At 36.7% G+C, this 144,179-nt stretch overlaps 7 protein-coding genes and 1 pseudogene across 16 annotated transcripts; 7 read left to right on the top strand and 1 right to left on the bottom strand.

Moving 5' to 3' along the window:
• The first annotated feature begins 2,316 nt into the window (after positions 1 to 2,316).
• Positions 2,317 to 6,663, top strand: LOC104084908 (cytokinin riboside 5'-monophosphate phosphoribohydrolase LOG1-like). Its single transcript, XM_009588865.4, has 6 exons — positions 2,317 to 2,522; positions 3,282 to 3,379; positions 3,737 to 3,767; positions 5,352 to 5,451; positions 6,041 to 6,255; positions 6,344 to 6,663. The coding sequence occupies exons 1-6, from the start codon at positions 2,403 to 2,405 to the stop codon at positions 6,437 to 6,439; spliced, it is 660 nt and encodes a 219-aa protein (XP_009587160.1). The 5' UTR covers positions 2,317 to 2,402; the 3' UTR covers positions 6,440 to 6,663.
• Positions 6,664 to 35,331: 28,668 nt separating this feature from the next.
• Positions 35,332 to 41,213, top strand: LOC104106860 (uncharacterized). Of its 5 annotated transcripts, none has more exons than XM_009615518.4 (4): positions 35,332 to 35,501; positions 37,295 to 38,421; positions 39,194 to 39,864; positions 39,956 to 41,213. In XM_009615518.4, the coding sequence occupies exons 2-4, from the start codon at positions 37,325 to 37,327 to the stop codon at positions 40,972 to 40,974; spliced, it is 2,787 nt and encodes a 928-aa protein (XP_009613813.1). In that variant the 5' UTR covers positions 35,332 to 35,501; positions 37,295 to 37,324; the 3' UTR covers positions 40,975 to 41,213. The 5 variants fall into 5 exon arrangements, with proteins under 5 accessions (XP_009613813.1, XP_033514747.1, XP_009613805.1 ...); XM_033658856.2 differs by lacking the exon at positions 35,332 to 35,501 and adding an exon at positions 36,457 to 36,557; XM_009615510.4 differs by lacking the exon at positions 35,332 to 35,501 and adding an exon at positions 36,623 to 36,899.
• A 23,076-nt stretch (positions 41,214 to 64,289) lies between these two features.
• LOC104109814 (uncharacterized) lies at positions 64,290 to 67,975 on the top strand (annotated as a pseudogene).
• A 9,385-nt stretch (positions 67,976 to 77,360) lies between these two features.
• On the top strand, positions 77,361 to 87,715 carry LOC104109816 (uncharacterized). 5 transcript variants are annotated; one of them, XM_070188360.1, is made up of 9 exons: positions 77,361 to 77,645; positions 77,868 to 77,966; positions 78,068 to 78,148; positions 79,826 to 79,881; positions 83,792 to 84,088; positions 84,419 to 84,964; positions 85,149 to 85,241; positions 85,329 to 85,430; positions 86,403 to 86,700. In XM_070188360.1, the coding sequence occupies exons 6-9, from the start codon at positions 84,809 to 84,811 to the stop codon at positions 86,613 to 86,615; spliced, it is 564 nt and encodes a 187-aa protein (XP_070044461.1). In that variant the 5' UTR covers positions 77,361 to 77,645; positions 77,868 to 77,966; positions 78,068 to 78,148; positions 79,826 to 79,881; positions 83,792 to 84,088; positions 84,419 to 84,808; the 3' UTR covers positions 86,616 to 86,700. The 5 variants fall into 5 exon arrangements, 3 of the variants coding, with proteins under 3 accessions (XP_070044461.1, XP_070044462.1, XP_070044463.1); XM_070188361.1 differs by having other exon boundaries at positions 77,361 to 77,773; XM_070188362.1 differs by lacking the exon at positions 79,826 to 79,881.
• LOC104109817 (uncharacterized) lies at positions 79,904 to 83,555 on the top strand. Its single transcript, XM_033659602.2, has 4 exons — positions 79,904 to 82,198; positions 82,293 to 82,604; positions 82,686 to 82,791; positions 82,875 to 83,555. The coding sequence occupies exons 1-4, from the start codon at positions 82,086 to 82,088 to the stop codon at positions 82,929 to 82,931; spliced, it is 588 nt and encodes a 195-aa protein (XP_033515493.1). The 5' UTR covers positions 79,904 to 82,085; the 3' UTR covers positions 82,932 to 83,555.
• Positions 87,716 to 91,146: 3,431 nt separating the features above from the next.
• On the bottom strand, positions 91,147 to 92,139 carry LOC138902021 (uncharacterized). Its single transcript, XM_070189826.1, has 2 exons — positions 91,528 to 92,139; positions 91,147 to 91,458 (listed from the first exon to the last, which is right to left on the bottom strand). Exons 1-2 carry the CDS (start codon positions 92,137 to 92,139, stop codon positions 91,147 to 91,149), a joined length of 924 nt encoding a protein of 307 aa, XP_070045927.1.
• Positions 92,140 to 98,506: 6,367 nt separating this feature from the next.
• Positions 98,507 to 104,820, top strand: LOC104109818 (uncharacterized). Of its 2 annotated transcripts, none has more exons than XM_009619186.4 (15): positions 98,507 to 98,636; positions 99,572 to 99,704; positions 99,808 to 99,919; positions 100,006 to 100,128; positions 100,673 to 100,777; positions 101,328 to 101,411; positions 101,545 to 101,660; positions 102,069 to 102,170; positions 102,291 to 102,404; positions 102,487 to 102,543; positions 103,693 to 103,759; positions 103,919 to 103,972; positions 104,189 to 104,263; positions 104,399 to 104,434; positions 104,534 to 104,820. In XM_009619186.4, the coding sequence occupies exons 2-15, from the start codon at positions 99,685 to 99,687 to the stop codon at positions 104,630 to 104,632; spliced, it is 1,164 nt and encodes a 387-aa protein (XP_009617481.1). In that variant the 5' UTR covers positions 98,507 to 98,636; positions 99,572 to 99,684; the 3' UTR covers positions 104,633 to 104,820. The 2 variants fall into 2 exon arrangements, with proteins under 2 accessions (XP_009617481.1, XP_033515492.1); XM_033659601.2 differs by lacking the exon at positions 98,507 to 98,636 and adding an exon at positions 99,464 to 99,482.
• Positions 104,821 to 107,955: 3,135 nt separating this feature from the next.
• LOC104109819 (UDP-xylose transporter 1) lies at positions 107,956 to 112,654 on the top strand. Its single transcript, XM_009619187.4, has 8 exons — positions 107,956 to 108,127; positions 109,092 to 109,212; positions 109,380 to 109,564; positions 110,174 to 110,241; positions 110,345 to 110,477; positions 111,049 to 111,210; positions 111,503 to 111,775; positions 112,374 to 112,654. The coding sequence occupies exons 2-8, from the start codon at positions 109,092 to 109,094 to the stop codon at positions 112,449 to 112,451; spliced, it is 1,020 nt and encodes a 339-aa protein (XP_009617482.1). The 5' UTR covers positions 107,956 to 108,127; the 3' UTR covers positions 112,452 to 112,654.
• The last annotated feature ends 31,525 nt before the right edge of the window (positions 112,655 to 144,179 follow it).

The raw sequence follows: 144,179 nt of genomic DNA, 5'->3' as shown, positions 1-144,179 counted from the left end.
ACAAGCTTTTCTCACAAAAATTGCACTTGAAACACATGTTTTTTTTCTATTTAATTTTTATTATTCTCTTTAGGAATGATTCTTAGTGCTTAGATATGTCATTTTACTAGTGCGTCAAACGTTATCCATTTACAGATCAATTATATCTTCTTTTTCGGTACTAATTTAACTTATTGAAATTGTTACTTTTGTTGCAAATGATTTTAAGACGATAGATGTATACATGGACTTATAGCTTGTTTGGATGGTCATATATATCATTTCATAATTATCGTATAGTGTTGTTTGAATAAACACAATGTTGGGATACATTGTATCGTTTGTTGTCGTATGTTACGCACAAGCAATACGAAGAATAAACTTATAATATTACAAAGAAAATTAAGGTAAGAGATAAAATTATTATATAAAAAAATAGGGTAAAGAATAAAATAGGATTATTTAATAATAAGGAAGGGCAAATAAGAGATAAAAATAAGGTAACAACGTGACCATACCAAATCGATCATACATAACGTGACACTTTTTTATGTAACAACAAATTTAATGATACGATATAATAAAATTAAAGTAACAATCAAAACAAATATTGTATTTTAAGTAACCGTCAATACAATAAAATAGGTAACAACCATCCAAATATGTAAAAGCAAGATAAAAATGGTATCCCTCCGATTAAAAACAAAGATATCTAGAAAAAGAATAAATGAAATTTCAAAGAAGCATCCAACGTTGATTCGTACATTAAGCTTTCACTATGTGCTAAGTTCTTGCTTTTTCTTTTAATCCAAGCCTAATCTTAAGGTGATGAATCAATTATGTCTGCTTTAGCCTCTAGGATTACTCTTCAACTTGTGAAACGCATGCACTTCTGGCTCACCTCGTGTTATTTACACTAACTTGATTTTTTTTTTGGTTTGGAATGGGCTCTCCACTAAATGATCTCTTTCAAGAAATATACATGCTGTTTAAAAAACTCATATATATGTGTGTGTTTTTTAGCCTAAAATAATATAGAGTAGCACCCCCACTGCCAAACGCTACACCCCAACACTTGTTGGCACTATTTCCTCCTCTTCTTTGACTCCTTTATTGCTTTTTTTTTTTTTTTTAAATTTAACCATTAGGTATTGAAATTTCGTGGAAACACTAATGCTTATATTAGGATATTATGTCACACCCCTTAACGCGCGGCCCTTCCTGATCCTATGTGAATGCGAAATAACTTAGGCATTAAGCTGCCTTTCATTGTGTATTGAAATCAACCTATTTGACTAATTTGGATTCACATTATGTAAATTTACTACTCCTTTTGTTTCAATTTAGATGACATATTTCGCTTATCGAGAGTCAATTTGACTAAACTTTGAAACTAAACTGAATTAGGTTAACTTAATATTTTAAAATTTAAATATTTAAAAATTATACGAAAAGTATAATTTTTCTCATGTCAATATGGTAAAAAAATTATTTTAAAATATTGATCAAACTTCACAGTTTGACTCTCTCGTCTTAATTAAAACGAGGGAGTAATAAGTAAAAGCACTTCATTTGGAAAAGTCCTATCGACCTGCTTGACTTAAAGTTTCAAGAACCTCACATGGAGTTAGAACTGAAGATCACAAGTAGTACGAAACGTGAACCTATAGTTAACAATGCTAGAAATGTTAAGTTCACTTACAAGGCAGTTGAGGTGTTTGTTTCTTTGCACAAAAGAGGTACAACAACAACAACCCAGTATAATTCCACTAGTGGTGTTTGGGGATGGTAATGTGTACGCAGACCTTACCCCTACCATATGGGTAGAGAGACTGTTTCCGATAGACTCTCGGCTTTCTCCCTCCAAGAACTCCCCACCTTGTTCTTGGGGTGACTCGAACTCACAACCTCTTGGTTGGTAGCGAAAAGGTAACTAAGTAGATTTAAGAGATGGAATAGAAGATCGCCTAAAAGATCCATATTTTTGGCAGGTAAGGGGCAATTGAGTAATGCACTTAAGGGTAAGGTTAGGGAGGAATAGATACTTGAGAGCAATGTGAGTGGATGTGGATTTAAGCGCGTCAAGCTTCATTTTGCCAACACTCAATATGGAATGCAAATTTTGTAGGCACACGTGACAATTTAGTAAGAAAATTTCAAGAATACTAAGTACTAGTACTACTTGTCAAGGTTGAAGTAGGGTATGGGAAGGTATTGTCTGAATGAATGGATATTTGCATACTACCCTCCAATGGACCCTACACCCCCCCCCCAAAGTGTGGTGGGGTGTAGTGTTGGAGGTTTACTACAAAAAGGCCACTATCACTAACACCAATATATACACACCAGCAAGCCAAGCAGTTAAGCATTAAGCAACCACAATCACAAATAAAAAATTAAGGAAGGAAGTTATAGAGAAGAAAATGGAGATGGAGAAGGAAATTATGCAGTCAAAGTTCAAGAAAATTTGTGTGTTTTGTGGGAGTAGTCCAGGAAAGAAGAGTAGCTATAAGGATGCTGCAGTTGAGCTTGGGAAAGAATTGGTGAGACAAAATGCTCTGTTTTTTCCTCTGTTTCCAACTCTGCATCTAATTCTAGTTGTTGTTACTCCCTCTGTCCTAATCTTTCCTTTATTCTTAAACTCCGTGTGGAGTCAAATATAAAACGGGACTGAGGGAGTACCTTTGCCAAATTTTGGAAACTATGGATTAACTCTGAGAAGAATGGATTAATTGTTCCACATATACTTTTATTTCCTATATTATAACTAGGAGGACATAGCCACAACCCCCCCTCACACAGATAATGATGCATGTAATTTAGCTTAAGGGGTTATTTTCTTGCATGAAAAACTGAGAACCTTGAGTCTTGATTGATCACTTTCTTATGAATTCATTCTGAAGGTTCTGTACCTGAAAAGAGCATTCTTGAAAATTTTCTTTGATGCTATGCAAGTAGTGGTCATTAAGTAAAAAAAGGGTAGCTAGGTGTACAAAGCTCCCGCTATGCGCGGGATTCGGAAAAGGGCTAGACCACAAGAGTATATAGTATGAAGTCTTACCATGTATTTCTGCAAGACGCTGTTTACACGGCTCGAACCCATGACCTTCTGATCACATGGCATCAATTTTACCAGTTACGTCAAGGCTCCCTTAAGTGGTATTAAGTAATATTTAGGAATTGAAGGGCCAGTTTTAAATATATTACCCACCCCACCCCAGCTTTCCTGGTTAAAATTATAAAGAACTACGTGTGATGTCCACTTCAGCTTTCTAACATTACTAGTTTTGCTTATATACAAGGTATCAAGAAACATAGACCTAGTTTATGGAGGAGGAAGCATTGGTTTAATGGGTTTGGTCTCTCAAGCTGTTTACAACGGTGGTCGTCATGTCCTTGGGTGAGTTATGCCTTTGCAAGTGCTAAACTCGTACACATTTTTACACTATTAGATCACATACTAAAAAGTGAGATTTGTAAATTTTAAAAAAAAGTACTCGTCATTATCTATTGTGACAGTTAATATACACTGCTCGTCTAAAATATTTAAATATTTGCGATATTAATGTGTATATAAATTAGTTCTCTTACTTATATATTTCCTTTTTAACCTGAATGAACATGAAAGCACAAATGTGAACCGCTTGCTTTTAGTTTTGACATTGATTGGACTGATCACCTCTGTTAACTATAGTTAGTTTTAATCACACCTTTGGGTCCCTGACTATCTTTTTTTTAATCATGTTCTTGTCTCCAGGGTAATTCCAAGGACTCTCATGCCTAGAGAGGTATGCCTTTTATCATATTACCACTATTTTAATCCTTCCATTTTGTTCTTTCTGAAATTACTTTGCATAAGAGAGGAGAGAAAGGAGAAACAAAGATATTTAGTACTCCATTTTTGGTTCTTATTCTTTTGAATTGTAGTGTGTTTCAATCGTGTGGTAGGTTGAATTTCTACCTCACCTTTATTATCTTTGGACATGGTTTTTGCAATTGTCGGCATGGGCATATCCCTAAAGTGCAAGATGGGATTTTTGTTAGTACTTAGTTTGGTAGTTTGTGGTTTAATTTGCTTGCCATTTTTCTCTTTAAAAAATCCATCCCTTTCTTTGTCCTCTTCCTTTCCTTTTCCTTTCTTCTGGTCCCCCTCATTGTACGAAGATAGGGTCCTCTTGCTACTTTAGACATCAAATCAAAAAGAAAAGATAAATGAGCTAAAGCTAAATCAGTAGTACGATGTTCTTGTACATGTATTTCTACATCCTAAAATACCATAATATGTTCATAAATTTACAATTGCACCAAATTTCACAAGAATCAAACAATAAGTACCATTTAAAGAATTTAAGTTATATACATTAACTGTGTAACTGGTAAAGTTATTGTTATGTGACAAGGAGGTCACAAGTTCAAGTCGGGGAAACAGCCTCTTGCAGAAATGAAAGGTAAGACGTGTACAATAAATCCTTATGGTCCGGCCATTTTCCGCACCACGCGCATAGCTGGAGCTTAGTGCACCAGACTGTCTTTTTTTTTACATTAACTGTGTAAAGATTTGTTTTTTTACACATCAGTGTAGTTTAACCTATTATAATTGGTCGTTACCAATTAATGTGTATCATATAAATTTACATGTATTTGTTAGTGCATAGAGCTCGAACAAATTTTACTACTATACAGCTTGACCACAGCGATGTTGAGTCCTCCACTAATCCCCCACAATATTGGTGGATTTAGCATGTCATGGTCCATTTTAAAGTTTTCTAATCAAATGGATATTCAAATTAAACAATGTAATGATATAGGGAGTGACACTTATTGCCTAGCCCTCACATCAGTTCCCCGAGATGAGAGCAAGGCTTTAGAAGTTAGAAACCTCATCATCTCCTTTATGTTCTCTTTCTCTTTGTCATTTTGTTCCATTTTATATTCTTCCAATTTTGTCCTACTATTGTTACATTATGTGCAAAATTTGCTATGACTATGTCCTTTAACCTATGAGGGGAGCCTTAGCGTAACTGGTAGAATTACTGTCATGTGATAAGGAGGTCACGCATTCGAGGAGTAGAGATACCACCTCTTGCAGAAATGCAGGATAAGATTGTGTACGATAGACCCTTAAAGTTTTGTCTTTCCCCGAACACTACGCATGTCGGAAGCTTAGTACACCGGACTGCCTTTTTAATGTACTTGCCCCATCCTATGTGTTAAAGAAGAGACCCCTACCAATCCTTTATTGAGATATTCACTTTATGTGTGGAGTAGCTAAGTTTTTAGTGGTTTGGATTGACTTGGTATGTGGGTATATTTGCATTGACTTGATTCTTTCTGTTATGGAAAGACTAATAATAGTGGTGTACGGTCTGCAGATAACTGGTGAAACAGTGGGAGAGGTGAAAGCGGTTGCAGATATGCACCAGAGAAAAGCAGAGATGGCCAAACATTCTGATGCTTTTATTGCTTTACCTGGTTTGTTCTCATTCTCCTTTCCAAGATTCTTGCCCATTTTTCACCACATTATCTTTTCTTTCTTTCTTTTGACTTCCTATAATATGTTAAAATAGACTGATCTTGCAAAAGAAATATGACAATGTAAAAAAAAAAAGCAGTCAAGTGCGGGATCCAGGGAAGGACCGGACCATAAGAGTCTATTGCACGCAGCCTTACCCTGCATTTCTGCAAGAGGCTGTTTCCACGGCTTGAACGCGTGAGCTCCTGGTCACATGACAACAGTTTTATCAGTTACGCCAAGGCTCCCCTTTCAATCACAATGTCAATGTATATAAGTTAAATCCATAAATAGTTAATCCAAAAACTTTAACTGAATTGATGTTAATTTCAACTTACTTTGAGGGCTTAAATTGGTCCTTTCAAGTGCAGTACTGTAGTTTCAACTGAATGCTTTTTTTCCAAAGAGAACTTGTGGTTGTTAACTTCAAACTGAAACAGTAAAAGTAGGTTGTCTTAGTGTTTCTTTGAAGGTTAAAAGTTGTACCATTGTGTGCTAATATTTTTACTTAGCCCAAATTAATGAAAAAAAATATTTGCAATGATTAAGGTGGCTATGGAACTTTAGAAGAACTTCTTGAAGTTATAGCTTGGGCTCAACTTGGAATCCATGATAAACCAGTAGGACTATTGAATGTTGATGGTTACTACAATTCCCTTTTGACATTCATTGACAAAGCTGTGGAGGAAGGTTTTGTCTGTCCTAACGCGCGCCAAATTTTTGTATCTGCCCCTACTGCCAAAGAACTTATGAATAAACTCGAGGTAAATATTATGTTTCACTGACTAACTTGTTTGGGACTGACGCGTATTTGTTGTTTTCGACTCTTTATGGACATATATTCTGTTGCAGGAGTACTCTCCCAGCCAAGAAAACATTGCTTCTAAACTAAATTGGGAAAAGGAGGAGCTAGAATATCCTCCCAAATGTCAGATACCATTAAGGTAGTTTATTAGGAAAATCAGCAGAAGCAAAGAAGATGGTATTAAATTACCAAAAAGAAGAAGAAGAAGAAGAAGAAGAAGATGGTATTAGAAAATCAGCATTTTATAGTAACATAATTGCAGACATCCTTAACTCTTCTCAGACCTTTCTGTCTATATGAAGGTTGTCAAATGACATTGATGAGATTATTCGTGTTTTGAGAATAGGAATATAGTCATTTTCTTTTATGCAAAGTGTGTTAGTACATGCCTTAGGGTTATGCTCGAATTCTTGAATTTACGACCAAACTATGTTCATAGAAGTCTACTTATTCCATGTATTCTTGATAATTAAAGTTAAATTATTATTAAATCTTAGTGCTACAGGTAGAATTATCAAGAAGATATGCAGAAACTGCTATCAAACAAGATCATTTTCTTATGAGTTCATTCTAAATATAAAGAATATTTACATAATCAAGATACTTAAATGTCAACTACGTGTTATTTAATACGTTTATTGCAGAAGAGAGGATAAATAATATAATGTAACTTGTCAATGATAAAAACTAAATTTATTTGTTTTATCTTTTGTTTCAACTCGGTTGTTGTTCCTTTCCTTCTTCATATCTTTAATCTTCCGCCCCCCCCCCCCCCCCCCCTTTTTTTTTTCCAATACAAGATATAGAAAAAAGGATACTTGTACCGGAGAAACATAAAACATCTCTATGAATGAGCTATAGGTCTATTTTTCTACTCAATTCTTTTTTTTGGTTTTTCGCCCAATGTTTTTGTTGTGCGGTCTCGAAAGGCCCATAAAAAGGGGAAACGATTCCGATATTTGAACTCAAAATATTTGATTTTTAGGGTGAAAGAATCCTATATATCCAACCACGGCCTTAGGTGGTAATTTTCTAGTCAAATTCATTGGCTATCTATGAGCTACCACTAAGTATATGTTGGTGGTACTGATATTGTCACTTTTTGTTTTTTTGAGTTGAAGGTCTTTCGGAAACACACTCTTTACTCCTCGGGGTAGGGATAAGGTCTGCGTACACACTACCCTCCGCAAACCCACTGGTGGGATTTAATGGATGGTTGTTGTTGTTGAGCTACTACTCAATCCTCCAACTTCTTGTTGATCGTAGAATGTTGGAGGGACAAATGAAAGCTGAAATTCGTTATTTAAAATACATCATGGCCAATACATGACAACAACATTTTTAACGGATAAAAGCTTATCAAAGAATAAGACAAAAGAGAAAAAAAAGTAAGATTGATTCAGTTACTAGAAAAGGCAAGCACGCATGTCTCAATTGACAAGACAAGAAAATGAAACGAAACCAAGATTGATATCTATAGTTATGTACATGACCAGACAAGAAAATATACGAAACCAAGATTGATATCTATAGTTATGTATATGATTTCCTATAGTTCGTAACTAAGGTGACAAGGAAATTAATAAATTATGTACCTTATTTGAAGTCATGATGAGAGATTTACACGAACCTCAAAAAGGATGGAAAGTTTCTCCTTTTTGGCCTTATGGAACTCTGACTCGAACCAATAATATATAGTAATAGACATCATATTCCACTATTTTGTATATGCTCGTTGATGATGTCTCTAGACTCTAGATATGGTTTCAGAGGAATCATGCCTGGATATATCATGCTTGTTTTTTCAACGAATTTCTACGCACTAGGTTATAGATACTATAGGGCGCGACTAGGGCGTACGAAATCAAATCAAACAAACTATATATCGGTTTGAATTTGTTTGATTTTGCAGGATTTTTTGTTATATGAATATTATTGAAATTTTACTTTATTAAATTTTGATAAGTAAATATATGTTTAGTAAACAAATATACGATCTATTAAAATATTTTTATGCATGAATTTTCTTAGTAACACATGATAGTTATTTTTTAGTCGCATGACAATAATTTTACGTTGATGTACACTTTTAAAGTTAACCGAATTAAATAATTAAACATAAAAATAAATATGAACCAATATACAGAGACGGATCCAGGATTTCAAAAGGGTGAGTGCACTGTTATGAAGAGGTGGATCTAGAATTTACACTTCACGGATTTAACTTTAGTCTCTTACCATGAACTCACTACACTTTTGAAATTATAGGTTCAAAATTATATTCTTTTTAAAATTTTAGTAAGTTTCACATATATATCTATACTCTGTACTGAAAACAAGACCGTTTGGAGTGGGATTTGAACTGCCAATGTCACTTGTAGAGGTGCACCCAATAATAATTGCACCATAGAAGTCTTTGAGCATAGATGCGCACACACATATATTTAAATAATTTTGAAGAAATATGATATTGTTATACATGGTTTAGAGAGAGGAGTATGGGTTCACGTGAACTCATACCCCTTAACCTAGATACGCCTTTGCCTATATAATGATATGTTCTATATAATTTTAAATTATCGAAATACCATTTCAAATTCGAAAAAGATATAAGAATTTAATCGATCTTGACATATGAATATGGAAGAACAAAGAAATTGACGCATTTCACTAACACTTGATAAGAAAGTGATCATACAACCCATTATTTAAAGTTAATAAATATGGAGCACTTCATATTTAATTAAATATTACATCCCATAAGAGAATCGCAAATATTTCTTGACATTGTTTAAAGAAAATTCTATAAAAAAGTCTTAAAAGCATATATATAAAATTATATATTTATATATCGGTTTAGTTCAGGTTTCTTTTACTCAATACCAAACCAAATCAAACCAAACTTAATCCAGTTTTTTAATCGGTTTGATTTGACTTTTCGGTTTGGTGCGGTTTTTCGGTTCGATTTATACACCCCTAGGCGTAACGACAATAATAAAGGCAGAAGTTTATGAATTTTGAACTTACTTACTAAATTCGAATAAATTATTTTTACAATTCTCATATAGAAATATAAAGTTTGAATCGAAATTTTAAATTCGGTTGAAGTTGTAACTTTAGTGTGACTCACCCCTAGACAATATTGTCGGGATCACTATGATTTATGAGTATCAAAATTGTTTTCAGCAAGATCGTCAAATACTTGAACCGAGTTGCACAAAGCATTCCAACAGCTCTTGGACTTTGAAAAACTTCCCAAATTTCTATTGTGACAAATTTGAGAGAGAGAGAGAGCCGCCCAACATAACTCAATGTTGTTGCTGACTTATGCGACCCAAAAGTACAACATTTTATCCAACATTCCCATCATAAGTTGATGGCTGTTTCAATTTTTCTGCCCAATACAAAGCTGCTAAGTTAAAGGTGCTTTTTAATTTAACAAAAGAAATAGTGAAAATTTAAAACGGGTCACTTTGATTAGAACTGGATTATTATCTTAATGATGATGAGGTTGTTAAGCAATTATTATGTGGCATAGTCAAGGATTATGATTACCTCATTGTGTGCCTCATTTAAAAGCCAAAAGCATCGCAGGCTGAAAAAAGTATTAGCAGAAATGAAACAGGGAAGAATAAATGGTGTTGAATAAAAGTATTGACGTTCTTGGGTTGGGACCCAAACTTGGAAAAAAGAAGATATAAAAAGTTATTTTTTTAAAAAAAACATATGAAAAACATGCCATCACTTCAAGACTTCATATCTACTGTTGCTTCAAAGCAGAGAGAGAGATAATAGACCAAAGATTCCCAAACTTTTTTTTTGTTTTACTGTTTACGCTTACGACGGATAACAATTGAATTTATATGTGGTTTTAAGAATATGTGAATTAATTCAACACAAATAATCAAGAATGATAGATGAACGAGTTAAATATAGAATTAATAACCAAACCAACTGTGATGTTACGACCGAGCTCGAATTTGAGTTAAACAGTGATTTTGCCCTCGATTGGACCCTTGGTTCGGAGCCAGATATATATGAAGAAGAACAATAAAATAAGAACTTTTTAATAACTTGAAAGCAGAGAAATGAATTTGTATTGACTTGATGTGTGTGTTACAATAATGTGTTATCAAAGAAAAACTTTCCCTCTATATAGTGTGGAGTTTCACCACTAGTACAAGACTAAAAAAGGTAAAAATTCTCCTCTCTTGTTAATTAGTGATCTGCAACCGCCATCGAGCGAGATCCGTGCCGTGATAAATGGTTGGTTCCGGATATCACGGCCCTCTATCTGTTGCCTACAATTGTTCAAGCTTGTTCGCCGAGCCAGAAAGACTCCCTTTCCGAGCATCGACGAGGATCGAAACCGAGGTTGGTAGGGGCGTTTTGTTCGAGTAAAAATTGAAGATCTGATCCCTCCCGAGTTCCTGCCATTCCATGAGAAGTGGAATGCATCTCGTAAGTGTAGTCTTTCCTTAAGTGTTAATTCCCCTTTATTTTTTCTTTTATCGCCAGTATTTATGGTCGTGTAGCTGCCGCCCGAGTTCCCTATGCAGTCCCCTGGCATAAGGAGTGGATCGAAGAAATCTACAAGCAGATGCCATACTACGAGCGCACGTGGCGCAAACTTTCGAATGGCATATGGAAGGCATGTTCTCATGGTAAGGCTCTCCCCTAGATAGTTATTACTACGCCCCAAACTTATATAATGCTGATCCCTCCCCCCCCCCCCCTCCTTTTTCTTTCCTTCGTAGGTTTGTCTAAGACCACCGAACTTAGGTCGCTGAATGGGGATGAGGATGCATCCTTACCCGTCGATCCCTCCGTTTCGGGACAGCCAGGGGCTGCAGTGGGGGAGAAGAAAGTCCACGGGCTCTCCGGATCCCGAGGCAAAGATAAAAAAAGAGGGCGGCTACCCGAGCTCGTAAGCCCAAGAAGAATACTAAGTCCAGGGTACCGGACTCTGTCTTCCTTCACCGGCTCAGGGATGAGTTCGAAGAAGACGACATCTTTGTCGCCCATAGATCGACCCCTGCCGGGGAGCAGGCGACGACCAATGGAAGGGGCCACGAGGCCGATCCTCTTTTGATTCGAGAGGTCGAAGTGGAGATGGATGATATGACCTCCCAAGAAACCGTTCTTGTACTGAAGGATGCGACCGGTGTGATCGATATCATCGAGACGTCCTCCTATACTGAGTCCATGCTTGAAGAGGCCCAAGCGGGTAAGGAAAAGTCAAGCGAAGGAGTTCAGGGTGCAGATGACCCTCTCAACTCCTTCTTCGATGGCATGGACATGTCCATATTGGAAGATTTTTCCGGGCTGGGCGACCTGGAGATCCCGAAGAAGGACGTGCCCTTAAGAGCTGGCGGGCCGAGTTTGAGCCCAAAACTAGTGAAGCAGTTTCCCATCCCGAGCGTGGACCCCGACCGTAAGAGAACAGTCATTCTTACGATCCCGGAGGATGCTCGGGATCTATCCGCTCCGGTGGGCATATCGATCTACCTACGATGCCTAGTAACCGAGGAGGACCAGACAAAAATAAATGAGGTGGGCGCGCCGAGTCTTTTCAGCAAGGCGCAGCAGGCGCTGAACCGGGTAAGACATCAACACTTTTACACCCCTTGTGAATTTCACTTAAGTTTTGATGTCTCTTACTGTTTTCGTTATTTTATAGGCTTCGGTGCTTCACCCTGAGAGCTTCCTACGGTATCGCTTGAAAATCAGCCAGTTCGAGCTCAAAGAGCAGGTCCAAAAGAAGAACATGTACAGACTTCTCAGTGAACAATAGGACGGGGCCATCAAAGACCTCATGCCCGAGCTGGACAAGGCTCAGAAGGAAGTTTCGACCCTGAAGCGGGAATATGCCGACCTGGTTGAAAAGGTAAAGGTCTTTAAAGCTAAAAACGAGGAGCTAGTCATGGTGACTAACAACACAACCTCGCAGGTTCAACAGAAGATTGATCTGATCGACCAACTTCGAGCCGATATAAACGAGGTCAAGGCCATGGTCGAAGGGTGGAAAGGAAGAATGGACCTGTTGGCCTCGAAAAAGGAAACCACGAAGGCGGGGCTAGCATCGGTTGAGAACCAACTCCGGGTGGCAAAGGACAAAGCTGACAAATGGTCTCAGTTGTATGATTCTCCGAGCATAGCTAAGCTCGGTCGTCGTAGAGCGAGATGCCCTCGGTAGAGAATATGAGGCAATGAAGTCCAAATTGGACACAACCTCTGCCTATGCTGAAGAAATAGTGGCCAAATACAAGGCCGATGTGGAGGCAGCCAAGACCCGCCTAAAGAGAAAGGCTAAATATGTGAAGCGGTTGTCCCGAAGAGAGACCCTCGAAGAGATCTATGCCCGAGGTTTTGACCTGTCGGCCGAGATCGAGGAAGCGAAAAAGCTCGATGCGAGGAAAAGGAGCTCTACGAGCCTGAGGGTGCCGAAGGCTCCGAGGGATCCGAGGGCTCCTATGGTTCTGGCGATGAGTCAGGCCCCTGTGAAGACCAGGCGTAGATGCCTTAGTACTTTTTCAGTTTTTATTTACCCTTATGTATATATATTTTTTTTGTTGAGGCCGTTTTTATTGGGCCTTTAGTAAATATATTTTGGAATATATATGAAATTTCCCCTTTTTGGCAATATCGTGTCTTTACTTTTCCAGCATCTTTTTATAATTTCTATTCATGTAATATTTTTGATGCTTTAGCATAGAATCAAATGTAGTTATGGGGCGTTCGTTTTTCGGAGGCCCGAACGGAGCCCGAATTTAATACAACTTTGTTTGCTCGAGGCTTTGAAACCTCGGTGTGACCGGAAGTTTTCAAGATGCTTAAGTGATTTTAGTCGATGCTTTTGTCGAGGGTAACCTTTTAGTAGGTTTCGAGTTTTTGCAAAGGACTTACTTTCTGATTACGAGCTTCGGACGTCTCCGAGTCGTATTTAGGGTGGCCTTAGCCTTTTGTATTTGGGCACCACCTAATAGGTTTGGTTCCTTTGGGATTCGGTAGCCCGGGTTGTCCGATCTTTCTTCGGGCGACAATCCCCGAGTAGGGGTGTAGCCCTTGGGCTCGATAGTCCCCGAGTAGGGGTAGCTCATGGGCTCGATAGTCCCCCAGTAGGGGTAGCCCATGGGATCTTAGGATCCGGAATTGGAGAAGTAAGAAAATGTATAGTAGCAAGGTGGAACTTTCTTTTATTTCTAGTGTGTAATGTACATGATCGAAAGCACATAAAAACTTGCATCATGGCTAAAGTGGACTATGTGAGCACGATTCATACGATCGTTTGGCCCTTACAATGAATCCTAACCACCAAGCCTTAGCTTCTAGCATACAAGGTTTCCCTTGCTACAAACCATAATCCAAGGGTAATGGCCCTCGTATTCGAGGTCGGGCTTGAGAGGGTTCAGATACTATCAATATGAGGTGAACGATCATTGACTTCGGTTTGAGACCGGTCTTCGAATCTAAGTTAGTACGTTTTACTGTTGCCTCGTTAAAAACCTTGCCGAAAAACCCATTTTGGGACAAAATCGGTTCAAGGGAAAAAGAGTGCAACGCGAGCTTTCAGACCTAATAGCCACATCCATCCTTGGCCGTTTTCCTGCAAATGTTAGTCTGATTCACAACATGATTAAAGAGTAATTGAGTTCGTACCTTAGCAGTAGTACCACTTTAAGTGTGTCACGTTCCAGTTGTTCGATAGTTGCATACCGTTTCCTGCTTCGAGTTTGTACGAGCCTTTGCTGGTAATTCTGACGACACGATATGGTCCTTCCCAATTCGGTCCTAGCTTTCCCTCGTTCGGGTTCCGGGTGTGTAATGTTACTTTCCTCAATACCAAGTCCCTGATCTTGAAGTGTCGGAGGTTGGATCTTCGGTTGTACTATCTTTCTATTAGCTGTTTTTGGGTGGCCAGCCATACTAGGGAGGCCTCCCACCTTTCATCTAATAGTTCCAGGCTTGTGATCATGGCCTCTCCGTTTGACTCTTCTGTTGCATATTGAAACCTAAGGCTCTGATCTCCCACTTTGACTGGTATTAAGACTTCGGTCTCGTAGACCAACAAAAATGGGGTGGCCCCGGTACTAGATTTCGAGGTCGTACGATATGCCCATAGGACTTCGGACAGGATTACCTTCCATTTCCCTTTGGCACCGACCAACCTCTTTGTCAAGTTTTAAAGTATGGTCTTGTTTGTTGATTCGTCCTATAGGGTGATAAGGTGTTGATAGTATCTTCTTAATCTTGTGATCTTCGAAGAATTTATTTACCTTACTGCCGATGAATTATTTCCCATTATCGCAAACGACCTTGGTCGGTATCCCGAATCAACATATTACGTGGTCCCAGATGAAGTCAATGACTTATTTCTCCCGGACTTTTCCGAACGCTTGAGCTTCGACCCATTTAGGAAAATAATCGGTCATGAACAATATGAATTGAGCCTTACCGGGTGTCCACAGTAGGGGACCGACGATGTCCATTCCCCGCTTCATAAATAGCCTCGTAAACAAGACCAGGTGGAGTAGCTCTCCCGGTTGATGGATCATCAGTGCGTGTCTCTGGCAGTCATCGCATTTCGTACGAAGTCCTTCGCATCTTTCTCCATTTTGGTCCAATAATAGTCGACCCTAATTAATTTACGGACCAATGATTCTGCCCCCGAATGATTCTCGCAAGTGCCTTCATGAACCTCTCTCAAGGCGTATTCGGTCTCTCCCAACCCCAAGCATCTGGCTAGCGGGCCATCAAACGTTCTCCTGAACAATGTCCCTTCGACCAAGCTAAATTTGGCAGCCTTGGTACGCAGGGCTCTCGATTCTTTGGGATCTGAGGGAAATTTCCCAGTCTTCAAGTAATCTATGTACTTGTTCACCCAACCCCAAGTTAAACTCGTTGAGTTTACTTCGGCGTGGCCTTATTCTATCACCGACTTCATAAGTTGTACTACTGTTCATGAACTAAATTCATCGACATCGACCGACGATCCCAAGTTAGCCAAAGCATCGGCCTCGTCGTTCTGATCTCGGGGCACATACTGCAGGGTCCATTCCTTGAATTGATGCAGCGTTATTTGTAGTTTGTCTAAATACCTTTGCATTCGTTCCTCTTTCACTTCGAACGTCCAATTGACTTGATTTACCACGAAGAGGGAGTCACACTCAACTTCCATCGCCTCATCCCCAAGTCTTTTAGCCAATTCGAGACCTAAAATTATGGTCTCATACTCGACCTCATTGTTAGTCAATTTCACAGTTCTAATAGACTGCCTAACTACATTTCCCGTATGTGGTTTTAACATAATGCCGAGATGGTACCCCTTTGCGTTCGAGGCACCGTCCGTAAAAAGGGTCCAAATTTCCGAGGTAGTCCCCGAGGTTAGAAATAATTCCCTTTCGACTTTGGGTATTAAGGTCGGCGTAAAGTCAGCCACAAAGTCTGCCAAAATTTGAGATTTTATGGTGCTTCAGGGTCGATACTCGATATCGTATCCGCTAATTTCGATGGCCCATATAGCCAACCGGCCCGAGAGCTCGGATTTGTGCATGATGTTCCTCAGTGGGTAAGAGGTTATGACACCTATGGGGTGGCACTGAAAGTACGATTTTAACTTTCTGGAGGCGCTTAGCAAAGCGAGCGCCAATTTTTCGAGATGAGGATACCTTATTTCGGCCTCGCCTAGAGTTCTACTGACATAGTAAATAGGAAATTGTGTACCTTCCTCTTCCTGGACTAATACTCCACTTATTGCCACATCGGAGACCGCCAGGTAAAGGTACAGATATTCGTCCGCCTTCGGAGTATGGAGCAGGGGTGGACTCGATAGGTATCGTTTGAGTTCTTCCAAAGCTTGTTGGCATTCTGGGGTCTAGGAAAAGTTATTATTCTTCTTCAATAGTGAGAAGAACCGATGGCTTTTGTCCGAGGACCTCGATATGAACCGGCCCAGGTCGGCTATACGCCCGGTCAGCCTCTGAACGGCCTTGATGTTGTCCACCACAGTGATGTCTTTTATGGCTTTGATTTTGTCGGGAATGATCTCGATCCCTCAATTGGATACCATGAACCCAGGGAATTTTCCCGATCCGACCCCGAATGCGCACCTCTCCGGGTTCAGCTTCATATTGTATTTCTTCAATATGTCAAAGGTTTCCTGCAAATGTTTCAAATAGTCCTCTGCTCGCATGGACCTGACTAACATGTCGTCAATATAAACTTTCATTAATTTTTCTATTTGTTCTTCGAACATCCGGTTTACTAGGATTTGATAGGTGGCACCCGCATTCTTTAATCCGAATGGCATTACGTTATAACAATAGGTGCCAAATTTAGTGATAAAAGAAGTATTTTCTTCATCGCCCGGGTCCATCTGAATTTGGTTGTACCCGGAATAGGCATCTAGGAAGCTGAGTATTTCATGTTCGGCCGTCACGACGATCATCCAATCAATATTAGGCAAAGGAAATGAATCCTTAGGGCATGCCTTGTTCAGATCTTTGTAATCTACACAGATTCTTAGCTTATTTTCTTTTTTAGGCGCTACCACTACGTTAGCTAACCAGTCCGGGAATTTAACTTCCCAAATGGACCCTATTTTAAGGAGTTTAGATACCTCATCCTTGATGAATGTATGCTTGCCCTCGAACTGTAGTCTCTTTTTCTGCTTAACCGGATGGAACTTCGGGTCCAAACTCAGCTTTTGAGTGGTTATCTCTGGCGGGATCCCTATCATGTCAAGATGGGACCAAGCAAAACAATCTATGTTAGCTATAAGAAATTCAATGAGTTTTTCCCAGAGTTTGGGAGTTAACTCGTGCCCAGGTATACCTTTCGATCTGGTAAGTGTTCGATCAATATGACTAGCAATGAAAAATCTAGGAACTCCGTAATCTTCCTCCGCGTCTACTCCTCGCTCTTTCGGTTCGGTCGGGATCGGTATCGGTGATTGCTATTTAATTTTTTCCTTCCTGGTTGGCTCTGTGTTCCTTGATGTCGAAACCACGGGTGCTGGGATTACCTCGTGACTGTGAACATTTCCTTTGCGGCCAGCTGCTCTCCATAGACTGTCTTGATTCCTTCCAGCATAAGTATCTTCAGTGCCTAATGTAAGGCGTTGTACCTCATGTCCCCTTCGATCACGTAGAATTTTGTCTCTTGGATCGTTCCGGTGGTTTTTACTGGAAGCTTATCTCCCATTTAGTGGTTTCGCATACCATGTTAAATTTGTTCAACACCCGGACCACCGACACTATCTAGTCTTGTAACCTCAACTGCTCTACGACCCTCGATCTGATGATGTTGGACGAGCTACCTGGATCAATCAATACACCATTCACTCGAGATTTATTGATAAGTACGAATATTACCAGCGCATCATTGTGTGATTGTATGATGCCCTCAGCATCCTCATCCCTGAACGAAATGGTCCCCTCCAAGACATAATCTCGGGTGCGTTTTTCCCTTATGATAGAAACTTTAGTGCACTTTATCATTTGTCCTTGAGGGATCCCCCCCCCCCCAATGATCATGTTGATGACGTTATTGAACAACCGGGTAACTTCTTCTCTCAATTGTCGGCAATCCTCGATCTTGTGGCCGTGAGAGCCATGTACTTACACATCAAGTTAGGATCTCTTTGGGTTGGGTCGGACTGCAACGGTCGGGGCCATTTGGTTTTCTTGATGCGCCCGATGGTTGATACGATGATGGTCGCATCAACATTGAAGTTGTATTCTGACAATCTTGGTGCTTCTCTACCTCCGAGCAGCCTGTTGAAACCATTTTTGTTCATCAGACCTCGGCTAATAGACCCTCGATCGCCTCTCTTTTCATTCCTTGTGGGCTGACACCCGGACCCATTTCCTCTTCGGTCCGTATTGTATGGTTGGTATCGATCTCACACCGGTCTTGGATCATGATCGACGGCTCTCTTAGACCTGTCGTCAGCCCTGATGGGATAGACAGATCCAGATGGGGCTCCGAGTTGATCGTCCTCGCCCCTAATCTTCGATTTGGTACCTGTTGTGTACATCGGCCCAAGTTACCGCCGGGGTACTCTACTAAGTTTTGTTTTTGCTGTTGTGAGGCCAAGGAACTTCGGGGGTTAAGTCCTTGGGTAAACCCATGAACGGCCCAATCATCCGCGATCGGAGGCAGGTCCATACGTTCCATCAGGAACCTCGATACGAATTCCTTGAGCATCTCGTTGTCTGTTTGTTTAACCTTAAAGAGGTCCGACTTTCTGGTCTCGACCTTGATGGCCCCGGCATGGGCCTTTACGAAAGCATCTGCAAGCATAGCAAATGAGTCAATGGAATTTGGGGGTAAGTTGTTATACCACATCATTGCTCATTTGGATAAAGTTTCCATGAACTTCTTTAGTAACTTCGATTCGACTTCATCATCTTTCAAGTCGTTCCCTTTGATAGTGCATGTATAGGAGGTTACATGCTCGTTCGGGTTCGTGGTTCCGTTATATTTTGGAATGTCTGGCATATGAATCCTCTTAGGGATCAGCTTGGGTGTCGCGCTCGGAGGAAAAAGGCTTTTGGATAAACTTCTGAGAATCTGGCCCCTTCAATATTGGGGATGCTCCCGGGATTTGGTCAACCCTGGAATTGTATGTTTCCAACTTTTTGTCGTTGGCCTCAATTTTCTTTTCTCCTGATTCCACCCGCTTCGTTAATGCTTCAAGCATTCTCATTACTTCAAGACTGACTCCGCACTCAGCTTCTCCTGGTCTCTCGGTGATCTGCTCATTTCTTCGGATGTTCTCCCGGGCCGGTTCAGGCTCAACTGTGCTGGGGGCGTGGCTTTGATTTTGCAGTTGCGCCATTGACGCATGTTGAGCCTGCAACATTTCGAATTCCGATAGCAAGCACTCCGTTCGGGTCTCGGTACAAGAAGTCCCCAGCTTCGACTTCGATCCCACCCGGGAATCGGGGTGCGCGTTAGCCCCGATTTCACCCGTATATAATCTCTCCTTTTTATATTGATCAAAAGTGGCCATTCAGCGGAGAGCCCCAAGATTACTTACCTTAATTAATTAGGACAGTAATTGTTTTTCTAAAAGTCTGATTACTTTATATTATTACTCTTACGTAAAATCAGTATGTGTACATTACAGCAAGTTTTTACTTCTAAAGTTGATAGCTAGCTATTTTTTCTTAAGTTGTTCGAAACAGTTTTGATAATTCAACCACACGTCATCAACCACCACAGAATAATCAAAATCAATATAATGTCAATTGAGTTACACTCTTGCACCCCACCTGCCAAAGAAACCTAATAAAACAAAATTATCTTCTATATTTACTGATAGACTTATATTAAGATTCCGTTTGGTCAAACTATAAAAAAAAAAATGCTTATTTTAAAAAGTGCTTTTAAACAAAAGTACTTTTTAAAAAAATATTTTTGCAAAATAATAGTTTGTGTTTGGCTAATTCGTTTGAGTAGTGCATTTTGCAAGCTCATTGTGTTTGGTCAATCTTTTAAAAAGGCACTTTTAAGTATCAAATTACGAAAAAGGATAACAAAGGTTCAATTTGCAATTAGTATTGTTTAGAAAATAAAATAAATTTAAACAATTATCATAAAAGAATTTAATTAAAATATAAAACGTAAAACAAAAATATATATTAAAAATTTCAGACAATATAAAATATAGTTATTCCAAATCAATAACATTGAATATTTGGTATTACTTATTATTTACATGATAATTTAAATATGTCAAAATTTAAAATTTAAAATCCACTCTTAGGAATAGGAGAAAGAGAATAAAAATACGATTAAAATAAAAAAGAGAAGAAATGTATAGTAGAAATAAAAGTAAAAGGAAAAGAAAAATGTAAAATTAATGAGGGATAATTTGAAAAATATAAATTTATTATAAGGTTATTTTTGTTTTGAATAAATTAATTTTCTACTTTTGCTTCTACTTTTTCAAAGAAATTAAAATTTATAGCTTCTCCCCAAATACAGAAAACTGCTTCTGCTTCTGCTCAAAAGTACTTTTATATTTTGCCAAACACCTTAAATTTTTTAAAAATACTTTTTTGACCAAAAAAGAAAAAAAAAAAAGTACATTTAGCCTCCCAAAGCTCGGCCACACAGGATCGAAATTGCTAAACTAAATAATTTGGGGGGAAAAAGGGAAAGAAAGTTTAAAAAGACTTGTATCAACGTTGTCACATCATTTTCCTTGGAATAACATATGCAATTTGCGGCATTTGCGTTTGCGTGGTTGTCCTTTCCTCTTCTTTATTCTTCTTACTTTACATTTACATTTTGCACACTCAACTCTCTTATATACCATGACAATTACGGTGGGATGAATAGGATTCTTCACACTTTTATAAGAATTCTTGGCTACGAATCCCTCGGAATGGAAAAGATTTTGATAGCGAGCATTTTTCTTTTAATAGATTTTACTTGATATAAATCCAAATTATTCGGGAACTCAAAACAAATAATAAACACCGAATTAAAATGAAAAGAAAACTCTCTCATGTGAATTTCAACCCAATAAATTGACCACTCAGCTTTAGCAAGAAAACAATGTACGTAACACAAGTCCCCTCTGCTTGTGGACAAAAGAGAAGTCGGTGGATACTTTAATTATAAGAAATAAATAGCTCATATGAGCATTTATTAAGGACGGAACAAATAACTTTCAAAAGTAGACATGTTTGCACTTCTTAACATAATGTAAAATTGCGTGAAAATGACATCAGATAGCCATTTTTAAATATATTATTTAAAATATATTCATAGTTTAATAATTTATTTAAAGATTAGCCAATTTCGCTCAAACTTCAGGATACGGCGTCCTAGAGTTTAAACCTCAAAGTTCAAACTTCAGGACATCGTGTCCTTAAGTTCGAAAATTGTATCCAAAAGTTCGAATCTTATGTCCTGAATTTTAAATTAGTAGTTCAAAAATTCACGATACTTAGTCCTGAATTTTAAATTAGCAGCTCAAAATTCAGGACACTAAGTCCTGAATTTCCAAATTCAGGACACTAAGTCCTGAATTTCCAAATTCAGGATACTTAGTCCTGGAGTTTGGGTGAATTGGCTAATCTTTAAATACATTGTAAATTATGGATATATTTTAAATAGCAGACTTAAAAGTGGCTATTGTTGCACTCCGCCCTAATATTGTCCGCTTTGGGCCAAGTCTGCACGGTTTTTCCCAAAAGGCCTCACACCATTAAGGAATCCTACACCTCTTATGTAGACTGCCAATCTTTTCAGCTACCAATATGGGACTTCATTCACACACACAATAAAAACATTAGAAGAAACTAGAAGTAATGAATGTGAGATTTGCCCAATAAGACAATACAAGTGGTCCTAGTGTCACATCCTTAGTATTTAACTAAGTACACATGCGGCACTTGACAACTCGCTCACGATCTTGCACAACTTGCTCATGTTCTTACTATGCCAAGTCAGCCTTACCACACTAAAGATCGCTAAGGGAATGTTAGAACACAAGAGAATTGCCAAAGGAAGCTTTTGTATTAAAGAGAACTTGATTATTTTGCTTGATCGTGAGCGAGTTGTTAAGTGCCGCACGTGTACTTAGTTAAATACTAAGGACGTGACAACGTGATATCAAAGCAAAGATTATGACTAAAGGAATGTTAGAAAGAATACAAGAGATTTCTAGAATGAAGCTTTGTAGGGAACCATGATCGAAATTACCAAAGGCGTGATACTTGCAAAAGGGACCAATGTGAAGGTCCTAAGAGAAAGCAGTATGGCGGTGCACGGGACGCACGCGAGGTGGAAGACTTACTTTGGAGGATGGACAAGTACTTTGAGGTAGTCAAGTAGGATGACGAAGTTGTTAAGGTACACAACGCCTCAATGTACTTGACCGAGGTTGCCGCGTTATGGTGGCGTCGAAAGTGTGTTGACATGGAGAAGGGGCTATGCAAGATTGAGACGTAGGAGCAGTTTAAGAAGGAGTTAAAGAAGCAATTCTACCCGATGAATGTGGTGTATGAAGCTAGGCGGAAGCTAAGGGAGCTCCGACAGACGGTCACAATTCGGGAGTATGTGCGCGATCGACTACCTTAATGTTGTAAATCCCGTCATTATCCGAGGAAGATTCACTCTTTTACTTCATGGATGGGTTGCAAAATTAGGGCAAAGCAGGAGTTAAGAAGACATCAAGTAGCCAACGTGGATGAGGCCATAGCGGTAGCCGAGTCGCTCATTAACTTCAAGATGGAGCCTTCTAAGTTCAAAGAAGGCAACGCCGAGAGGGGTGTGGGAGATCATGACAAGGACAACGAAAAAGGCATAGCCGAGATATACAAGGGCAATGGCAAAGGGGCCATCCCATAACAAACAGGGGTCCAAGAGAAATGGCAAGGGGCCAAAAAATGATAGCGAGTACGTGTCTAAGGGAGGGTGCTACTTCTGTAAAGGATCACATCGAGCAAGTGAATGCCAAGATTTGGGGAGGCTTACAACAATGATCGGGAACTTTGCTTAAGCAAACAAGGGTGACACATGAGGGACCGCCTGTATTGGGGGGGTGCGAATGTAGAGGATTCCAAAGCCTATCTTGGCGCCATACAAATGGAGCATGGTGGTAGCAAGAAAATTTGGGCTGGCATAGTTGAAGAGGATGGCAAGTTACAAAGTGATGGTACGCTATCGGACTTAGACGATGCACTAAGCAGAAGGGTCAAGTTTGCCAGTAAGGCTGTGACCACGGAGGGCAGCCAAATAGGGAGTGGAAGCATGTACCCGATGCTTGAGAAGCTGTTAGACTTGGTTGAGTCATGAAAAAATTCAGGCCAAGAGCAAGGAGAGGCATCCGATGGGCGGAGGATCGAGACCATCATTGCTAGCCATCCAAAGTTCGAACAGGGCAAGAAGAAAGGTGACCAGTACCTTGTAACATGGGAAGACGAACCGCTCCATAGAGCATCATGGCTAATGGACAAAGATCTCCGGCGATGCCAAGATGGGGTGCGCGCGTACGTGTCGATGCTTGGTGCCGAGGGCGGAACAAAATTGGATGAGGGAGAGTGTCATGACCCGCCACATCATCATGCCACGTAGGTGCCATTTGGCATATATTTTTGCCATTTGGAATCTTAAATATGAAATAGACTAGCACATGTGGGAAGGTTCTAGAGAAATATGGGGATTTCTCATGGAAGACCTTAGAACCCTATGGAATTGCTAGGAAAGTCCTTAGAAGATTCTAGCTATGTAGAATATTCTAGAGAAGGGACTTACTTGTAAATAATAAGGGTCTTGTATAATAATTATTATTTACTCACTAGCCTCTATGAAACTAGTATATAAAGGGGGTTATTCATTTGTAACTCATCAAGAAAATAATCAAGTTCTCTACAATAAAAAGCTTCCTTTGGCAAATTTCTCTTATCTTTCTTATCTAACATCCCCTTAGCGATCTTGAGTATAATATTTTAGGCTGACTTGGCATAGCAAAATTGTGACCGAGTTGTGTAAGATCGTAATCAAGTTATCAAGTGTCGCACGTGCGCTTAGTTCAAGACTAAGGACGTGACCCTAGGCCTTAAAAGGAAAGGCTGAATATGCACATTAATTAGTTAAGTGAAAAGGATATATGAAAGTTATAAGCCTCTAACAAGAACTACAAATAAAGACTTGGAAACATATTGGCTTTTCAATTTCAACTTTTATCATATTTCTCTATCAGCTAAAGACACAAACATTATCATGTTTCTCTATCAGGTTATCCGCTAAGGCTAAAAGTAAAAGAAATTCCATGGAGTAGACATCGACAAGTCGAATATTCTAAGTTACTCTTGTGAAGCAACCTCAGAATGATTCCTTAATTAATTCGCCAAAATTTTGGATCTAAAAAAAACATGGAGATTTTAAATATACGAGTAGTTAAGGTATTGTCCTTTAATTTGTATGTTCGGTTTAGATATCACTATACAAAAATTTAAATTAGCTACGAATTTTATCGCTTAATCGTTCGTAGTTAATAGTTTTTTTTAATAATTTATCACTAATCTTATTTAACGATGAGCGTTATCTGTTTGTCTCACTTCGACAATTTGAACACATCCACACACTCACACGTACTACCATCGTACAAGATATTACAATATGTTAGAAAGGATTGATTAGTACAAAGTTGATAGATATTACAAGATAAAGCATTTTGCCTAAAGAATTTGTCTTTCTTGTTAGAGGGATAGGTTTTAAAGAAGATTACAGGGGAAATCATTTATCTTGTCTTGTACCCACTTTTATAGAGCATATTCTTATTTTTGTTGGACAAATAGCCGTGTGTCTATTAAAATTTTGGAATGGCTAAATGAATAAATACTAAATAGGTTATCATTTCATGTATAGCCTAAGATGCCCTTTTAACTTTTTCTCTCCAATGACATCAAAACTGTGTAGCCCAAATGCAAGATACCATCAAGATAGTCTAACTGGTTGTTCCATCTCAAATTTAGGAGACTAGTTTTAGGAAAATCAACAATTTAAATGTACCCAACTGCAGAGTTTCTTGTTACCTTTTTTTTTTTTATCTTCTGTGGATAGTCCATTTGTTCAGGTTTTTTCTTTTACTTTTTATAATTTGCTCCGGACATGAAAGTTTACAATTATCATCATTTGCACATCTTTTGTATAGGACCGGAAAAATATTACTCCAAGATAATTGGACATGAAAACGTTTTCCAAAATATTGAAGCCAACCAAATATGAGAAAATTAAAAAATATTTTTCGAAAAATATTTTCTTTCGTACCAAAAACACCCTATGTTGGTATAATCAATTCTTTGTTATATACTCGAAAGACATCCCCATCCCATGATTCAACCTCGGTCTTTAATGTTGAGGAATCGTAGGATTAAAATATTTTTCTTTTCTTTTTGTTAAAATCTATTTTTAGTGTAAATTTGTTATAAAACAATAAAAGAAGAAGAGAGTATTGTAGAGAAAAGTGGAGAGAGAATTCTTATTGATTTGGGATGATTTACAATAGAATAGAACTCCCCCTATTTATAGGAAAAAAGTGACTTAGCCACAAAGTAACAAATCCTAAAATCTCTCTAAAATATAGACATTCACCCTAAATACAATTCTATTTATAACACACCCCTTTGAATTTCTATTCAGCAGATAATGCGCTTCGTTAAAACCTTAACTAAAATAAAACCCAGTGGGAAAAAAATTCTAGTGAAGGAAAAAGAGTACACATGTTTAGAAATGCATCTTTTGGTTGCCTCGTTAAAAACCTTACAAGGAAAACCCAGTGGGACAAAATCTTGTAAGAAAAAAAGAATACAACACGTATTAACTCCCGCTGATGAGAGCATCAACTCACATCTTTAAGCCTTCACATCCCGATCTTGTGCACCATCTTCAAATGATCGTTGGTAGATATTTGATAAAGAAATCATCCATATTAACTTGAATGAATATGTTCCACCTTAAAATCATCATTCTTGATAGATATGTAATATATTCATATAATGTTGTGGAATGGCCTTTTCAATATCTCCGTAGAGATAAAATTCTAGCTATTACATTATCATACTTATAGTTATAGCAAGATACATATGTGCACAAATTGCACTTAGGATGTAGTACTTCATGACCAAGAATTCTATATGCTTTAAATAATTTAAATCCTTCAGGAATTGTCATATAAGTTAAGTCTATAAGCCATATAAATAAACTTTAGATGCATATCAAGTTTTCATGTTATGCTAGACACATAAGATAGATAAAAGTGATTGCACACACCATTGACTTTATACTTTCAGGTGTTTGATCTGGAGGTCAAACACTATATGTCTTTCATATGAAACCAATTCTACTTGAATTGTTTCTCCAGACTTAAGATCCTCACATATATTCGGCGTTATCATAATGTAGTCGACGAACATTTAAATCGGTCCCAACTTCCTTTTTTTCATAAAGACATAACATAGAGATATTTTCATTCATATTTTCAGGTACCTAAACCTCTCCTGATATTTTATGAAGTGTTATGCCATGTGATCTTGTAGATCACTTGCCTCCTTATTATGATCATTTGCTCGTCTTCTTTATCAAGAATTTTATTTGAAACCAATTTGTCTATACATTTTAAACGTACCATAGACTTTGTCCTTCTAGGACTTATTCAAATATGAGCATTTATAGTGAGAATACAATTACTTTCTTTGGGTTAGCAAATGCGTCTGACGTGCTTTGCAATATAATGCAGATAAATTATATTTTTATGAACTTCAAGTTCATATTATCTTATTCGAGAATCTAGATGTACAAATGATAATTCATTCTGTAACTTTTTCTCAATTGTTTATCATGCCCCCCCTCCCCCCTCATGTTAGAAAAACTACCTTGCTTCCTCAACTTTGAAAATCCGCCTTTATGCATTATAGTGTTAATCGAAATATACACAGTACATCAATAATAATAAGATAGAATTATTTGGTTCCTCACCCTAAACCACTTGTGAAGGGAGAATATAATATACTTTCGTATATAACGTATATCAAACAGATATAGTTAACTTTATTCTCATGAGCAATAGTTTAGCTATTAAATTGAGGCACTCCATAAATATTTTGCTAAACCAACTGTGATGTAAACCAATCTATCAAGATTACCTGTCTTGAATAGAAAATATGGAAATTATGCTCGAAATTAAATCATTGAGCAAGTTACCTCGCAAATACGAGGTTGCGGGTTAATAATAATCGCACATGTAACCATCTTATATATGCATCTTATGTAGTATACATGGCAGGTGAATGGACCCATATTCACCTTTGATATTTCCAGTATTCGTGGGATTCGATCCCAATTTAGTTGGTCTATTAATTAATGAGAACAAGTAACATAAGAAAATTTATAAAGAACTTTCTAGTTCTTTAATATTTACCCATGTGAATTCTCTTTTATGATTGCACATCATACTTAAATCGATATGGCTAAACCAATCATGTCAACTGGATAAATTATCAATATAGATAAACTTTAGGTTTACACCATGACGTGTGCAATTATCAATAAATTTCAACTTTATTGTTGCATACTTTTATTTGTGTAGTACAAACTTGAGAATAAAGCAGGTAACTTTTCACATACATATTTGTCACGACCCAACTGGAGGGTCATGACTAGCACCCGGGCCATACTTGCCGAGCACCAACGTACATTTTATCTAACCTTCCTTATTATCTTTAAGGGCCGACAAGATCAATATAAATAGTAGACATGGATCATGAACATCCAACAATGAAAGATAATGTCATGAACATACATAACATGGGACGACAAGACTGTCAAGAAACTATATATAAGGTACGAGCTACCATGCTGCCATGAAAGACTATACAACAAAAATCAGCCGACAAGGCATTCCAAATCATACATAAGTCGACACCTGTCTATGAGCCTCTAAAGGAACATAAGTGCTACAACATTGCCGGAACAGTGCCCCGACATACCCATAATGTCTATAACAAAAATGCATACCAAGACCACGGTAAGTCCGGAGAAGGGATCTCGCCAATAATCGTTGAACTGGACAGCCTACTGTGGTGGGGGAGCTGCGTCTACCTATCTATCAGGACCTACAGCACGACATGCAGCGTCCACAAATAAAAAGGACGTTAGTACGAATAAAGTACTGAGTATCTAAGGCAGGAAAGCATAGGTAAGAACAGTAAGGTAAACAGGGATAGAGAATATACAACCTGTGACATCTGGGTACCTCTGAGGGCTACTGACATGAAATACATGATACATACATATATATACATAAACTTTTAAAACATACATCTTTGTGGGCATCACAATCATCATATCGTACCCGGCCGTAATAGGCTCGGTAAAACGTACCCGGCCATCATAGGGCTTGGTAGAATCGTACCCGGCCACGTGGAGCTCGGTAAAACCTAACTGATCAGTGGTTGCACAATAGGTGACATACCCGGCCGACTATAGCGCGGCTCGGTAGAGTAAAATAGATACAAATATATGATGCATGCTGGACTCATTGGAATCACATTTTGAACCTTTCGGAGTGACATAAGGTCGGTATCCTTCGTACACGTTATTAGGATTAACTCTTCATCAAGAATCTTATAAGAATCAGAAACTACCAACAGCATTGATAATATAAGAATAAGAGAAGTAACATCAATATCAATCGTTTCATAAGAAGGGCATCAATGTAAGTACTGCTAGCTTCTAAGAGTAGAGTATCTTTGGGAGCTCGTTCAATACATTATGTACAATCGGAGTCGTGCAAAAGAATGAAGGGGATAGCCTCACATACCTTGTATATACTGCCCAACCTCAAGCTATGCAAATGTCACGACTCCTTAGTCTACAATAAGAGAAATGACACTATCATTATCGTTTAAGCGTCGTAACTATTATGTATCGACCGCAACCTATTTTACGATAAAACGGACAGTACCTCCCCTATTTATATGACTTCCCACAAGTCAATACAATCACCAAACAGCCCAAACAACATCATTAATAATCATATTGAGCCTCCAAAACAGTCCACCAACCAACAACATTACTACCAAGCCTTTCGATATATATTTCACAAGTTCTAGCTTCAACGACTTAGCCGCAACTTGGATAATCTTAAATATATATAGAGTAAGAGGTTCCTTACCTTTAAACAGAAAGAACAACTCCAATTTGACCTTAATTTTTCACGAAATATCTCTCCAATTCTGCCACAAGAACAAGGAAGCGAAACTAGCAATTAATTCGGGTTTTTCGGCACTAGAATTACTTTAGAAGACTTGAAATCACCTAAGGTTGATATTAAAAAATTAAAGGTGTATTTACAGAACATAAAACACTTAAAACAACCTTCCACACGATCTGGAATAACACAAAAATCAGCAACAACAAGAAGAACAAGAAACTTACTAGCGCCACGGGATTTCCGACATTTGATTTGTGTTGTTTGCCCTTTGTTTGGGTCTTGGATCATGAGAGAACCTTGAGATACTATTTTTAGGGTTCTAAGGTCTGAATATACTGAAAAATAATGACTTAAAATGAGGTTGAGGTATTATATATATATCCATATGTCTTAAACCGCCTATGTGGGCCCCATAGAGAGCTGCTTGGCGCACTCTCGCAAAAATACGAATATCTCTATATTCCGAGATCGTATCGATGAACGGTTTAATGTGTTGGAAACTAGACTCATAGATCTTCAATTTGATAGGTAGATCACCCTATAATTCCAAGTACATTGGGAGAAAAATGTAGTAACATTTGACCTAAAGTTTAAGTAAAATTATAAACGTAAGTTGCGACAACTTTTATCGACTTTTGTTTTATAACTCGCTTGACTTCAAGACTTATAATACGGATATTATATGATTTAAATACATTAAAACATTACCTCTTGGGACAATTAATCACCTCTAGTGTTACCCGAAAATACGGGTTACAACATCCTTGATTAGTTTAACTTCAAATACTTGTTAACCACTCTTATACACCCTTGTATCGTTTAAGACCAATAGGATTAACTTCTTATCATCTCAAAGATAATCTCTTCTTGGATTTACGTCGACTAACTTACGACGTGATCTAAGGTACGTGAATTTGGGTTGTAACAATATTACCCCGCTACAAGTTGTAGTAATAGAAGATATTAAATCTTTCCTTTATTTATAGTCTTAATATAACTAATCGTTTTCACGGATACTTTAGAAACCAAATTATTTTCTTTGAGACTTACTACGACACAATACCTTATTGATAATCAATTTTATTTCTCCAAAATAGTATAATTGGTTCTTCCGGAGCTTTCAATTAATTTTGTACTACCACATATTAATCAACATCCATATGATGAATATCTCTTTCAAGGAGAAAGTTATACCATTATGGTCATGGTCAAAATCATTATAGGCAATATGTTGCTTTTATTACCTTTGCCATGTAATAATCACATTACCATAATATTTTGGCATAATCACAATAGGTACGTGATCAATGACCATTCATGCCATAATAATGAAATTATTTTCTTATTTCATCTCAAACCTCCTTGTAGAGGTGAGTGTAGTATATATATATATATTCATTATCTATTCACTACCACTAGCACGTTCATATTCTTCCAAGAATGAATATGTATTCATAAATCACATGTTGTCACATTCATATCATTAATAGACCATAATCATCTATATGTGCTTTACAAAATTTCATGTCAAATCGATGACAAATATTACTTTCACAGAGTGAACGATTATTTTGAGAATCCTTATTATTCTCATTACCACAATGATGACGATTTGTCACATCCATTGATATCTTCACAGTAATAATTTTGTCTTCTTTCAGACTTATTACATATTGCTACCACATCTTTGCTTGTATTTAAAATCAAATTATAGAATGTCACGAATAAGGTAAAATATTTATCTTAAATCCAGAATTTATTCCTGAGAAAAGTTCATAGAACAATTGACAATCATTATATTCAATATTATGTATAAGTTGAGCACCATGCATGTATCCCAAAACCTCTACTCAATTGGTTGGAGTGTCGTGCTGATAACGTGTTATAAAACAATAAAAGAAGAAGAGTATTGCGAAGAAAAGTAAAGAGAGAATTCTTATTGATTGAGATGATTTAATGGAATAGAACCCCCTATTTATAGGGAAAAAAGGGACTTAGCCACAAAGTAACAAACCCTAAAATCTTTCTAAAATATAAGCATTCACCTTAAATACAATTCTATTTATAACAAAATTGGATTTGTGGACGGTTGAAAGGGTGTAAAAAAGAAAAAGAAAAAGAAAAAGAAAAAGAAAAATCTGTGTAAGAAGTATACGGCCCAGTGGCCCAAGAAGAATAGGACTAAAATCAAGGATTGCTGATTGATGATTGAAATCTTTAGCCCAACCCATCGAGTTAATTGTGAACGCATGGGTGGTACGCTAAGATAAAATTCACAAATAGTAAATTTTTAGTTCTTACGATGATCGCCAAGAATTTTGATAAAAAAATCTGGTAACCAGGATTTGACTATAAATCTTGACGGATCGTTAGAAATTTTAATATTTGTGTTGAAACTTTTGCGGTCGTACACAAGCATGAAATCGCTTTGTATTTAGACTAAACGTCCATTTGAATTATACTAACTAACAATTTACATATAAATTGCACTAGAAGTATTTGAAGTGTACGAAATATTTGAAACGTTTAAAAGATATCAAAGATTGTTAAATTTACGAAGAAGCCGACATATATGCATCAAATATTCAACACCACTTAAAGTTTCCTACCATCGCACTTGTTGTCACAGTGGTATTCTGAGTCATTTGCCAAATGCAAAATCTGATTTGAAATCCAATTTCTACGACCAAAGTAATGTTACAATTTTTTTTTAATGATCTTGAGAATAATAAAAAGAATAAGACACATATGAAATATTCAACTTGCCTTAGTATATAGATAGTTTTATAACTAATGTCCTAGTTCAATTAATACCGCCAGCGTTATTAAATCTCCCATCTTTTGAATATAACAATAGCTAATCCTTTGATTTAAAAAATAACAACTAACTATAGTACTCCCAATTTTCATAGTACACAACGTTCCTATGGCCCCTAGCGACAAAACACTACATAGGCCTTTTTTTTTTTTTTTTTTTGTTTTTCACTTGGTATTCGGTACATACATTGAGTTCCGGCTAAATATGAATTCTCATTAGAAAATCCTATATTATGGGATAAAGTGTTCTCTAACAAAGACAACTATATAGGCCTTTAGCCAGTAGCGAAGCAACATGTCTTAAAGGATGGTCACTTGACCACCCTTCATCGAAAAATTACACTGCATATATAAATAAAATATTAAGTTTTAGAGGTATATTACAAACATTGAATCCTTTTTTGAAGAATTTATTTTACTTTTTTCAAATTTAAACCCCCCGAATAAATTCTTGATTTCGCCACTGCCCCTAGCTTGCACTTTAAATTGGTTGGAACCACAAATGAACTACAGTTCTGTTGTATAATAAATTTTATTACTACTATATGATATTCCTAGGTTCTATACCAACTAAACAAATCAAGACAAGTGTTTGTGAACTTATATTGGTAGCATTAATTACGCTCAAATCAAGAATTCAAGAACGTAAACAAATCACCATCTATTTATGATTTAGGACTTAAAAGAGTACTTATAATATTATTCCCTTTGAAAATTCGAAGGACAGAGAAGTCTCCTTAGCATGTGAAATGCCTCGAGAATGATACAATTAGGAACAACTTCACTATTACTCAATCTCACACCCACTTGAGCGTTGAGGACCAGATTCTTCACCTTGACCAAGAGATAAGCAAACTATATTTTATGTCTATCTAATATAGAAAAAAGTTAGTAACAAGCTCGTTGCGGAGCGTGGTAGGTACTCCTTTATACTTAGTTCGACAGGTCCCGAGTTCAAATTCTAGGTATGGAGTCGTTGTTGTTACGAAGAGCTTTACCCTCGATAAAATTTCTCGATTAGAATTCAGATTTAGTGAGGTTTCAATACAAATACCGGACACCTGATGAAAAACCAAATAAAAATATAAAAAAAACTGTTTCACATGAAGAAACTTAGATTTTGATCTCAAACACATTAATTGCTATATTGTTAGGCCATATGCAACTAGACAACCCCTATATCATAATTCTCATGTTATGATCATTATTTGTTCAACATTAAATTTTCTTGAACAATAGTTTTATAAAATTAGATCATAGTTTCAGACTGACAATATATGAAGTTCTACGCAGAGATTGGATCTATTCACGTGTACCTACCGCCCACTTATAATCATAAGGGAATTATGGCATCCTTTTATTATCATAAACTAAATCTAGTATTAAATAATGAGATTTAATTTCTTCTTCTGTTCCATGACTATGAATAGTCAAAACCCTAAACCCTTCTCAAGAGTCAATCATGTACTACTACAGAACAAAAGCGAAAGGAACAGCACTTTGGAAGTCAATACCTAAGTTGAATTAACCATATATAGTTCCTTCTATCTTTTCAAAAAAGTACTGCTTGAGTTTCGTACGTATTATTTATATTAGTAATGAAGTCGATTAATTAAAGTTGAATTAAAGTAAATGAGAGAAATTGATAATTGAAGTACTCCCTCTTAATTATTGAAGGAGTTAATACTAACTTTTTCGTTTCTTTTTCTAGCTTAAAAACATCACATATTTTATGTCTAACAAAGAAAAGAGTTTCACATGAAGGGTGTGTTTGGTATGCAGGAAAATGTTTTCCTAGAAAATATTGTCATGAAAAATGAGTAGTTTTATCACTTATTTTTCCTTGATTGATTGGTGAGTGAAATTTTCTTTTTCCGAAAAGATATTCTAGTGTTTGTTAAGAGTATAAAATATTTTTAGGAAAATAATTTTTTATGCCTCTCCTCAATTCAACTTCCCCAAAATTCTCATGTTTCATGTACTCCTTCCCCCTCCGGCACTCTATTTTCTTCAAGAATTTAATTATTCATTTCAAATTTCGCACAAACCCAAAGGAACTAATTAATGTGCTACTTTATTTTTTCACACAAGAACAACGTTGAAATTTGGGTTCGATAACTAAAAAAAAAAAATTATTTTTTCAACATCATGAAAAAAAATACTCACTTTGTTGAAATGAAAAAAAATACTTTTTATACATCATGAAAAGGAAATACTCGTTTTGTTAAAATATAAGATAATAGTTTTTCTACATTAGGAAAGAAAATACTCAGTTTATTGAAATGAAAGAAAATAATTTTTCTATATCATGAAAAGAAAATACTCGTTTTGTTGAAATAAAATAAATATTATTTTTACATCATGAAAAGAATATACTCAAGCACATAATTGTTATATCGTTAGGCCATATGGAACTAGGCAACACTACCATAGTTCTCATCTTTAATAATGCTTATTTATCTACTTGGATTTTCTTGAACCATAATTTAATTTGCAATGGGTTGGACAATGAACACCAAATGTATACAGATCTCATTGTTGACCAGGAAAGAGTACAAAATAAAAGTAATTATTTTTACATACCGTGTATTTACGTTGACTTTCAACTACCCATGCTAGCATGACTTTCACTGTTTTTAATTATTCCTTTAGTTTATTCTTTCAATTTAATTTTATATTAGGGTTTGCTTCAGTATATTAATCATCTCGTAAAAGACAAGAGGACAGAAACCATATTTTCATGTAAATGTTCACAAAGGCATCTAACTGATTATTCAAGATTGAAGGAATCCTAGGGTGGCTAAACCAAATTTGTAAAAGAAATTTTACTACCATCCTTTTCTTTTTCAAGTATAAAATTTCATCCTAGCTTGTCATACGGCATTACGTAGATGCAGAGGCAGGATTTAAAGTTTATGCATTTTGAATTTATTATCGGACTCATATCTCGTTTATTAGTTATTGGATTCGCAATTTAATAAAGAATTTTTAATACAAATAAAGAGTCTAAGTAAAAGCTAGTGGATTCCTTCTAGCTCGTACCTCATGTTGTAGCTTCACCCCGAGTTTCATGCAAAAATATTATCATCCCTTATAAAACATTAACACTTTCTGTTTAACTATTAAAGATTTTAATCAAGGGTTTTACATACTGAAATCAAAGAAAATAGTTTTATGCCTAATACTATCAATTTCTTTAAACTCTCCCCATTATATTGGCTGCAATTTCTGCGAAATACAAAGAGAAGAAACTTTATAAAAATTTGTCCCTCGTACAAGCAAAATAATATTCTAGCTTTCAACTAGGCCAAAGTTTGGCAAAAAGGCAATAACAAGCTAGTTGCTGCAATGTACATCTACTCATCAAAATGTATACTACTACTACTATTACTATATGTATGTTCATACTAATTAAAGTCAACCTTTGCCAACCTCTTTATGTGTATTTTCCAGTATAAATTTCTTCATGTTCAATCAATTAAATCGTCAAAATTTTGATTACTTCTTTCTCTCAACTCCACGCGGCAGCTTTATTAGAAGCTACCTACATTTGGTGTAAGCTTGAGGTTTTGCTTTATTAAGCTTATTTTGCTGAAGAAGAAAAGGCTCAAATATTCTGTTTCTTATAATTGTCGTTTTTCTTTGTTCCCAAGGTAATGTTGTTGCACATACATTTTCTACTTAATATATTCATTGCTAACTTTTTATTAGATTATTATGAGAAAGGAAATGAAATACATGCATTCTTTGGAAGTTGGATTTGACAATTTGAGATTATGAGTGTATCTTTGAGTTTTCTGCAAGTGAAATATATGCCTTATTATGGAGTCTTAATTCTTTAAAAGATTCATGTGATCAAGAACTTTGAGTATATCCTATATTTCAACGTTTTTTGTCTTTCTAATTTTTGGTCATTTAAGTATAATAGCAGCCGGTGCTTTCCCAACCTAAAGTAATCCGTTTAATTTCCAGATTGTATTTCTTATGTTATAAGTATTTGATAATTAAGTACTTAGGAATAATGATAATTGATTAAAGTTTTTAATGTGTTTGACGTAACACTTTGTTGTTACTACAAAAAATTGATGTTTTTCTGTGCGGTAGTCAAGCTTTGAAAAATTTATTTAAAGTCCGTTCAAATAATGCAAATCAAATAGGCCAAGTTGTTTCCTTATTTTTCGATATTTTAGGGGAGTTACCGGTAGTTTTATGTGACTTGCTAGTGTATAAATATTTTTACTTCGTTAGTGTATAGAAGCTAATTAACTCTATACCACTTATATATTCACTTTCTCATCTTTCATATACTGTGTTCCATTTTGTCTTTCTTTTTCTTTCTTTTCTATTTTGTCTTTTTTTTTTTAGGTGTGTGGTGTTGTGGGGGTCTAAAAGATCGATTCGTTTCCTTATTTTTCAGGTTACTAATCGATCTTTTAGGACAGTTATTGATAGTTTTACGTGACTTGTTAGTGTATAAATATTTTTACTTTAGTCATATAGAAGCTAATTAACTCTATACGTTTATTTTTTTCTCTTTTCCATTTTGTCTTTTTTCCTTTCTTGTATTTAGGGGAAGGGGGGGGGGGGTGTTCTATTTTAAGACTCTTAGGTACAAAGATTAGATTTGGAGTGTTTAAAACGCAGGTGAAGGCCTTCTTTTCTGGCATCAAAACCGGGCTTTATTAATGAGTGTCTATAGTAGTGATCTTGTACGTGAAGATAATAGTAGTACTACAACATAACGCGTTGCTTATTTCATTTGTTTATAATTTGTATTAGCTTTAAACCGTTAACCCCATGTGATCTTGCCTCATTACTCATGGACTTCCTTCAATTTCAACTTTATTAATTACTTTGCACACATACTTATATGTATGTCCTATATATATACACAGTTCTTGCACAGGATCCTATTGCTCTACAAACTCCAATACTCAAAAGTCTCCCCCCTCCCCTCTCCCTTCATATCCCACGTAAAAAGTCCTTATACTTTTATTTGTATGAACTAACAAGCTCATTTCAATCATTGTTTCAACCGTTGGTATTCTTTGGTAAGTGCATGTTTTATGAATGTCATAGATGAATCCATTATCTAGATTAATCAGTCCGTTCAGAACGAGCTTGATCTTATTATATGTATGCGTTTTAACTTTTTTTTATACATGTATTACATAGTTCGAGCTAAAAATAACAAAACATGTCCTAAATCTGTTTCTAAATTGAGTTTTTGGTTTTTCTATCAATATATGATTTTTACATAATTATCTTTAACATTTTTGTTGGTGGATAGTTAATCTTATTGTATGTAGACATTTTAACTTTTTTATACATGTATTACATAGTTCAAGCCGAAAGTAATAAGACGTCCAAATCTGTTGCTAATTTTAGTTTTTGGTTTTTTTTTTCAATATATGGTTTTGATTCGATTATTTTGAACATTTTGTAGGTGAGTAGTTGATCTGGCTCAATTTATGAGATGGGGTTAGTCAGGAATCCTAATATGAAAAGTGAAGATTATTTGGAAGGTATGTTAAGTGATTACATGGGAGGAAAAGCAAAGATGAGAACACCAAAAAGTTCTTCAATTAAGCTTGTGACGGTATTAACTTGTTTACAATTTGCTTTTGCTGTTTATGCAACATTTCTTCTGTATTACATGAGTCCATCAGTTGATTTGAGAACTAAACCAGACTTTACATGGGCTACGCGAATCGCTCAATCTTGGAAACACTTCATTATACCTCCACATGTTGTTAGTCATGCCCTTGTTAATAAAACAGAAATACAACTAAAACCAATTAATCCTTCTGATGTTTGTGAACATGAGAAGATTGATTTTGAGCAAAAGAAATCTAATGATGCACTTATGATCAAGTTGAAGACAGAACTTTATCAAGAACTAAGATATTTTCAAAGCAAGAATCTTGGTACTGAAACTTTGTCTGAGCTAATGGCAATGAAGTCCAAGTGGGATTTACGCGGTCCAAACAAGCCAAAAATCACAGTAATCTTGAACCATTTCAAGAGAAAAACTCTGTGTTCTCAGCTTGATTCTTTGCTTGGACAAACTCTTCCATTTCATCATGCTTGGGTAGTTGCATTTGGAAGTCCTAATGAGAAATCACTTAAGAATATTGTAGATAATTACAATGACTCAAGAATAAGTTTTATCAGTTCAACTTATGATTTCAAGTACTATGGAAGGTTCCAAATGGCTTTGCAAACAGAAGCTGATCTTGTATATATCGTAGACGATGACATGATTCCAGGGAAGAAAATGTTGCAAATCTTAGCACATGTAGCAGGGATAGACAAGTACAAGAATTCTGTTTTGGGAAGCATTGGTAGGATTTTGCCATTTAGACAGAAGGATTTAACTTTTCCAAGCTACAGAAAGTTTCGATCCAAGGAAGCAGGGCTTTATTTGCCTGATCCTGCTTATAATATCACTGTGGATAAAATTGTTCAGGTGGATTTCCTCTCCAGTTCTTGGTTTCTTTCAGCTGAACTAGTCAAGACACTTTTTATCGAAACGCCCTTCACTTTCATGACAGGAGAAGACTTGCACTTAAGGTAATCTTTTCTACTTCAATTATGTTGAAATGGTATATTTTGTTAGATCAAATTGATTATAGAAACCTACAATAGAATTTGACTTGTACATTGATTAGAAGTAGTAAAAAAATTTAGCATGGGATCAAACTTTCTGATTAACTTACACTATTGAAATGTTGTATATACTGTTTCTCTCTAGTATGATAAGTTCATTTTACCTTATTCATCGACTCTTTTCGAAAATTCCTTCAGATGTGAAACAAATCCTTGTATGAAGTAGACACTTAGGTCTTTTTCAATATCTGAAGATCATCACCTATTTGCTATTATCAGCTTCATCATTAAAATATTAAGAAGGGGAGTCTTGACGACTGGTAAAGTTGTTGTCATGTGACCAGAAGACCACAGGTTCGAGCTGTGTAAACAGCCTCTTACAGAAATGCAGGTTAAGGTTGTGTATAATAGACCCTTGTAGTCCGGCCTTTAACCGGACCCCGCACATAGCGGAAGCTTAGTGCACCGGACTGTCCTTTTTATCATTAAAATATTATAAATCTATAAGAATCTGTAGTTTTGAAAGACTGCAATGATCCATCATGTACAATATTTCAAAGTAATGACTTATGCCAGAGAAAACATTTCAATAAGAAAATAATTCAAAATGATGCATAATATAGGACACAAAGGGATGAATAGAAATTAGTTCAACAAGGGTGATATAATCTATGACATGTTAATACTATTGTTGAAGTTTCTAAGAGATTTACTTTCCTGAAAAAATAAAATGCAGCTATCAACTTCAGAAGTATAGAAATGCTGGATCATTTGTTCTGCCAGTTGATCCTAAGGACAAAGAAACTTGGGGTGACAGTGAGCACAGACTTGCATATGTATCCGAAACCACTGTTATATTCAAGGACACTGTTCAAGTCCGGGACGATCAATGGTGGAAAGCACTCTCCACCGGTTATGTAACACAATGGGCAGCAATGAATCCTCAAAAAATTGATGCACTTTTCTATGCCCACTCTGTCGATGAAGTTAAAGCTCTCGCACCTCTTCTTGAGAAATTCAGGTCAACTGTTGGAAAGAAGGCCTACATTGTTGTCTCGGGAGGCAGCTTCTGCCCTTGCGAAGATTCTGTTACAGCTTTAAACTGGCCTAAGGTTGTATGCAAAGAAAGAAGATTCAAGATTATGGATTTAGGAGTTGGTGCTCTATCAACAATTTCAAATTCAGAAGTGCCCGTCGTTCAAGCAGTCTATGCTAGCATGAAAGGACTAATCAACATTCATAACCCGAGCCTCGTGATCACAGTAGCTGATGCAGATCCCAATGTGAAAAAAGCACTCAAGATGGCTATAGAAGCTAACACAAACAGTTCAACTTTGGTCCTTTTACCTAGATCATCGGTTACTAAGGTTCTTTGGATGGCTGATCTTCGGTCCACAGCATTGCCAAGTAAGATATTGATGGATTTTATGCCTTACATTTCCCTTATTCTTTTCCTCAATTTGATCTATAGTCTGAAAAATGTAATTTGTACTTGTAGATTGGAATCGTATGAGGCTTTCCATAAACATCATCACACAGAATAGAGCTAATTCACTAGCAAGGCTTCTCAAGGCTCTCAGCGATGCATACTATATAGGCGATGAAGTTCCCATTACTTTCAACATGGATAGCAAAGTGGATGAAGCAACTATAAAGCTTGTTAACTCATTCAATTGGCCTCACGGACCTAAAACTCTTCGAAGAAGAATCATCCAAGGAGGCCTAATTCGAGCTGTTAGTGAGAGTTGGTACCCCTCATCGGATGATGATTTTGGCCTTTTACTCGAAGATGATATCGAAGTATCCCCTTACTATTACCTCTGGATCAAATATGCTGTCTTGGCCTACCACTATGACCCTCAAATATCACTTCCCGAGCTCTCCTCGATCTCTCTGTACACGCCACGACTGGTGGAAGTTGTAAAAGAAAGGCCTAAATGGAATGCAACAAATTTCTTCAAGCAAATTCATCCAAACACACCTTATCTCCACCAGTTGCCTTGTAGTTGGGGTGCTGTTTTCTTTCCCAAGCAATGGAAGGAATTCTATGTTTACATGAACATGAGGTTCACTGAAGATCCCAAGCAAAATCCTGTTCAAATACCAAAATCAAGAACAAACGGTTGGCAAGCTTCTTGGAAAAAGTTTTTGATAGATATGATGTACTTAAGAGGGTATGTTAGTCTTTATCCGAACTTTCCAAATCAATCGAGCTTTTCCACAAATCATATGGAACCAGGTGCACATATTGCTGCTAAGGAGAATGTGATTAAGCATAACAAGGCTGATTTTGAAGTGCCATTGCTAAAGGAAGATTTCAAGAACCTTTTGCCGAATGGAAAAATGCCTCCGGTTTCAAAGTTGCCTTCATTGAACCTCTTCAATCAGCCTGTTTCTCTAAAGGGATTAAAAGCAGCAGGAGCAAAACTAGGGAAAGATGTTATTCAATGCAGTCCAACGGAGATAGTAGCTGTTCACCATGATACAGGTTTACCTTCACATTGTGCAAGATTCTGAAAACTCCATACTCGTCCGATGATCACAAATTAATTCTTTTGTTTTCTCTTCCAAAATCTATTTTGAAAAATTTTCATGTTACATTACTTAGTGGAAGTGATAGTTAAAAATTGGTGGGAGAGAAAGATGAGGCTCTGATTCAGCTTTATTTCTCATGCAAGGAAGGGGAATAAGAATTCTTTATGAATGACTACAGATGAGAATGTACTCTTGTAATATTGCAGCCGAAATTGGCTTTCTGTATCATCTTCTTTTACCTCATTTTGCAATCAATGAAAGAAGACAAATTCATCCAAAAGTGGCAGCCTGCAATATTATTGTCGGAGATATTTGTAGAAATAGAATCTTTCGGTGCCACCATTTAGATTTTGATCCCGTTAAGAAAAATAGCCTCCGTGTCAGAATTGGGAAACATGCTCCTAGCAATCGCCAGGTTCTTACGATGATCGCCAAGAATTTTGATTAAAAAATCTGGTAACCAGGATTTGACTATAAATCTTGACGGATCGTTAGAAATTTTAATATTTGTGTTGAAACTTTTGCGGTCGTACACAAGCATGAAATCGCTTTGTTTTTAGACTAAACGTCCATTTGAATTATACTAACTAACAATTTACATATAAATTGCACTAGAAGTATTTGAAGTGTACGAAATATTTGAAACGTTTAAAAGATATCAAAGATTGTTAAATTTGCGAAGAAGCCGACATATATGCATCAAATATTCAACACCACTTAAAGTTTCCTACCATCGCACTTGTTGTCACAGTGGTATTCTGAGTCATTTGCCAAATGCAAAATCTGATTTGAAATCCAATTTCTACGACCAAAGTAATGTTACAATTTTTTTTTAATGATCTTGAGAATAATAAAAAGAATAAGACACATATGAAATATTCAACTTGCCTTAGTATATAGATAGTTTTATAACTAATGTCCTAGTTCAATTAATACCGCCAGCATTATTAAATCTCCCATCTTTTGAATATAACAATAGCTAATCCTTTGATTTAAAAAATAACAACTAACTATAGTACTCCCAATTTTCATAGTACACAACGTTCCTATGGCCCCTAGCGACAAAACACTACATAGGCCTTTTTTTTTTTTTTTTTGTTTTTCACTTGGTATTCGGTACATACATTGAGTTCCGGCTAAATATGAATTCTCATTAGAAAATCCTATATTATGGGATAAAGTGTTCTCTAACAAAGACAACTATATAGGCCTTTAGCCAGTAGCGAAGCAACATGTCTTAAAGGATGGTCACTTGACCACCCTTCGTCGAAAAATTACACTGCATATATAAATAAAATATTAAGTTTTAGAGGTATATTACAAACATTGAATCCTTTTTTGAAGAATTTATTTTACTTCTTTCAAATTTAAACCCCCCGAATAAATTCTTGATTTCGCCACTGCCCCTAGCCTGCACTTTAAATTGGTTGGAACCACAAATGAACTACAGTTCTGTTGTATAATAAATTTTATTACTACTATATGATATTCCTAGGTTCTATACCAACTAAACAAATCAAGACAAGTGTTTTTGAACTTATATTGGTAGCATTAATTACGCTCAAATCAAGAATTCAAGAACGTAAACAAATCACCATCTATTTATGATTTAGGACTTAAATGAGTACTTATAATATTATTCCCTTTGAAAATTCTAAGGACAGAGAAGTCTCCTTAGCATGTGAAATGCCTCGAGAATGATACAATTAGGAACAACTTCACTATTACTCAATCTCACACCCACTTGAGCGTTGAGGACCAGATTCTTCACCTTGACCAAGAGATAAGCAAACTATATTTTATGTCTATCTAATATAGAAAAAAGTTAATAACAAGCTCGTTGCGGAGCGTGGTAGGTACTCCTTTATACTTAGTTCGACAAGTCCCGAGTTCAAATTCTAGGTATGGAGTCGTTGTTATTACGAAGAGCTTTACCCTCGATAAAATTTCTCGATTAGAATTCAGATTTAGTGAGGTTTCAATACAAATACCGGACACCTGATGAAAAACCAAATAAAAATATAAAAAAAACTGTTTCACATGAAGAAACTTAGATTTTGATCTCAAACACATTAATTGCTATATTGTTAGGCCATATGCAACTAGACAACCCCTATATCATAATTCTCATGTTATGATCATTATTTGTTCAACATTAAATTTTCTTGAACAATAGTTTTATAAAATTAGATCATAGTTTCAGACTGACAATATATGAAGTTCTACGCAGAGATTGGATCTATTCACGTGTACCTACCGCCCACTTATAATCATAAGGGAATTATGGCATCCTTTTATTATCATAAACTAAATCTAGTATTAAATAATGAGATTTAATTTCTTCTTCTGTTCCATGACTATGAATAGTCAAAACCCTAAACCCTTCTCAAGAGTCAATCATGTACTACTACAGAACAAAAGCGAAAGGAACAGCACTTTGGAAGTCAATACCTAAGTTGAATTAACCATATATAGTTCCTTCTATCTTTTCAAAAAAGTACTGCTTGAGTTTCGTACGTATTATTTATATTAGTAATGAAGTCGATTAATTAAAGTTGAATTAAAGTAAATGAGAGAAATTGATAATTGAAGTACTCCCTCTTAATTATTGAAGGAGTTAATACTAACTTTTTCGTTTCTTTTTCTAGCTTAAAAACATCACATATTTTATGTCTAACAAAGAAAAGAGTTTCACATGAAGGGTGTGTTTGGTATGCAGGAAAATGTTTTCCTAGAAAATATTGTCATGAAAAATGAGTAGTTTTATCACTTATTTTTCCTTGATTGATTGGTGAGTGAAATTTTCTTTTTCCGAAAATATATTCTAGTGTTTGTTAAGAGTATAAAATATTTTTAGAAAAATAATTTTTTATGCCTCTCCTCAACTCAACTTCCCCAAAATTCTCATGTTTCATGTACTCCTTTCCCCTCCGGCACTCTATTTTCTTCAAGAATTTAATTGTTCATTTCAAAATTCGCACATACCCAAAGGAACTAATTAATGTGCTACTTTATTTTTTCACACAAGAACAACGTTGAAATTTGGGTTCTATAACTAAAAAGAATATATATTTTTTCTACATCATGAAAAAAAATACTCACTTTGTTGAAATGAAAAAAATACTTTTTATACATCATGAAAAAGAAATACTCGTTTTGTTCAAATATAAGAAAATAGTTTTTCTACATTAGGAAAGAAAATACTCAGTTTATTGAAATGAAAGAAAATAATTTTTCTACATCATGAAAAGAAAATACTTGTTTTGTTGAAATGAAATAAATACTATTTCTACATCATGAAAAGAATATACTCATTTTGTTGAAATAAAAAAGTACTCTATTTACAACATGAAAAAAAAGTACTCTTAATAATATTAATAGGTGGTGGGCGAGGTTGGGGTATGGTGGGGTGGTTGGGGGTGGGTGGGGTAGGGGTGGTTTGGGGATGGATGGGATGGGATGGGATGGGATGGGAGGGGTGGGTTTGTGGGGATGAGATGGGATGGGATGGGTGGTTTGTACTATTTTAACACCTCCTAAAGTCATTGGTGTTTTGTTGCTTTAATTATATTTCCCAATTTTTGTGTCTTTGATTGCATATTTCCTATCATAAAAATACCAAAAAAATAGTTCTTTCTTTATTTGTGCATTTTAGGAATTAACTAACTATTCAATTGGTGAATTAATCTAGTTAATTGATCATTTGAATAAGTTACTTAATTAATTTATTTATTTGTGTAAATTTAGTTTAATAAGTAGGATTAAGAAAGAAATTGGGCCAAATTTGAAAGAGAAAGCGGCCAAAAGTGTAAGATAAGGGGATGCCTTTGAAAGGGTCCGGAACGACGTAGTTTTGCCTCAAAATTACGTCGTTTCATTAAGTGACCCAAGATCAAATCTCACCCATTGATCACCCCTTGATCTAATGGTCCATATTTGATCTCTCAAGAGGTATTTAAAGCCTCAAAAATCTGAAAAATTTCCTCATTTCCCCGATAACTCTTTCTCTCTTCTCTCTCTCTCTTCTCTCTCTTCTCTCCGCCGCCGCCGCCGGAAATCACCTACCGGCGGCGGACCACCTCCAAATACCTCCAAATTAACACCATATAATCTCCACAACCTCCTCTTCCCATATCTCCAAACCAATTCCTTCAAAAAACCCTCAAACTCCTTGAGTTTTAGATCTAAGAAACTTTAGCCGCCACTTTTTGGTCCAAATTATTGAAGCTCCGGCCAACACCACCCTACAACACATACATGAATGGATAGAGCTCCACGAGACCTATCTTTTTCTACCCATTTCACCCCCAAAATCTCCGTCGCCGCCGGCCCGCTCCTCGCCGCCGCCACGGCTCCACCGCCTCACCACCGCCAAAATGTCCCGAACCCCCATTTTAGCTATTTTTCGACTCAAAGACACTCGTTTCTTTTGGCGAGATGCTAAAACGCATTTCGTTCTAGCATCTACCCGAAAGAAACATGCGTTTCAGAGTCGGGTAGTCGCCTTTTAGCATCTCCGGCGTCTTCTTGTGGCTCGAACGGCTTCAAGCATACTTGTTAGGTATAATCGTCATCTCTTTGATTAATTTCTGATTTTTTTTTATTTAGTAGATTAGTTTCTGATTTTTTTTTTAATTTATTTTTCTATTTTGGTTATTTCTTGTTAATTAGAGTTTCAAGTTAGGTTTATTTAATTAGCTATCTCTATTTAGTTTAGTGGTTTGTTAGATTCGTTATTGATTTAAGCATGATCTTTAGTGTATTAGTTAAATTATTCACTTAGTTAGTCGATTATTTAGTTGTTGTTAGTCGTTGTCCGATTGTTAACGATGCTCGTTCTGTTTTGAGCATTAGTTTGTGAATTTAGTTGTTTGTTTAGTAATTAGTTTGCACAAATCGAATTCATTCCCATCAAGTTAGTTTTAATACTCAGTTCAATTACGTTTTTTAGTCTCGTCTATGCTTTGTCAGTTCATAGTTGTCCAAGTTTGATTTGTGTTTAGCAAGTAGTTTGTTGTTGATGGTTAAAATCTGAAGTTTAGTTTATTTTATCACAAAATAGGGTAATAGTAGCTTACTTTTACTAGTATGGTGGCTGAAAGGATATTTTTTTCTCCTTGCTTCTGACACAACAGATTTTCAAGTTGTCCTTTCACCTTTGGGACAGACCTTGAACAGTGTTTAGCACACAAAGTCAGTCTTTTGGACAGATTTTTGGTGAACCAAAATCTGTTCAAAAAATCTAACTTTATTTGCCTATTGAAAGGACTGATTTTCTCCTATAAAAGGGACTCTCTTACACTTAGAATGCGGAGGCCTACTCACTGAAAAAGAGGACACTCTATTACACACTCTATCTTATACTGAGACACATCTTGGAGAGTTGCTTAAAGACATATATCTTTGAGAAAAATCAGCAGCTTAATACATATAACAAGGTGAAATTTCAGAGTTTTGTGAGGATTATTTGAGTGCAAAAACCTCGAGAAAAATAAAAAGAACCCTTAGGCAATTTGTGAAGTTGATAGCTACCAGTTTCAAGCATCTTTGTTGAGTTTTCTGGGTTGTCTTAACACATTGAGTTGCTGTTGTTTCTACTGTATTTGCTGCTGAGTTGTTTTTGTTGCTGCACTGCTGTATTTTATTATTCCACAAATCAGGTAACTTTCAAATTCTTATATTGCAGATTCTTGATGATAATAAGAAGGATTTGATCCCGGTTTGGTTGATGGAACATATTAGATCTGATTTTGTTTCAAGATGAATGTTATATTAGTGTTATCATCATGTAAATCTGTTAAAAATTAGTTAAATTATCGTTTTCTTCTTTATATGTGATTGAAATTGCATTCTCGTAAGATTACTTAGTTTTAGGAAAAGATAAAGACCCCACTTTTAACCATGTTTGTTTAGTTTGGGCTCTTTTCCGTGAGTTACTTTCATGGTTCATGTATAATTATCTAAGAAAGACTTCTAGCTTCAAATATTTTGATGCTTTGAATTATAGTCAACATAATGTTATACTTAATATAGTTCTTCTCTTTAGCATTGAAGTATTACCTCTTTTGTAATTTTTATATTTAGTCGTGGTTTCTATGTTGTTAATGAGTAGTTTGATTAGTGCCATGATTGGTGTAGATGAGTAGAAATATTATGTTAGTCCTCAAGAAATAGTTGGTTAAGAAGATAAAAGATAATAATTGGCATGTAAGTTTCTTTTATGAAAAAAAAAATTTTAGTTTGGACATCAATGTAAGAAGCTATTTGGGCATAGAAGAATACTTGTTATTTTGTGTTGTCTTGGTCATCAAGGCTCTTAAGCAACATGGGCCAAATAAGCTAAAATTTGTAGGCCCAATGACAATAGAAAGCAAGATGAGCATTTTCTTTAAAACCAATAAATTGTCTTTTGTTAAATAAAATAAGTGGCCCAATACCATGAAAGTTTAACATAAGCTTACCCGGCTTTAATGTCTTGCATTAGTGAAAAAATTATTTTTAATAATAATATTTTTTTTCCAGTCGAACAAGTAGACCATGTGTTCATACACGGTCCTTGGTCGATATTTTTTTTAATAAAGTAGTCATGTGTGCATTCCCGCTCCTTGACTTTTCAATATTAATTATATTTAAACCATGTGTACCGACACGTTCTTTATTTTAATACATATAATCAAATAAGGACTTTGTGTGCTTGTACGCTCCTAGGCCAAAATTATTAATTATTAAGCAGCACTAGACAATAGTAACTTAAGGCAAATAATACACACTTTATCCAAAAATAATTCAAGCCAAATTTTAGTCAATAAAAGCGACCGTGCTAGAACCACGGGATTCGGGGAATGCCTTACACCTTCTCCCCGGTTAACAGAATTTCTTACCCGGACTTTGTTTTCGCAGACCAATAATAATAGAGTCAAATCTTCCTTTGATTAGGGATTCAAATAAAAGGTGACTTGGAACACCAACAAAATCAATTCCAAGTGGCGACTCTGTAAATAAAATAATCCCTACTCAATTTTGTCACTTTAATTGGAAAAATCCTTTAATCCACACAATATTATTTTGCGGGTAGAAAAAGGGGTGTGACAGCTCTGGCGATTCTGCTGGGGACATTACGAATTCGAGCTTTTATATTGACTTTATTTGGCTTTATTAATTTTTGTATATATTGTGATTTATTTGGGTCTAATCTGTTACTTGTCCACTTTATTCTGTTTTGATATTGCTGAACTGTATATATAAATTGTATTCTCTCTCCCACCCCTCTGAGTCTTCTTATAGTTAGTTATGTTGTGTTTGACTACGAGCATCACAAAATTTCTGTCTTGAGATAATGCCAGTTAGCCTACCAGCTTCTGGTGAAGGATTTAGTCACACATGCTTAGGCGAGAGAGTCGTTAGCTAGCCAGTGTTGTTCTACTACTGGTGACGCTTGACGCTCCTCGGCTCGGGTTGTCCGCTCGAGTAAGCCGGTCTAGACACCTTCTCCATCAGGATTTAAACCTAGAAGAACATACCTCATGCCGGATATCCCTAGTAGATTCGCTTTATTTGCATCACGTGTATTTGACTTAGCGAAACTCGGCACAGGGGCCGGGTCCGTATAAAACAGGTATCCTCTTTGAGACCATAATGTTCACTTATGTGCTACATGTTACTTTATTTGGGAGGCTTGCATGTCGACCGGCTTTAGGGTGGATTAGTTTAATAAGCATAGAAAAATAAAAAAAATAAAAACATGCTCCCGATTTCTATACAAATGTTCGTTCTTTTTAAAATAAAAAATAAAATAAAAACTCGAAGTGATTTGGTGCGTTTGGTGTCCATGATTAGTTTTTCATAAAGAGAGAAAATATAGTTAGTTTCATTGGAAATTTTATCACCGAACTACGCGGGTCTGATTCTCATCGGATGTGAGATACGTAGGCAAACCTCATCGGTTTCGGCCCCCAATTTTTAAAAATCCAAAAAAAAATATTTTTCTTTAATTCCTTCTTTAGAAGTCTTTCTTTGATACGTCAAATCCAAAATTCCAAAAAAATATTTTCTTCTTTTTTTAAAAAAAAAAAGGGTCTTTCTCCCAAAATTCAAAAAAAAAAAAAATCAAAATCCAAAAAACTATTTTTTGTCTTTTTAAATTTTTTAAAAAAATAAAAAATCAATTTGTTTTTTAAAAAAAGTATTTCTTTCGAAGATTCCAAAAAAAAAGGCAAAAAAAAAAATCTGTCTTTAGAAGTTTTCTTTCAACAAAAAAAAACAAAATTCCAAAAAAACAAATCCGAAATATTTTCCCTTGCTAGCAGCTTTTATGGGATTAATTGTATATGAGTAAAAAAAAGAGTTAGTTTATTTTACTTTATTCCCGATTTGCCCTTAACTACGTAACGATCTGATTCATGCGGCGACATGATACGTAGGCAACCCCCAAAAGGTTCGATCGAATTATTTCTCAATAATTCCAAAATAAAGGGAAGAATATAAAAAGGAGTAAAAAAAAAGAGAAGAAGCAGAAGAAGAAGAAGAAGAAGAAGAAGAAGAAGAAAAGAGAAGAAAGAGAGAAAATAATATGCAGCAACCTTATAAGCCGGAATGAAACATGAAACCTTCCAAAAGCATGTTAGAAGTGGTGATATTGTTAGGATCATGGCATATTACGTCTGATTCATATCTGTAAAATGCTTAACCCTAACACGTTTGTTGTCTCTTATCTAGTAAGTTTAAGGTGGTTGGTTTGTGGTGAAACTGGCAACACATCATTACTTTACCTGATCTAAGAAGAAGGTCGCAATGGCTAACAATGATGAAATCGAGGTGGTTAGTGACGACCCTCAGGGTCAATCAGTTGAGCAAGAGTCGGAGGAAGTAAGAAGATTGAAACGACAACTGTCTGACGTGTATCATGCTTGGGTCTCCGGTCAGCCTCCACCTCAGGTCCCTCAGAGGGAACTTACACCGTACCCCAGGATACTCAACCACCGCTCCCCACAATGAGTGATCATATTCTGCCTCCGGGGTATGTGCCAAATTACAATTTCCCTGCCGCCCCTGGTACTTCCAATGTACGACCTCCTGCCGCACCAGTTAGGAACACCCCTCTCGTTATGTATGGCGCGCCGGTGTATACAATCCCGCCACCAAATCCTATGACGAGACCAAACATCGAGCCATTATATCATGCTTATGATGGCCAGTGCTACTCTCCAGATATGGCTTTTAAGGTTTCGACTCCACACAATCAGACCCTATAGTATGAGTTACCTACAGAAAATGAAAAGGCTCTCAAGACAGGAGAGCCAGATGAGATGGTCAGGAAAATGAAAAGTCTTGAGTAGAACATAAAGAACATACAAGGACTAGGTGGTCACAAAAGTGTCTCATTCAGTAATTTATTCTTGTTTCCTCACATCCATTTTCCACCAGGGTTCAAGACCCCAAAATTTGAGAAATATGATGGACACGGTGACCCTATCGCCCACTTGAAAAAGTACTGCAACCAGCTGAGGGGCGCTAGAGGAAAAGAAGAGTTGTTGATGGCTTATTTCGGGGGAGAGCCTTGTGGGGGTAGCCTCTGAATGGTTCATTGACTAAGATGTCTCTCACTGGCACATTTGGGATGACATGGCCCAAGCCTTCATCAAACAATTTTAGTACAACATTGACATTGCGTCAGATCGCAATTCCCTGTCCAATATGAAGAAAAGGCCGACTGAAAGCTTCAGGGAGTATGCCGTTAGGTTGAGAGAGCAAGCATCTAGAGTTAAGCCACCCATGTATGACAATGAGTTAATCACTATCTTCCTTCAGGCTCAGGATCTTGATTATTTTCAAAATATGATGTCTGCAATGGGCAGACCTTTTGCTGACGCAATCAAGATAGGAGAAATGATCGAGAATGGCCTCAATACTGGCCGAATTATAAGTCAAGTAGCTCTCAAAGCAGCCACCCAAGAAATCCAGAATAGGCCGGACAACCTTGTTAATCAAAAGAAGAAAAATGAGGAGGCCATGATGGCATCACGGGCAAAAAGAGGCCAAAGGGGAACATCTCAACCCCCGGATCTACGATACTCAGTTGCTCCACAGTATGCAACATTCAATGCTCAGTCTTATGACAAGCCATCCAATCGCCAACATATGCAATCCCCGACTTTAACATACTTTCGTCCTCGTAAAAAATAAGAGTGTGAAAGGGAACATAAGCAGAGGGACAATTTCACGCCAATCGTAGAATCCTACATAAGTTTGTTTAAAAGGCTAAAACGTTGTGGCATGATTGAGCCGCTTCAAGGGTATGTTCCTGATCCATATGCAAAAGGTTTTGACCCTGATGTACGGTGCATGTACCATTCTAATGTCCAGGGGCATAGCATTGAGGATTGTCGGGCTTTGAAAAAGGAAATAGAAATGATGATTCAAGAAGGAATGATCGTGGTTCAAGATAATGGCATCCTAAACGTCATGACCAAGCACACACTGTACATATGATTTACAATGGTAAAGAATATGGGTACGGTTTGGTGAAAAATGCCAAGAACCTGTCCGCTGAATGCAAGGCAATCAAAATTATTGAAGGTCCTGTTTGATGCTGATGCGCAAATTCGTAGCTAAGATGTTTGAGCTTGATAATTGGAAAGACACTCCCCACCTTGCCGGGAAGGAGTCTTGGTAACTTATTTTATTATAATTTCTATCATCCGTATTATTTTGAGGTTGTGATCCAGATGTTGTTTGATTGTCCTGTCATCAAACCTCTTTATCCTTTAATCAATAAAATGCAACTTTTCGCTTTGTCTCATTTTAATCCACTATGTATGGTTCTTTTGCATATATAGTTCTTTTCATGCCAATTTTAGTGACATGACATGCATGCGGAGTTTTCGGCTAGATTTTAGAAAGCCTGTCTAATCTTGAATTGAATCGAAAAAAAATACTCGAAGGATAAATAAGAAGTTGAAGAACTTTGATGATAAGCTTGTGTCACATGGAACCAATATAGTCATATCCGTAGAGATTAAAGATGTTTATCTCAAACCTATTATGAATACCGATTTAAGGATAATTGAAAGTTTTGAAGCCTAGTCGGAGTAATCGATGAAAGTCTCTTTGGCCACGACCTGCCATAATCTAATCATATCAGGGAAGATGACCCAAATCTCCAAAGAAGGTGCATTCCAGGGAATTTAAAATAGATTAGTTGGTACTGAAATGTATCATTTCACATCAAGGCAAAGACCAATAAAATGTGGCTCCAATTTGTGAAAGATCATTTGTTGCGAACAAGATATTGACTACGGAGCTGTACAACTGACAAAATCAAGAAGACATTCATGTCTATCAATGCCGAACCTGAAAAGAGATAGTATGTTTGGCATTCTTGAGGTGGGAGGCCATTTTTCTGCTACCTAAATACTTATATCCTTCGTCACCCCTTTTGAGCCTGTTTTATTTTTTTGACCCCCCTCTTTTGGAATCAACTATAAAGTCAAAGTTCAAAAAAAAAAAAAAAATGCCACCAGAAAATAGGAGCTAGGTCAATTTGTTGTTTAAAAAAAAGAGAAGAGAAGAAAAGGAAAGGAGAAAAGAAAAATGAAAAATGAAAAGAAAAAAAAGACAACAAAGAAATCTTTCGTGTTAGTTTGAACTACGTTTGACTTGATTCCTTTAAAGGATACGTAGGCAGCTCTATACTAGGGTTCAGTCTAACCAAATCAAAAATAAAAATTCCCCAGTATCTGAAACTGGGGCGGGAGTTTTTTTTTTATTTTTATTTATTTATGTTTTTATGAAGAGTCGATTCCAAGAGTTGTAAGTATACAACCCCATCATCTTGAGTCTATTTTGAGCCTTCATACAACCCTTTCTTTTTAACCCTATCCAAAATTCATACAAATAAAGACCTCCCAATTAATCTCTAAGAATGCCAAGCGAAGCACGTAATAAGCAACAGTTGTCACACGACATAGAACAATGTCAAGTTGCTCACACAAGAAAAAAAATAAAATAAATAAATAAAAATGAGAGGGTCTTACTAGTGAAAACCCTCATGGGCACTGTAAGGTGATGGTACGTAGAGATAAATAAATGAGAGAGATCGGTTTCACATGACAAGTCATCCAATCGCCAACATATGCGATCCCCGACTTTAACATACTTTCGTCCTCGTCCAAAACAAGAGTGTGAAAGGGAACATAAGTAGAGGGACAATTTCACGCCAATCGTAGAATCCTACATAAGTTTGTTTAAAAGGCTAAAACGTTGTGGCATGATTGAGCCGCTTCAAGGGTATGTTCCTGATCCATATGCAAAAGGTTTTGACCCTGATGTACGGTGCATGTACCATTCTAATGTCCAGTGGCATAGCATTGAGGATTGTCGGGCTTTGAAAAAGGAAATAGAAATGATGATTCAAGAAGGAATGATCGTGGTTCAAGATAATGGCATCCTAAACGTCATGACCAAGCACATACTGTTCATATGATTTACAATGGTAAAGAATATGGGTACGGTTTGGTGAAAAATGCCAAGAACCTGTCCGCTGAATGCAAGGCAATCAAAATTGTTGAAGGTCCTGTTTGATGCTGATGCGCAAATTCATAGCTAAGATGTTTAAGCTTGATAATTGGAAAGACACTCCCCACCTTGCCGGGAAGGAGTCTTGGTAACTTATTTTATCATAATTTCTATCATCCGTATTATTTCGAGGTTGTGATCCAGATGTTGTTTGATTGTCCTGTCATCAAACCTCTCTATCCTTTAATCAATAAAATGCAACTTTTCACTTTGTCTCATTTTAATCCACTATGTATGGTTCTTTTGCATATATAGTTCTTTTCATGCCAATTTTAGTGACATGACATGCATGCGGAGTTTTCGGCTAGATTTTAGAAAGCCTGTCTAATCTTGAATTGAATCGAAAAAAAATACTCGAAGGATAAATAAGAAGTTGAAGAACTTTGATGATAAGCTTGTGTCACATGGAACCAATATAGTCATATCCGTAGAGATTAAAGATGTTTATCTCAAACCTATTATGAATACCGGTTTAAGGATAATTGAAAATTTTGAAGCCTAGTCAGAGTAATCGATGAAAGGCTCTTTGGCCACGACCTGTCATAATCTAATCATATCAGGGAAGATGGCCCAAATCTCCAAAGAAGGTGCATTCCAGGGAATTTAAAATAGATTAGTTGGTACTGAAATGTATCATTTCACATCAAGGCAAAGACCAATAAAATGTGGCTCCAATTTGTGAAAGATCATTTGTTGCGAACAAGATATTGACTACGGAGCTGTACAACTGACAAAATCAAGAAGACATTCATGTCTATCAATGCCGAACCTGAAAAGAGATAGTATGTTTGGCATTCTTGAGGTGGGAGACCATTTTTCTGCTACCTAAATACTTATATCCTTCGTCACCCCTTTTGAGCCTGTTTTATTTTTTTGACCCCCCTCTTTTGGAATCAACTATAGAGTCAAAGTTCAAAAAAAAAAAAAAAATGCCACCAGAAAATAAGAGCTAGGTCAATTTGTTGTTTAAAAAAAAGAGAAGAGAAGAAAAGGAAAGGAGAAAAGAAAAATGAAAAATGAAAAATGAAAAGAAAAAAAAGACAACAAAGAAATCTTTCGTGTTAGTTTGAACTACGTTTGACTTGATTCCTTTAAAGGATACGTAGGCAGCTCTATACTAGGGTTCAGTCCAACCAAATCAAAAATAAAAATTCCCCAGTATCTGAAACTGGGGCGGGAGTTTTTTTATTTATTTATTTACTTATTTATGTTTTTATGAAGAGTCGATTCCAAGAGTTGTAAGTATACAACCCCATCATCTTGAGTCTATTTTGAGCCTTCATACAACCCTTTCTTTTTAACCCTATCCAAAATTCATACAAATAAAGACCTCCCAATTAATCTCTAAGAATGCCAAGCGAAGCACGTAATAAGCAACAGTTGTCACACGACATAGAACAATGTCAAGTTGCTCACACAAGGAAAAAAAAAAAGAAAAAAAAAGAAATAAAAAAATGAGAGGATCTTACTAGTGAAAACCCTCATGGGCACTGTAAGGTGATGGTACGTAGAGATAAATAAATGAGAAAGATCGGTTGGTGAAAACCTTCCGAGGCACTACCAGTCGAAGGTGAGCTATGATTTTATACAAATAATTGGCACAAAGAGGCCAACTTCAAAGACGAAAGGGAACAACAAGTAGAAAGGGTAGATTGGCTGGATAGATTTGGCCGCTCAATCCAAAATGCATGTCATGATCATTAAAGCTTGACTACCATATTCAAAAGAGCCCATTCTATGTTTCTCTCCTCGTAAAGTGTCATTTTTCAGTTAAATACTATTCTTTCTCATTTTCACATCGCGTCATTTTATTCATTTGCATTATTATTTTGAGTCAGTTTTTATAAAAACAAAAGAGAAATGATTTCAAAATCTGTTACCAGCTTTCTAACTATACAAAACGAGTTCTATCCTAGCACATCAAAGAGGACATATCCAGAAGGCACATGCACAATAAGTTGTTGAGATTAAACGAGATCTGAGGTTTCATGCAGACGAAAGTTCCAAAGAGAAAACTTTGTTGGTCTATTTGCTTAGAAGCCAACAAAGAAAGGGACACAAAATTGGTCACCGTTCCCCGTAAATGCAAAACAAATGATGTAAGGCATACACGGTAGTGACAAAGGCACAAATCCAACTCTGATTTCCTCTGATAAGCCGAACAAAGTGTTTCGAAGAAATCGAAAAGGTCACTAAGTAAGACTTGCTTCATGGGCAAAGCTGATAGCACCACAGACACAAACTGATATCGGGTGCAAGATAATCAAGTTTGATTTTTAAAGGAAAAAACCTCCAAAGTGAAGACTTGCTTTATAGACAAGGTTCAACATCACCTTAGACATTCGGGTACAAAAATAGTCGAGGGCAACGATGGAAAACCAAGATTTCCATAAAGCAATACAGAGTATCCGAGCAACTCGGTATCGCGCTGAAAGAATCAGTTCTTTTTCAGCAAGGTGGCCGCAAATTTAAACTACTCAGGTCATCAAGGCCACAAACCGACCACCACTATTAAACTCACAAATCTTTCTTTGTTTGAAGCAGGAAACAAAGTAGCGTAGAAATGAAGTTCTCAAAGTATGAATGTACCAAATGTAAGTTCTTCAAAGACTCTACTTCTGCTTTCTAGGCATGCCCATAATTACTTCATCAACCACTGCATTTTCCAGCATAAGGTACATCAGTCCTTAGTTGAGGTCCCATTTTGATATAGGGCACACTACACCCTAGTCGCATGTTTAGTATAGGGTACACCAATTCCTAGATGTACTTTCCAACCTAAGGTACACTAATCCTTAGTGAGGTTCCACTTTAATACAAGGTATCCTATCCCTAGTTACTTTCTCTCTAAGTGATACAACGCGCCATCCCTTGGTTATATTCTCTCAGCGATAAAGGGTGCCAATCCCTGGCTATATTCTCTCTTAGAAATACAGGGTGCCAACCCCTGGTTACATTCTTTCTCACTGATACAGGGTTCCAACTCTTGATTATATTCCTCCTTAGTGATACAGGGTGCCAACTCCTGGTTATATTCTTTGTTAGTGATACAGGGCGCCAACCCCTGGTTACATTCGTTCTCAGTGATACAAGGCGCCAACCCCTAGTTACATTCCCTCCAAGTCTTTCAACCTCACTCGTAGGAGACACACTTCCTAGTTTGGGCGCCAACCCTTGATTATATTCCCCCTTAGTGATACAGGGCGCCAACCCCTGGTTACATTCTTTGTTAGTGATACAGGGCGCCAACCACTAGTTACATTCATTCTCAGTGACACAGGGCGCCAACCCCTGGTCACATTCCCTGCAAGTCTTTCAACCTCACTCGTAGGAGACGCACTTCCTAGTTTGGGTGCCAACCCTTGATTATATTCCCCCTTAGTGATACAGGGCGCCAACCCCTGGTTATATTCTTTGTTAGTGATATAGGGAGCCAACCCCTGGTTACATTCGTTCTCAGTGATACAGGGCGCCAACCCCTGGTTACATTCCCTCCAAGTCTTTCAACCTCACTCGTAGGAGACGCACTTCCTAGTTTAGGCGCCAACCCTTGATTATATTCCCCCTTAGTGATACAGGGCGCCAACCCCTGGTTACATTCGTTCTCAGTGATATAGGGCGCCAACCCCTGGTTACATTCCCTCCAAGTCTTTCAACCTCACTCTAGGAGACGCACTTCCTAGTTTGGGCGCCAACCCTTGATTATATTCCCCCTTAGTGATACAGGGCGCCAACCCCTGGTTACATTCTTTGTTAGTGATACAGGGCGCCAACCCCTAGTTACATTCATTCTCAGTGATACAGGGCACCAACCTCTGGTTACATTCCCTCCAAGTCTTTCAACCTCACTCGTAGGAGACGCACTTCCTAGTTTGGGCGCCAACCCTTGATTATATTCCCCCTTAGTGATACAGGGCGCCAACCCCTGGTTATATTCTTTGTTACTAATACAGGGCTCCAACCCCTAGTTACATTCGTTCTCAGTGATACATGGCGCCAACCCCTGGTTACATTCCCTCCATGTCTTTCAACCTCACTCGTATGAGACGCACTTCCTAGTTTGGGCGCCAACCCTTGATTATATTCCCCCTTATTGATACAGGGCGCCAACTCCTGCTATATTCTTTCTTAGTGATACAGGGCGCCAACCCCTAGTTACATTCTTTCTCAGTGATACAGGGCGCCAACCCCCGGTTACATTCCCTCCAAGTCTTTCAACCTCACTCGTAGGAGATGTACTTCCTAGCTTGAGTCATTCCAATAAGAGACACACTTCCTAATATGAACCATTAATCCTAGGAGACGCACTTCCTAGTCCGAATCTTTCAACCTCACTCGTAGGAGACACACTTCCTAGCTTGAGTCAACCGTATTCATTTTAATAGGAGATGCACTCCCTAATATGAGTCATTATTCCAAGGAGATGCAATTCCTAGTTCGAGTCCTTCAATCTCACAGCCATTCAAATGATACCCATGGGACATGCACCTCCTAAGTCCAAGTTATATCAATTTTATACCTAAGATAAGAACATCCTTTTCGGAGCCTTTAGTTTCATTTTTGGATCTTTCAAATAAAATAAGCTGACCTGCAGTTTTACCCAATAACTCGCAAAATTTTCTCAGTGCCAAACTGGGGCAGAAAATTTTGTTCGTTTTGTTTGTCTTTGATGGCTTTGCAGGCCCTGCCGTAGAGCATATGTTGTGACGATTAAAGCTTGCAGTTTTAGCTTTCTCATCATAATAAAGAAGTTTTTCGGTCACAAGATAGTTGGAGTTAGCTTGGATAATGTGTCAGCAGCCCAGCTTCTCGAGTTTCATTTTCTCGAACTCTGATCCGGAAAGCAAGCAATCGAGAATGAGCCATGATCCTTTCCTCAAAGAGCATCAAGATCCAATCTAAGGTCAACACAAGCGAGCAGGTCAAGAGTCAAGATTTGACTCCACAAGACACATAGATTAGGAATTTTGTAACTCTTAGTTTCCAGACATATGTAGTTCTTTCTCTTTTCCTTTTGATGCAAGCAACAAGTAACAATAACAACAATAACAGCAACAACAATAGTCTTAAATCTAGTGTCTGGTAGTCCCAGCTACCAAATTTTCCCAGAACTACACTGACCTGATTCCTCTAAATAAGGATATGTAGGCTACCTCAGAAGCAGGGTTCGGTCACCATTTTAAAAAAATGCTTTCATTGGAGTAATATGTGAGCAAAAATTAGCCATGGCATTCACTTTTCTTTGCACAAAAACTCTTCATGTTCTCGAGCGAAGAGGGGCAGCTGTGAATACCTAATTTTTATACTATTTTAACACCTCCTAAAGTCATTAGTATTTTGTTGCTTTAATTATATTTCCCAATTTTTGTGTCTTTGATTGCATATTTCCTATCATAAAAATACCAAAACATAGTTCTTTCTTTATTTGTGCATTTTAGGAATTAACTAACTATTTAATTGGTGAATTAATCTAGTTAATTGATCATTTGAATAAGTTACTTAATTAATTTATTTATTTGTATAAATTTAGTTTAATAAGTAGGATTAAGAAAGAAATTGGGCCAAATTTGAAAGAGAAAGCGGCCAAAAATGTAAGATAAGGGGATGCCTTTGAAAGGGTCCGGAACGACGTAGTTTTGCCTCAAAACTACGTCGTTTCATTAAGTGACCCAAGATCAAATCTCACCCATTGATCACCCCTTGATCTAATGGTCCATATTTAATCTCTCAAGAGGTATTTAAAGCCTCAAAAATCTGAAAAATTCCCTCATTTCCCCCATAACTCTTTCTCTCTTCTCTCCGCCGCCGCCGCCGGAAATCACCTACCGGCGGCGGACCACCTCCAAACACCTCCAAATTAACACCATATAATCTCCACAACCTCCTCTTCCCATATCTCCAAACCAATTCCTTCAAAAAAAACCTCAAACTCCTTGAATTTTAGATCTAAGAAACTTTAGCCGCCACTTTTTGGTCCAAATTGTTGAAGCTCCGGCCAATACCACCCTACAACACATACATGAATGGATAGAGCTCCACGAGACCTATATTTTCCTACCCATTTCACCCCCAAAATCTCCGTCGCTGCCGGCCCGCTCCTCGCCGCTGCCACGGCTCCACCGCCTCACCACCGCCAAAATGCCCCGAACCCCCATTTTAGCTATTTTTCGACTCAAATACACTCGTTTCTTTTGGCGAGATGCTGAAACGCATTTCGTTCTAGCATCTACCCGAAAGAAACATGCGTTTCGGAGTCGGGTAGTCGCCTTTTAGCATCTCCGGCGTCTTCTCGTGGCTCGAACGGCTTCAAGCATACTTGTTAGGTATAATCGTCATCTCTTTAATTAATTTTTGATTTTTTTTTTTGTTTAGTAGATTAGTTTCTGATTTTTTTTTTTATTTTTTTTTCTGTTTTGGTTATTTCTTGTTAATTAGAGTTTCAAGTTAGGTTTATTTAATTAGCTATCTCTATTTAGTTTAGTGGTTTGTTAGATTCGTTATTGATTTAAGCATGATCTTTAGTGTATTAGTTAAATCGTTCACTTAGTTAGTCGATTATTTAGTTGTTGTTAGTCGTTGTCCGATTGTTAACGATGCTCGTTCTATTTTGAGCATTAGTTTGTGAATTTAGTTGTTTGTTTAGTAATTAGTTTGCACAAATCGAATTCATTCCCATCAAGTTGGTTTTAATACTTAGTTCAATTACGTTTTTAGTCTCGTCTATTCTTTGTTAGTTCATAGTTGTCCAAGTTTGATTTGTGTTGAGCAAGTAGTTTGTTGTTGATGGTTAAAATCTGAAGTTTAGTTTATTTTATTACAAAATAGGGTAATAGTAGCTTACTTTTACTAGTAGGGTGGCTGAAAGGATATTTTTTCTCCTTGCTTCTGACACAACAGATTTTCAGATTGTCCTTTCACCTTTGGGACAGACCTTGAACAGTGTTTAGCACACAAAGTCAGTCTTTTGGACAGATTTTTGGTGAACCAAAATCTGTTCAAAAAATCTAACTTTATTTGCCTATTGAAAGGGTTGCTTTTCTCCTATAAAAGGGACTCTCTTACACTTAGAATGCGGAGGCCTACTCACTGAAAAAGAGGACACTCTATTACACACTCTATATTATACTGAGAAACATCTTGGAGAGTTGCTTAAAGACATATATCTTTGAGAAAAATCAGCAGCTTAATACATATAACAAGGTAAAATTTCAGAGTTTTGTGAGGATTATTTGAGTGCAAAAACCTCGAGAAAAATAGAAAGAACCCTTAGGCAATTTGTGAAGTTGATAGCTACCAGTTTCAAGCATCTTTGTTGAGTTTTCTGGGTTGTCTTAACACATTGAGTTGCTGTTGTTTCTACTGTATTTGCTGCTGAGTTGTTTTTATTGCTGTACTGCTGTATTTTATTATTCCACAAATCAGGTAACTTTTAAATTCTTATATTGCATATTCTTGATGATAATAAGAAGGATTTGATCCCGGTTTGGTTGATGGAACATATTAGATCTGATTTTGTTTCAAGATGAATGTTATATTAGTGTTATCATCATGTAAATCTGTTAAAAATTAGTTAAATTATCATTTTCTTCTTTATATATGTGATTGAAATTGCATTCTCGTAAGATTACTTAGTTTACGGAAAAGATAAAGACCCCACTTTTAACCATGTTTGTTTAGTTTGGGCTCTTTTCCGTGAGTTACTTTAATGGTTCTTGTATAATTATCTAAGAAAGATTCTAGCTTCAAATGTTTTGATGCTTTGAATTATAGTCAACATAATGTTATACTTAATATAGTTCTTCTCTTTAGCATTGAAGTATTACCTTTTTTGTAGTTTTTATATTTAGTCGTGGTTTCTATATTGTTAATGAGTGTAGTTTGATTAGTGCCATGATTGGTGAAGATGAGTAAAAATATTATGTTAGTCCTTAAGAAATAGTTGGTTAAGAAGATAAAAGATAATAATTGGCATGTAAGTTTCTTTTATGAAAAAAAAATTTAGTTTGGACATCAATGTAAGAAGCTATTTGGGCATAGAAGAATACTTGTTATTTTGTGTTGTCTTGGTCATCAAGGCTCTTAAGCAACATGGGCCAAATAAGCTAAAATTTGTAGGCCCAATGACAATAGAAAGCAAGATGGACATTTTCTTTAAAACCAATAAATTGTCTTTTGTTAAATAAAATAAGTGGCCCAATACCATGAAAGTTTAACATAAGCTTACCCGGGTTTAATGTCTTGCATTAGTGAAAAAATTATTTTTAATAATAATATTTTTTTTCCAGTCGAACAAGTAGACCATGTGTTCATACACGGTCCTTGGTCGATATTTTTTTTAATAAAGTAGTCATGTGTGCATTCCCGCTCCTTGACTTTTCAATATTAATTATATTTAAACCATGTATACCGACACGTTCTTTGTTTTAATACATATAATCAAATAAGGACTTTGTGTGCTTGTACGCTCCTAGGCCAAAATTATTAATTATTAAGCAGCACTAGACAATAGTAACTTAAGGCAAATAATACACACTTTATCCAAAAATAATTCAAGCCAAATTTTAGTCAATAAAAGCGACCGTGCTAGAACCACGGGATTCGGGGAATGCCTTACACCTTCTCCCCGGTTAACAGAATTCCTTACCCGGACTTTGTTTTCGCAGACCAATAATAATAGAGTCAAATCTTCCTTTGATTAGGGATTCAAATAAAAGGTGACTTGGAACACCAACAAAATCAATTCCAAGTGGCGACTCTGTAAATAAAATAATCCCTACTTAATTTTGTCACTTTAATTGAAAAAACCCTTTAATCCACACAATATTATTTTGCGGGTAGAAAAAGGGGTGTGACACTTTCAACTACCCATGCTAGCATGGCTTAATGCCACAGGCAAATTTTCACTGTTTTTAATTATTCCTTTAGTTTATTCTTTCAATTTAATTTTATATTAGGGTTTGCTTCAGTATATTAATCATCTCGTAAAAGACAAGAGGACAGAAACCATATTTTCATGTAAATGTTCACAAAGGCATCTAACTGATTATTCAAGATTGAAGGAATCCTAGGGTGGCTAAATCAAATTTGTATAAGAAATTTTACTACAATCCTTTTCTCTTTAAAGTATAAAATTTTACTTTTTCTGTTTGATCCTAGCTTGTCATACGGCATTACGTAGATGTAGAGGCAGGATTTAAAATTTATGCATTTTGAACTTGTTATCGGACTCATAGCTCGTTTATTAGTTACTGGATTCGTAATTTAATAAAGAATTTTTAATACAAATAAAGAGTCTAGGTAAAAGCCAGTGGATTCCTTCTAGCTCGTACCTCATGTTGTAGCTTCACCCCGAGTTTCATGCAAAAATATTATCATCCCTTATAAAACATTAACACTTTCTGTTTAACTATTAAAGATTTTAATCAAGGGTTTTACATCTACTCATCAAAATGTATACTACTACTACTATTACTATATGTATGTTCATACTAATTAAAGTCAACCTTTGCCAACCTCTTTATGTGTATTTTCCAGTATAAATTTCTTCATGTTCAATCAATTAAATCGTCAAAATTTTGATTACTTCTTTCTCTCAACTCCACGCGGCAGCTTTATTAGAAGCTACCTACATTTGGTGTAAGCTTAAGGTTTTGCTTTATTAAGCTTATTTTGCTGAAGAAGAAAAGGCTCAAATATTCTGTTTCTTATAATTGTCGTTTTTCTTTGTTCCCAAGGTAATGTTGTTGCACATACATTTTCTACTTAATATATTCATTATATTGCTAACTTTTTATTAGATTATTATGAGAAAGGAAATGAAATACATGCATTCTTTGGAAGTTGGATTTGACAATTTGAGATTATGAGTGTATCTTTGAGTTTTCTGCAAGTGAAATATATGCCTTATTATGGAGTCTTGAGTATATCCTATATTTCAACGTTTTTTGTCTTTCTAATTTTTGGTCATTTAAGTATAATAGCAGCTGGTGCTTTCCCAACCTAAAGTAATCCGTTTAATTTCCAGATTGTATTTCTTATGTTATAAGTATTTGATAATTAAGTACTTAGGAATAATGATAATTGATTAAAGTTTTTAATGTGTTTGACGTAACACTTTGTTGTTACTACAAAAAATTGATGTTTTTCTGTGCTGTAGCCAAGCTTTGAAAATTTTATTTAAAGTCCGTTCAAATAATGCAAATCAAATAGGCCAAGTTGTTTCCTTATTTTTCGATATTTTAGGGCAGGTAGTTTTATGTGACTTGCTAGTGTATAAATATTTTTACTTCGCTAGTGTATAGAAGCTAATTAACTCTATACCACTTATATATTCACTTTCTCATCTTTCATATACTGTGTTCCATTTTGTCTTTTTTTTTCTTTCTTTTCTATTTTGTCTTTTTTTTAGGTGTGTGGTGTTGTGGGGGTCTAAAAGATCGATTTGTTTCCTTATTTTTCATGTTACTAATCGATCTTTTAGGGCAGTTATCGATAGTTTTACGTGACTTGTTAGTGTATAAATATTTTTACTCTGCTAGTGTATAGTCATGTAGAAGCTAATTAACTCTATACGTTTATTTTTTTCTCTTTTCTATTTTATCTTGTTTCCTTTCTTGTATTTGGGGGGGGGGGGGGTTCTATTTTAAGACTCTTAGGTACAAAGATTAGATTTGGAGTGTTAAAAACGCAGGTGAACGCGTTCTTTTCTGGCATCAAAACCGGGTTTTATTAATGAGTGTCTATAGTAGTGATCTTGTACGTGAAGATAATAGTAGTACTACAACATAACGCGTTGCTTATTTCATTTGTTTATAATTTGTATTAGCTTTAAACCGTTAACCCCATGTGATCTTGCCTCATTTCTCATGGACTTCCTTCAATTTTAACTTTATTAATTACTTTGCACACATACTTATATGTATGTCCTATATATATACACAGTTCTTGCACAGGATCCTATTGCTCTACAAACTCCAATACTCAAAAGTCTCCCCCTCCCCCTCTCCCTTCATATCCCACGTAAAAAGTCCTTATACTTTTAGTTGTGTGAACTAACAAGCTCATTTCAATCATAGTTTCAACCGTTGGTATTCTTTGGTAAGTGCATGTTTTATGAATGTCATAGGCGAATCCATTATCTAGATTAATCAGTCCTTTCAAAATGAACTTAATCTTATTATATGTATGCGTTTTAACTTTTTTATACATGCAATACATAGTTCGAGCCAAAAATAACGAAACATTTACGTCCTAAATTTGTCTTTAAGTTGAATGTTTTGTTTTTCTCTCAATATATGGTTTTTACATGATTATTTTTAACATTTTTATAGGTGGTTAGTTGATCTTATATATGTACATATTTTAAGTTTTTTTTATACATGTATTACATAGTTCAAGCCGAAAGTAATAAGACATGTCCAAATATATCGCTAAATATTTTTTTTTTTTTTGTCAATATATGGTTTTGATTTGATTGTTTTGAATATTTTGTAGGTGGACAGTTGATTTGGCTCCATAAATTTAAGATGGGGTTAGTCAGGAATCCTAATATGAAAAGTGGAGATTATTTGGAAGGTATGTTAAGTGATTACATGGGAGGAAAAGCAAAGATGAGAACACCAAAAAGTTCTCCAACTAAGCTTGTGATGGTATTAACTTGTTTACAATTTGCTTTTGCTGTTTATGCAACATTTCTTCTATATTACATGAGTCCATCAGTTGATTTAAGAACTAAACCAGACTTTACATGGGCTACGTGAATCGCTCAATCTTGGAAACACTTCATTATACCTCCACATGTTGTTAGTCATGCCCTTGTTAATAAAATAGAAATACAACTAAAACCAATTAGTCCTTCTGATGTTTGTGAACATGAGAAGATTGATTTTGAGCAAAAGAAATCTAATGATGCACTTATGATCAAGTTGAAGACAGAACTTTATCAAGAACTAAGAGATTTTCAAAACAAGAATCTTGGTACTGAAACTTTGTCTGAGCTAATGGCAATGAAGTCCAAGTGGGATTTGCGCGGTCCAAACAAGCCAAAAATCACAGTAATCTTGAACCATTTCAAGAGGAAAACTCTGTGTTCTCAGCTTGATTCTTTGCTTGGACAAACTCTTCCATTTCATCATGCTTGGGTAGTTGCATTTGGAAGTCCTAATGAGAAATCACTTAAGAATATTGTAGATAGTTACAATGACTCAAGAATAAGTTTTATCAGTTCAACTTATGATTTCAAGTACTATGGAAGGTTCCAAATGGCTTTGCAAACAGAAGTTGATCTTGTATATATCGTAGACGATGACATGATTCCAGGGAAGAAAATGTTGCAAATCTTAGCACGTGTAGCAAGAACAGACAAGTACAAGAATTCTGTTTTGGGAAGCCTTGGTAGGATTTAACTTGGGGTGACAGTGAGCACAGACTTGCATATGTATCCGAAACCACTATTATATTCAAGGACATTGTTCAAGTCCGGAACGATCAATGGTGGAAAGCACTCTCCACTGGTTATGTAACACAATGCGAAGCAATGAATCCTCAAAAAATTGATGCACTTTTCTATGCCCACTCTGTCGATGAAGTTAAAGCTCTCGCGCCTCTTCTTGAGAAATTCTGGTCAACTATTAGAAAGAAGGCCTACATTGTTGTCTCGGGAGGCAGCTTCTGCCCTTGCGAAGATTCTGTTACAGCTTTAAACTAGCCTAAGGTTGTATGCAAAGAAAGAAGATTCAAGATTATGGATTTAGGAGTTGGTGCTCTATCAACAATTTCAAATTCAGAAGTGCCCATCATTCAAGCAGTCTATGCTAGCATGAAATGTCTAATCAACATTCATAACCCGAGCCTCATGATCATAGTAGCTGATGCAGATCCTAATGTGAAAAAAGCACTCAAGATAGCTACAGAAGCTAACACAAACAGTTCAACTTTGGTCCTTTTATCTAGATCATCGGTTACTAAGGTTCTTTGGATGGCTGATCTTCGGCCCACAGCATTGCCAAGTAAGATATTGATGGATTTTATGCCTTACATTTCCCTTATTCTTTTCCTGCATATGATCTATAGTCTGAAAAATGCAATTTGTACTTGTAGATTGGAATCGTATGAGGCTTTCCATGAACATCCTCATATAGAATAGAGCTAATTCACTAGCAAGGCTTATCAAGGCTCTCAGCGATGCATACTATATAGGCGATGAAGTTCCCATTACTTTTTACATGGATAGCAAAGTGGATGAAGCAACTATAAAGCTTGTTAACTCATTCAATTGGCCTCATGGACCTAAAACTCTTCGAAGAAGAATCATCCAAGGATGCCTAATTCGAGCTGTTAGTGAGAGTTGGTACCCCTCATCGGATGATGATTTTGGCCTTTTACTCGAAGATGATATCGAAGTCTCCCCTTACTATTACCTCTGGATCAAATAAGCTGTCTTGGCCTATCACTATGACCCTCAAATAGCACTTCCTGAACTCTCATCGATCTCTCTTTACATGCCACGGTTGGTGGAAGTTGTAAAAGAAAGGCCTAAATGGAATGCAACAGATTTCTTCAAGCAAATTCATCCAAACACACCTTATCTCCACCAGTTGCCTTGTAGTTGGGGTGCTGCTTTCTTTCCCAAGCAATGGAAGGAATTCTATGTTTACATGAACATGAGGTTAACTGAATATCCCAAGCAAAATCCTATTCAGATATCAAAATCAAGAACAAACGGTTGGCAAGCTTCTTGGAAAAAGTTTTTGATAAATATGATGTACTTAAGAGGGTATGTTAGCCTTTATCCGAACTTTCCAAATCAATCGAGCTTTTCCACAAATCATATGGAATCAGGTGCACATATTTCTGCTAAGCAGAATGTGATTAAGCATAACAAGGCTGATTTTGAAGTGCCATTGCTAAAGGAAGATTTCAAGAACCTTTTGCCAAATGGAAAAATGCCTCCAGTTTCAAAGTTGCCTTCATTGAACCTCTTCAATCAGCCTGTTTCTCTAAAGGGATTAAAAGCAGCAGGAGCAAAACTAGGGAAATATGTTATTCAATGCAGTCCAATGGAGATAGTAGCCGTTCACCATAATACAAGTTTACCTTCACATTGTGCAAGATTCTAAAAACTCCATACTCGTCAGATGATCACAAATTAATTCTTTTGTTTTCTCTCCCAAAATCTATTTTGAAAATTTTCCATGTTACATTACTTGGTGGAAGTGATAGTTAAAAATTGGTGGGAGAGAAAGATGAGGCTTTGATTAAGCTTTATTTCTCATGCAAGTAAGGGGAATAAGGATTCTTTATGAATGACTACAGATGACAATGTACTCTTGTAATATTGCAGCCAAAATTGGCTTTCTGTATCTTCTTCTTTTGCCTCATTTTGCAATCAATGAAAGAAGACAAATTCATCCAAAAACTTTAGCATTGCCTTTGATCAATATTTTTCAGTGTCTTGGGAATTTTAGAATCCAAATCATGGAGTTTGGACTATCATGTCATTGCAACAAATTTTTAGTTTCAATCGGCATGTCCTAACTTAAACAACAGCCACATTTAAAAGATAATTGAACATGGTACCTATTTAGGCTATTAATCTCAGAGTAAAAATTATTAAGAACTTAATCACTATTTTTTTATTAGTATAGTTGAAAGGATTTAACTTATATGTACTGAGAGTACAAAAGGTTATATACAATCAGTATATTTTAACCAGTTATAACAAATTATTTACTGCAGTTTACATTACCAAATTACTATTGTGATATATCATTTTAACATGATGGTGTAAGAAACTGGACACTTAAGTGCACAGAAAGTAGTTGGTTGTCATTGTGAAATGTGGTGAGTGTAAGAGTCCTTCGTGATTTTTTATACTTCAATACCACACAAGAGGGAGTGATTTGTGTGGTGTCCAATTTTTCGCGTGCACAAATTATAGAAGGACATGGTTCTTCTATGTGTTCCTTATACTACTGTTGCGGAATAATAAATGCAGAAGTAAAGAACACAAGTATTTTTACGTGGAAAACACCTGGCTCAAAAGGTGAAAAAACCACGACCTACTACCAGTAGGATTTTTCCTAACACTTCACTAAATCACCGAACCAAAAACAACGTTTATAAAACTCTTGTAAACCTAAAGATTATCTCTAACTCTTTGTGGCAAACAGATTCAGACTGTTACAACAATTTCAAGTTAACTCTAACTTGAACAATATACTCACAGTACCTAGTACAATTTGCTTCTAAGAAAGCTGAAATGTACAACTCAAAAGCCGTACTACAATTGAAGTATAATAAAAGACAAACACTTGGAACTGGTTCTTCTATCTGGTTCATGTAGCTTCAAGTTCTCACACTTGAATCGCACAGGAATTGCTTGCAAAATGCCTTGTTATTTTTCTCTCAACTCTCGTTTAACTTTATCGTTTGTGCGTACCTGTAAAATGAGAACATACTGAAATATATAGAGTTAGTAGAATAAGATTAACTAGAGTAATTCCATATGCTTCCATGGTGGAAGAGTTCTAGTTATCTTCAACTTCTAACTCCTCCCTTATCTGGGATAGAATTCTCTTCGAGTAAAGAGTCTTTGTCACGACCCGAAAGTTCCCACTGACGGGACCGAGATGGCGCCTAACATTTCACTTGCTAGGCAAGCCAACGTTAGAAAATCGTTAAACCAATTCCTTATTTCCATTCAGTAAATAACAATAATTAACTAAGATGAAATATAAGAGGTGCGAAATTTTATAAAACTGTATTAATTACAACCACCCGGATCTGGAGTCACAATTCACGAGCATTCTAGAATTTACAACAAGTAATGGTCTGAAAGAAATACAACTGCCTGAATGAAAGAAAAAAGTAAGACATAAAGGATAGACGGGGACTTCAAGGTCTGTGAACGCTGACAGATCTACCTTGAGTCTCCGGATAATAGACCAGTAGCAAATCTCGATCAACCTGAGCCGGTATCAAAATCTGCACAAAAAGTGCAGAGTGCAGCATCAGTACAACCGACCCCATGTACTGGTAAGTATCGAGCCTAAACTCGGCGAAGTAGTGACGAGGCTAGGACAAGACACCCACATATAACCTGAACAGTATAATCATGCTAGTGGCAACAACAGTAAATAAGAAATAATGCAAAAATAATGGGAGGGGAACATACAGTGGGGAAATACAACATAAGGAGTGAGAATAATGAAAAGACATAATTAAACCAGAAATCCTTAAACGAATTGAACAATTAAGACAGCAAGGAAAACTACACGGCATCACCCTTCGTGCTTTACTCTCAACCTCACCAAATAATAAATAAGACTGCACGGCATAAATAAATTACTCTCAACCTCAACCTCACCCTTCGTGCTTTTACTCTTTTCCTCACAATATAAATAAATTATGCACGGCATCACCCTTCGTGCTTTACACTCTTCCTCACAATATAATTAAATTATGCACGGCATCACCCTTCGTGCTTTACACTCTTCCTCACAATATAATTAAATCAATAACAACGGATAGAGAGGAGTTTCACAAGAAAATCAATATTTCATAAATGATTACTTTCATAATTTAACATCTCAACCTCGAATCAATATTCACAATTTTATCGACCTTGGTGGAACTGGATACAAGTTTCCCAACATTTCAACAATAACAATAAGCATTGGGTAACAAGATTTAAGACTACAAATTTACAATAATGGAATTTCACTAGCGTACTATGACTCGACCACAACGTATAGATGCTCGTCACCTCAACTATACGCCGTATTCAACAACAAAACACATAGCAAATACTCACACAATACCTATTCCCTCAAGCCAAAGTTAGACACAACACTTACCTCGCTCCGAATGCCACTTAATTCTCAATTATAGCTTTTCCTTTGGAATTCTCCTCCAACCCACTCGTATCTATTCAAAAATGACTCAATAGTATCAAATATTTCTAAAGGAATCAATTACACTGCATAAATCTAGATTTCCTAAATTTTCCCCCCAAAAGTCGAAAATCGACCCCGGGCCCGCTTAGTCAAAACCCGATGTTCGGACCAAAATTCATTCACCCATTCACCCATTCACCCCCGAACCCGAATATATAATTGGTTGTGGAATCCGACCTCAAATCGAGGTCTAAATTCCCAAATTACCGAAATCCCTAGTTTCTACCCTAACCCTTAATTCTACCATGAAAACTCTAGATTTTTAGTTAAACATTCAAGAAATGTAATGGGTAATTGAAAGAAAATGGTTTAGAATCACTTGCCAACACTTTGGGGAAGAAAATAACTCTTGGAAATCGCCTCTACCCGTTTGGTTCTTGAAAATGTTGAAGAAATGGTTCAAACCCGTGTTTGGAGTCTGTTTTAAGCCACTAGACAGGCCTTCATCGCATTCGCGAGAGTCCTGTCACGATCGCGATGCACAATGGCCTAAGGCCTTCACGTTCGAGAGTCTTCCTACACGTTCGCATAAGGCAACTCCCCCTTATCCTTCGCGTTCGCGACCTAGTAGACGCGTTCGCGTAGAAGAACATGACCAACCCTCCCTTAGGTCCCCAAGTGCTTCGCATTGGCGAAGGGTAAATCCCCCATCACTTCGCGTTCGCGACCAGGCCTTCGCGTTCGCGAAGAAGAAGTCTCAGCCTCACCAGTTTACTCTTCACGTTCGCGAGAAGACCTTCTCGAATGCGAAGAAGGATATGCCAGACACCAGAATCTGTAGAAAACCAGATTTTTTCCCAAGTCCAAAAAATCTCGTGGCCTATCCGAAACTCACCCGAGCCCTCGGGGCTCCAAACCAAGCATGCACACCAGTCTAAAAATATCATACGAACTTGCCCGTGCAATCAAATCGCTAAAATAACACCTAGAACTACGAATTTAGCACCAAATCAAATGAAATTCTCAAGAACACTTTAAAATCCATATCCTCTCAATTGGACATCCGAATCACGTCAAATCAACTCCGTTTCTCACCAAATTTCACAGAAAAGTCTTAAATATCATAATAAAACTGTACCGGGCTCCGGAACTAAAATACGGACCCGATAGTAACAATGCTAAACATCGATCAATTCTAAAAAATAATTAATTTTTCGACTTTTAATTTTTATCAAAAATTCATAACTTGAGCTAGGGACCTCCGAATTCAATTCCGGATATACGCTTAGGTCCCATAATTCGATACGAACCTACCGGGACCGTTAAAATACGAATCTGGGCCCGTTTACCAAAAATATTGACCAAAGTCAACTAAAATCAACTTTTCAGGCAAAAATTCTTATTTTCATTAGTTTTCAACATAAAAGTTTTCCGGAAACCTGCCCGGACTGTGCACGCAAATCGAGGAGGATAAAAATGAGATTTTAAGGCTTAAGAGCGCAGATTCGAGTTCTAAAACATAAGATGGTCTTTTGGGTCATCACAATCTCCACCTCTAAAACAACCGTTCGTCCTCGAACGGACATAGAAAAGTGCTTGGGCTGGTGAAAAGGTGGGGGTATCTACTCCGCATATCGGACTCGGACTCCCAAGTAGCTGCCTTAATAAGCTGACTTCTCCATTGCACTCGAACTGAAGGGTAACTCTTTGACCTCAACTGACAAACCTGCCGGTCGAGAATGGCCATCGACTCCTCCTCGTAAGTCAAATCCTTGTCCAACTGGACAGAGCTGAAATCTAACATGTGGGACGGGTCACCATGATATTTCCGGAGCATAGACACATGGAATACCGGATAAACAGAGGATAACACTGGAGGTAGCGCAAGTCTATAAGCTACCTCCCCCACTCTCTCGAGGATCTCAAATGGCCCGATATACCTAAGGCTCAACTTTCCCTTCTTCCCGAACCTCATTACGCCCTTCATGGGTGATACCCGAAGTAACACTATCTCTCCGACCATGAATGCAACATCACGAACTCTACGGTTGGCATAACTTTTCTACCTGGACTGAGCTGTGCGAAGTCGATCCTGAATAATCTTGACCTTATTCAAGGCCTCCTGAACTAAATCTATACCCAATAACCGAACCTCTCCCGGCTCGAACCGCCCAACTGGCGACCGACACCGCCTACCATATAATGCCTCATAGGGAGCCATCTGAATGCTCGACTGGTAGCTGTTGTTATAGGCGAACTCTGCCAGGGGCAAGAACTGATCCCACGATTCTCCGAAGTCTATAACACAAGCGCGGAGCATATCCTCCAATATCTGAATAGTACGCTCAGACTGCCCGTTCGTCTGAGGATAAAATGTTGTGCTCAACTCAACCCGCGTACCCAACTCACACTGTACTGCCCTCCGAAAGTATGAGGTAAACTGCGTACCTCGATCTGAAATAATATGCACGGGCACCCCGTGAAGGCGAATAATCTCACGAATGTAAATTTCAGCTAACCTTTCTGAAGAATAGGTAGCTGCCACTGGAATGAAATGTGCTGACTTGGTCAACCTGTCCACAATGACCCCAAACTGCATCAAATTTTCTCTGAGTCCGTGGGAGTCCAACAACAAAATCCATAGTGATACGCTCCCATTTTCATTCAGGAATTTTTAACTTCTGAAGCAAGCTACCAGGTCTCTGATGCTCGTACCTAACTTGATGACAATTCAGACACCGAGCTACATATGCAACTATATCCTTTTTTATTCTCCTCCACCAATAATGTTTCCACAAATCTTGATACATTTTGGTGATACCTGGATGAATAGAATACTTGGAACTGTGTGCCTCTTCAAGAATTAATTCACGAAGCCCATCCACATTAGGCACACAAATGCGACCCTGCATTCGCAGAACTCCATATTCCCCGACATCAACCTGTTTGGCATCACCGTGCCGCACCGTGTCCTTAAGGACAAATAAACGAGGATCATCATACTGCCTCTCTCTAGCGTGGTCATATAAAGAAGACCGAGCAATTGTACAAGCTAGGACACGGCTGGGCTCAGAAACATCTAACCTCACGAACTGGTTGGCCAAGGTCTGAACATTCAATGCAAGCAGTCTCTCACCAACTGGAATATATGCAAGGCTACCCATACCGACTGACTTTCTACTCAAAGCATCGGCCATCACATTTGCCTTCCCGGGATGAAACAATATGGTGATATCATAGTATTTCAATAGCTCCAGCCACATCCTCCGCCTCAAATTGAGTTCCTTCTGCTTGAACAAATACTGCAAGCTCCGATGATCAGTGAATACCTCAAATGGCACGCCGTAAAGATAGTGCCTCCAAATCTTCAGCGCGTGAACAATGGTTTCCAGTTCTAAGTCATGAACAGGATAATTCTTCTCGTGAACTTTTAATTGCCGCGACGCATATGCAATTATCTTGCCATCTTACATTAATAATGTACCAAGCCCAATGTGAGAGGCGTCACAATATACCGTATACGATCCTGAATCTGTGGGTAATACCAACACTAGCGTTGTAGTCAAAGAGGTCTTGAGCTTTTGAAAGCTCAACTCACACTCGTCTGACCGTCTAAATGGGGCACCCTTTTGGGTCAATCTGGTCTTAATAGTTGTTCAAAATCAATTACAGAATCGTCAATTAACTTCATGTTAACAAAAATCTCGTTTCAACCCTTCACAATACTAATAACGAGATGTGAGGCATGAAGACCTCATAATTATTTTTCCGAATTAACGAGTCACATTTAACGCCACCTGGGCGGGCACCTACCTCGTAGGTTACAACTCAATATTACAACACGAATTTGGCAAGTATGCATAGAGAATTTCATACAAAACATTTTCAAATAAGCCTAGCAAGCATGACTCCCTATTAGTACTATAATACAAAAATAATTTTCACAAGGGAGAATTTAAACATAAGAATTTTTATCACAAGGATCTCATCCTTATATAACTTCCACCGCAGCTCATAACCCGGTTTAAACATATCAATTTATTTTAAAATACGAGGACCTCGACCTCAAATCTGAATCATAAGTAATATGCACATCTTGCCAATCGAAACTTTCCATTTTATCCTTTTAAATAACTTTCATTAAACAAAATCACAACACATGATGAACCCCACACTGGTAGGCATATAATTCACAATTTGTAAATAAATTATCCGGAAATACATCAAAACATACCGAAATAAGTACCAGAAAGGCACCTTTAGCCTCACAGATCTTATTAGAGTACATCATGGAATGATAGGTGTAGTTATCTCCATAAAACCTCCCAACATAAGTAAACACATAAGTAGATTATAGAATTACGAAGCTCACTCATTAGTGGATCACAATAGGAGGACTCGTCTTGATACTCAGAACCAAATCAAGTTAAGAAAATTATTCCTTTATTTTAAATCGAGGTCGTACCTATAACAACACCATCTGATGTAACGACCTCCACCATACCATAAAACAAACAGAACAACGGCTGGGTCTCCACCTCTAGGACGCCTTCTACCCGCCTGTCCTCCACCCTTAACTGATCGTTTGGGTGGTATAGTAACTGCAATGGGGCACGTAGCCTGAGTGCTTTGATGAAATATGCATCTCCCAAGTTTAGGACAATTCTTCTCATGATGTGCCTAGTATCGCCGTATTCATAACAACCCATTTACGGGTTTGGCTGCTCATATTGAGTCTGTGCCAGATAACTGGAATAACCATTGTATGAAACTCATGTCAGTGGTGCATAAAAAGAACTTACTGGAGCACCTCGATTAATCCGATGTGCGAACTGGGCTGGCCGACTACCTGAGCCCCCGCCATAATGATTTATACTCACAGAGTAGAATCCACTGAATCCCCCAGAACCTCGAGACGTCTCGGTCTCCTTAGTTTCCTTTTCCCAAACCCCGAACACGTTCTAATATCTTGGCAATTTCTACCACTAGTGGAAATGAAGTATCAGCCTGTAGCCCCCGAGTCATACAAAATTTTACGATCATCATTAAGTCCTTTAATGAGTCCGTGGATTCGCTCTCTAGATGTAGGAAGCACAGTAGAAATATGACAGGCTAACTTATTGAACCCGATGGCATATTATGACACCATCATGGTGACCTGATGCAATCGTTCAAACCCTATGCGCCATGCATTACGGAGAGTCCGGGAAACAAACTCTTTCAAAAGCATTTTTGAGAACCGAGCCAAGTAGGCGGTGTTGTATTGACTGGTCTGCCCTCTTCATAGGCTTGCCACGGACACCTGTGGAGAATTATCTCTCCCAAGGCCAATTTTTCTTCTTTTGTTATGCTTACTCAACATTGTTGAGCTGACCCATTTCTTAACATACTCTTCGATTCTTCTCAGAGGTAACCCTTACCCCTATTTATACACAACGATCACAAAAGTAGAGCTCCATACAGACAAATCTTGGCACAAACTACATAGTCCAGAACATCGTCAACTACTGTACTTCCTCCGAAGCATCCCAAAATCTGCAATCATGACGTCCACGCTGAGTAGATCTTCTGTAAATTTAAAGTCATTTCTCTAACTCCTTTTGGTACTGAAGTATAGGATTATTAAGTAGGTGGGTATACCGCAAGTACCAACCTTATCCTCTACAAAATCTCAGGCCTTAAACATGTATAAATTTTTTTGGGGAACCTTTCAGTATCACATATATACAATTCGGGCCAAAACTGATATAACACATGACCCCGCAATCCATACATTGATAGTGGACTCCCCCCTTCTCGGCGCGAAGTCATAGTTCACCACGTCCGATGGTCCACAATGTTAACCTTCACAGCTTGTATAAATCAACCAGATGCCAAGGTCCGTTGCATCCCCCACCTGATTCACTGGGTGATCTCTTAATACGTCCGTATCTTCAGTCGGAATCACACGTTGAGGAAATGTTTGAGCATCTCTGGCTCCCTCGTAGTTTATCTGCGGCATCACGAACCGTCGACGCACAACTGATACCAAGTGCGCAATGTCATACACGAGTGGATACAAAGGAATACGAGATATAGGTTTCAAGTAAAAATTAATGCCGCACAATAAGGAATGAAAGAAGTGATATTGTTCCTAAACTTTATTGCCTCTGAGAGATAAGTACAGACGTCTCCGTACCGATTCTTCAGACTCTAATAAGTTTGCTCGTGACTCGTGAGACCTATGTAACCTAGTGCTCTGATACCAACTGTCATGACCGGAAATTTCTCATATACGGGACCGTGATGGCGCCTAATATTTCACTTGCTAGGCAAGCCAACGTTAGAAAATCGTTAAACAAATTTCTTATTTCCATTCAGTAAATAACAATAATTAACTAAGATAATATATAAGAGGTGCGCAATTTTATAAAACTGTATTAATTACTACAACCCGAATTTGGAGTCACAATTCACGAGCATTCTAGAATCTACAACAAGTAATGGTCTGAAAGAAATACAACTGTCTGAATAAAAGAAAACAGTAAGACATAAAGGATAGATGGGGACTTCAAGGTCTGTGAACGCCGACAGATCTACCTTGAGTCTCCGGACAGTAGACCAGTAGCAAATCTCGATCAACCTGAGCTGGTATCAAAATCTGCACAAAAAGTCACTACAAAAAAACGTTAAATTTGCGGAGGTTTTATTGTGGCGGTTACTGTAACCTCCGCAATTTATATCAAATTGTAGGGATTTATTTACCCTCGCAAATATATTATATTTACGGCGGTCAGTAACCTCTGCAAACCTAAAAAGAAATAGCGCCCGCTAACCCCAATGTTTCCCTCATTTTTTAGTCCTTTCCCTCTCTTTTATTCCCAAATTTCTATGTGCTAGAGTAAAATAGCGCCCACTAACCCCTTTCTCATTTCACCTACCCTTCAAATTAAAAAACCCTTTTTCAATCCCAAACCCCTTTCTCATTCTCCGATTTCTTAAATTTTCTTACAAAATTATCTCATGCTTGCTTGAAATATTGTACGTATGTCTGTCTGTCATAGCTTCTCTGCTCAAGCCCGTGTAGCGCTCTAGAAATCCAAATTCGTCTTTTGATTTTGCTCTCTGCTTTGATTTTCCTCTTTTGTAAAATCAGCCTCGAAAGCTATCAACCCAGAAAACTTCAGATCTATCAATCAGTTGGATGTAAGTTTATTTGATTTTGCTCTTTCATACAAATTCCTCTTCACAACAAGGCTCGAAAAGATCTGAAGCTCCCAATCCTTTGATTTTGCATTTTTGTAAAATTTACCTAGAAAGCTTTCTTCATGCACGTGAGTTTTAAGTTTATTTTCTCTGTTAATTTGTGTTTTTCCTTTTCTAATTTTTTCTCTTTCTTTCATCTTGATGTTTTTTGATTCTCAACAGAAAGGAGCAGAAATTTGGTAGAATCGGTGTATTTTGAAAAAGGATATAACACGCTTTGTTGAATTCGAGATATAAGTCCTATTTCTCCTTTGGCATTAGGTATTATAGATTCTAAAATTTAGATTTTTTGTGTATTTTGTAGGTTACTTTTTGTGATTTGGATCTTAATTGAAATATTTTCTTTTGCATGTGTATTTTAGAACTCCTGGGGACCTTCAGAGAAGACGCAATTGTCACTGGCTCCTCTTTTTGCTCTGCGTTGTGTTTGAATCAGTCTCAAGGTACTATTTTAGTGTTGAATATTAATTTTTTTTTCTTTCCAGATTTAAATTCGTTTTGTTGTATATGTGTTTGAAAACTATTTTTCTGGAGTTGCGATTTAATTGGTGATGTTTACAAATATGCAGTTTTCAAAATGTGTTATTTCTGGGAATTATAATTTAATATGAGTTTACAATTTGGTTTCTGCAAGTTCCGAACTGGCTGTATGTATAATATATTTATTATTTTCGGGGTTTAAAGTTGGGGAATGTGGCATTTTGATGCTATATTTCTTGTTCTATTCACTGAATAAGGATTTTCTGCTTGGAATTTAGTTCTTGGTAAATACTGAAACAGACAACGAGGATACTGTCCATATATATAACAACGAGGATACTTCTGCTTGGATGTATTCTTGGTTTAATAACTTGAAAAATAACATAAACTGTTATTACCGATTTAATCGAACTGATATTGTAAGAAAATTTACACTGTCCATATATATAATTTAAACTCTATTGAAGAATCATGTCGCTTTAGTTTTTCCATATCTGTACAAGCGAGAGCTAGTGACAAATACAATGGAAAATACCCCCAAAATCCATTTTATGTGATATATATTTTTTATTAGTTTGTTAGAAAAAGAGAAAGGATAGTAAAAGAGAAAAGATCAAAGGAAAGAGTTTAAAGGATAGATGAAGACTGTCTCACTATTGAAAGAATTGAGAAATATTTTTTTTTTCTAGTTCAAGCTTCCTACTATGTAATACAATCTGATCTCTGGATTTCTCCTTTTAAGACTCAAGAATAAAGAACAAACCTTTCTTTGGATTATTAGTTTAATATTCTCCAAAAGTTGATGTCTTTAAATTTTGTGTTGTACTTTTGTTTTATTTGCATAGAGTTGGTCTTCTTGTCTTTTTTTTTATTTTTTTTTTATTTCCTTTGTTCTTTTTGCTTTTTTCATGTGTCAATTGTTTAAGATTATAATTTAAGAGGTGTGAAAAATAGTAAATTTTGTCTTGGAATTTATGTTCTGTCTTCTTCTCTTTAAAAGTCTATTTCTCACTATGAAGTAAAGTGATAGATGAAATATCAGTGCGTCATACTTACATACTGCTGTACATGTGTTATATATTTTAGTACATACTCTTTTTCTTCATTAGATATATGCCCCATTCAATCATAACTAGCTAGAAAGAATCCTAGCAAAATTCTATTACCCACTACTATAATATTTTTATGTTAAATCACTGATCATTTGGTATGTGGTTGTTGTACATAAGGACTGGTTTCTCAAAGATGGATTGTCACATGAAAATTCATTGAATTAGGAGATAAGGGGAAAAATTATTTAGATATCTGGTAGTACATTTATATGTTGAATATATATGTTAAACTATATATATTCTATTGAAGTGTTGTACATTAAATAACTATTTACAATTTCAATCTACAACAGTTACTAAATCCTTTGTTGAGGTACCAATAACAGTTACATATACACTTTAGGATTTTGAAAAAGCTAGATCAATAGAATAAATTTAGCACACCGACAATCGCTTGAACATGTTGTACTAATTAAACATGCATGTAACAAGTTCCCGGCCTTGTTTACGCCGCAATTCCTACAAAATTTTATAATGTTATTGCGTTGATAAGTTACTAAATCGTCCTTTCTCATGGAAATATTGTAGGTTACAGTAAAGACTCTTGCTCAGAGAAATCCTTATCGGTGGCTCACTTCTGAAAGGTTATATATCAATACCTTTCATGGATAAATCTTGGATTGAAATACCTAGAAATACAACAAAGTATTTACTTGGTTTGAATCAATTTCTAAATTTTGCATTTAAGAATGCTTCTATAGGAGATAGAATAAAATGTCCGTGTCCTAAATGTGGTTTTGGGAAGTGGCAGATTAGAGAGATAGTGTACGATCATTTGATTAGCAAGCCATTCCCTCAAAATTATGTCACTTGGATTCTTCATGGGGAAACAGAAGTGTTGGAGAACTCTAGAAGCACAGAGGTTATCCCGGATGCATTGCCTCCTGAAAATCCTATGGAATTGTTGATAAATGAAGCATTCCCGGGTTTAAGGCATGAGGGCATTGATGCAGGTCCATCACAATTAGTTGGAGAAGAAGAAATAGTAAATGATCTGCCTTCTTCAAATAATAAAGAATTTTTTGAGTTGCTTAGAGATGGAAGTGAAGAATTATATGAAGGGTCCAAGTACTCGAAGCTAGAATTTTTGTTACAGTTGTATCACATAAAGTGTTTGTCTGGGCTAAGTGATAAGGGAATGACTATGCTGCTAGATTTACTGAATGATGCATTTGGATTTGCAAAGATACCTAATTCTTTTTATGAGGCCAAGAATACCATCAAAAAGCTTTGTCTTGATTATATCAAGATAGATGCTTGTCAAAACGATTGCATGTTGTACTGGGGAGATGATGCTAATGAAGAAACATGCAAGCATTGTCATACTTCTAGATGGAAGCCAACTAAGAAGAGCAACAATAATCACATGTCTACTACGGGAAAGAAGAAAAAGAAGCAAAAGATGCCCGCAAAAATTTTGCGTTACTTTCCACTGAAACCAAGATTGCACAGATTGTTCATGTGCTCTAAAATTGCAGAGCATATGAGATGGTATGTGAAAGATAATAACAGAGATGGAATCATGAGGCATCCCAGAGATGGTGAGGCATGGAAAAGATTTGATACTACTTTTTTTGAATTTGCTTCTGATCCTAGAAATGTTCGATTAGGCCTAGCTAGTGATGGTTTCAATTCTTTTGGTATGATGAGTACTAATTATAGCATTTGGCCAATGATTTTGGTTCCATATAACCTTCCACCTTGGTTGTGTATGAAGCAACCAAATTTTATCCTCTCAATGATCATTCCAGGTCCACGAACGGCGGGGAATAATATAGATGTATACCTACAACCGCTTATTAAGGAGTTAAATGAGTTGTGGCGTGAAGGTGTGGAAACTTATGATTCATCAAAGAAGGAAACGTTTAGAATGTGAGCAGCTCTTATGTGGACAGTTAGTGACTTTCCTGGACTTGAAATTTTATCTGGTTGGAACACACATACTGGTTTTGCATGTCCATCTTGTAATTTTGACACAGAACCTTGTCGACTTCGTCATAGTAGAAAGTGGTGCTTTATTGGTCATCGCCGGTGTTTGGCAAGAAATCATAAATTTAGATTGATGAAGCTTCATTTGTTTGGCAATACGGAAGAGAGAAACCCTCCAAGGAAGTTAACTCGGTCAGATATTTTGAATCAAGTGGAAGAAATTGATGTTACATTTGGAAAACCAGCAGAATTGAATGAAAGAAGGAAAAGAAATCGACAAAAAGGTACCGAGAAAAGTGCAACTCAAGAATGGAGAAAAAAAAGCATATTCTTCAATCTTCCATATAGGGAATTCAACTTGTTGCGCCATAATTTAGACGTTATGCACATTGAGAAGAATGTATTTGATAATATTATATACACTTTGCTACATGATAAAGACAAATCAAAGGATCATGTTAAGGCTCGAAAAGATCTAAAAGATATGGGTATAAGGCGTGATCTTTGGCCAGATGAGTATGAGAATTGTCGGCTTGCTTCGTTTACAATTCCAACAAATAAAAGAGTCAACTTTCTCAAAACTTTAAAAAATATCTTGGTCCCAGATGGTTACTCAAGTAATATCTCTCGTTGTGTTGATCTAGATAAAAAGAGGATATTTGGACTAAAAAGCCATGATTGTCATATCATTATGGAACAATTGTTGCCCATAGCAATTTGAAATGTGCTTCCAAATCACGTTGTTGCAGTCTTGGTAGAGCTTTCATCCTTTTTTAGACAACTTTGTTCGAAAAGCTTGAGCCTCTTGGACCTAGAAAAGCTACAAGATCGGATTGTACTCACACTTTGCCATTTAGAGATGTTGTTCCCTACATCCTTTTTTATTGTAATGGTTCATTTAATTGTCCCTCTAGTGGATAAAGTAATACAAGGTGGACCGGTACATTATCGGTGGATGTATTTTGTTGAAAGGTAAAACATTACTTATTCAACATAATTTCAATCGATCTTATAATAGTAATTCAAAGTAATTGTTTATTCTAATACTTTTTTATTTTGGTTATAGATTGTTAGGTCATTTCAAGTCCCTTATAGGGAATAAAGCACAACCAGAAGGTTCCATAGCTGAGGGTCACATTGTTAAAGAAGACCTAACTCTTTTTTCTCGTTATTTTGAGGATATTGAGTCGAAGGTAAATAGGCCTAAACGTGTAAACGATGAACCAAATCTTAATGAGGATTCTGAAATGTCATCTATATTTCCTACACAAGGTAAAACCGTCGGAGGTTCTGAAACATTCACATTGACTCAACTTGAGAAGACTCAAGCTCATCGATATGTGTTACTTAATTGTGCAGCAGTAAAGCCATTTATTAGGTAAGAAAAATAAATTAATTTATTTTTTTACAAAAACTTTGAGTGAAGTGATTAAAATTGATACAATTAACTCCTTTTTAGTGAATTTAGGGATTGCATAAGAAGGAGTTCAAGGGGCCGGAGACCTGCAGCAACCGAAGTAGAAAGGAGAGTTAATAAAGAGTTTTCTGATTGGTTTCCAAAGCGAGTGAGTGAAAATGCTTGTCTATGCTTAATTAACTTTCTTGTTTTAATTTTGAATATTTGACAAAAAGAATTTTGTCTATTTAGATTATGAATCCGGATATAACAAACACAATCTCTACTGATTTGGAGTTTCTAGCATAAGGTCCATGTCCAGATGCGAGAAGGTTCACTGCTTATAACATTAATGGATTCAAATTTTGGACATTGTCTAGAGAACAAGGATCAAAAACTCAAAATAGTGGAGTTTTTCTTACCTCTGAAACCTCTTGTATTGCATCCAACGCTGACAGAAATGCGAGGCAAGCATATTTGCCATATTATGGGAAGATGGAAGATATTATTGAGCTTAATTATTATGGTCAGTTTAAGGTTGTGCTCTTCAAATGCCAGTGGGCTGACACTACGCGAGATAGAGGGTTCAAAAGAGATGCTTGGAATTTTAACTGTGTTAATTTTTCTAGATTGATTCACACTGGTGATCGTGAGGAGCATGATCCTTATATTGAAGCATCTCAAGAAAATATAGTATACTATGTTAATGATGAAACTGATGAAGGTTGGAGTGTGGCGGTACATTTAAAGCCAAGAGATTTGTTTGATATGGGAGAGGTGGTTGAAGGAGAAATATACGAGAATGAGCCATTCCAACAACAAGAATTTGAACAATTTTTTGATGTTAATTATGAAAATGTACAACAACTTGCAATAGAGAAGCATATGTTTGAATAGGAATTAGGCCAGTCCTTAGGTTTTCCTCCAGTTCTTCATGGTGAGTATTTTTCATCCCTTTGAGAATCAAATATATATCATTATATTTAATTTTATATCATTATAGAATTTGCATCAGATTTGCATTTACTTGCCATGTTTTAGTTCTGGAGATGAATATGTCTATCTTATTCAAGTTTAACAGGATACATGTGTGAATTGTTTCTTCTTAAATTATTCGACTTTGCTTCTACTAATTTTGTGAACTCCTACTTTTATTTTATTGCTTGCAGGTATGCCGAAGCCCAAGCGTTACGAGAACTTCCAGAACTCAATTCAGCCAGCATCTACATCACAAGGTGTAGTACAACCATTATCAACTGAATCAACACCTTTGCATTTTGATGATACATCACAAGTTCAACTGAGAGCACGACCAACACCTTCAAGGCATGTTGCAGCAAATCCGATTCTGTCAGATCAGACAACAACACAACAGGTTCCATCAGTCGGGGCCGCGTCACAACCACCACTATCTAGAAAGCGTAGTGGACGTGTGTCTACGCAACATTGGATTGTAGATGGAATAGGTATGTTATTGCCATTCATTTATACATTCTGTCTATTTTACGCCGCAACTAACAATATGTTACCTCAAAGAATACATAACCTATGCTTAATGCTTCTCATCACTTTACATTCGTTATCAAACCTCTTGGATCCATCCTCATTTTACCAATTTAGAAGATATTTTTCCTTCTAAATTGTAGGAGAGATTAATTCTTTTAAGGTACTGAAGCTTGCCTGATAACTCATTTGATTGTTACTTGATGGTTTGACATTCTGCCTAAGAACCCACCTAATAATCTGTTGCCTCAAAGAATAGAGAACCACATTGATTTTTGTTTTTATCTTTTAAGATTCACAAGGAGCTAGCAAGATACTTAAAGTAAAGAAAAGGGACGTGTTAAATTTATCTAATGGAGAGCGTATTGTGGTTGATTTTGACGACACGGATTCTCCCATTGGTGAAGGACAAGGCGTTCTTGCAGGCTTTTGTGGAATTTTAGAAACTGACTGCTCCATTTTTCCAATTCACTTTGAGAAATGGTCGGATTTACCTGTGACAATCTTCAATCATTGTTATGATTGATTTATAAAGGTATTTTTGAGGCATACAATATCTCGGTTTTATGTCATTAGATTTTATATTTGCATGTAATAATTATCTAACCATTGGTTTATTCTTGAAGCCACGATTTTGTTTTCGGACAACTTAGTCAAATGCAAGACGATATGTTTATAATTCTATGTGTAAGAAGTGGGGCGCAAAAAGGCTAAAGTTGTTTGATAAGGTCTATGATCCACTTAAAAGTAGAGCTGACATAATGGATAGCGTTCCATTGGGAATTTTACCGGATCAATGGATTTCTTATGTTGATTACCACTTTAAAGAAAAGACACAGGTATTTATTTCAAAGAGAGACTGTATTCTTCAAAACTCAAAATGAGTCACCTAAATTCATGGGAATTGAACTTTCTTCCTTCTCTTGGTATCATTTGTACCTTTGTTCTTTTGTTAAACAGATATTATGGTTTTACAAGTACACAATAGGCAAGTATGTGTAATTCGTGGTATCTTTTTGTAAGGAAATTTATAAAAGAAATGCTGAAATTCGGAAGAAACAAATTATTTCACATATCGGTGGCTCCAAACCTAACTCCAGAAGAAGGGATGAAATGGTATTGATTCATTTTGAATACTTTAATTAAACTAGCAACTATTCTTAGTTAGGTAAGTTAATGCGACTTTAACTTTTTCATTTATAGATGGCTGAGACTGGAAAAAAGCCTGGACGAGGACAACTTTATCTCGCTACACATAGGAATGAAGATGGATCATATGTTAATGAGGCGGTAAAAGAGATATATGTAAGTTTTTAACTTCTTCCATCAAATTTGCAATCATTTAGTACCTAGTAATCAGTGACAGTGCTTGGATTCCACTACGAAAGTCAGAAATGATAAGAAAGTAAACCTTTTTAATTGATTTTGACATGAAAGTTGTTCATGCTCGGGTACTGTGCTTTCATGATTAATCCACTTTTTATCCAGATCTGAATATTTGGGTGAATAAAGGAAATTTCGTCAAATAATGGCTTCGTTGATGTTATTATGTGATATATTCTTTATATTTTAAGAAGAAATGGTTACCAAGATTGAGTGAATAAATGTTGAGTTACTGGTGCATTACTGAAAATATTGTCTCAGTAATACAAATTGTTTGCATAAGATATAAACTAACAAATTCAACTTCTGCCTAAACAAAAGCTGGAATTTTTTTCCAGAAGCATCTGAATCTTACCAAAGTTTTAGATGAAAACTTTAGGCTGATTGAAAATCGTGGTCGAAATGTTGTTGTTGTTTGTTATTAGTATGATTTTGTCATGTCTTGGCAAGTATTAAAGTTTAGCTACCTAAGTCAGTTATTGACGGTTTTGTGCTCAAATATAGAAACATTGACTTAGCTCAAAAGCAAAGTGTCCTCTTTCAACAAATTATTATTAGTAAAATGAAGGAGAAAACACCATCTGATAGATTAATGGCTGCGAAAACACCATATGTACATCTGCCAATGATCCAAAACTGAATGCATAACCTTCTATATGAGGAAAATTGATTAGTAAAATGAAGGAAAAAATACCATATGATAGATTAATGGCTGCGAAAATACCATTTAATACATCTGCCAAAGATCCAAAACTGAATGCATAACCTTCTATATGAGGCAAATTGATCTTGTTCAGAAGTTGGATATTCTTCTTCTCTTGTTATTCTTTTTTAATAACTTATCAATCACTGATTGAAGGTAGTACACTGACTTTTGGTGTGTAATATATTTAGGAAAAAATTGAACTAGTATTGAGCCAAAGCACCGTGGATGAGTCGGAAATTTTGCCAAATGATGTCATTGGTAAGGTGTTGGGAAAAGAGCACTCTGGAATGGTAAGGTGCTTGGGATTAGGAGTTGTTCCTGGCAGAGCGTTTAGACAAACAAGACCTCGTTATAATGATTTGAATGCTTCAAGTTATAATAACGGTTCATGTTCTTCCTAATGCCAAGAGAAGTACAATCAAATGTTGAATGCTCACAATCAAAGCCAAGAGAACTACAGAGAAATGATGAATGTTAACACCCAAATGATGAATGCTTTTAAGGCGTATATGATAATGAAAGTAGGGAGGATACCTGAATAATTTGCAGGGATCTTTGTTTCTCCTCATTCAACGGTAAGAAAAGTTCATAACTTTCTTATTTAATTTTGAAAACTTTTGTGCTATATGGTGTTTGACTCTTTTTCTCACTTTCTTCACTACTATATCTACACATGCATTCTCATCAAATGTGTATTTTTTATCTTTCATGAATTAGCACACAAGACATCAGTCTATCCCCTATTCCATTTCTTGATTTGAAAGAAGTAGATTCTTGATTTTTCCTTTTTATGGGCGCCTTCAAGAAAACATCAAGAAGTTTTCTATACAATCCAAATATAAGTACAGATTCAGAATCTGAATTCTTATGTGACTACAAAAGCTAAGTTTTTGTAAGGTTCTGTTGCTTCCTTGAATGGTCTGTGATATACATATATATGTTTTATATGAATAATATCAAATGTGTAAATACTGAAAAACTGAAACGTATTAAAATTTCAAACTAAACTTATTTAGTATGGCCAGTTCTGTTTCGATCTAGAAGTGAAATTACCTTCTTGAACTTTGTAACAGCAGCATCAGCCACCATTTCAATTTCCATAGGGGACTTATTTATCTCTAAATGTCCCTGTTACTTTTGAAGTTAGATCGGGAGGAAAGTAATTCTTGAAGTTACCGATACTTGACTTAAGCTAAGTGATTATTAATTAGGATATTATTGAGGTACTTTTCATAAATTATATTTTATTTTGATTTTTTTAGCCAAGTGATGTGGCTAGCGGATCCATTTCACCCATGGATGTAAGAAGATTATCTGGTGAAAGTAATCCTAACGACAACCATTGAAGTTGCTTCCAAATGTATCGTACTCCATTGAATGGTCATAGGAATTCTTTTGTCCATAATAGTTGGAGTAGATGTTCTGTTTAAAGTTTGTTTTAAGACTAACTATAATACTGATATTTTGTGTTTAATTGACGGAGTAGTTATGTTTAAAGTAAGTTTTTAAGACTAATGATAATTTACTTTAATGTAGTTTATTAATATATTGATGTTACTTGATTCTATACAATCTGATGATACTTCATTATATTAACATAATTGAAACTGGATCATTTATGGGTATAACAATTGCCAAAAAAATAAATTCAATGAATAGCAGAGGTTATAATTGTCGCAATTTAATGTATAATAATATTGTGTTTAAACTTGCAGGGGTTAAATAAAAATATTATAGGGGTTTTGACTGCCGCTATTCTTTTATACGTGTGTTCTTAAAAAGTTAAACTATCGAATTGCGAAGGTTAGACCGCCGCTAAATGATAACGGCGGTCTCCGAAAAAAATCCCGCAAATTGATTGCGGCAAACATTATTGTGGGGGTTTTGGAAACCGCCGTAACAACAAATTGTGGAGGTTACTGACCGTCGCAATATGTAAATAAAACCGCCGCAAATTGAGCATTTTTTTGTATTGAGTGCAGAGTACAGCACCAGTACAACCGACCCCATGTACTGGTAAGTATCGAGCCTAACCTCGATGAAGTAGTGACGAGGCTAGGACAAGATACCCACATATAACCTGAACAGTATAATCATGCTAGTGGCAACAACAGTAAATAAGAAATAATGCAGAAATAATGGGAGGGGAACATACAGTGGGGAAATACAACATAAGGAGTGAGAATAATGAAAAGACATAATTAAACCAGAAATCCTTAAACGAATTGAGCAATTAAGACAGCAAGGAAAACTGCACGACATCACCCTTCGTGCTTTACTCTCAACCTCACCAAATAACAAATAAGACTGCACGTCATCATTCTTCGTGCTTTTACTCTCTTCCTCACAATATAACTAAATTATGTACGGCATCACCCTTCGTGCTTTACACTCTTTCTCACAATATAATTAAATTATGCACAACATCACCCTTCGTGCTTTACACTCTTCCTCACAATATAATTAAATTATGCACTGCATCACCCTTCATGCTTTATACTCTTCCTCACAATATAATTAAATTATGCACGGCATCACCCTTCGTGCTTTACACTCTTCCTCACAATATAATTAAATCAATAACAACGGATAGAGAGGAGTTTCACAAGAAAATTAATATTTCATAAATGATTACTTTCACAATTTAACATCTCAACCTCGAATCAATATTCACAATTTTATCGACCTTGGTGGAACCGGATACAAGTTTTCCAACATTTCAACAACAACAATAAGCATGGATAACAAGATTTACAACAACAACAACAACAACAACAACCCAGTAGAATCCCACTAATGGGGTTTGGGGATGGTAGTGTGTACGCAGACCTTACCCCTACCCTAAAGGAGTAGAGAGGCTGTTTCCGAAAGACCCTCGGCTCAAGAAAACAAAAAGACAAAACGACAATAGGAGACAACATTAGTATCACCACAACAATCATAGAAAAAATAGGAACACCATAAAATGCAGAAGAAAGATGCAAAGCAAAAACGATAGCTAGTAAATAGGACATGTACTGAAAAGCGAAGTAGTAAAACACAACATTGTCACTAGCTACCCTAGACAAAAACCCTACGTGGCCAGTCCCACAATGGTACGAAGTAAGTCAAGACTTAACTACATCCTAACCTACAACTCTAATACTCGACCTCCACATCTTCCTATCAAGTGTCATGTTCTCGAAAATCTGGAGCCTCGCCATATCCTGTCTGATCACCTCTCCCCAATACTTCTTAGGCCTCCCTATACCTCTTCTTGTGCCCTCCACAACCAGCCGCTTACACCTCCGTACCAGAGCATCTGGGCTTCTCCTTTGAACATGTCTGAACCATCTAAGCCTCGCTTCCCACATCTTGTCATCAATGGGAGCCACATGCACCTTCTCCCGAATAACATCATTCCTAATCTTATCTATCCTAGTGTGCCCGCACATCCACCTCAACATCCTCATTTCTGCTACTTTCATCTTCTGGATATGTGAGTTCTTAACGGGTCAACACTCATCCCCATACAACATGGCTGGTCTAACCACCGCTTTATAGAACTTACCTTTGAGTATTGGTGGCACTCTCTTGTCACACAGGACTCCAGATGCTAAGCTCCACTTCATCCATACTACCCCAATACGATGTGTGACATCCTCTTCAATCTCCCATCCCCCTGGATAACCGAACCAAGGTACTTGAACCTGCCTCTACTCGGGATGACCTGTGATTCAAGCCTCACATCCACGCCCACTTCCCCTGGCTCAGAGCTGAATTTACACTCCAGGTATTCCGTCTTCGTCCTGCTCAACTTGAAACCCTTAGACTCAAGAGCCTATCTCTAAACCTCTAGCCTCTCGTTAATACCGGCTCGCGACTCATCAATCAGAACTATGTCATCGGCAAATAGCATGCACCATGGCACCTCCCCTTGAATATGGTGTGTTAACGCGTTGATCAAGAGGGAGAATAAGAACGGACTGAGCACAGAACCTTGGTGTAACCCCATTACAACCGGAAACTGCTCAGAGTCGCCTCATACTGTCCTAACCCGAGTCTTAGCCCCATCATACATGTCCTTAATCGCCATAATGTAGGGAACCGATACACCTTTTGCCTCCAGGCATCTCTAGAGAATTTCTCTAGGAATCTTGTCATACGCTTTCTCTAGGTCAATAAAGACCATGTACAGATCCTTCTTCCTCTCTCTGTACAGTTCCACCAACTTCCTAACAAGATGTATAGCTTCAGTAGTCGAACGACCCGACATGAACCCGAACTGGTTGTCGGATACAGACACTATCATCCTTACCCTCACTTCAACCACCCTCTCCCACACTTTCATGGTATGACTCATTACTTTGATACCCCTATAATTGTTACAACTCTGGATATCACCTTTGTTCTTATACAATGGGACCACCGTACTCCACCTCCACTCATCCGGCATCCTCTTTGCCTTAAAAATAACATTGAACAACCTAGTCAACCACTCCAAACCTGCTCTCCCCACACACTTCCAAAATTCCACCGGAATCTTGTCTGGCCCGGTCACTTTGCCCCTACTCATCTTACGCATAGCTCCCACAACCTCATCAACCTCAATACGCCTGCAGTACCCAAAGTCACGGTGACTCTCGGAATGCTCCAATTATCCTAGCACAATATCCTGATCCCCTTCTTCATTTAGAAGTTTATGAAAGTAAGTCTGACATCTCCTCTTAATCTGGCCATCTTCCATTAATACTCTACTATCTTCGTCCTTAATGCATCTCACTTGGTCCAAATCTCGAGCCTTCCTCTCTCTCAACTTGGCCAGCCGGAATAACTTCTTCTCCCTCCTTTTTTCCCCAGTTCCTCGTACATACGACCATATACAGCAGTCTTGGCCTCTATGACCGCCAGCTTAGCCTCCTTCCTAGCTGTCTTATACCTCTCCATGCATGCTCACCTCTCCTCCTCATCTATGCTCCCCACTAACTTCAGGTACGCCACCTTCTTAGCTTCCACTTTACCTTGAACCACTTCATTCCACCACCAGTCTCCTTTGTGCCCACCAGAGATGCCCGTCGAGACTCCTAACACCTCTCTCGCAACCTCCCTAATATAGTATGCTATCGCTGACCACATAGTGCTCGCGTCACCGCTGCTCCTCCAAGATCCTATAGCCGACAACCGCCCTTCCAACTCTTGGGCTTTATCCTTAGTTAAGGCTCCCCACCTGATTCTCGGACTTCCTCGAGTAGACCTTTTCCTCCTCTTTAACATAATACCAACATCCATCACCAAGAGCCTATGTTGCATTGCGAGTATCTCACCCGAAATCACCTTGCAATCCTTGCACATTCCTCTGTCACCTCTCCCGAGGAGAAGAAAGTCAATCTGAGTCTTCGCCATCGCATTTTGAAAAGTAACTAAATGCCTCTCCCTCTTTGGAAAGCTAGAGTTCACAATCACCAACCCAAAAGCATTAGCGAAGTCCAATAACGATGTACCTCCTCCGTTCCTCTCCCCAAAATCGAAGCCTCCATGCACCTCGCCATAACCACCTACAGTCGACCTAATATGCCCATTGAAATCCCCTCCCATGAATAGCTTCTCAGTAGGCGGAACCTGACGCACAATCTCATCTAAACCCTCCCAGAAGCATCGTTTAACCTCCTCATCTAGGCCCACATGCGGCGCATAGGCACTACCGACATTTAGGGTGCACTCTCCAACCACCAACTTAATAATCATCAATCTATCATTCACTCGTCTAACCTCGACTACAGACTCTTTGGGTTCCCTATCCACTAAGATGCCCACTCCATTCTTACCTTTCTGGACACCTGAGTACCAAAGTTTATACCCGTCCGCGTCCTTCGCCCTCGACCCTACCCACCTAGTCTCTTGGACACACGCTATATTGACCCTCATCTTCTGGAGGATCTTTGCCATCTTTATAGACTTACCCGTCAATGTACCTATGTTCCATGACCCAATTCTCAACCTACAGACACCCTTGTTCCCTTTACCTCTCTTGCCTCCCGCCCCACCCCTAACCCCTGCCCTACTACAAATTTGCAATAATAGAATTTCACTCGCGTACTATGACTCGACCACAATGTATAGATGTTCGTCAACCCAACTATACACCATATTCAACAACAAAACACGTAGCAAATACTCACACAATACCTTTTCCCTCAAGCCAAACCTTAGACACAATACTTACCTCGCTCCGAAAGCCACTTAATTCTCAATCACAGCTTTTCTTTTGGAATTCTCCTCCAACCCACTCGTATCTATTCAAAAATGACTCAATAGTATCAAATATTGATAAAGGAATCAATTACATTGCATAAATCTAGATTTCCTAAATTTTCCCCCAAAAAGTCGAAAATCGACCCCGGGCCCGCTTAGTCAAAACCTGAGGTTCGGACCAAAATTCATTCACCCATTCACCCCCGAGCCCGAATATATAATTGGTTGTGGAATCCGACCTCAAATCGAGGTCTAAATTCCCAAATTTCTGAAATCCCTGGTTTCTACCCTAACCCCTAATTCTACCATGAAAACTCTAGATTTTTGGTTAAAAATTCAAGAAATGTAATGGGTAATTGAAAGAAAATGGTTTAGAATCACTTACCACACATTTTGGGGAAGAGTCACTTACCTCCCCCAGGTCCCCAAGTGCTTCGCATTCGCGAAGGGTAAATCCCCCATCACTTCGCGTTCGCGACGAGGCCTTCGCGTTCGCGAAGAAGAAGTCTCAGCCTCACCAGTTTACTCTTCGCGTTCGTGAGAGGACCTTCGCGAATGCGAAGAAGGATATGTCAGACACCAGAATCTGCAGAAAACCAGATTTTTCCCAAGTCCAAAACATCTCGTGGCCTATCCGAAACTCATCCGAGCCCTCGGGGCTCCAAACCAAACATGCACACTAATCTAAAAACATCATACGAACTTGCTCGCGCGATCAAATAGCCAAAATAACACCTAGAACTACGAATTTAGCACCAAATCAAATGAAATTCTCAAGAACACTTTAAAATCCATATCCTCTCAACTGGACATCTGAATCTCGTCAAATCAACTCCGTTTCTCATCAAATTTCACAGACAAGTCTTAAATATCATAATGAAACTGTACCGGGCTCCGGAACCAAAATACGAACCCGATACTAACAATGCCAAACATCGATCAATTCTTAAAAATAATTAATTTTTCGACTTTTAATTTTCATCAAAAATTTATAATTTGAGCTAGGGACCTCCGAATTCGATTTCGGGTATACGCCCAGGTCCCATAATTCGATACGGACCTATCGAGACCGTCAAAATACGGATCCGGGTCCGTTTACCAAAAATATTGATCGAAGTCAACTAAAATCAACTTTTAAGGTAACAATTCTTATTTTTATTAGTTTTCAACATAAAAGCTTTCCGAAAACCTGCTCGGACTGCGCACGCAAATTGAGGAGGGTAAAAATGAGATTTTTAAGGCTTAAGAGCGCAGATTCAAGTTCTAAAACATAAGATGACCTTTTGGGTCATCACAGTCTTACTTCTTATCAATTATGCAACCTTTTCGTTCAGGAGATATTAGATATAACCACTTAAGCTTATCTGCTTCACATGCATACCTTGTGCTTGAATCTGTCTATGTCTGTTTATACTGTGTATGGACCTAGTTCATGCGTGTGTTCTTTTGTCAATCATCAAAACAAACTTATTTAGGCCAATAAATTCCCCCCTTTTGATGATGACAAACTCTATGCTTTTCATAAGCATGAAACCTATTTCAACTCAGCTCAACATCAACACAATGTTAGAATACTTTTCAATTTAAAATCACAAATCATCAAGGACTAGATTCATTAGGTTATAAACATAACAGTCCAAAGTAAAAAGCACAACCTATCTTCTCCCTTTCTGGCATCATTGAAAAGTTACATAATTATGTTAGATAACTAGATTTTGTTAGATCCTACTCATGGCCATTTAGGCTACTTCTAATGCAATCATGGAGTCAAGTATCACTTATCAATCTGAGGATATTAGCCATATAAGAAACATCAACAAACAATTAGAGCAAAAGCAGTTGATTATCATTGATAAGAGTCGTCCACAAAGCATAGAAGGAAATAACAGTACTACACCATGAGCCAAAAAAAATAAAAAAAAAATCATCCCATTCGGGTCACTGGTTTTCTAACCAGGTTAGGAAGAGTTTAAGGTTGCGAAGGACCAGGTTCTTGGTTTCTGGCCTGAAGAAATTTCAACATGTCATACAGAATGCCGTCATTCTTCTTCTTTTCCTTTGCAAGCTCAGTCCTGAGAGCATCCCTTTCAGTTTCTACTTCAACTAGCCTCTTCTTTAGCCTCTCATCTCAGCATCCTTACCCCCACTCTCCTGCATCAAGGCTCTTACTTTGCTATTCACAGACACCTTCTTGGATGAACCAGGTTCTTTGGAAGCAGTATGGACTTCATAGTCACATGCAGTCAAGGTGTTGGCCCCAAAGTGATCTTTGCTTGTGCTAACATCCCATTTCTTGAAGGGTACCTTGAAATGAGGAAGCACATCAATGAGAATGAAACATAGGATATGGCATGTGTTTTGGTGCCAATGAGTACCCTATCAAGGAGCTGGATGATAAACCCCGACCAATTGATCTATCTCCCACTATCCAGGTACTCCATAAGGACCAGGTCCATGAATGTGGCAATGTGCCTCATTTCCTTCCTGGGCAACACAACCTTGTTGACGAATTCAAAAAGCACTTTGTGGGCAGGCTTCATCTCACTTTTGTACACAGCCTTGGGCTATAGCTCTAACTCATTGCCAGCAAATTTTCTTGTAATGACAAGGGAGGTAGGTAGATTTTCTAGGTTGGGCCATTTTAGCCTTTTATAATCATTGTACCCTTCAGCAGGTACCCCTAGAATCTCTCCCAATTCCTTGTCGTCAAAGCTCACAATTACCTCTTTCACCACATTGGTGACCTTGCCATTCTTGATTTCACAGTTAGCCATGAACTTCACAATCTCAGCTCTGGCTACTCTTCCTTCCCTCTGAAGGACCATGTCCTTCCAGCCCTGAAGCTCAAGCTTCTCCAGCAGCGTCACCATTCCTTCTTCCTCCAAGTCCCTAAGGAGTCTACCCTTCAAGATAGTTCTTTTGCCAAACTTTACCATTTTGTCCTGCTCTTCATCAGATTCCTCTTCTTCTTCACTTTCTTGTTCCTCCACAACTTGCATTTTTCTAGATTTCCTGGAAGACCTGGTTCTCTTTGCTAAGGTAGAAGGCTTTGCATCAACAGTCTTTGAAGGAGAAAAGAAGTCTTTTTTTTCCGTTGCCTTTGGAGTCACAACCTCTACCTCCTCTGCCTCGTCTTCATCATGAAGAACCAGATCGATCTCCCCAATTTCAATTGCCTCAACATGCTCACTCACTTTCTTCTTTCCATTTACAACAACTTTTCTTTTACTCTCTTCTAAGGCTCTTTCAAGTTCAACCTCACTCTGCTTCTTCTGACTCCTTGTAGCTTTCTCTCTTGTAGGAGGAGTTTCCACAGGGATAGAAGAGGCAACATTTCTCTTCTTGTCTGCCCTAGCAGTTTCAGGGATTTTAGCTCCTCAACTTTTCTTCTTTTTCGGATTTTAGCTGTCAGACACTCGTTTCAGTAAGTCTTCGAGGTTCCTACACAGATAGAATAGGTTCTTGGAACCTCTTCCTCAACCTAACCAGCTCCTCAGCTGCACTTGCATCACCAGACCTACTACCCCCTTCTTCTTTCTCCTCAACAGGTTCCCCACTCCATAACACCATAGACCATGTTTCCTCAGTCAACCCAACAGGAGTAGGTGAAGATTCAACCGCTCTTGCTTTTCCCTTTCTCCTCACATCACTATGAGCACCCTTATTCTCTTTTTCTTTTTTCTTTTCATTTCTACCATCAATTCTTTCAGACTTAGTGGTCTCTACCCTAGCAATAGTACCAACCATTCTCCAAATTTTCAACAACTCCAAAAATTATCTCAGACGCAATATTAGGACCAGATGTTACCTGATCTGAAAAAGTACAATATTATGCAAAGTGAGGCAGAACTCATAACATGCAAGATTCAAGACACAAGTATTTTTAGTAATAATCAAGAAACTCTACTTTTGCTTTCAAGAAATTTAGATGGTTTACCAACATTTACCTCTTGAAAGTTAAAAGAGGACTAATTAAGGGTGGCAAACGGTGGGTCGGGTCAGATGTCAAAATGGGTAATGCGATAACGGATAAATTATCCGATCCGGTACATATTTAATACAGATAAAAAACGGGTTAACCGACAGATAATATGGATAACCATATTATCCATGACTTCTTGAATATGATCATTTTTGGGAGAATTCCTAGTCTCCCAATCTTGAGTAACCCCCACTTTGAGGTTTTACAAATGTAAAAGTTAAACTCATTAGTTATCTATTGGTTATCCATTTTCTAAGTAGATAATATGGTTCTTATCCATATTTGACCTGTTTTTAAAAAATTAATTATCCAAGCCATTTTCGAATGAATAATATGGGTGGATACGTGCTTTTTTTAAAAAAAAAAACTATTTTGCCACCACTAGGACTAATCATCACATACATCTCATTAATTGGGTTAAATATTTCAATGACGAGAGAAACAATAACAACAACAACAACAACAACAATAACAACCGAGTATAATCCAGTAGTGGGGTCTGGGTAGGGTAGTGTGTACGCAGACCTTATCCCTACCCTGGGGTAGAGAGGTTGTTTCCGACAGACCATCGGCTCCCTCCCTCCAAGAGCTTCCTACCTTACTTTTGGGGTGACTCGAACTCACAACCTCTTGGTTGGAAGTGGAGGATGCTCACCACTAGAGCAACCCACTCTTGTCATTCTTGTTAGAGAAAGTTCACCCAAAAGGACGTACTTCTTCTCGTGCCTTCCTTTGCAGTTTCCATTGTTATTTTACCTTTAAAAAGCAAAGACAGGAGTTAAAGCATAGGTTGAGGAAGGTAAAAACACGAAAGACGCATGTTGTAAATGTCTTTCTCGTTCATCATTTCATCTAATAATATTGTCGTGAATTGTTCATAAATAATGTGATTATCACGTATTAACTCATCCTTGTCCGTAAAATGGTTTTGAAAGGCAAAAGATTGGGACATAAGTTTAAACCATCCATCTCATGTGATTAATTTATTGTTTTTGAGTTAAGTTTGTTATAATAATATATTTTATAATAGTTGTTGGCCTTTGAAACTTTTTCAGCTTTACACTAAACCAAGACACGTTGAACGGATAACAAACTAGTACTCCTAAGTCCTAACAACTAAAAACAAAGTAGAAGTTTTTTATAAGCATGGTTTGGTAACCAAAGGCTGCAAAGTAGGTATAAATACAAATTATTATTGCAAGATAATAGAAGTTTCTTTCACTTTTCTCCCTTTTCAGGTAATTCACTAAAGAACATATTATATAACTGAGTTTAATTCCCAACGTCTCATATTAATTTGATTTCCTGGTGCAGAATTTGAATTTATATTTTTCATCTTTGACGATTTCCTTTCATGAAAAAGTTGAGGTATATGAAAAACAAATAGGAGTAACAGATAATGAATAGTTCGTTTTGAAAATTTTGGACTTGATAATTGATATTGAATATTCACTTTTTTTTAATTCGTATGAAAATAACGTAATTATTAGAAGAAGAATTTTTTTATTTATTTATTTATTACTAACTACTCTGGAAAAAATAAAAACTAATTCACTATATCTTCCTTATTATATCATGTATGGTCATATTTTTTTTGTTACCATTTCTCTTGATATTCATGCAGAGTCAAAATAAAATATTTAAGTTAAGATTGAATAAGCATCATTTCTGCATTCACAATAAAGATAGATAACAAATCAATAAAACGCTATTTGCATAATTAATAAAGATCGTCTACCATAATTATTTTGGTCTCTTCCTTCTATCGCATATTTTTTAAATCCATCTTCTTGTTAGATCTTTTTATTCTTCTTATCTTATTCTATAAAATAAGTAAATTTGAATGTCTTAGTTTCCGTCCGATTATTTGTACTAGTATTGGAGTTTGATTGAATCCGAATTCACATATAAAAATCTTATGTTACGAATAAAGTGTTTCGTAGCAAAAATAAATTCATCTCCAACTTGTTACTTCCATTGAAACATCTTCTTCATATTTTTTTTTTTTTTTGGCGCAACAAACATGTATAAGTTGTTGTTACTATAAAAGGGCAATATATATATAGCAAGAAAAAAAAAAAAAAAAGCAAGACATTTTTTCAGTTTCACAAATTCAAAATATTCAACAAATACACCTCCCCTCCCAATAAATCGAAAACCTTCATAACCGATCTCTCAGGAAGATCTCTCTTTACCATCGGCGCAACCTGTAAGACTCTCTCAAACCCTAGTTTTATATGCTTTCTCATTTACTCTTCAATTTACGATTCAATCTTTTATGTTTTAACAGTTAATTCGAAATTTTTTAAAATACTTTTCAAATGGCAGATCGTAGTAATGGAATTTAGTGAAATTTTAGGGTTTTTTGGGCTTAATTAAAAACCTTATTCATATTTAGAGGATTTTCTATTTCAAAATGAATTCTTGCATTGAATGTGAGCAGCATTATTGCTAGTTTACTCTAATTTTTATAGGAGAGTGAAGAGCTTTCTTTAAAAAAGAAATAAAAAATCGTTATGGCTCGGATCAGGAATTCAAGTAAGATCTTTTAGCCCCATTTTTAAGGTTATAATAAAAATTGTAACTTTAAGTAGCAATATTTACTTGGTTCCTAGAAAATATACAGAACTTCTCATACTTTTTATTTGTATCTGCATAATATTGGCATGAGAATGATTTAAATGGAGTAACATGGTCGGTGATGATTCATATTGCAGACCCCACCTTGTTTAGGATTGAGGCGTAGTAATACTTGTGGTTGTTGTATACTTGGTTCATAGAGGTTTTTGACTTTACGTCGTTTAAGTTTCAGGAGAAACTTAAGTTGCTTTTAAAGGAAGCATGTCTTAATTGTAAAACTTTTATCTTGCTAGTAAATTGAATTGAGACATTGAGTTTTTGGGAGAATAGTTGTCTGAAAAGTTTGTCAGGTTTGCTGTATAATTATGGTTCATATGTGCTATCAGATAATGCAATTTGGAATAAAACATCGTGCCAAGAAATTACTGACAGTTGATCACAGTGTCAGGTTAAATAATTAGGTGAAATATTGTAGGTATAGAGTGTGACTTTCTTTTTCTTGGGTGATAGTGATGTGTAACTTATTCCCCTGTGAATACTGACTAATAGGATTTACACTTTCAGGCATGTGAAGTTTGCTTTCTGGAGCTGGAGGATGCTATATGTGTTTCTGAGGTTGCTCAAGGAATTGGTTTCTGCTTAGTGCGTGACCTTTGAGTTGAGCAACTTTTTTCAAAATGGGAACCCCATACCGCAAGTTCGTAGACAATATTTGCATGTCTCTGTAATTAATTTCAACATTAAGCTTATGATTAACGCATTTAGCTTATATCATCTTTCTCTTCTGCTTATTGATACAGTGGGGCTTTCAAAAGATCGAATGATAGTGCCAGACTTGTTATAACCACTATCATGGGAATGGTGTTTGGATACTTTGTCGGGATTTCTTTTCCATCTGTTTCTCTAACAAAGGTATGTTAGCTCAATGTCTGCATGGTTCTTCTGTTACAAAACAACTTCTGGTTTCTCATTCATCACAATCTTGTGGTCGTTTGCAGATTAATTTACCTTCAAGCCTTATGTCAACTCTTGATTATGCTTTCAATGATGATCGTACGCGTAATACTGAGCGTAGTTTCCCGGAGAATCTTGGTTCTGGTAGTACTCCTTTGACACCAAAGGTATTTATTTCATTGTCGATTGATGCTATATCATTTGGAAGTAAAAAGAGAATATATTTTGTACGTTGAAAAAGCTTTAGGGAGTCCATGTGGGAGGAAACAGCATTTAACTCCATATTGTGGTTGGTTTGGGTGGTGGTTGGGGGGGGGGGTAATTTTTAGCTTCTGAGTTGTGTTGTGGCATGTACAGTTGTTTTAGCCACTGACACCAATAAAAGGTAAACCAAATGCCTTAAATCCCCTGATCATTCTATTTATTCTTTTAACTGTATTGGTAGCACTAAGTTGGAGAAACAGTCACTGTGAAACTAAAGGCCCTTGTCCCTGTTGCATTTAATTTCCTGCATCTTCGTTTGCTTTTGTCATTCCATTCCTGTTATTTGATAAGTATTAAATGCTAAAAGTTGGAAATACATATTCTCTTGGTTCACTTTTTCATTGGGAAGTGGTGTAGGATAGTTATTCTGATTGCCGTGGTAGATTTAGAATCCAGAGCACCTAGACATTTGTTCTGAAATATTGATGGGTTGCTTTCCTTTTGCAGATATATGTCCCAACTAATCCTCGGGGTGCAGAGTCATTGCCACCAGGGATTGTGGTCTCAGAATCAGATTTTTATTTACGAAGGTTGTGGGGTGAACCAAGTGAGGTATGAAGCAAATATGTCTAATGATATTGTTTAATCCTGATTTAACAAAAAAAGATAAGAATGTGGTAATTGTATAGATTATATAACCTTTAACTGTCTCTTGTTAAAAGAAAGAGTGAAAGACTCTCTGCAACTGTCTTGCCCTTCATGAGCTGTTCTAGTAATCATATCATTGTGGCACGAACTTCGTACTAGATACTTTAATGTTGTTAATGGTGCTTCAGGGTCAGTTTTAGTTTCTTATTTGTGCTCTTTAAAAAAAGAGCAATTGGATACCTAACATGAGGATTATACTTGCATTTTGGAACTGCATTCAACTTTTTAATTGTTTATGTACGATGGCCTGTTCTGATCTTAAATGTCTTGGTGTCGAACATTTGGTATAGATTAGTGGAACTTCTGTCAGTTTCTGGCCAATCATTAACAGATTGGACAATAATGTAGGCTGAGAAAGGGATTTTGTGCACTGCGTACAACTTATAAGTTTGTATTCTTTTTGGTTGGTGCTTTGTTTTGGCATAGCCATGTTACAAAATTGTGGTGTTTTCAGGATCTGACAAAGAAGCCCAAGTACTTGGTTACATTTACAGTTGGTTTGGATCAAAAGAACAACATTGATGCAGCAGTCAAAAAGGTTATAGAAATGAAGCAATTCTACTGAATATGATATTATTGATTTTATAGGGCATTAGCTTTTTTTCATCGTTTCTCTTGACAGTTGACGTTGTAGTCCATATACTGAGTCTTATATTTTATACGTGAATTAGTTTTCAGAGGATTTTCAAATTTTGCTTTTCCATTATGATGGTCGAACGAGTGAGTGGGATCAATTTGAATGGTCCAAGCGTGCAGTTCACATCAGTGTTAGGAAGCAGACAAAATGGTAAGACTTTGAGTTTAGTTATTACCTTCTGTATTTGATCCAACATTTCAACAATAATGTGTGAGTGTGAGCTCTTACCAATTCAGGAAGTCCCTTTTTACTAGCGTGTTTGGCTCCATGTATAGGACAAAGAATGAAGAAAATGTTGCTGTTTGCATACAATAACTAATCCTTTTTGAGTTTAACTTTTATACAGTGACAGTGTTAAAGAATTTTCACTATCAGGTCACAAAAAATTACTATGTGTAACCTTCCATAAAAGGATTTGTAGCCTAAAAAATAAGACAGATTACATGTTACAACAAGTTAAAAAACACTGATAGTGTAAAAATACTTAACACTTAAAATGTATATAGGTTAAATCTAATCCTTTTCAATTCACAGTTTGTTATTGGTTTCTTATAACAGGTGGTATGCAAAGAGGTTTTTGCATCCAGATGTTGTAGCTGCCTATGATTACATATTTATATGGGATGAGGATCTTGGAGTTGAGCACTTCAATGCAGAGAAGTAGGTGTCTTTCCATGGTTTTTGTCACATGATTTCTCATTCTTTTTAAATCAGGAAAAAATATTTGGTGGTGTCTCTATAATCTCCTTCCATGTAAATTTTATCACCTGAATATGGCAGATACATTCAACTGGTTAAGAAACATGGTCTTGACATCTCTCAGCCTGGTCTTGAACCCAACAATGGACTCACATGGCAGATGACTAAGAGGAGGGGTGACAGAGAAGTTCACAAGTATGTTCATTGTGTTAATTAACCCCTTTTCCCCTGAATTTGGATATCACTCTGAAAGTTAACTTGTATTCGGGGTAAACAGGGATACAGAAGAGAAACCAGGCTGGTGCAGTGATCCACATTTGCCTCCTTGTGCAGCGTATACTCTCTCTCTCTCTCTCTCTCTCTCTCTCTCTCTTTCTAACATATGCAAACAGCTGGGTACAATTGCACCAATCTACCCCTTATTTGTGTGCACATAGAAGTATTAGCTTGGGCACCCAAGGGTGTGGCCTAGTGGCCAATGAAGTGGGTGAGAACCATGAGGTTCTCAAGTTCAGATCCCAGCGGAGGCAAAAAATACTAGGTGATTGCTTCTCATCTATCCAAGCATTGGTGGATAGAGTTGCCTGGTACCTGCTGCTGGTGGGAGGTGGCAGGTATCCCGTGGAATTAGTCGAGTTGCGTGCAAGCTGGCCCGGACACCACGGTTATCAAAAAAAAAAGAAGTATTAGCTTGGCTTCCCTTGTTTGGAGTAACGAATCCTCTCAATTACATTAAATTCTTGTTTCCTTTGCATACAATCTATTTTGTGTAAACATGCACATACTAAAATAAATCATATGTTCAGCAATGTTGATGAAAATTAGAGCTTACTCACCATGATTAAACTCAGATTAAACCTATATGATCCTTTCTTTTGAGATAGTACGTAACTTAAGACTAAAAGAGACGTGACAACGTGTGTTTTTTTATACTTTCATCATTCGTATTACTTAGCACGTATCTCTGAGCTTCTTTTTGCTCCAACTTTTCTTAACAACATCATCAAAGTGGAACTCATTTAATGCACCTTCAACTAGAGTGAACCTACAAATTTAATTGCCTGTATCACAATGACTTATTTGACCATAGAGGAAGCCAGGAGCGAAAGGAGGGACTTGAATCCTCAACCTCAGTCTTGACAAGTCTATGCTCTACCATTAAGTTGTTTCTGCCAGCTAGGATTGTGGAAAAGCACTACTGAGCAATTCAGCATGGTTAAGATATGTTATCTCCTGATGGCGATGATATCCCATTGCAACTTTGTGCTTCATCAAGCAAGAATAGATCTATTAGTGCTGACTGACCTATCTAGTCTTGTGTTGGTTATTTAATCCGCTAGTACATTTAGGTTTGTATCTGGATTTTATGTCGTAGTCCTACCAAGACTCGTCAACAAACAAGTGTCAGCAATAGAATAATCCGATGCCTTTATCATTAGCCTGAAACTTATATTTATTGTCTTGTTCCGTCTTTTTAATACAGTTTTGTGGAAATAATGGCTCCTGTATTCTCTCGAGAAGCTTGGCGATGTGTTTGGCATTTGATTCAGGTAGTTCTTACACTTGGTATCACTTGCATCTCGTCACAATGTCCATTTCTGTGTGATGCAATATATTCAAGTACATATTTGCTCTGGTCGCGAGTGAACTCTTCAATTGCCTATACTATTACACTAATGCATGTACTTTGGTTTGATGTTTGGTTATAGAATGATTTGGTGCATGGATGGGGATTGGATTTTGCACTAAGAAGATGCGTAGAGGTTAGTAGTTCTCCTTGATACATTCTTATGCAAGAATGGTGGCAGAAGACTACACCCCATGGTAAAATCATAAAAGAAAGAATGCTGCACCCAGAGAACATAGATATCACCGAGACATGGAAAATAATAATACTCTTCACTCTTTTAGGATTTTTTTTTCTAATTCAATATGGACCCTTTGGTATAATCTTATTGTTAATCTCTTGGTTTGTGCAGCCTGCTCATGAAAAAATTGGTGTGGTCGATTCACAGTGGATTGTGCATCAAGTTATTCCTTCTCTGGGGAATCAGGTTAGTGTATTAAAATTTCCAGAAATTTATGCAGTTACAACTTACTGGAACACAGATTGGTAGTTTGTCTATTGCATTGATTATTCGTTTTACCTGCTTCGTTTAACACTGTTCCTGTTTTTCTGGGGATCACAGGGTCAGCCCGAGAATGGCAAAGCTCCCTGGGAAGGGGTAAGCATATCCATTCCTTGCCTCCAATTTTGTTTGAAATATGATAAGCATTTGTCTCAGGTGCTAGTGGCTAAAAGTGAATGGCTTTTTCTTTTCTAGGTAAGAGAGAGATGTAGAAATGAGTGGGCTATGTTCCAAGACCGGTTAGCTAATGCAGATAAAGCGTACTTTGCCCAGCACGAAAAAACTCGAGTATAACATGCCTCCGGATGTTCTGTACATTGCTTCTTTCTCCTTTTTTTTTCCATTTCTAGGGGTTTGCCTATTCTTTTTCTCAGTATCTGTTCTTTTTAGTATTATCTTTTCTTTCAATATTAGAGTAGTGAAATTCTATGTAGCTAGTGAACACGCTAAACCATTAGATATTGGAAGGTTTCTTTTGCATAGATGATACCCAAGATTTGTAGTCTGATGGATAATGTGCACTCTTTCTTTCCAATATGGCCATTTAGAAGTGCAGGCAAACATAGCTGAAAACAGATTGTATTTTCCAAAATTTCAATTTAGGGAATGGGGATTGATCTAACGTGAATGAAAATTAAAGATAATTAGGTCATACTGGAATGAGAATTTACTATCAAAGATACTGTGAAGATCCCATGAATTCTAGAAAATGTTTTAGTGATGTCCCTACGGAGGTGTGTATCTTTTTAATTTTGTTTTTTGGTGAAGAGAACGTGCCAATGTAATGTGAAATTATTTCGACTCAAGTTACTTGTGCACCGTATAATAGATTGTTTTGACTAGTTTTTTGTGGGGATGAAGCACACACACACATATATATATATATATATATATATATATATATATATATATATATATATATATATATAGTTTTTTTTCAATTTTATGCAATTTTACCTATTTATAAATATTTATTGTAATTATATTATTTTATAAAATATTAAAAATTAAATATCTATCAAATGTAATATTTTATATATATAGTGACTTTGATTCTCTGAGGCGAACGAAGCATCAATTACTTTATCCCACTAAACTGCCTCGCCAAACAGAATCAAAGTCAAAATGATCAATAGATTTAAATATTTTACTTGCTTTAGCCGAGGCTAAAATATGTCTAAAGAAATTTCCTAGCAAGTGACAACAATGCCCTTAGAGCTCTGTCCTTCATGTGATATTTAGTTTTTCTCCCCAGTGAAATAGTAGCAACTGCTTGATCAACTTGCAAAAGATATTGATATGCATTTCACTTTGTCTCACCCAAGCGGCCTACCTGCTTTCCTTTCGATCAGCTGCCCTCAACTAGTGCAAAATTAATTCATTATCATCCACCGAATATTCTAGTTATATAGGCTGAGTTTTGGCATGTGTTCGTATATCGCAAGACAATAAATTTAAAAATTCGAGCTCTCTCTACTAATATACTTCCGCCTTATTTGTCAAGTTCACTTTGTTTCTCATCTAAAAAGTCACAAAAAGGCTTCTTAGGGGGTATTCTTCAGAAGTTTATTCTTCTTATTATTTCCTTTTTCCTCCCTTAAATTCGAACACTTTCCATCTCTCTCAAAATCAAATCTTTGCAAAAAACACTCCTAATTACTAAAATTCAAAAAAATATGGTAACTATATAAGTCCACTAGATCCTCTCATTTTCTTCTATAATTCTAAATTTCATCACCCTCTCTATTAATTCAGCGCGAGAAGACATGAGAAGTCAGACATCACGGAGAAAAAGTAGAAAGGTTTATAAAATTAAAACACTATATGCATTCATATCTCTCTCCTTCAGACTCTTTCTCCTTTTTTGTCTCTAAAAAAGAATCGCGGAAACAAGCTTATAAGGAGTGACAGAGCTAGAATTTTCACTAAGGGGAGTCCAAAATATAAATAAGTAAGCATGCGAAGAAATCAAGGGGAATTATAACCCGTAGGTTTAATATATATGTGCATCGGTCAAAGTTTTCTCATGAAAACATTTTCGATGATCCGTATAATGTAACCAAATGCAAATTTAGATTTTTCACATAGAAAGTTATTCATTTAAGATCCAACGCTTAATAGATACTTTTAATATTAACATAACTAACTGTACAAATTTGCGTCTTTTCTATACTAAACCATGTATTCAACATAAATCATCTCATAATCAACACATATATATGCGCGATTGAAGAAATGGTTAAAAGTAATAAATACTCTTCAATTAAAGGGATTGACATTCACAAGACAACTTATAATAATTCCAGAAGCTAGAAGGCATGACTAAAATTATTATGAAATTGATTATTATGGCCCTTTTCAATACATCAACCTTTACACACACACACACACACATAGAGTGAAACCTTCAAAATATATTGATCCCTTATTTCTCAAGAAATAGAATTGTCATTTGTAGGAAGTACAAAATACAAATGAAATGAGCTGAGAAACGCATATAGAATCTTTTGTTTTATTAAATAAAATGAACTTATCAATAATCTTATTATTATAGGGCTTTTACAAATTATTTTCCATTTAATATAGAAGGCATGTTGAGATTCGTCATATTTGAGTAAAATTGAAGTCTTATATTCTCACCAAACACATTTGCCAACGGTTTTTGCTAGTATTGGCAGGTACATTGTCACATAATGAAATGTTCACTTCACCTTTCTGGCTTCTGTATTAAGACTAGTTTATTTATCTCCAAATTAGGTGAGCCAACAATTCTTTAAAATATTATCAAAAGCTCACTCTCTCAGTGTAATTAAGAAAGGAAAAATCATTAAGGATTCGAGATTATTACATTATTGTTTATTATTCGACTAATTAAACTCCATATTTGATTCGTGATTAGGTTTAAATGAAACATACAATAAAACCACGCCCGTTGTCATGTCAATTATTATGTTTCTTGTTAGGAGATCTATGTAGAGGTTTAGTAAAAGTAAGTACATGTATTAGCTCAAATATCAGAATTAGAAAAATAAAAAAGAAAATAAAAAAGCAAATAAATGCATGTTTTATTTTTAAAAAAAAACATTATTTCTTGCTTTGTTGTGTGAATGATTAGTCCAATATCTTTGGGCGTTAGCTCAGTAAAAATATTTGTTAACCTAAAGTCAGTCAAATAGCTTTGCTTATACTAGCCGTTTAGCTTCGACTTTAGAAATGGTTCAACTTCTATACATTGTCAGTACGATAACTTTTATATTATTAAATTTTAATTAATAAGTAGAATTAGTCATCTTCTTCTAATTAATAAGACATGCAAATTATATTAATTGAGTAAAAATCTATCTAAAATGCTAGTGGAGACCAAAAAAAATACTAAGTTATTTCTTCCCATCTCTTTAAGCTTCGGTGGATCGACAAAGCTACCTGATACCTGTGTTGGTAAAAGATAGTAGTTACTGATAAATTAGTCGAGATACGCGCAAGCTACCCGAACACCATAATATGTTTAAAGATGTTCATCAACCGTTAGGCCTTGAAGACCAACCACAGCTAAAATTAACGACGTTAGCACCAACCACACACTCCACATAAGTTGTAAATAAAAGCTTGCATTTTTTCTTCTACATTCTCATTCAAGCCACAAAACTCTCCCTCCCCTCTTCAAAAAACCCCACACCCAACAAAAGAAAAACTTACATTAATCATCTCTCCAAGTTCTTAAAATTTCATTTGTGGAGTACTTGTAGGAGCACAACTTTATTTGTAAAATCACCATCATTATTTGAATAGGTACATATATATCTGCAATGTCTTAATTCCTTGATCTCGTTTTAATCTTTTTATTTTGTTAATCTTGATGGTGTGCGCATTATGTTCGTTAAGACAGAAGCTGGCAACTTGTAAAGTTAAAGATCAGCACGAACATTTGCTTAAGCCAAAAAAAGAGGGCATGTCCGGCCAGTTTTGCGTTTGGCTCTTCGGAGAGCTAGGATTTTTAGTTTACGAGCTCTCGACCATAATTCTTTTTACTTATTGGGTTCTAAATAGACTATTTATATATATTCAATGAACTTTTTTTAAACAGAAATACAAGGTTTGAACCAAAGTTATTGAGTTCTAGAACCCATGACTATAAGGCTGGCTCCGCCCTTGTCTTCAATGTCAAAGATATTTAGTCATAGTAAAGGTTAAGTTGAAATCGTCAAACATGCAAAAAATACATAGTGCTAAGATACAGAAATTTTCTTTTTGCCGGACAGTAATATTATTACCTTTTATAAATGTTTTGCGAGTTCATGTTCTTGTTTTTATTATGACTTTGTCAGATTATCTTTGATTCATCCACATTTTCCCAAAAGAATAGTTTATAAGTGTAATATAATTAAGGCATATTTTTAGAGTATGTTAAATTGTCCAATTTCTTCCATATTAATCAAAGATAGAAAAATATTATAAGGTGATTTTCTTCGACTACTACTTGTTGTTTCTTTCGTTTCGGTCATCTTATTATCTTGATGTTGTTACTGCTTTTTTTTTTTTTATGGTTTCTACGCTACCGTTTTTATTCTCATTATTGTTGTGGTTATGTGTTCCTTGAGCCGAGGGTTTATCGGAAATAACCTCTCTACCTCCACACGGTAGGGGGTAAGGTTTGCGTACACACTACCTCCCCGACCCTACTATGTGGAATTATACTGGGTATGTTATTGTTGTTATTTCTTCTAATATTTTGTATTTCTTTTGGTTGATGAAGATGGGAGAAATGACAAGCTTTCAGTTGGGTGTGGTTGGAGCACTGTTTCTATCAGTTGCATCTTCAGTTTCCATTGTTATTTGCAACAAAGCTTTGATGAGTAATCTTGGTTTTCCCTTTGGTAATATCATTTTCCTCTCACTTACACTTTTGGCATTTGGTAGAATTTTAATCAATAAAAAATGTATAATCTTTATCATAGTACTTACCAAACTTTCAATATGATATTCAAGATTAAGTTGTTTATTTCAAGATTAGTAATGTTTATTTTTATTTTTATTATTATAGCCACAACATTAACAAGTTGGCATCTAATGGTGACATATTGCACACTCCACGTGGCACTGAAATTCAATTTCTTTGAGAACAAACCCATTGATATGAAGACTGTGATGCTCTTTGGCATCTTAAATGGTGTATCCATTGGCTTTCTCAATCTTAGCCTTGGCTTTAATTCCATTGGCTTCTACCAGGTATAATATTCATGTCAAACTATACTTACATCTATTTAAATTGGTATTATATGTGAGCAATAATAAACCAAATGTGTGTGCATTGTGATACACAACTTAGAGGTGGTAAATTGGCGAGTTGAGTCAAATTTGAACGAGTCAAAGAGGTCAAATCAATATGCACATGACTCAACTCGTCCACTATTCGATTCGCTCACGATGGATCAAATAATGGGTCATAATTTAACCTGCTCAACGGGTCTTTTGTTTTTATTTTGCATTTTGACCAAAACAAAAAGTAAAAACTAATGTAAATTCTTAATTATTAAAATTCTTAATTATTAACTTAAGTTCCTCCAAATTTACTTAATTTTCAATTTCCAAATGTTTTTATATTTGAGTTTGGATTGCATTTTGATATGTTGGGGAGACTATTGACCTGTTTTGACCCAATAGATTGATGGGTCATTTGGAATTCAATTAAATTAAGTTAAAAAGTGAGTCATAATCTAACCCGTATTAGCTGAACTAACAATTCTAAATTTTGAATCCGCCTCCACGCAGATAGAAGAGCTAAGCTTACAAATAAGGTGCTAATTTCTTTGTATGCTTTTTCTATTGTGTTTGCAGATGACAAAACTAGCAATTATACCTTTTACCGTACTATTAGAAACCATTTTCTTGAAAAAGCAGTTCAGGTAATTTATTATTCTATAGTTTAATTAATTCGCAAAACAAAATACAAAAGTACAGGCTTGTTGGTTGACTAATAATTGTTGTCTGTTACACATACTTTTGCAGCCGAAATATTAAGTTTGCTCTGTTCGTTCTGCTAATCGGAGTTGGCTATGCCTCTATTACTGATCTTCAGCTCAATTTTGTTGGAACAATTCTCTCCCTTCTTGCCATTGTTACAACTTGCGTTGGACAAATTGTATCCTTTTAATGATTTATCCGACGTAACAAATTTTACACTATCAGTATATTTTAACTTGTTATAGTAAACTATCTATCTTGTTAGTCGATTACTTGCAGAAACGGACTTAAGGCGAATTCAGGATCTAAAAGTCGGGGTACACTTTTGGATTCAACCAAAATCTGCTTTGTACAGAGGGTGACCACTACTAATATATCACTATTTTCTAAAAAGATATACGTGTACACATAGAATTTTTGCCGAACTTTACGGTTGCTGGTGACCCCACTCGGTATAGCATAGGTCTATCTCTGGTCACGGAAACCCGTAAGCTTCGACAAAAATCTTGTATATGTATATGTATATACCTTAAAAATGATTAATTTAAAATACTTTGCACCCTAAACACTTAAAACCTTTAGGGGGCACTGGTTGAACAGAATATTGTGCCCCCGTCGCGTAAAAATTCTGAGTTCGTCTCTGGTTACTAGTAGTTATCTTTTAAATGACTTGAGAATGTAAAAGCTATTTTTATATATAGGAGTTAAAAAAAAATTAATTTTATAATTTGACTTAACCTCAAATTCAGCTGACCAACACAATTCAAAAGAGGCTCAACATCTCATCAACTCAATTGTTGTATCAATCAGCCCCTTTCCAAGCAGCTATTCTAATTGTATCAGGGCCAGTGGTGGATCAATTCCTTACCAAACAGAGTGTTTTCGCCTACAAATATTCACCTATTGTTGTGGTAAGAAAAAACACTAATTACATTATATTCTTAAATTTTTTTGGTTTCCCATCGGGTGTCCGGTACCCCCATTGGAATCCGACTATATCCGGATTTGCGGCGCATAGGGCCCCATTCGGTGGAAGTGCTCTCTACCAAGAATTTTTTCATATGCAGAGCTCGAACCCCATACCTATGGTTAAGAAAAGAGCAACTCCATCCGTTACACCACATCCTTTAGTGTACAATGTATTCTTAAATTAACACCTATTGTCTTGTACCAAAATTTTAACAATGTGTTTCTCAAATGCAGGGATTTATATTGTTGTCATGTTTGATTGCTGTATCAGTGAATTTCAGCACATTTTTAGTGATTGGAAAGACATCACCAGTTACATATCAAGTGTTAGGCCACCTTAAAACATGTTTGGTTTTAGCATTTGGCTATACATTGCTACATGATCCTTTCACTTCAAGAAACATTATCGGAATTCTTGTTGCCATTGTTGGAATGGGATTGTATTCCTATTTTTGTGTCAATGAAACCAAAAGGAAACAAGTTGGAGACCTTTCTTCCATGACTCAAGTAAGCCATTCTTCCTCTTCATAGAAATGACACCAGATAGACACTCTAAATGGCGGCTATTTAGGAATTAACCAATGTGTCCTGAATTTTGATTTTTCAATTCACACAAATGTCCTGAATTATCTCAAAATTAAGGGCCCGTTTGGCCATAAAAGTGATTCTTTTTTTCGAAATCAGTATTTGGGCATGAAATTTTCGATTTTCACTTAAAGATAAATTTCGAAATTTTTTGAAAATTTGAAAAACTCCAAAAAGCTATTTTTCAAAGGTGCACTTCAGATCACTCACAAAAATTCAAAAACAGCCCAAAATTATATTCATATCCAAATACTTTTAAATATCATTTTCACTTGAATGTTTTTTCCACTTCTTTTTTTTTGAAATTTTACAATTCTTATGTCCAAACACGCACTAAAAGTTTTAGTTCAAAATTTCAGGACAAATAAGTATTGGCTAATTTCTAAATAGCAGCCCTAAGAATGGTTGTTTGTGCACTTAGCCCTCCCTCTTCTCGTAACGATTTGAAGATGTTGTACTTTGTGCTATAAATCATTGTACCTTATTTGTTCTAAAAATTGTGTTTTTGTTGTCATCTCAGGTTAAAGATAAAGATACCACTGCACCACTTCTAGCTGGGAAGAATGGCCAAGTTAAAGAAAATAACTCCCTTGTTTAAATTTTAGGGTTGAAGTCATGAAGATGTTTTTGAACAAAGAATTTTTATTTTCAATTGAGAGACATTCCACTAGATGGATGTAAATGATTTTTGGCTCATAAAATACCCTGCACCCCTTTGTTCCAAGATTTGGTCATTGCTAGATTTGTATTTACTTCTTACATGTAGACAAATGCAATTAAGAAAAATTCTTCGTTACATCATACATGGTCTATTGTGTTTTATTCTTATGTCATGTTTTCACGATTAAAATTAAGAAGAATGAATCTTCCATATAAATATGGGTTCGATTCTTACTGTCTTCTCTTCTTACTTTCATATCTCTCAATTTAATTTTTAAAAAAAATTAGAAAAAGAAAAAGGAATTTTTACCTAGCTATACTATATTAGAAACTTTTTTTTATCTATGTTCTCTATGTTTTGTAATTTTAAATAAGTATCTAGATTTTTCTTACAAATTATATACATTGCTCCTTAAAAGACCCTCACCCAATTATTAGTGCATTCAATTAAGAGATTCAATTACATCCTTTCCTTTCTTTTTCCCTTTCCTCTTCTCTCTCCTTTTTTTTTTTACATCAAAATCCCTTAATCTACGCCAATAATCTCCATCTTCTTTCTTCCCACCATTGCTGATAACTTTGTATTATTAAAAAATCATCAATTGTATCGTTCTTCTGCTGGGAGACTGGACAACACTGAAAATGAAGAAATATTCAGGAATTGTATGATAATTGTATTTGAATTGTATCAGATACATCAATCCTAAAACATAATTGTATCATACTTGTATCATAATTGTATCTAATTTGTATCTGGTACATTAATACCCAAAATAATATCTTATACAATACTAATACATTAATATACAATTATCATATATTTGTGATACAAACTGTGAAATTCGTCACGAACTCACAACTGCTCGTAACAATATACAATGAATATAAAATTATCATATATTTGTAATACAATTCCTGCAACAATTATCATACATATACAATTATAATACAATCGTGATACATTTCTGAAAAATTGTGATACAATTATGATCTTCATCTTCTTCAAGTTTCAATAACAACTCTATACTAAAAATCTAATATAATTGTATTAGTATTGTATCGAGTAATGTTTTGGGTATTGAATTTAGAAAGAAAGAAAACAAGATTCAAAACTTACCCATAACTTGATTCTAGAGTAATATAATATTACGAATTTCGTCTGCATTGTATCAATAAGAAATAGAGATTTTGGGTGATTAGTAAGAAAGAGAAAAATTGGGTAGTTTGAAAATCTTTGGAAAAGGAAAAGAATTGGAAATTTGGGGGGGAGGTGGGTTATAAAAATAAAAGAGAGATTTTGGATGATTATTAAGAAAGAGAGAAAAAAGAAACAGGATCTTAAATGTAGGGGAGGGTTATTGAAAATGGGGGTAGGTGTCAACTAAGGGATCTTGATTTTTATTTTTATTTTTATGGTTTTGTATATATTGTAAATATAGATATACAAAGTAATTAATAAGGAACCTAAATAAAGGTGGTAAATAGGTTTCTATTATAGTATAGCTAGGTAAAAATCCCCCCAAAAAACTATTTGTGAATGGGCCACCAAAGCTCAATTAGGCCCAAATAAAACTTTGTCCAGAAGGCTGTCAAACCAGCAAATGCAAACTCGTAGAAATGATACCGGGTAGTCACTCTAAGTAGAAATGACATTAGGTAGCCACTCTAAAGGACTGCTATTTAGGAATTAGCCAGTGCATCCTAAATTTTAGTTTTTTAGTTCAAATTTTCAGGACAAAACTATTCTGAATTGTCCTGAAGTTAAAAAATTTAGTTTAAAAATTCAGGACAAAATAACTACTGGCTAATCTCTAAATAGAATCCCTGAAAATGGCTATATGTGCACTTGCCCCTAGAATGGTTGTTAATTAGCTAATAATGTGTCTTGAATTTCAGTTTTTCCAGTTTACTTTTTGGGATTTTTACACAACTAGCCGTTTGATGAAGCTAATGTGTACAGAATTTTCTGCTCGTACTCTGTCAAATTCTAGTATAGTTTATAATATCGTTCCACAGAGATTGGAGAATCTAAGTTTCAGACTTGTAATATTTTGACCACTATTTGAGAAAATCAAATTGATGAAAGGTGTGTGTGAAATTATATTTTAAGACAAATTTCTTCTGAAAGGTTTATATTTAAAAAGAGTTGGGAATCATTGAATTCACTTGATATATATATATATATATATATATATATATATATATATATATATATATATATATATATATATATATATATATATATATATATCATTACAATAAAATCACAGTTTTATACGTATTTCTCTAAAGAATAATTGTTTATTGCTAATACAATTATATTTTTACACTAAAAAAAAAAAAAATTAACACTCCGTGAGGTTATGTTAATTAATTGATTTAAAACTAGTCACGATTAAGCTGAAATATCTTGCATGAATTGTGCTCAAGCGTAGTAAAAATTTCGTGAGAATATTTTTACTAGAAAATCAATAGTCTTGCCTTCAATAATTTCTCCGTGAGAATTAAAACTGAGGAAAACAAAATTACAGACTTGAAATAATAATCTTACTAAAAATTACTTTCACTCTAATATTCAATTCATCAGCTATTATATATTAATTTTGCTCTGTGAGAATTACAAAATTAATATAAGAATAACTTAGATATAAAATATGTAGATATGATAATAATGATTAAAAAATCATCATTCCAGCATAATATGAAATATAAATAGAGTTTCAAGCCAAGAATGTATTGAAACTGAGATAGTATTATAATTATATCAAGCTTCATCATCTATCCCAACAAAAAGAAATTACTCCATTATGAAGTGAGAAAAGCTAAAAAAAAAATACTTTCAAAAGACTAAGAGTATTTTTACTACAAAGAAAAAGACTAGAGAAAGAGACCAAGATTACTCTTCTCTTTCTCTTTAGAAACTTTAGAAAACTAGATAGGAAATTGGATACAAAGTGGGATGCCTTTTTTCTACAAACATATGCCTATTTATAGGAGAATTCCTAGAGGCCTTGGTGAGAACTTGTGAGATAATAACAATATATCATATGGCCTTGATGAGAATTTGACATGGCAATTTATCATGAAATTTCAGTGAGAATTTACCATAACTTTATATCTCTTGACTTTGTGTAGCCTTAGATGAAGTTGTCACGGATGTATCCTTCTTCCTTAAACTTTAGGTTATTTATTTTTCTCTTCTTCCATGTATTCATTTTCCTGCAAGAATTGTTAGAAAGGTGCAAGAATAGGATGTAAATTGATCATGTTTTATATCTAAAAATATTTAAAATATATAATTAATTTATATCCATCAAATACCCCCACACTTGAATTTTTGCTCGTCCTCCTCGAGGAAAAGAATTTTGAAAGAAAAGTATATTACTATTTTTTGTTTAAAATTATTGCTACTCTTGTAAAATAAAATTTTAATCAAATAAAATCTGTAATGCTTTCAAACTTTATAAATTTTCTATATTCATCAAATCTTTACTTTGTTTTTACTTTTATTTCTATTCAACAAAAGTTGTATCTTCTTTCTTTTTGGGACTTCTCTGAAATTGATAACTTTATGATCATTTGCATTGAGTATTCTTCATCTTTTGTCCATAGGCTTGCCCTTTATGTCTGTCTCCACTAATATAGACTAAACACTGATTTTTAAAAAATTTAGGACTTTTTCTAGCTTGTAATGTTGGCTTCAGGCTGGTAGGTTAAAGGTTATATTTGTAGTGACTTGCCTTTTCCAGTTTCAAAGCAGAATATTTCTATAATCAGACTTTCCAAACATTTGCTATTGATTTTTTTTTTTTTTTTGTACTTATAATGCTTGTACGTAAGATCAAACTCTTTTTTTCTTTAATTCTGATTCTTTTTCAAAATGAGCTCCAAATTTATTTTCTGAAAAAGGACTTTTCAAATCATAAGCATGAATGTGATATTTAAATATGGGTATATTTAGGTATCAAAAGAAAAAAATAGGTCTTCAAGCTTCAAAATAGGTGCTAGGGATTTTTTTGTAGTAAATTTGTGTGCATGTAACGACCCGACCGGTCGTTTTGAGAGTAATAGCCTCGTTTCCCTATTTACTGTTTCCCCCGTATCTTTTTCTGCTTATGTGACTTGTTAGGAGGTTTTGTTTTTAGTTTCGGAGTATTTTGGGACACTTAGTCCCTAAAACGAAAATTCAAGCCTTAGAATTTTGACAGTAGTCAGAACTATGTAAAGACGACTCCAGAATTGAGTTTCGTCGGTTTCGTTAGCCCCATTGGGTGATTTTGGACATAGGGGCGTGTCCGGATTGTGTTTTGGAGGTCTGTAGCTCATTTAGGCTTGAAATGCCGAAAGTCGAATTTTTGGAGATATTGACCGGTAGTGAATTTTTTGATACCGGGGTCGGATTCCGATTTTGGAAGTTGGAGTAGGTCTGTAATGTTGAATACGACTTGTGTGCAAAATTTGGGGTCAATCGGACGTGATTTGATAGGTTTCGCCATCAATTATAGAAGTTTAAAGTTTCAAGTTCATTAAGTTTGAATCGGAGGGTGATTTGTATTTTTAGCGTTGTTTGATATGATTTGAGGGCTCGACTAAGTTTGTATGGTATTTTAGGACTTGTTGGTATGTTTGGTTGAGGTCCCGGGGGCCTCGGGTATGTTTCTAACGGATTGAATTTGGACTTAGGCTAGTTGCTGAAGATTTTCTAGTTTCTGGTATTTTCGTACCTGCGGAGGGGAGACCGCATATGCAGAATCGCATGTGCGAAGGAGGAGCCACAGATGCGGCCAAGAAGGAGCTGGGAAGGAACCGCAGGTGCGATGCATTTCCGCACCTGCGATAGTCGTAGATGTGGTCGCATAACTGCATGAGCGAAACCTGGGATTCTAAGTGGAATCCGCACCTACGATGGCATTTCTGCAGGTGTGGCGTCGCAGATGCGACAAAGAGTCCGCAGGTGCGAGATTTCTGGACAGAACACTTAAATACAAAGGTTCGCGATTTTTGCTCATTTTCAATATTTTGAACTCGGGTTTGGCGATTTCTTGGGAGCATTTTTGAGGGGTTTCTTGAGGTAAGTCCCTTGTGCTTATTTTTTATCAATAATCTTGCTTCCCCATTTATTTTCTTACCTAGTTAGTGTGTATTTAAGGTAAAAATTGGGAGTTGGAGGCTAGGAATTTGAAGAGTTTGATTTGGGGTTTTGAGTGGTCATTTGAGAACGAATTTTGATAAATTTGGTATGGTTGGACTCGTGAGTAAATGGGCTTTCGGATTTTATTTTGTCTGATTTCAAGACGTGGGCCCGGGTTGACTATTTAGGGCGAATTTCAGAATTTTTATTAAAGTATTGATTTCATTAATTAGATAAGTCTATTATGGTTGTATTTATGATATGTAATTGCTTTTGGCTAGATTTGGGCCATTCAGAGCCGGATACTCGTGGGAAAGGCATTGTGACTGATTGATTGAGCTTGGTTCGAGGTAAGTGGCTTGCCTAACCTTGTGTGGGGAAAATCCCCTTAGGATTTGGTACTGTTTTGATATGTGAGCGCCGTGTACGTGAGGTGACGAGTACGTACACGGACTAATTATTGTAAAAAAAAAAACCCAATTTCTGCTAAGTAATAACACGTTTCCTTTTTATTTGAGTTACATCAGCAAGTGTAGTATCCTGTTAGCTTAGAATAGCATGTCTACTTGCCTTAATTGCTTATCTGAACTCCGTGCAGCATGTTTTGTGAAATTTCTGCTTTTTCTTGACTTGTACTTTGTCTAAATTGTAGGATTTCATATTGTAGCTGTTAATTCTATTGTTTGAGCTGCATATTTACTTTGGTACTATGGAACGGTGTTTCGGGAGTCCCTATACTGCATATTTACTTTGGGACTATGGAACGGTATTTTGGGAGATCCCCATGTACTGCATATTTACTTTGGGACTACGGAACGGTATTTCGGGAGATCCCCATGTACTGCATATTTACTTTGGGACTACGGAACGGTATTCCGGAAGATCCCCCTGTACTACACATTTACGTTTAGGACTACAAGACGGTATCTCGGGAGATCCCTTGCTCTTATCTCTATGTACTGAGTTGTTGTCTTCTATGATTTCATTCCTGTTAAATTTCAGTCGTTATTTTACTGCGCTATTTCATTCTACCTTGTTTTATTATATATATATATATATATATATATATATATATATATATATATATCAGTAGGGCCCTGACCTGATCTCGTCACTACCCGACCGAGGTTAGACTTGGCACTTACTGGGTACCGATTGCGGTATACTCATGCTACTCTCTGCACATGTTTTTCGTATGCAGATCCAGGTGCTCCTTATCAGCCACACTATCAGTGAGCTGGGACAGCTTTGGAGACTTCAAGGTATATATGACGCGTCCGCAAACCTTAGAGTCCCCTTTTACTTTTTCCCATGTCCATTATCTTCTGTATTTTTCCTTTGTTAGACTGTGATGTATAGAGACACTAGGCTTTCCTTTTGTAGTTTGTGATTCACGATGTTCCGGGTTTTGGGATTTTTGTGTATTTTGAATAGTTGGTTATTGTACATGCCAAGCGGTATGGTACCCAGTTATGTTGTTACTGCTACGGTTAGTTGTTAAGTTTATGTTTTTATTTTATTATTCCGCAAATGTTAGGCTTACCTAGTCGTAGAGACTAGGTGCCGTCACGACGTCATACGGAGGGGAAATTGGGTTGTGACAAGTTTATGACTACCTATTTTTTCGAGCAGCTAGCTCGAATCTACATCCGTGAGATTGTCATGCTTCATGGCGTACCAGTATCTATTATCTCTGACCAGGGTACTCAGTTTACATCACGGTTCTGGAGAGCTGTACAACATGAGTTGGGTACTCGGGTTGAGTTGAGCACAACATTTCACCCTCAGGCAGATGGACAGTCCGAGCGCACTATTCAGATACTGGAGGATATGCTCTACGCTTGTGTGATAAATTTTGGGGGTGTGTGGGACCAGTTTTTGCCACTTGCGGAGTTTGCCTACAATAACAGTTATCAGTCCAGCATTCAGATGGCACCGTATGAGGCTCTGTGTGGTAGGCGGTGTCGGTCCCCAGTAGGATAGTTCGAGCCGGGCGAGGCTAGATTATTGGGTACAGACTTGGTTCAGGATGCCTTGGAGAAGGCTAAGGTGATTCAGGATAAACTTCGCATAGCCCAGTCCGGACAGAAGAGTTATGCGGATCAGAAGGTTCGCGATGTTCATTCATGATTGGAGAGCAGGTCTTGCTCCGGGTTTCACCTATGAAGGGAGTTAAGAGATTCGGAAAAAGGGGCAAGCTGAGCCCAAGGTTTATTGGTACCTTTGAGGTGTTGCGGCGAGTTGGGGAAGTTGCTTACGAGCTTGCCTTACCTCCCAGCCTAGCAGGAGTTCATCCGGTATTCCACGTTTCTATGCTCCGGAAGTATCACGTTGATTTGGCTCATGTATTGGATTTCAGCTCAGTCCAATTGGACAAGGATCTATCTTATGTTGAGGAGCCAGTGGCTATTTTAGACAGGCAGGTCAGAAAGCTAAGGTCAAAGAACATTGCTTATGTGAAGGTTTAATAGAGGGGACAGCCGGTCGAGGAGGCGACTTGGGAGACCGAGCAGGATATGCGCAGCCGTTATCCTTATCTTTTCACCACTTCAGGTATGTCTCTATGCTCGTTCGAGGATGAATGATTATTTTAAGAGGGGGAGGATGTAACAACCCGACCGGTCATTTTGAGAGTAATAGCCCCGTTTCCCTATTTACTGTATCCCCCGTATCTTTTTCTACTTATGTGACTTATCGGTAGGTTTTGTTTTTGGTTTCGGAGTGTTTTGGGATACTTAGTCCCTAAAACGAAAGCTTAAGTGTTAGGATTTTGACCATAGTTAGAACTGTATGAAGACGACTTCGTAATGGAGTTTCATCCATTCCGTTAGCTCCGTTGGGTGATTTTGGACTTAGGGGCGTGTCCGGATTGTGTTTTGGAGGTCTGTAGCTCATTTAGGCTTGAAATGACGAAAGTCAAATTTTTGGAGATTTTGACCGATAGTGGACTTTTTGATACTGGGGTCGAATTCTGAATCCGGAAATTGGAGTGGGTCTGTAATGTTGAATACGACTTGTGTGCAAAATTTGGGGTCAATCGTACTTGATTTGATAGGTTTCGTTATCAGTTGTAGAAGTTTAAAGTTTCAAGTTCATTAAGTTTGAATCGGAGGGTGATTCGTGTTTTTAGCGTTGTTTGATGTGATTTGAGGGCTCGACTAAGTTTGTATGGTGTTTTAAGACTTGTTGGTATATTTGGTTGAGGTCCCGGGAGCCTCGAGTATGTTGCAGATGCTTAACGGATTGAATTTGGACTTAGGCTAGTTGCTGAAGATTTTCTAGTTTCTGGTGTTTTCGCACCCGCGGAGGGGAGACCGCAGGTGCGGGATCGCATGTACGAAGGAGGAGCCGCAGATGCGGCCAAGAAGGAGCTGGACAGGAACCGTAGGTGCGATGCATTTCCGCACCTGCGATAGTCGCAGATGCGGTCGCATAGCCGCAGGAGCGGTACCTGGGTTTCTAAGTGGAATCCGCACCTGCGATGGCATTTCCGCAGGTGCGGTGTCGCAGATGCGACAGAGAGTCCGCAGGTGCGAGATTTCTGGACATAACACTTAAATGCAAAGGTTCGCGATTTTTGCTCATTTTCAACATTTTGAACTCGGGTTTGGCGATTTCTTAGGAGCATTTTTAGGGGTTTCTTGAGGTAAGTCCCTTGTGCTTATCTTTTATCAATAATATTGCTTCCCCATTTATTTTTTCACCTAGTTAGTGTGTATTTAAGGTGGAAATTGGGAGTTGGCGGCTAGGAATTTGAAGAGTTTGATTTGGGGTTTTGAGTGGTCATTTGAGATTGAATTTTGATAAATTTGGTATGGTTGGACTCGTCAGTGAATGGGATTTCAGATTTTGTAATTTTTGCCTAATTCCGAGATGTGGGCCCGGGTCAATTTTTTAGGACGAATTTCGAAATTTTTGTTAAAGTATTGATTTCATTAATTAGATGAGTCTATTTTGGTTGTATTTATGATATGTAATTGCTTTTGGCTAGATTTGGGCCATTTGGAGTCGGATACTCGTGGGAAAGGCATTGTGACCGATTGATTGAGCTTGATTCGAGGTAAGTGGCTTGCCTAACCTTGTGTGGAGAAAATTCTCTTAGGATTTGGTACTGTTTTGATGTGTGAGCGTCGTGTACGTGAGGTGACGAGTACGTACAGGGGCTAATTGTTTTAAAAAAAACCCGATTTCTGCTAAGTAATAACATGTTTCCTTCTTATTTGAGTTACATCAGCATGTGTAGTATCCTGTTAGCTTAGAATAGCATGTCTACTTGCCTTAATTACTTATCTGAACTCTGTGCAGCATGTTTAGTGAAATTTCTGCTTTTCCTTGACTTGTACTTTGTCTAAATTGTAGGATTTTGTGTTGTAGCTGTTAATTCTATTATTTGAGCTGCATATTTACTTTGGGACTACGGAACGGTATTCTGGGAGACTCCCTTATACTACATATTTACTTTGGGACTACGGAACGGTATTTCGGGAGATCCTCCTGTACTGCATATTTACTTTGGGACTACGGAACGGTATTCCGGGAGATCCCCATATACTGCATATTTACTTTAGGACTACGGAACGGTATTCCGGGAGATTCCCTTGTACTATACATTTACGTTTTGGACTACAAGACGGTATCTCGGGAGATCCCTTGCTCTTATCTCTCTGTACTGAGTTGTTGTCTTCTATGCTTTCATTCCTGTTAAATTTCAGTCTTTATTTTACTGCGGTATTTTATTCTACCTTATTTTATTATATATATACCAGTAGGGCCCTGACCTGATCTCGTCACTACCCGACCGAGGTTAGGCTTGGGACTTACTGGGTACCGATTGTGGTGTACTCATGCTACTCTCTGCACATATTTTTCGTGTGCAGATCCAGGTGCTCCTTATCAGCCGCACTATCAGTGAGCCGGGATAGCTTTGGAGACTTCAAGGTATATCTGCCGTGTCCGCAGACCTCGGAGTCCCCTTCTACTCTTTCCCATGTCCATTATCTTCTGTATTTTTCCTTTGTTAGACTCTGATGTATAGAGACACTAGACTTTCCTTCTGTAGTTTGTGATTCACGATGTTCCGGATTTTGGGATTTCTGTGTATTTTGAATAGTTGGTTATTGTACATGCCAGGCGGTATGGTACCCAGTTACGTTGTAACTGCTACAGTTAGTTGTTAAGTTTATGTTTTTATTTTATTATTTCGCAAATGTTAGGCTTACCTAGTCGTAGAGACAAGGTGCCATCACGACGTCATACGGAGGGAAAAATGGATCGTGACAGTGCAATATCTAGAAAAGACTGAGCTAAACAAAGAAAGCTTAAATTCATATTTCAAAAATCACTGTTGTCTAGGATTTCGCCTCGAAAAACATTTGGGGCAAGTTCTAGCATATAGATTATAAGTTCTACTTGCTTTTGACCATAATGCTTCTCAATCTCAGAATGTCTTGCCATGTATTGAAGATATTTGTTCTTGCCTTCGTAAAAATAAACTTAAAAACAAGAAAGTTATGTGGTAAATATAAAAAAAAAATATTTGATATAGAATGATAAGAGTTTTATTTTGATAAATTAACACTTAATTATAAAAAAGAAAAAGATCTAATATATATAGAGGTAAAAATCTTTTTGGCTTTCAAATATACAACTGCAGAAGAAAACTTGAAAGAAACTGCAGCTACACACCTTTTGCATACAAATAACAAGTCTAGTTTGTATATAAACTAGAAAATTACCTGTGCCAACATATGAATTGCATTATTAAATGGTTACCAACCAGTTACTTGGGCATACCGATCACCATGGAGTTGCTCCTGTATAGGTGACTCTGTTTTTGTAGAGGTCTTCATGAGATGTTCTGGTTGTACAATAGTCTGGATATTAACCAGATCAATTGATTAAGTATTTAACTATTTAAATCTATGCTGGACTTATGAGACATTATTGTTTATCCCTCAATGGCCATGGGTAAGGAACCATAGTTCTGAGTTTAACGTCGTCAGCTCGACTTATTAATTATATACTTCATCAATCTATCAAAGTGACTGACGGTTGTTGCTCAAAATGCCCTCCAAAATATAATTTTAACGTGTGACCATTAACCTTAAATTTATCTCCTCCATTGGTTTGTTGAATTTCAATTGCTATGGGGTAAAACGTGTAACATTGTAAGGACCCGTCCACCTAGATTTTAATTTTTCTAGAAATAGCCTGAGTCTACTATTGTTTAGAAGTACCTGATCTCCAATTTTGAAAATCTTTTATTGGATTAAATTGTCATACCATATTTTTGTTTTTTCTTTAAAAATTTTGGCATTTTCATAAGCTTTTAATCTGAATTCTTCCAATTCATTCACCTAAGAATATCTATTTTACAAGAAGAGGTTAATTCAAAGTTCAATGCTTTCAACTCCCAAAAAGCTTTGTGTTCTAATTCAACTAGAAGATGACAAGCTTTTCCAAAGACTAATTATCACGACCCCAAATTTCCTCCATAGGATGTCGTGATGGCACCTAATCTCTAAGACTAGGTAAGCCTATCAATGCGGAATAACATAATAAAAATCTGAAATAAATGAAACTCCAATTCAAATAATTTTAACTCCCAAAACCCGGTAGAAATAAGTCACAAGTTTCTAAGAATTTATTCTAAGTAGCTCTATACATCAGAGCCTAAAGAGAATAAGAAAAAATACTACATAATAGGGATAGAGGAGGACTCTGAGGTCTGCGGACGCTGGCAGATATACCTTGAAGTCTCCTAGTACGGCTAGTTCACGAATGACTGGTCTGATAGGAAGTACCCGAATATGCACAAAAAGATGTGTAAAAGCGTAGTATGAGTACACTACAGCGGTATCCAGTAAGTGCCAAGCCTAACCTCGGTAGAGTAGTAATTATGGCAGGTCAGGCCCTACTGGAATAATAAAAGACAGGAAAAAAAGTATAACAATATAATAATAATAATAATAATAATAATAATAATAATAATAATAATAATAATAATAATGACAATGAGGATGAATCAAGTAACTAGTATGTCACAATTTAACTACACAGAATAAGGGCAAATAACACCTCGCGGAAGGAAAACAAAAATTTATAACTTTAAGGAAAACACCAAAAATAACCAATGGCAATGCAGTCATAAAGAAATATCAACAAGGGCACTCCCGAGGTACCGCCTTGTAGTCCCAAATCATAAATAAATTCACAATATCTCATTTCTTTATATCACCGTGGGAGCCTTCACATTTAATTTTTAAAGAAAATATTTTTCCCGAAATAGCATCCCGCGTTTTAGCCACCCTTATCACACCGCATGACTTCAAGTAGTTCCCCTACTAGCCACGTGTATCAAGCCACTCTTATCTTACCACATGCATTTCAACACCCAGACCTTATACCACCGCATGCGTATCAATATCACAATATATCACAATTTGTACCTCAAGTGCCCAAATATTTTAACTTGCCAAAATAAATCAACAAAAATAATATTTTCCACAATAAGGAGCTCACGGCTCAATCACAATGAGTATAAAAAACTCATAAAATATTCGGGAATGAATAACTCAGCAAAAATAATATATCACAATTTTTAGCACGTTGCCTCAATACCAAATTTTAAAATGTCAAATACTTCATATTAATAATAATTCAATTAAGAAATTGCACTTTCAAATATTGAGCACAGAATAAAAGAAATACAGTTTCAACTAAACAGGTAAAGCAATTAGCAGAAAAAAATATCAGGCAAATTTAAAGTATAAAAAATAATAGATCAATGATGATGAATATAACCGGATAAAATAATTTAATTAATGTGCAACATGGATCTACACATTTTAAAACCAGAGTTTTCCACATTTAGCCCATGTACACACTCGTCACCTCGTGTACACGACTTTTAACACATCAAATTATCATATCATACCAATCCTAAGGGGAATTTACCCCACACAAGGTTAGACAAGTTACTTACCTTGTACCGTAAAATTCTTTACTCCGCTATGCCTTTGCCTCGTGAATTGACATCTAAAAGACTCGTATCTAGTCATAATAATTTCGATTCAGTCAATACAAATTATTAAAATTTAATTCCATATGAAAATACTAATTTTCCAACAAAATCCAAAATTTAACTTTAAAATGCCCATGGGGCCCACGTCTCGAACCCGACAAAAGATAAAAATATGAACGCTCATTCAACCACGAGTCCAACCATACCAAAATCACTAAATTCTGACATAAACTCGACCCTCAAATCTTCAATCTAAACTTAGGGATTTTCACAATCGTTTTCAACTTAATCCACATATTAAATGTTAAAAACTACTATAGATTCGGGTACTTTAACCAAAATTGAGTTAAGAGCACTTACCCCGATGTTTTTCTTGAAAATCTCCTAAAAATCGCCTATCCCCGAGCTCCAAATCGGTAAAAATAAAAAATCAAACTTAAAGTTTCTACCCAGAGGTTTCTTCTTCGCGAACGCGACCATTTCCTCGCGTTCGCGAAGCACAAAATGCTTCAGTCCAAAAACCTTCTTCACGAACGCGGAAAGCTCACACAGTCGAGCCTTCGCGAACGTGGTAACCTCATCGCGAATGCGTAGGCTAAATCACCTGAGACCTCATCTGCCCCTTCCTTTATGCGAACGCGAGGACCCAATCGTGAACGCGTAGGCCTTAGATCTCAGTACTTCGTGAACGCGGAACATGCATCGCAAATTCGAAGGCCTAATTCCAGCAGCACACAAGCTTCCTCTACGCGAACGCGGGACTACCTACACGAACGCATAAAAGGAAACCAGACACCAGCAGTAGTTGATGCTTCAGCAATAACACTAAGTCCAATTCTATTCCGTTAACCACCCGAAACTTACCCGTGGCCCCCGGGACCTCGACCAAATATATCAAAAACTCCTAAAATATCCTAAAAACTTAGTCGAAACCTCGAATGACATCAAACAATGCTAAAAACACGAATCATACCTAATTTCAAGCCTAATGAAACTAAGAAATTCCAACTTCTAAATTCGATGCCGAAACCTATCAAATCAGATCCGATTGACCTCAAATTTTGCACACAAGTTATAAATAATATAACGGAGCTATAAAAGTTTCAGAACTGTATTCTGCTATCCGATATCAAAAAGTCAACTCCCCGGTCAAACTTTCAAACATAAATTTCTATTTTAGCCATTTCAAGCCTAATTTAGCTACGGACTTTTAAATAATTTTTCGGACATGCTCCTAAGTCCAAAATCACTATACAGAGCTATTGGAATTATCAAAACTCTATTTCAGGGCTTTTTACATATAAGTTAATATCCGATAAACCTTTTCAACTTACGTTTTCAACCTTGAGACTAAGTGTCTCAATTCATTCTGAAATCTCTTCGGACTCGAACTGACTATCCCAACAAGTAACGATACAGCTATAAAGTACAGAATGATTAGTAAATGGAGGAATGTGGCTACAACTCTCAAAACGACTCGACGGGTCGTTACACTAATCGATATGGAGATGTACCAATTGGCGTTTCAAACACCGTTCGATATGCCCACAGTGTGTCATCTAATTTTGAAGCTCAGTCTTTTCTGGAGATTCCAACCATTTTTTCAAGTATTCTTTTTAATTTGCGGTTAGAAACCTCAACTTGACCTTGCGTTTGAGCATGGTATGGTGTTCCTGTTTTGTGAGTCATACCATATTTTGACAACAATGCTGAAAATTATCTATTCATGAAATAGGACCCTTGGTCGCCAATGATGACTCGTGGTATACCAAACCTGGTAAAAATATTTTTTTTGAGAAAATTGCACACAGTTTGAGCATCATTTTTCCTTGTTGGGATGTCTTCAACCCATATTGAAATATAATCCACAGCCACGGGGATATATTCAAAAGAGTGAGATGAAGGAAAAGGACCCATGAAATCTATTCCCCATACATCAAATATTTCACACACCTGTATTGATTGCAATGGCATCTCATCTCTCTTAGTGATATTATTTATTTTTTGACACCTTTCACACTGTGCAATGTAGGCACGAGCGTCCTTAAAAAGTGTAGGCCAGAAAAATCCAACCTCCTGAACTTTAAAGGCAGTTCGATTTGCTGCATAATATTATCCACCTGCTCCATCGTGGCAATGATACAAAATTTTGGTCATTTCTTTTTCTGGTACACACCTTTTGATAATATTATCTGCACAAATTTTTAACAAGTAAGGGTCATTCCACAAATAATATTTAGCATAAGATATCAACTTTTTCCTCTTTTAGTAAGTGAAATTTTGGGGAATCCATTTTCCAAGCAAGTAATTTGCAATGTCTGCAAACCAGGGTGGTTGAGCCACAACTGAGTTGATAGAAAAAATATGTTCATCAGGAAACTCTTCTTTTATATCACACAACTCAAGTGGATGGTTCTCTAATCTAAACAAATGGTCAGCTACCTGATTCTCTGTTTCTTTTTTATTTTTTATCTCGAGCTCAAATTCTTGAAGAAGTAAAATTTATCTTAACAATCTAGGTCGGGCATATTTTTTTGCTAAGAGGTATTTTAGAGCCGCATGATCAGTAAAACAGTGACCTTGGTTCCTATCAGATAGGAACGAAACTTATCAAATGCAAATACTACTGCCAATAATTCTTTTTCAGTGGTGGCATAATTTAGTTGAGCATCATTCATTGTCCTGCTGGTATAATAAATTGGACGAAAAATCTTATCTTTTCTCTGTCCTAAAATAGCTCAAACTGTTGTATCACTAGCATCACACATAATCTCAAAAGGGTGATTCCAATCAGGGGACACAACTACATGGGCAGTTGATAATTTTTCCTTAAGGGTGTTAAAGGCTTTCATACAATCACCTGAAAATTCAAACTTAACATCTTTCATCAAAAGGTTAGTCAGAGGTTTTGAAATCTTTGAAAAATCCTTTATGAATCGTCTGTAAAAATCTGCATGACCTAGAAAGCTTATAATGCCTTTACTAGTTGTGGGAGGGGGTAATCCTTCTATAAGATCAATTTTAGCCTTATCAACTTTTATCCCTTTAGCAGTGATTTTATGTCCTAAAATAATTCCCTCAGTAACCATAAAACGATATTTTTCCCAATTAAGAATTAAGTTTGTCTCTTCGCATCTCTTAAGAACTAAGGTTGTCGCACCCCTTTTTACCCCCCCTCCCCCCATCCCCCAAAAGATATGTGTATTATGGATTGTGGGTTAAAGAGTTTTTCCAATTAAAGTGACAATTTTGAAATAGGGATTATTTTGTTATTCAGAGTCGCCACTTGGAATTGATTTTTGGTGTTCCAAGTCACATTTTATTTTAATCCCTAGACAAAGGAAGGTTTGACTCTATCATTATTGGTCTACGAAAATAAAGTCCGGGTAAGGAATTCTGTTGACCGTGGAGAAAGTGTAAGGCATTTTCCGAGTCTCGTGGTTCTAGAACGGTCACTTTATTGACTATATTTGGCTTATATTATTTTTGAACAAACTGTGTTTTAATGGATTTCCATGTTTTACCTATCCACTTTTAATGCTTGATTATTCAAGAATATTTTGAATAATAAGATATCATAACCACACTACACAAGCGAATGCGGGATCGAGATAAAATTTATTAATTTTTTCATAAATGCGCTACGCAAGCGAATCCGCAGTCATTAGAAAGGATTATTAGCACGCTATTACTTTTGAAAAAATTACTATATTTGTCCTTTGAGAAAAAATTGACCAGCATACGAATCAAAATGGACATCTTTGTATTGTATTGGGCCTCTGCAGAACTTATCTTATTTGGCCCAATCTTTTGTTTGAAACTAGATCCCACAAAACTTGGCCCCAACAAATAGAAGCTAAAGCAGTAAACTCTTAGCCTAAGTTCTTTAACAATATGCCCAAACTATTTCTTCCCAGAGTGTGCTACGTTAATGCAGTGTAGTGATGGAAATATTTTCACAAATAAATACCAATATCAACATGATAAATACCAATATCAACATGATTCCACAATAGAACAACAAATAGATAAAAAGTGATATAGGCATTGAACTAAAGATATTAACACGAGAACGAAAATAAAACTTCATTCAAGCACAAGATCCATAATATAGAATACCAATGCCGACATTATAGAGATTAATAAAAGGAATGAACCTCAAAGTTTTGAATATGAATTTTCAATATTTTACAGCTCTGAAATTCAAAAGCGAACAAGACCATTAATGACCCACCTCTCGAACTCGGCGGACTCGGCTCGGACCTCGACTCGACTCAGAAACTTTAGCTATTTTTTTGACGGTGTTTTGGAGGTGAGAAGCTTGGTTTAAATGGTATTTTGGGGGCTGTTTCAGCTAGGTTTTTCAGTTGATTTTTGGCAGCATTGTTTGGAGTATTTTGGACTGTTTTAGAGCGGTTTCGGCAGTGGGGGTTTAAACTTATTTTTGCTGGCTTTTGGGGGTTATTTTTGGGACTGATTCGGGCAGTGTCTGGGGCGAGTTTGGCAGAGATTTATTGCTGGTGTTTTGTTGTTGATGGTTGACATTTTTGGGTTTGTTTTCAGCTAGTTTTCAGCATGGTTTTGGATTGGTTTTTGCTAGAATTTCGCTGGTATTTCAGCAGTGTTTTGGGGTCGTTTTTGGTGGAAGCTTGGTCTATTTTTAAGGGAGGAAAACAAAGGTGTTTTGATGGTGTTGAAGCTGCTGATTTGGTGGAGGAGACGAGGCTATTTAGCAGAGATTTTTAGGCTAAATATGGAGGAAAGATCGATGAAGCTTTGATGATTGATGAGGTTTGTGTGATAGAATTCTGAGGAGGAGGAATGGGGAGGAGGGAAGTGAGGTGTATTTATCAGGAATAATTTGTGAGTAGGCCAAGGGTGAGTAGTGAAAAGTGAGTGTGTGCACGTGAGGGAGTTGGGGAAAAAGAGATAAAGTGAATGAGTGTTGTGAGTAAGATGGGAAAAGGAGATTATGAGTGTGTGATGTGAGGAAGATGGGGGAAAAGGGGTTATGAGTGTGATGTGAGGGAGTTAGTGGGGGAAGTGGGATATAAATTTCTTAAGTAATACCTATAAAAGGTGAAATAAGAGCTAAATTATGTAGATTAAACTTAAAATGTATTTACATACTAAAACAAATGGTAAAAAATTCGAGCATGGTCAAACATTAGGTGCTCACAGCATGCCCCTCTTTGCTTGGAAATATGAAGAGTTTTCAGGCAAAGAAAAGATGAGCGATATGACTAATTTTTGGCCATACCATTATTCAAAAGGGAAGAAATAAGAGAAAATAGTGCAACCGAGTCCTGGTTTTGGATAACCTATATATCCCGGCTTATAAAGGAATCAGGCCACGTGTAGTTCAAGGAAAAGGATAGAATGCTGATTTGGAGAGTCAAGTGAGGTTCTGTCGAGGCTCTGGTCTGTAGTCCTATTATTACATCAAAATAAAAATAAAAATTAAACAAGCCTATCAGCTATTAGTTAAAATTTGATCTTGAGTCTTGAGCGGTTCTTCACGCAGACTCTGATCTAAACCTTGATGATATCTAGCTGCAGGTGCTAGTTCATTCTTCTATGTCTTTTTCTGACCAAAATGAAAAATATAAAGCTCGTATCTTCAGTCGTCATGAGTAGTCCATATCCTTTCAATCTATTTCTGCATTTGGATTCACTTCTCTTTTTTTCTTCTTTTTTCTTGGATTGAGACTTCTTCTTTTGTTCATCTCGAACCTTGTCCCTCGAGGTAATACCTGCGCAAACACCAAAAGAAACAAACGAACGAATTTTTTCTGCCCCAGTTTATACTAGGGAGTGAGGACCCTATGTCTAAAAATAAAAATCAACTAGGCAGTGGAGACCCTATATCTAAAAATAAAAATCAACTAGGGATTGGAGAACCTATGTTGGAAAAGAAACTAGGGAGTGGAGATCCTATGTCTAAAATAAAATCAACTAGGAAGTGGAGACCCTTTGTTGGAAACGAGACTAGGGAGTGGAGACCCTATGTCTAAAATAAAATCAACTACAGAGTGAAGACCCTATGTTGGAAAAGAGACTAGGGAGTGAAAACCCTGTTCTAAAATAAAATCAACGAGGGAGTGGAGATACTATGTTGGAAAAGCGACTAGGGAGTGGAGACCCTATGCCTGAAATAAAATCAACTAGGGAGTGGAGACCCTATGTTGGAAAAGCGACTAGGGAGTAGAGACCTTATGTTGGAAAAGAGACTAGGGAGTGGAGACTCTATGTCTAAAGTAAAATCAACTAGGGAGTGGAGACCCTGTGTTGGAAAAAAGAGACTAGGGAGTAGAAACTCTATGTCTAAAATAAAATCAACTAGGGAGTGGAGACCCTATGTTAGAAAAGCGACTAGGGAGTAGAGACCCTATGTTGGAAAAGCGACTAGTGAGTAGTTACCCTTTATCTAAAATAAAATCAACTAGGGAGTGGAGACCCTATGTTGGAAAAGCGACTAGGGAGTGCAGACCCTAAGTCTAAAATAAAATTAACTAGGGAGTGGAGACCCTATGTTGGAAAAGAGACTAGGAAGTGGAGACCCTGTGTCTAAAATATCATCAACTAGGGAGTGGAGACCCTATGTTGGAAAAGGGACTAGGGAATGGAGACTTATGTCTGAAATAAAATCAACTAGGGAGTGGAGACCATATGTTGGAAAATCGACTAGGGAGTGGAGACCCTATATCTAAAATAAAATCAACTAGGGAGTGGATACCCTATGTTGGAAAAGCGACTAGGGAGTGGAGACCCTATGACTAAAATAACTTCAACTAGGGAGTGGAGACCTTATGTTGAAAAAGTGACTAAGGAGTGGAGACCCTATGTCTAAAATAAAATCAACTAGCGAGTGGAGACCCTATGTTGGAAAAGCGACTAGGAAGAGGAGACCCTATATATAAAATAAAATCAACTAGAAAGTGGAGACCCTATGTTAGAAAAGAGACTAGGGAGTAGAGACCCTAAGTCTAAAATAACTTCTACTAGAGAATGGAGACCCTATGTTGGAAAAGAGACTAGGGAGTGGAGACCCTACGTCTAAAATAAAATCAACTAGGGAGTGGGGACCCTATGTTGAAAAAGATACTAGGGAGGGAAGACCCTATGTCTAAAATATTATCAACTAGGGAGTGAAGACCCTATGTTAGAAAAGAGACTAGGGAGTGGAGATCCTTTGTCTAAAATATCATCAACTAGGGAGTGGAGACCCTATGTCTAAAATAACTTTAACTAGGGAGTGGAGACCCTATGTTGGAAAGACAACTAAAGAGTGGACACACTATGTCTAAAATAAAATCAACTAGGGAGTGGATACCCTATGTTGGAAAAGCGACTAGGGAGTGGAGACCCTATGTCTAAAATAAAATCAACTAGGGAGTAGAGACCCTATGTTAGAAAAGAGACTACGGAGTGGATACCCTATGTGTAAATTAACTGGGAGTGGAGACCCTATGTTGGAAAAGAGAAAAGGTAGTGGAGACCCAATGTATAAAATATAATCAACTAGGGAGTGGAGACCCTATGTTGGAAAAGAGACTAGGGAGTGAAAACCCTATGTGTAAAATATCATCAACTAGGGAGTGGAGACCCTATGTTGGAAAAGAGACTAGGGAGTGGAGACCCTTTGTCTAAAATATCATCAACTAGGGAATGGAGACCCAATGTTGGAAAAAGGGACTAGGGAGTGGAGACCCTATGTATGAAATAAAATCAACTAGGGAGTGGAAATCCAATGTTGGAAAAGTGACTAGGGAGTGGAGACCCTATGTCTAAAATAACTTCAACTAGGGAGTGGAGACCCTATGTTGGAAAAGCGAATAGGGAGTGGAGACCCTATATCTAAAATAAAATCAACTAGGGAATGGAGACGCTATGATGGAAAAGCGACTAGGGAGTGGAGACCCTATGTCTAAAATAGCTTCAACTAGGGAGTGGAGACCCTATGTTGGAAAAGAGATAAAGGAGTGTAGATCCTACGTCTAAAATAAACTCAACTAGGGAGTGGGGACCCTAAGTTAGAAAAGCGACTAGGGAGAGGAGACCATATGTCTAAAATAAAATCAACTAGGGAGTGGAGACCCTATGTTAGAAAAGAGACTAGGGAGTGAAGAACCTATGTCTAAAATAACTTCAACTAGGGAATGGAGACCCTATGTTGGAGAAGAGACTAGGGAGTGGAGACCCTATGTCTAAAATATAATCAACTAGGGAGTGAAAACCCTATGTTGGAAAAGAAACTAGGGAGTGAATACCCTATGTCTAAAATATCATCAACTAAGTAGTGGAGACCCCTTGTTGGAAAAGAGACTAGGGAGTGGAGACCCTTTGTCTAAAATATCATTAATTAGGGAGTGGATACCCTATATTGAAAAAGAGACTAGGGAGTGGAAACCCTATGTCTTAAATAAATCAACTAGGGAGTGGAGACCCTAAGTTGGAGAAGCGACTAGGGAGTGGAGACCCTAAGTTGGAGAAGCGACTAGGAAGTGGAGACCCTAAGTTGGAAAAGTGACTAGGGAGTAGAGACCTTATGTCTAAAATAAAATTAACTAGGGAGTGGAGACCCTATGTTGAAAAAGTGACTAGGGAGTGGAGACCCTATGTTGGAAAAGCGACTAGGGAGTGCAGACCCTATGTCTAAAATAAAATCAACTAGGGAGTGGAGACCCTATGTTGGAAAAGCGACTAGGGAGTGGAGACCTTATATTGGAAAAGCGACTAGGGAGTGGAGTCCCTATGTCTAAAATAAAATCAACTAGGTAGTGGAGACCCTGTGTTGGAAAAGAGACTAGGGAGTGGAAACCCTATATCTAAAATATCATCAACTAGGGAGTGGAGACCCTATCCTGGAAAGGAGACTAGGGAGTGGAGGCCATATGTCTAAAATATCATCAACTAAGGAGTGGAGGCCCTATATCTAAAATATCATCAACTAAAGAGTGGAGAACCTTTGTTGGAAAAGAGACTAGGGAGTGAAGACCCTATGTCTAAAATATCATCAATTAGGGAGTGGAGACCCTATGTTGGAAAAGAGACTAGGGAGTGGAAACCTTATGTCTAAAATAAAATCAACTAGGGAGTTGAGACCCTAAGTTGGAATAGCAACAAGGGAGTGGAGACCTTATACTACCATGATGTGGAACTTTCTTTTTTTTTTTAATTTATATTTAGAGAATGAGTAAAAATGTGGGAATGAATTTGGAGAAGACTTTCCTTTTGGAGATGTTGCTGCTGCAGAGCTGTTTCTAGCTCCCGCGGGATATTTTTTTTTGTTGCACTTTCTTCTTTCAAGGTTGCTTTTGGATTGCACATGTTTCCTATTTTTCAAACAAAGAAGAATTGTTAGTTTGAAATGGTGGTTGGTTTTGCGGCCTTGAGTATTTCAGTCAATTGATCTCTGCTTGGCTTCTTTGATGATAATTTCAACTGCAATTGGTTGTATCCCGAACACCGATTGCACTTCTAGGCCCGAAGAACCTTTGATTTTTCCAAAATTTACCATGACGGTTAGTCGCATGGGACTTAACCTTTTCAACTTTATTCTGCCCTTGTAGGCACTTTTAACTTGATTTCCTCTTTTCGAGAGTTTTTGATTTCAACACATCAGCCACCATGGCCAGTCGGGGTTGACTTGATGTCCTTGCCGAGGCTGGGTGCCTCTTGAATATTAGCTTGTATATAACAAAAGTCCCGTAAATCAGTCTTAGCATCCCTTCTTCGACTTAGTTTTGGAACAGAGTTAGACTGAAAGGGATTAAAAGAAAAACAAACAATGGAATGGACAATTATGTTAGACTAAAGGTATCCCTTTCGGGGAAAGGCAAGGAGAACTTATCTGGAGTACATGCGAACTTCAATGATCATGACATGCCTTTTGGACTGGATGCCTGATTTGTGTAAATTGTCCGACTCTCAGCAATTCATCACAACTTTTGCCTCAAAATTGAGAAACCTTGCTCAAGACTGTGTCGATGCCAAGGGCTGTGAAGATCAGTTTTTCGATCAGTAGCGCCCTTTGCGGGTTTTCACCAGCTGACCTCTCTCATTTCTCTTCTTACCATCGCTTTATAGTACCCTTTGCGGGTTTTTACTAACAAGACTCTCTCATTTTTATTTTCTCTTCTCGTTATTGCCCTATGGTGCCCGTGAGGATTTTCACCAATATGACTCTCTCATGTTAATTCTCTCATTTTGGTTTCATCATATCCAAATGACTGTATCCTCCAATTCTTAAACATTCTCGTTTATTGATCGGAGGGACTTGAAAAGGATTTGGATAAAAAGAATTTGGATTGAATTACAACTTTGGAACCTTTCAGGCGAAACCATCGCCGGACCATTGTAGCATCTTCCCTAATTTTCACTTTTGGGGGAATGTGAATTTTTGTTTTGGTGGGACTGAACCCCAAAGAGAGGCTGCCTACGTATCCTTTCGAATCAAGTCAAATGTAGTTCAATGAACTTTGTTTTTGGTTTTTTGTTTTGTTTTGTTTTCTCTTTCTTTTTCCTTTGTTTTGTCTTTTTTTTTTTTTACATTTTATTTCTTTTTTTTTTCAATAATAACTTCCAAGTTCCAAAGAGGGTAATCAAAGAAAAGGGAACTTGCTCAAATGGTTTGCAAAGGGTTGATAGTACTTGGATAGTGAGAAAGAAAGCCTTCTTCATCCCAATGGGAGAACATTAATGTTATATAGAGGATCAATCATAGTACCTTTTGACTGCATCTGCGTTGACAACTATTTCAGAGATATTTCCTTCGATATTTCCCAAGTACAATGCTCTCTTTTGGTAGTACTCTCGTTACAATGTATGGACATTTTCAATCTAGAGCCAATTTTTCTTTAGCTGTTCCAATTCTTTATTTTATTTCCTTAAACTTATCTTCATTGCATTCTGATTTTTGATTCATTATTTCAAAGTCTGACAGCGTTTTAGGATCTGGGCCTAAAGTCCGCAAGTATGTCATGTCATTAAAATCTGCATTTAACAGAACTGAAAAGAGAATAAGAAAAGTGAGAAGATTAAGAAAAGAGACATTCCTAGACAATGAAATATTTATTTCATTTGTTTTTTTTTTTTAATTTTAAAGATAGAAAGGTTTACAATCGGAAAGTAAGACAACAAAGTTAAACATCCGGATCACACCCTGAAATAATCCGAACGCAGAAAGGATAGCAAGAACGGCTACCAAGACTCCCGTCTGACAGGAAACTTTCATGTTTGGCGACCGTTTTTTGGCTTTTCTTCTGTCTCGGCAATGGATGTAATGGCCTTCAGTGCCAGATCAAATTCTTTGTCCTCACAAATCATACCAATGGCTGGCCCATTATTGTGAGTTGGTAATAGATTGTTAGTCACATTAGAGATCTCTTCATCCCTTAGAATAATTCTTTTTTCTTCTATCAAGCTTTCGACTACCCTTTTGAGGGTCCAACAGTCTTTTGTATCATGGCCTCCTACTCCTGAATAGTAAGCACATCTGGTACCGGTCATGTATGATGGAGACTTGGGATTTTGCCGATTGGGAGGTACATGTTGCAATAGACCCAGTTGGATTAGCTTTTGAAGTAGACTGGAGTATGATTCGCCAATAGGGGTGAAATGTTTTCTCCTGGGAGGCTCACGAGGGCGTGGATTATGTTGGTGTGTGTTTTGTGATGGACAGGGATTATAGGATCTTGGTATGGATGGTTATGTCTTTGAGGTGGGGCTCGGGCTTGGTTGTAGTGCTGATGTGACCGTACGTAAGGTTGGACATTCATCACCGCATAGTAAGGCGGTGCCACGGCATAAGCTGCATGTTGATACGGGTAGTAATGTTGTGGAGTTCTTGGTGGCATATAAGAGTGGTCAAATGATTGGCGAGGCCCTCTTGAACCCGAAGCCATCATGGCTCCCTCCTCCCTATTTTTGCGATTAGCCAAACCCCCTGAACCGTTCTGGATGGCTTGGGAGGTAGCTTTCAAGGCAGCTTGACTCAATATCCGGCCAGTTTTCAGACCGTTCTCTACCATCTCCCCGATTTTGATGGCCTCAGCAAATGGTTTGCCCATAGCGGACATCATATTCTGGAAGTAATCAGCTTCTTGGGCTTGCAAGAAGACTGTAACAATTTCTGCTTCGTCCATGGGTAGTTTCACTCTGGCAGCCTGCTCGCGCCATTTGATAGCATACTCGCGGAAACATTCTGTGATTTTCTTCTTCAAATTAGACAGGGAGTTTCTATCTGGAGCGATGTCGACATTGTACTGGAACTATCTGACAAAATGCTGGGCTAAATCATCACATATGTGCCAGTGGGATATTTCCTGATCCATATACCATTATGAGGTGATTCATGTCATGCTTTCTCCGAAGTAGGCCATCAATAACTCTTCTTTACCACCAGCCCCTCTCAGCTGATTGCAGTATCTCTTCAAACGAGCAATTAGATCTCTGTGCCCATCATACTTCTCGAACTTTGGCATTTTGAAGCCGACAGGTAGATGAACATTTGGGAACATGCACAGGTCTGAATAGGAAACACTTTTTTGGCCACTCAGGCCTTGCATGTTTTTCAAGCTTTGTTCCAAGCTTCTCATCTTCCTAGCCATTTCTTCCTACTCGGGATTCCTAACCACTTTTTCAATCGGGGAATTATATTGTGGCTGTAGAGTGTATAAGTCCAGAGTAACATGAGTCAGGTCAGGCTGAAATTGCGGGCCTTGGAAGGTGAATGTTGAAGGTTCAAAGCATGGCCTGGGCACAGTTAGTTGTGCCATGGTGAAGACCGGTGGTGCGGAGAACAATGTTGATGGTGCTCTGGAGAACGGTTCCTGGGGACGGACCACAGAAGGCATATCGGTGAAGTTGAATGATATAGAAGGGTATCCAAATGGGACAAATGGATTTGTCATAGGGATGTTGGTGGTTCCAACTGTCCTTGGGACCAGCTCTGGGTACCCAGGAATTGCGCTTGGTGGTTTCCTACCGTTGGACCAGGCGTCCCACATTTCCAACATGCGAAGACGTAACATCTTATTTTCTTCGACAGTTGCCGACTCGGGTTGTGAAATAGCCAGCTCAGGGCTATCCTCAGTGTTAATGATGCGAAGATTGTTTTCTCAAGCCATTGGGATCTTTCCTTCGGATCTTGTAAAATAGGGTGAGAAGCCAGATTACCGACAAAACCAACCACCAAAACAAGATCTACTAAATTGCACACACAACATTGTTGTCAGTTTTGAGACATTTAACGGATAAGGAATCGCACATTGGGGATGCAATGCACCTGAATAGTTAAACGTTTCTAAAACCTTTTGCAACGGCTGCGTGTTTCATCCCGGTTTTCACTATCTCTTTTTCATTCTGTAGTTCTTTTCTTTCATTTTCACTCTCTTTTCTCTTTTGCTTTGTCATTCCTGGTTTTTCCTGTTATTGTCATTCCTGGTTTTTCTTTCATTTTTATCACACTTTTCTTCCTTTTTTTCCTCTCTTTTTGTTGATTTTCACTTAGATTAATTAGGGCTATGATCGCATTCGATGGGGATTGCCTACGTATCATGACGCCGCATGAATCAAACCATTACGTAGTTCAGGGGAAGATCATGAATAAAATAAATAAGCTAACTCTTTTTCTAATTTATTTATTAATCTTTTTTTTGAAAATCATACCACAAAAACTCCTAACAAGGAAAATATTTTGGATTTTGAATTTTCTCTCTTTTTTTATTAGATATTTTCGAAAGAAAGACTTCTAAACAAGAAAGAAAATATTTTTGGATTTTTTTAAAATAATTTTCAAAGGTAAGAAAATATTTATTGAATTTTGATTTTTTTAAAAAAAAAAATTGGAGAAAGACTTTTAAAAAAGGAAGAAAATATTTTTGGATTTTTGGATTTGACGTCTCAAAGAAAGACTTCTAAAGAAGGAATTAAAGGAAAATATTTTTGAATTTTTATAAATTGGGGGCCGGAACCGATGAGGTTTGCCTTCGTATCTCACATCCGATGAGAATCATACCCGCGTAGTTCGGTCACAACCGACTATGTTCTCTTTTGATTTATGAAAATTATTCCTTAAAACCATCGAACTAGACCACATCGTCCCCTTTTGTTTTTATTATTATTTTAACGGACATTTATCCAAAAATCGGAGAATTTCTCTCTTGTTCATTCAACTGATTTATCCTTAAGCCAGTCAACATACAAGCCTCCCAATTAATGCAACATATAGTACATAACATGAACATATTTAGTCTCAACAAGGTACCTGTCCTAAAACAGAACTCGGCCCCTATGTCGAGCGCTACTAAGTCAAATGTACATGATGCAAATAAAGCGAACCTACTAGGGATATCCGGTATAAGGTTTGTTATTCTAGATTTAAATCCTGGTGGAGAAGGTATATAGACAGGCTTACTCGAGCGGACAACTCGAGCCGAGGAGAATCAGTGTACCGGTAGCATTGCTTTCTGACTTAGCTGGTGGTGCCCCTCGCCAAAAATATATGTGCTAAAAATACTTCCCGGGGTGGCAAGCACCTCGACTATCTCAAAGAAAGTGGGCTATGTCAAGCAAATTCCCATTATTAATTTCAAGAAAACTCAGAGGGGGTGCGAGAGAAGACAGTTTATATGTACAGTTCAACAATATTAAAGCAGTAAAAAGCAGACAAATAGCACATTAGGCCCAAACAAATCACAGTATATACAAAAATTAATAAAGCCAAAAAACGTCAATATACAAGCTCGAATTCTTGTTGAGGTCCCCAGCAGAGCCGCCAGAGCTGTCACACCTCTTTTTATCTCCCCCCCCCCCCGCCCCCCCCCCAAAAAAATATGTGTGTTATGGATTTTGGGTTAAAGAATTTGTCCAATTAAAGTGACAATTTTAAAATAGGGATTATTTTATTATTCAGAGCCGCCACTTGGAATTGATTTTTGGTGTTGCAAGTCACCTTTTATTTGAATCCCTAGCCAAAGAAAGGTTTGACTCTATCATTATTGGTCTGCTAAAACAAAGTCCGGGTAAGGAATTCTGTTGACCGGGGAGAAGGTGTAAGGCATTTCCCAAGTCCCGTAGTTCAAACACGGTCACTTTATTGACTATATTTGGCTTATATTATTTTTGAACAAAGTGTGTTTTAATGGATTTTCATATTTTACCTATCCGCTTTTAATGTTTGATTATTCAAGAATGTTTTGAATAATAAGATATCATAACCACACTACGCAAGCGAATGCGTGATCGAGACGAAATTTATTAATTTTGTCATAAATGCGCTACGCAAGCGAATCCGCAGTCATGACAAAGGATTATTAGCACGCTATTACTTTTGAAACAATTACTATATTTGTCCTTTGAGAAAATATTGACCAGCATATGATTCAAAATTGACATCTTTGTATTGTATTGGGCCTCTCAAGAACTTATCTTATTTGGCCCAATCTTTTGTTTGAAACTAGACCCCACAACTCATTAACTTGGCCCCAACAAATAGAAGCTAAAGCAGTAAACTCTTAGCCTAAATTCTTTAACAATATGCCGGAAATTCTTCTTCCCAGAGTGTGCTAGTGTCGTGATGGAAATATTTTCACAAATAAATACCAATATCAACATGATAAATACCAATATCAACATGATTCCACAATAGAACAACATAGAGATAAAAAGTGATATAGGTATTTAACTAAAGATATTAACACGAGAAAGAAAATAAAACTTCATTCAAGCACAAGATCCGTAATATAGAATACCAATGTCAACATTATCAAGATTAAGAAAAGGAATGAACCTCAAAGTTTTGAATCTGAACTTTCAATATTTTACAGCTCTGAAATCCAAAAGTTAATAAGACCATTAACGACCCACTTCTCGAACTCGGCGGACTCGGCTCGGACCTCGACTCGACTCACAAACTTTAGCGATTTTGTTTACGGTGTTTTAGAGGTGAGAAGCTCGGTTTCAATGGTGTTTTGGGGATGTTTTAACTAGGTTTTTCAGTTGGTTTTTTGACAGCATTTTTTGAAGTATTTTGGCCTGTTTTAGAGCGATTTCGGCAGCGGGTTTAAATTGATTTTTGCTGGCTTTTGGGGGTTATTTTTGGGGCTTATTCGGGCAGTGTCTGGGGCAAGTTTGGCAGAGATTTATTTCTGGTTTTTGGCTGTTGATGGGTGACATTTTTGGGACTATTTTCAGCTGGTTTTTAGCATGGTTTTGGATTGGTTTTTGATGGAATTTCGTTGGTATTTTAGTAGTGTTTTGGGGTCATTTTTGGTGGAAGCTTGGTGTGATTTTAAGGGAGGAAAACAAAAGTGTTTTGATGGCGTTGAAGCTACTGATTTGGTGGAGGAGACATGGCTATTTAGCAGAGATATTTGGGCTAAATATGGAGGAAAGATCAATGAAGCTTTAATGGTTGATGAGGTTTTTGTGTGATAGAATTCTGAGGAGGAATGGGGAGGTGGGAAGTGAGGTGTATTTGTTAGGAATAATTTGTGAGTGGGCCAAGGGTGAGTAGTGGAAAGTGAGTATGTGCACGTGAGGGAGTTGGGGGAAAAGGGATAAAGTGAATGAGTGATGTGAGTAAGATAGGAAAAAGGGATTATGAGTATGTGATGTGAGAAAGATGGGGAAAAGAGGTTATGAGTGTGACGTGAGGGAGTTGGTGGGGGGAGTGGAATATAAATTTCTTAAGTAATATCTATAAAAGGTGAAATAAGAGCTAAAATATGTAGATTAAACTTAAAATATATTTACATACTAAAAGAAATGGTAAAATATTTGAGCATGGTCAAAACTTAGGTGCTCACAAAGGTTAAGTGGTGAAGACAATCCTTAAAACCTTTGCTGAAGAGTGTAAAATCATCCATAAAAATTTCAAAAAATTTATCAGTCATGTCAAAAATGATTGCTGACATGCAATGCTGAAATATAGTAGGGGCGTTGCACAAACCGAATGGATTTATCCTATAGGCATATTTTCCATGAGGACATGTGAAAGTTGTCTTATCTTGATCTTCTGGTGCGATTGATATTTGCTTATATCCTGAATAGCCATCAAGAAAACAATAAAAACCATATCCTGCAATTCTTTCTAACATTTGATCAATAAATGATAAAGGAAAGTGATCTTTTCGAGTGGCATCATTGAGACGTGTATAATCTATACAGACACTTCATCCTGTGACAGTCCTGGTAGGTATTAGTTTATTGTTTTTATTTTTTATCACTGTCGTACCTCCCTTTTTTGGTACTACCTGAACAGGACTTACCCAAGGGTTGTCTGAAATAGGGTAAATAATACCTGCCACCAAAAGCTTTACAATCTTCTTTTTTATCACTTTCTGCATTGCTGGATTCAATCTCTTTTAGGGTTGGACTATCAGTTTTGTCACGACCCGAAATCTCACCTGTCGGGATGGCGCCTATCTCAATACTAGGCAAGCCGACAATCTCAATAAATCACCATATCTTTTAAGTTTGAAAACATAATATCTAAATTCAACGGAAGAAAATTCACAATATATATATATATATATATATATATATATATATATATATATATATATATATATATATATATATATATATATATATATATATATATATATATATATATATATATAAACTCCCAAAATACGGTGTCACCGAGTACACGAGCATCTATATGAATACAAGGTCTGACTGATAAAATCACTGTTTGAAAATATAGAACAGTACAATAACTAAAAAGGAAGGGAGTCAAAGTTTGCGGACGCCAAGCAGCTACCTTGATAATCTCCACGGAATAAATTCTCAAATCTAGCATCTGCCGTATCCGGGAGCACCTAGATCTGCGAACGATGTGCAGAGTGTAGTATGAGTACAACCAACTCAATAAGTAACAAGACTAACCTTTGGGCTGAAAGTAGTGACGAGCTCAGCAGGTACAGTCCAGTTAAGAAATAACAATACAAAAATGTAGGCATCCTTTCAAGTTCGACAGTTACTCTCAGTACAAATAAAATAGATCAATTTTGAATAATGTGAGGAATATGACATCTCTGTATCTACATGCCAATGTACATACTGTATGTGATGCACCTTAGTGAAAATTGTGTGTACTCACGATCTAAAATACTAAATCACTCAGTACTGTATATGGCCAATCCAGTCCAGGGAAGATCCATCCCAAATATATATATATATATATATATATATATATATATATATATATATCCATCAACTGACAGACACTCACTCAGTACTGTATAAGGCCAATCCAGCCAAGGGGAAGATCCATCCCCAAATATCAATGATTCGGACAAGATCCATGTCCAGGAAAAATCCATCTCTCAATATAAATGCTTCGGGCAAGATCCATGTCCAGGGAAGATCCATCCCTCAATATATATATATATATATATATATATATATATATATATATATATATATATATATATATATATATATATATATATTTGGAGGTGCAGACTCCGGAGGGGCTCCTTTAGCTCAAGCGCTATAATAGT

This window comes from Nicotiana tomentosiformis, chromosome 11, assembly GCF_000390325.3.
Source record: "Nicotiana tomentosiformis chromosome 11, ASM39032v3, whole genome shotgun sequence".
NCBI classification, from domain to species: domain Eukaryota; kingdom Viridiplantae; phylum Streptophyta; class Magnoliopsida; order Solanales; family Solanaceae; genus Nicotiana; species Nicotiana tomentosiformis.
The sequence above is the reverse complement of the archived record's forward strand: the minus strand, read 5'-3'. Positions and strand labels throughout refer to the sequence as shown.

Bases quoted from the DNA above. Each gene is read 5' to 3' on its own strand.
- LOC104109816 (XM_070188362.1), top strand. From the start codon at position 84,809: ATGTGTAAGAAGTGGGGCGCAAAAAGGCTAAAGTTGTTTGATAAGGTC. The intron at 84,965-85,148 runs GTATTTATTTCA...TCTTTTTGTAAG, and splicing joins ACTTTAAAGAAAAGACACAG to GAAATTTATAAAAGAAATGC. The intron at 85,431-86,402 runs GTAAGTTTTTAA...TAATATATTTAG, and splicing joins AGGCGGTAAAAGAGATATAT to GAAAAAATTGAACTAGTATT.
- LOC138902021 (XM_070189826.1), bottom strand. From the start codon at position 92,139: ATGGCAAAGATCCTCCAGAAGATGAGGGTCAATATAGCGTGTGTCCAA. The intron at 91,459-91,527 runs GTGATTTCGGGT...ATTATGTTAAAG, and splicing joins GAATGTGCAAGGATTGCAAG to AGGAGGAAAAGGTCTACTCG.
- LOC104106860 (XM_009615518.4), top strand. From the start codon at position 37,325: ATGGGGTTAGTCAGGAATCCTAATATGAAAAGTGAAGATTATTTGGAA. The intron at 38,422-39,193 runs GTAATCTTTTCT...AATAAAATGCAG, and splicing joins GGAGAAGACTTGCACTTAAG to CTATCAACTTCAGAAGTATA. The intron at 39,865-39,955 runs GTAAGATATTGA...TTGTACTTGTAG, and splicing joins TCGGTCCACAGCATTGCCAA to ATTGGAATCGTATGAGGCTT.
- LOC104084908 (XM_009588865.4), top strand. From the start codon at position 2,403: ATGGAGATGGAGAAGGAAATTATGCAGTCAAAGTTCAAGAAAATTTGT. The intron at 3,380-3,736 runs GTGAGTTATGCC...TCTTGTCTCCAG, and splicing joins GGTGGTCGTCATGTCCTTGG to GGTAATTCCAAGGACTCTCA. The intron at 3,768-5,351 runs GTATGCCTTTTA...TACGGTCTGCAG, and splicing joins GGACTCTCATGCCTAGAGAG to ATAACTGGTGAAACAGTGGG.
- LOC104109819 (XM_009619187.4), top strand. From the start codon at position 109,092: ATGGGAGAAATGACAAGCTTTCAGTTGGGTGTGGTTGGAGCACTGTTT. The intron at 109,565-110,173 runs GTATAATATTCA...TTGTGTTTGCAG, and splicing joins ATTCCATTGGCTTCTACCAG to ATGACAAAACTAGCAATTAT. The intron at 110,242-110,344 runs GTAATTTATTAT...ATACTTTTGCAG, and splicing joins TTCTTGAAAAAGCAGTTCAG to CCGAAATATTAAGTTTGCTC.
- LOC104109817 (XM_033659602.2), top strand. From the start codon at position 82,086: ATGTTGTTCCCTACATCCTTTTTTATTGTAATGGTTCATTTAATTGTC. The intron at 82,199-82,292 runs GTAAAACATTAC...TTTTGGTTATAG, and splicing joins TGGATGTATTTTGTTGAAAG to ATTGTTAGGTCATTTCAAGT. The intron at 82,605-82,685 runs GTAAGAAAAATA...ACTCCTTTTTAG, and splicing joins GCAGTAAAGCCATTTATTAG to TGAATTTAGGGATTGCATAA.
- LOC104109818 (XM_009619186.4), top strand. From the start codon at position 99,685: ATGGGAACCCCATACCGCAA. The intron at 102,405-102,486 runs GTATGTTCATTG...CGGGGTAAACAG, and splicing joins GGTGACAGAGAAGTTCACAA to GGATACAGAAGAGAAACCAG. The intron at 104,435-104,533 runs GTAAGCATATCC...TTTCTTTTCTAG, and splicing joins GCAAAGCTCCCTGGGAAGGG to GTAAGAGAGAGATGTAGAAA.